Source organism: Peromyscus maniculatus, chromosome 11 (assembly GCF_049852395.1).
Source record: "Peromyscus maniculatus bairdii isolate BWxNUB_F1_BW_parent chromosome 11, HU_Pman_BW_mat_3.1, whole genome shotgun sequence".
Classification (NCBI taxonomy): Eukaryota; Metazoa; Chordata; class Mammalia; order Rodentia; family Cricetidae; genus Peromyscus; species Peromyscus maniculatus.
Window position 1 is genome coordinate 99,025,265 of NC_134862.1, and position 144,179 is coordinate 99,169,443.

At 45.6% G+C, this 144,179-nt stretch overlaps 1 protein-coding gene and 1 long non-coding RNA gene across 8 annotated transcripts; one reads left to right on the forward strand and one right to left on the reverse strand.

Moving 5' to 3' along the window:
* Window positions 1–24,177: 24,177 nt before the first annotated feature.
* Prox1 (prospero homeobox 1) lies at window positions 24,178–76,778 on the reverse strand. Of its 7 annotated transcripts, none has more exons than XM_076548199.1 (5): window positions 76,672–76,778; window positions 66,916–68,707; window positions 59,969–60,076; window positions 53,517–53,711; window positions 24,178–29,560 (listed from the first exon to the last, which is right to left on the reverse strand). In XM_076548199.1, exons 2-5 carry the CDS (start codon window positions 68,638–68,640, stop codon window positions 29,375–29,377), a joined length of 2,214 nt encoding a protein of 737 aa, XP_076404314.1. In that variant the 5' UTR covers window positions 68,641–68,707; window positions 76,672–76,778; the 3' UTR covers window positions 24,178–29,374. The 7 variants fall into 7 exon arrangements, with proteins under 7 accessions (XP_076404314.1, XP_042114764.2, XP_076404313.1 ...); XM_042258830.2 differs by having other exon boundaries at window positions 24,178–29,563; XM_076548198.1 differs by lacking the exon at window positions 76,672–76,778 and adding an exon at window positions 76,433–76,543.
* LOC107402967 (uncharacterized) lies at window positions 76,697–117,786 on the forward strand. Its single transcript, XR_006062214.2, has 3 exons — window positions 76,697–76,837; window positions 111,061–111,176; window positions 117,481–117,786. It is a non-coding gene; the product is annotated as an uncharacterized LOC107402967 (long non-coding RNA).
* The last annotated feature ends 26,393 nt before the right edge of the window (window positions 117,787–144,179 follow it).

The following is a 144,179-nucleotide window of genomic DNA, read 5'->3' on the forward strand; positions in this document are numbered from 1 at the left end:
TCTGCTTCTTTCCATCTTTCCACTCTTGTCTCCAGTGATTTTCCCTGAACCTTAGGTAGAGGGTTATGTTGCAGGTGTATCAGCTGAGATTGGACGCCACAATCACCTGTTCTCTGCATTTTAACCAGCAGTGTATCTGTCTAGCAATCTTGTTGATGGAGATATTTTGAAACCTATTTTAGCTGTAATGAGCCTGAGTATGGATTGGTGTTGGGTCGTAGGTGCCACAGTAGAGAGAGAAGCTCACTAAGATGGGAAGCCTTCATTTTCCAAAGGAGCGGAGGGGTTCTGCCTTCTTGGAAGAAACTGACACCCCACTAGCTCACTTGTGTTACTTATTCAAACACACACAAGGTTAATTGGGGCTGGGAAAGGGTCCAACTACCAAAGTCATCTTGCTCTTGCCGCCCATGAGAGCAGACAACCCACACACATCTCAGTCCCTTTTGATTATGGCTTGCCTAAGAACTCCAGGTTTGCCAGGAGTGTCTTAGGACCAAGGTCAGTGCAGCTGCAAGCTCTCACATAGTAACAAGTGCAGACTCTCCAGAGAAACAACATTTCTTCAAGGTTTAAACAGTCTCAAAACAATTTCTCAGCCTTTTCTGATTAACCCAAACATAGCAAGGGCTCTGCTGGAACATTTCTTTCAAAGCCAGACACAACGGCTTTACTTACAGAGCACTACACCTGACCTGCAGGTATCATGTTCTGGACCTCAGAGAAAGAGATGGGAGGGTGGATTTGAACCCAGACCTGGCATCTTCCAGAGTCCACAGCAGCTCCACATGAGGGCAGCCTCTCCTGCTCTGGTCCGGTGTGGCTTCCATGCAGCTCACCATGCTGCTGATGCCTCAAGAGTCTTCATTTTGAATGCTTGAATTTTCCTTTCTTCATTCCCTTTCCCCCAAAGGTTTGGGTAACTCTAGCTCAAGGCATATCCTTGGTTGCTACCGGCCTCCAGGCCATGGCCCCAGGGCTCACTAGTCTTCCCTCCAGGTGACAGAAGTCTCAAGACACTTCGAGAAGGAAAGGGTTATTTTGGTCCACAGTTTCAGACCTTTGGGCTCCAGTGTGTTTAGGCCCGTGGCAAAGCAGCAGCATTAAGGTGGAAGAGCATGGCCTAAGGAAGCTGCCCACCCAAGGCATCCAGGAAGCAGCAGGAGAGGGAGGAAAGGACAATGGTATGACCTACTTCCTCTAACCAGCTCCTACCTCCTAATAATCCATTCAGCTGTGCACTCAACAGTGGGTTGATCCATTGATAAAAACCAACTTCCTCATAGTCTGATCACCCTGCCTAATGCCACCAGCTGGGGACTACACCTTCAATCCATGAGTCTTGGGGACATTTTATATCCAGATCATAATATCTCCTCATCCTTTGGATGGAATTTTGCTCATTAGTCACTTTTCTGTCTCCTGGGATAAGGTTCTTTGTGCTGAAACCCTCTTAGCTCAGAGATTCTTTACCAGGGCAACTGCTCAGCACCCACAATGCCTCTGTGGACACCATAGCTCCTGTTACTTTTCTGTGTCTTTGTAACAAATCAGCACGGGTGTAATGGCTTCAAACAGCAGCGGAGTTCTTTCTCATGGGAGCAGGAGTCTGGGTTCCTGGGGTTTCGTGGGGATGAAGGGAAAGATGCCAGCCAGGGCTGTAGTCTCACCTAAGGCTCAGATTCTCATCCAAGTTACCCAGCTGTCTGCAGACCCCGGTTCCTCATGGCAGGACTAACATAGCTGTTTTCTGGTTGGCTGGTGACAAGAGGACCAGTTTCAGTGCTTAGAAGTTGCTTCCTGGTTGTTGCCATATCCTTACAGTTTCCAACAGTGTTGCCTTCTCAAGATCTGTTTATGCAATCAGGCAAGGGTCACTCAAGACAGTGTCTATTCGGTTAACTTATAGCGGCTTAAGGTCCTTGATTTTATGTCTGCAAATACCTTCACTTTTACTGTATAATGTGATATAGCCACAGGAGTTATCTTTAACCAAGTAGGAAAACTGTACAAAACATGTGTACCAGTAAACGGGAACACTGAACCTGCTTGAGTTCAGCTGATGGCACAGGGAGAGCTGTCTCTGCACATAGAGGTCCCCAAAATGTTAGCAGGTGCCTGGTGTTATTGTGTGTGTGTGTGTGTGTGTGTGTGTGTGTGTGTGTGTGTGTGTGTATGCCTGTGTGGTGTGTATATGCTGTGTGTATGCATGTGTGTGTGTATGTCTGTGGTGTGTGTGTTATGTGTGTATGCATGCATGGTGTGTGTGTATGTCTGTGTGGTGTGTGTTTGTATATGTGTGTGTATGATTGTGGTGTATGTGTGTGTGTATGCTGGGTAGTGTGTATATGTGGTGTGTGTATATGCATGTGTGGTATGTGTTCATGTGAGTGGGTACACATGGAGGTCAGAGGTCAACATTGGGTGTCACTCCTCAGGAGCTGTCCACCTTGTCTTTTGAGACAGTAGCTCTTACTGGGGCCAGGGGTTTGCCACATTGTAGGCGAGGCTGGCCGGCCAGTGAATCCCAGGGACCAGCCCATCTCTGCATCCCTGGTCCTGAGATTATAAAAGTGTGTGCCTCCGTGCTCAGCTTTTTCATGTTTCCAGGGATTGGCCCCAGGTCCTCAAGCTTGCATGACACTTCACCGAATGAGCCACCTTCCAGACCCTTAGTGCCGTTCTCACAAGTCCCTCACGGACTTATCATGTGGATGATGACAGCTGTGTAGAATGGTCTCCCAGGCAGAATGTATGCAAGTGCTAGGAGAACCTTCTGCCTGTGGTAACATTGTTGCCCTCCTGATGTGCCTGTTATCCACACCAGGGCATCCATTATGACTGCTTTTCTAGGACAATGGTTACTACAGGCGTTCACACTTTTCCTACTTCCCCCGGGTTCTAACACGGGGTGGTTTTTGCATCCAGATGTGATCCTTGGGCTCTCTTTGGATGTGGAAAATCTAGGCCATGGGTGCATGTTAGAGAACAGAACAGAAACCAGAGGGCTTCAGAACAGGCAGGGTAGCCCTTAGGAACATGAGTTCTGGAGGCAGCCTGAGCTGTGGCCATTCCGTCACTTGCTAAGTATGACCTCAGGCAGGTAACTCTTTCCGTTCTCGTGTCCTTGTGAATGGATCCATCAAAGCCTTCATCCTACATGTCCGTAAAGATGTAGTGGGTTGACAAGTACTGAGATGCTAGGACAGTACCTGACCTGCCTCAATTCTATGCTTTCTGTTATTGTTATTATTATTATTATTACTATTATTATTATTACCGTTCATCCTGTGAGAGGCTGGGATGCCTGTACATGTGGAGTGGGAGATGGACATTGGCTTTTTCCATCAACCATTCTCTACCGTGATTTGAGATAGGGTGTCTTGGTGAACCCAGAGCTGACCAATTTGGCTAGCCTGCTGGGCAGCGAGTACGAAGAATCCTCTTGTCTCCTCTTCCCAGCACTGGGATTGTAGGTGTAAGTTCCTGTGTCTGACTTTTATGCCAGCCAATCGTATGAGGGCATTTCCTCAACAGAAGTTTCTTCTTCCTAGATGACCCTATGAAGCAAGCGTGAACCTAATCATTTTTATCAATAAAAAGCAGAGTCAGATATTGGGGTGAAAGCTGAAAGATCAGAGAAGCAGAGCAGCAGCCAGTGGAAATTTCTTACCTCTATGAATCCTCCGACCAAAAGGGGCCAAGATTCTGTCTCCACCTGCCTTGTATTCCTGTCTCTGCCTCCCAAATGCTGGGATTAAAGGTGTGAGCCTCCCAAGTGCTGGGATTAAAGGTGCGTGCCCCCACTGCCTGACCTCTATGGTTAACTAGCAGCTAGCTCTGCCCTCTGACCTCCAGGCAAGCTTTATTTGTCAGAACACAAACAAAATATCCCATGCTTGTGGTTGCTGGGGATCTGAACACATCCCCGTGACTGTACAGCAAGTCCTTCACCCACAGTCATCTCCCCAGCCCCTTATTTTTGATAAGTTGACTGTTGTGCTTGGTATATGATTCAGAGACATTTCCTGGGCACCCTCACGAGGTGAGACGTTCTTCTGAGTTCTTGGGGATGCACCAGTAACCAAAAGGATGATGCTCCTGCTACCATGAAACTTTTATCTTCTAGAAGATGGATAACTGATGAGCAAATAGACTGATGCTCTGGCCAAGAAAGCAAACAGGGCAGTGAGATGGAGATTCAGTGGGTGAAGATGTTCGCTGCCCATCCTGGTGACAGAGCTCCATCCCAAGGGCTCCCATGGTGGAGGGAAAGAAGGGTTCCAAGCAGAGAAAACAGCATGGTTTCATGTTTCTCTAACACTGTTTATTATCTATTCCTTTATTTACTTGGGTGTGTGTGGCTTCATCATGTACCCCGGTGTTCATGTGGAAGTCAGCCGACAACTTATAGAAGTCATTTCTTCCACTGTGTGGGTCCCCGGGATTGAACTCAGGTTGTCAGGCTTGGCAGCAAGTGCCTTTACCTGCGGAGCCATCATTTTGCATTTTACATGAATCTGTGTTAGTTAACTTGCTGCTGCTATAACAAAACATTTGAGGTAAGTAATTTATCAGGAGGAAAGGTTCATTTTTACCCACAATTCAAAGGTTTTAGTCCCTGGTCACATGGGCCTGCTGCTTTGGGCCTACAGCAATGGAGAGGATCCTGGGAAGGCGAGCACAGTGGAGTGAGCTGCTCAGTTATGACAACTGGGAGGAAAAGGAGAGTCAGGAAGGGGTTGCTACACCAATATCTTGTTGAAGGGTATACCCCAATGACTGACCTCCTGACACTAGATCCCTCCTCCAAGACTCCCCTTCCCGGCACCACCATCAGCTGCAGGCCAATTCTTGAACACATGAGTTTTAGGGGACATTGCATACCCATCCATAACAGGGTCAGTCTAGCTGCTATGTTGAGCATACATGGAGGGCAAGAACAAGATGAGATGCAGGAAGCTTGGGTGGAAAAAAACATGGCTGAGGGTTTGTGGCGATGTAGAAAGTTCTGGTTTCTCAATTGTTCTTGAATGCTAGTGCATAGAAGATTAGCAAACCAGTCAGTTACTGAATGTAAGTGAAAAAGAAAACCAAAGACCTTGTTTAAAGGTTTGGGCATCGAGAGCTAAAGGCTAGAACTGAGTTTACTGAGTGAGAGAGAAGTGTTCTGCGGGCTTGGGTACAGAAAAACTGGAAGTTCAGGCTGGGGATTGTGAAAGCCGAAAAGTGTTGTCGGCGTCCACATGGAAATGTTGACTAGACAGCTGGATGGAAGAGTCTGGGGGTTCATCCAGCTGGAGCTGCGTGCTGGGGAACTGTCAGCATATAGAAAGGATTTCAAGCTGTAGTCTGGAATAAGCTCGCCAGGGGGTTGTGTGCAGGGCAGGGGATTATCTGGCAGCTCTGGGTGCCCGGACTCTTCCCACTGGTCTCCTTTGCCACTGCCGACATGGCCAGAGATCCCCATGAAATCTCCGCTTTTGTTCTGTCTCTTCCAGCCTGAGACTCGACTGCTCAGGGGAGGCCAGCAGCCATCTCCTGATGTTGGCCACCATACCTTTGCTTCATCATCGCGAATGTTGGTGATTTTCATTCTCTTCCCTGGACCCATCTTTGTGTCCTCTCGGTTAGGCCCATATGTTGATTCTCAGTGGTGAGGTAACCAGAAAGAACTTACGTTGTTATAATTCTGACTTCTGAGGGCTTCTAAGCCAGTAGGTGGGAGGTTTCTCCTCTGCTGGGTCGAAGGCATTCATTAAGTAGCAGTTGACTGCCTGTCATGCCTCAGGCGCTGTTTCCCACACAGCACCGTACAAAACAAGTTGTCTTCCCTTATCATAGGTATTTCCTTGCATGGCTCTGTCCCACTTCCAGGATAATGACTTAATGGTTAATATTGAAAGACCCTTTTTTTTTTTTTTTTTTTTTTTTGGCACAGACTCTCACTTCGTAGCCCAGGATGGCTCAGAACTCTATGTGGCTGAGTGCCCTCAAACTTACAACCTTTCTGCCTCAGCCTCCTGAGTTCTTGGATTATAAGTGCGCACTACCCTACCTGGCTAACACGATTCTTTAAACCAGTAGCTCTCAACCTCCCTAACACTGCCACTCTTTAATACAGTTCCTCATGTTGTGGAGATCCCCAACCATAAAATTATTTTTGTTGCAACTTTGTAACTGTAATTTTGCTACTGTTACGAATCATAATGTAAATCTCTGATATGCAGGATATCTGATATGTGACCCTTCTGAAAGGGTCATTCCAACCCCCAGAGGGGTCACAGGTTAAGAACCACGGCTTTAGACAATCTCATCATCAGTCTCCTTGCTAAACATGAGAATCATGACCCCAGCTTTCTTTTGGTAACGTGTTTGCATGGCAAATGTTTTTCTAAAATACACATGCGCACGCTCTCTCTTATTTTTCATCAATTCTACAAGGCCTTGTTACAGTTCAGTGCCTGTCATTTCCCTCTCAGTGTCTTGTTTGTTTGGTTTACTTTCTTATTCTCTTGGAGTTTCTATTTGATTTATTTATTTTTTTTATAATGAGGAAGATGACATCGTTGAATTACCATTTCAACAATCTCTTCCAGCTTCTTACTCACTCTGCAGAGTCCTGCATGAGTCTCTTTTGTCTTCCTTTCTGAAGATGCCTTACTGGAACCCTCAAAGTTCCTATCCTAACTTGACCCAATTCCATTCTAAGCCAGCTACACAGCTTCCGACTTACCTTCTTTACAACTTCCAGTTTCCACTTCTTTATTCCACACCTCCACTGGTTTTGGTTTTCATCTTCATTCTGTTGGATTATATCACGGCTCATTTTTTTCAGAATGAGCACAGAGAGTCTGTCACCTATTGCAGACTTTGCCCTGGGGTTGGATAGACAGGTGGGGTTGGTGAGTTCTAGGGCCTCACAGTCCACACATGCCCAGTGTTCTAAAGAGTCACCAAGAGGCATGGCAAGGAACAGGGAAAGACACCCAAGAGCAGGGGTTATGTATGCAAATGTCCCAAGGCATCAAACCACAGGACGCACTGGGAATCCCAAACAACTCAGTGCTGTATAAATACTATACCAAGGCAAGAAGAGCAGAGGGCAGAAACATGGGGACCGAGGCTGGAGGGAAAATGGGGTTCAGTCCGTTATCTGAGAGACGTAGTGGCAATACCGCAGTGACAGGAAACCTCAGAATAGCCTTAATCTGGGCAATACCATGTCCAGAGATGTGGTCCAGAAAGATCAGTCAGCACATGGAGGGTGTTTCAGAGGCCAGAAGGAACAGCCCCTAGAGCAGGAGGAGAGCAGCCAGCAACAGATCCGAGGGGCTTCTAGAACTATCCTAAAGCCTGCGGACTTCGCCCTGGAGCAATGACAAAAGACCAGGCTGTAAATAAGCAGACTGATGTTTTGTATTAATGCCTTAGAAGAACTGCCCGGCCACTGTTCAGGAGCGTGAAGCCACACTGCGTTGGGATAAGAAGATGTAGGAGAGCAGGTGCAGCGCCTTGGCCGCCACTGTAGGTGTGAGAAAAGAATGATGGTGACAGCTGATGTGGAGAACGGGGTGGGTAGGTGTGAGGAGGGAAGGTCAGTCAAAGGCCCAAGAGTGCTGATGAGTCACGGGGTCCAGAGAAGAAAGACAGAGAGCCTTGTGGGCTCTCATCTGGGGCCAGCGGGCGTATGGATGAGGACACAAGTCATTTTGGGGAAAAGATGTCGTCACCTGGGATGAAGCGCTTTGCAGATGTGGGGTTTGTAGATTTCTCTCCTTTTCTCCTTGAATGTAACTCACTTTTATCTGTCAGCTGAAACAAACAGCCTGCTGTTTTCCCCCCAATCACCCCAACCTCTCCTGGAAACCACCCCCCACCTTCGGCTCCACATCTGCAGAATTTTCCTTCAGTCCCTCAAGCCTCTGTACTTCCATCAGACCCAGGGCCATTGCACATCGGTGTAGGTCTCTTTCCCTCTTTCTGGCCACAGGACACGGATTCATTCTTCAGAACTCAGTGTTGGTCATTTTCCCAGGAATACTTTGGTCCTTCCTAATCAGGGTCTCTTGCTTCCCCCTGTTCTTTCCTTCCCAAGTCTCAGCTCCATTCCCAATGGCAGATGCTTTGGACTGTGCAGTTCATTAATTTTTATGAATAAATATTTTCCACAAGAGTTGAGCCTTCATGAGGGTAAGAAGCATGGCTATTTCCAAGGTTAGAACAAATGCTGGCTGAAGGAAGGGAAGCCAACTGCATCCTCACTGTGGCTGGGGCCACAGAGACTTCTGTGCCCTCCTTGGGCAGTCTGCAGATGCTGTTTGAGAAGTTGTGTTACTGATTCCCAGACAGAAACATATTCAGGATCCTGCTGAGGCCGCTGTACACAGTTCCTGTGAAACAGTGCCTTCTAGGCTCCTGAGATGCGCCACTTCTCATTCTGGGTGAAGAAAGTCACACTTGCCTGGTCACTCCAGGGAGCAGCCCACAGGGAGGTTGCAGTTGTGCTTGGGAGACAGATAAGCACACAGCATGGACAAAGCCCCTCGAGGAGCATTTGCACTCTTGTAAACTGTGCATGCAGACTGGGTTCAGGTCCTGATTGCTCCTGGACTCAGTTGAACACTGGACCTGAGATGAGCTAGGTACATATATGCAAAGTAAGCAAACGCGTGTATTGTGATGGTTTCACTGCTTTGCCACTAATCTACTGCCCTCTACCACCTGTCTTTCTGATCCACCCATCTCTTGTACAGATGTTCCAATACGTTCTGGTTGCTATGCAACTGGATAGGTAGTCCTTCTTATAGATGGCGACAGAAGGGACTCTCTCCTCCTCAAGACTGCTTGGGAACCCTGGGGCTTATAGGATTTAGGAGGATAGGATAAGCTTTGGGTCTCTAGTCAATTGGGTTTCTCTTCATGGTGATTCCTGTTAACGATGTGGGAGGATGCTGAAGGCAGACGGCTCTGCTGAGGCAAACCTTTCACCCCAGAGCTTGGTGCCTCAGCCCACAACACTGGGTACTGCATCACCCGAGGACCCAGATGGCAAGTTTCTTCATCTTGCCATCTCCATCCTGTCTTAGCTAGGATGTGGAGTTGATCTAAATTGCGCTGCTCATCTGTAGGCTCTTCATTCTGTTCTTCTCAGGGATTGTGCTGGTGACCGGCACGGATCTGATGGATAATCCTTGAAATGGGTGAGGGAGCCAAATCCCAGAATGGACAGACCAGGCTGCTCCTGTGAGGGAGTTCTTCTCTTTGGCCTCCACCTCCCCTTAGCCATCACCTACAGCAGTACACAAGGTCTCAGGTAAGCACCCGGTGATTTAGTCTGTCTGGCATATGAATGAATAGAATGGGGTCATAGGATGACTGTGTCTCGTCACCCGACTGCATTGACTGCAAGGCTGCCATTAGCCCCGGTTCTGCTAGGACGAAAGTCCTGCCCAGACACACGAAACACTGTTCGGGACATGAGTGTGAGAACTGTTGACGCGGGAACGAATGGATTCAGGGATCAACAGAACGTGTTGCTACATTGTTCTGCTCCCAGATAGCTTTTCCAGTGAGAAATGTGCTTTAGCTGTCTTTTTCATTGTTGTTATATGGACTTGGTTCACTGTAAATATCATCCACTGATAACCCAAACAGGGAAGTGTAGCATGAATCTTAAAAGGTCTTATTAATTAAATCAAACCTGAGGCCAGTTATTGGGGTGAACACTGGAAGATCAGAGAGACAGAACAAGCCACAGCTAACCTTACCTGGCCAACTTCTCAGCTGATCTTGTTTCCTCCGACTGGAAGCCTCTGTGTCCTCATATCCGAATGGCTCTCAGCTGAACTGTGCTGCTCAAAACCTAAAAGCTTAACCAGCCAAATGCTTAACCAGACAAATGCTGCTAGTTTCTGGTCCTCACGCCTTATATACCTTTCTGCCTTCTACCACCACTCCCTGGGATTAAAGGCGTGTGTCACCATGCCTTGCTGTTTCCAATGTGGCCTTGAAATCACAGAGATCCAGAAGGATTTCTGCCTCTGGAATGCTAGGATTAAAGGTGTGAGTGCCACCATTTTCTAGCCTTTGTATTTTGTGGCTGTTTTGTCTCTGACCCCAGATAAGTTTATTAGGATGCACAATATTTTGGGGAGCACAATACCACCACAGGGAAGTAACCTAATGTATCTGATTGTTTGTCTTATTTCTGCATTTGAAAACAATGGTTGAATGATGCTTCTTGGGTATTTGTGCATTTTCTGAATGTTTACGTGTAGCAGACACAGAATTGTAATACCATATAAAAATGTGACACTGCTGATTTGTCCCCGTTAAAAAAAAGAGAGAACTGTCTACAACCTAGCTACAGTAGCCATGGCCCCGTGCCTCAACAAATCTGGATAACACTATTTTCCACTTCTCTAATCTCATTGGCCAAAAATGACATTGTGTTGTAGTTAGGGCTTCTCTGCTTACCAGTGAAGGTAAACATGCTTTCCAGTGTGCTTCGGTCATTATTCTGTTTTCTCTGGTGCTTTGACCATTCATTCCCTTCCTCATTGAACCATCACGTGGTCCTACTTTGGTTGATTTACAGACGGCTTTGTACAAGACTACTAGTCTATATTCATGGGAAATATGCTTTCTTCCTGCGAACGCGCCCTGATTGCCCCACACTCTCATTGCTATTGTTTCTGAGATGCAGCTTTATGTAACTGCAATGGCTCATCTTCATCCTCAACTTGACTGGATGTGGAAACACCTGGGAGACACACTTTCGGGCATCTCTAGGAGGACTTTTCTGGGGAGGTTGAGCTGAGGAGGGAGGATCCACGGCTCAATCCCTCGGATGGGGTTCCTGAACTGAAGGAAAACGGGAAAGCCAGTGGTGTACTGCTATTCACCTGTCTGCTCCTGGGCTGTGGCTGCAGTGTGACCAGCTGCCTCACGCTCCTACTGTCACAGCTGGGGTCACCCTCTGGTCACCCTTCCCCATTGTGATGGGTGGAATCCTCACACCAGGAGGCAAAACAAATTCCCTCTTCCTGCAGCTGCTTTTTGCCACATCCATGAAGAAAGTAACTGAGGCAGTGACTGTCTCTGACTTTACTACTGTTTATGGCTTCTGGATCTTGCCATGTTTAGAGTGTTTTCCTGACTATACATTAAATAAGGTTTCCAGGTGCGTGCATTAAATAAGGTTTCCAGGTGCGTGCGTGCATGCGTGTGTGTATGTATGTGCGCATGTGCGTGTGCCATTTTCAACCTTCTTTTTTTTTTTTTTTTTTTTTTTTTTTTTTTGGTTTTTCGAGACAGGGTTTCTCTGTGTAGCTTTGCGCCTTTCCTGGAACTCACTTGGTAGCCCAGGCTGGCCTCGAACTCACAAAGATCCGCCTGCCTCTGCCTCCCGAGTGCTGGGATTAAAGGCGTGCGCCACCACCGCCCGGCTTTCAACCTTCTTTTAAGAACTCATTTTTCCAGATGTCATGCAGTGGGGACCTAACTTTGTGTCCTTAACTGATTTTTCTCACTGTTGTTACGTTTTTTGTCCTTTGAGGACTCCATTGTGTAGCCTGGGCTAACTACAGACTCCTTCTGTCTGAGGCTACAGAGCACTGAGAGTCCAGGCATGTGCCACTAAGCCTAGAAATCTTTATCTCATTAGCGGATTCACCTTGCGTTCCATGCTAAGTGGTCCATCTTCTTCCCCTGACCTGGAAGCAGTCTTTAGCATGGGTTAAGCTCCTGTGTCTGTCTGTGTCTTTCCTGTGTTTTCAAAACTGCTTCTAAAATATTCTTTCTCAGCCTTTATATTAGTAATGACCATAGCTTCATATTTTGTTTGTGGATCTTTAGAAGAAAAGCATAGGGAAAAGAGATCAAAATGTGCATTTATCGAATGTCCTCTGTGTCCCAGCCTCTGTCATAAGGCTTTACGCATCTGACAACTGTACTGAACTTTAATGGCAATCAATTCAATACATTGTAGTGGTTTAATTTCAATAGCTGATGCACCCCTCTGGCTTTGCTGTGGCTTTCCGTGAAGGCCTTTCTCTCTTCTTGGTAAACTTTAGAGTGGTTTGTAGAGTTCCATGAACCGTTCTATGAAATCTGATTGAGGTTGCATTAATTTATACAGCAAATTTATTGCATTAATTTTCAAGGTAATGCAATTGAATAAATTAGGGAAAATAAATATACTTATCATTTTGGGTCTTCCCATTCAAGAAGTTACCTTGCCTTGATGTGCCCTATTTTCCCTTTTTAAAAAGAAAATGAGAGCATAAATTTAACCACCTGTGACAGTTCTGAGGCAACCAAAGAAGTCGTTTCCATTAACGTCTTAGAGGACTCCTTGCTCACTGGAAGAACATAGCACACAGTGGTTACTGTTCTTGGTGATCTCCCCTCTCCTGGGAAATGCTTCCTTGTATCTTCACAGCAGGGTCTTAGGTCTTAGGTCCTAACATTTATATGTCTGGTTCTTATTTTATTTCTACTATATATTCTAGTTGTTCATTGCTAGCACATAGAAAAATATATATTAAATCTTTGAATATTTATTAAATATCTGGTAGGGTCCTTTCTCATGTCTTCCCATGTTCTCCCTCTGGTGATAGTGGAAAGAACCAAGGGTAGAGGAATGGAAGCCAGATTCAGGGTCAGGGAGCAAGTCATTTGGAGGCACCTTTGAGAGCTGAGCATGTTCAAGAAGAGGATGGAGCTTGGTGGCTTCCAGCCTGGTGGGTTCCAGCCTTGTCACGATGCTCGAGGGAGAAAATGCCTGAGATCCATCACAGTTCACCAAGAAATGTTGGGGGGGGGGGGTAGAACTCTCAGTAGACCATGTCAGTGTGGCTGTGAGTCTAAAGGAGTAATCCCTCTCCTTTGGTCAGCCTATCCAGATCTGCTGGTCTGTTGGATAACTTGGTTATAAATTTATATTCAAAAGAAGTATATGATGGTTGCTGTGATTATCAGATTTTTACAAATCCTCACCCAACAAGGTTCCTACATGGAGATTTGGCCCCTCTCTCTTATCTTCCTCCTGTTTTAGCTTCTTGTCTTCCTCTCTGGGAAGCACTACACAACCTCAAGTTGATGTGTAGATTTACAATCTTTCCAGGGAGTGTGGGGCTCACATGGCTCAGGTTCAGCACTGCTGTTCTGGGCAAACTGAGCCTCGTCTTTCCTTGATTCATTCTTATGAGGACGGCATCCCCTCCAGTGTGACTGGCTTGGTTCCACTGTGTCAAATGTATGCAGCGGGGAAAGGGGATACGCCAGCAGCTGGAGTGGCTGAGCGGAAGGAAGGAGGTTAAAAGGTATTAATCCCATTTGAAGCAGCAGGCAGTGTGCCGAATGCTTTCAGATACAATGCCATGTTTAATCCCCCTAACAGTCTTGCAAGGAGAACATTGCTATGATTATTTCCACACACAAAGATGGCAAGGCTCAGAGAGGTGGGAGTTTGATCCAGGGCTGTTTACTACAAAGTCCATGCATGGGTCAACAGTGCCACCTCATTCTTACTCCCAGTTCAAGCCATCAAGGGACCTTAGGTCTCCCAAGAATCCTTCAGATGAGAACTGTGCCACATGGAGGCCAGAAATGAGCCTCCATGAGCTGAAGGAGCCACATGGCCACGGACTTCTTCCAGGCAAAAATATTCCATCGAGACCTTACCCATGAACAAATCAAGTTGTTCCCAAGAGAAAGAGAACCTGTGGTCAACAGACAATGCTGTTGTCTTGTGCTCTTGGCCCCAAATCTACATCCTGGAACCAGGTCACCACACTTTCTGGACTTTTTCAATTTTGCTTAGTGAGTTAACATCAGATGAACAGAGCCGAGGAAGCTGTAGGCAGACAGAATTAGCAAAAATTCTTTCCCAAACAGAGTCCTCCATTCTTCTAACATACCTCAAGTGCATGCCCTCGGCCAACACAGAGCTGGTGAGAGGAAGATTAACAATGATGACAAGAATAGCCCTGACTTGATAAAGCAAATATCAACTGGTCAGGGGACAGGATCTGCCTGGAACTGACCTTGGGGTTCACTGTGTTCTTCATTAGCGGGGATTGCTCCATCTTAAGTGTTTCAGCTCACACTGACTCTGAAGTTAGACCTCAGACACTGACCTTGAACTCGGTCAATATTTGCAGAAGGTGGAGGGGGGTAGAGGCTATGGGGCCACAGAGAGGGAAGTGGAAGACACTGGGGGATAAAGTTTGGTTTTCTCTAAGCTTCTAACTGCCAAGCTGTTGACGTTTCAGAAACAGTCTTTGGACCATGTGGGACGAGGTTCTCTCTGAGACAGGGTGCATGGGGTGGGGGGGAGACGAGGGACAAGAGCGACTGGTAAATTTTCATTGACTAAAACGTGGCTTTGCCTTAGTCCAAGCTCCGCAGGCTCCCCTCAAGATAAGGATGAGCTCACTGAACGGATCCCATCTCTGGATCAGCAAACACTCCGCGTGGGTCAAATTCCAGCCCCAGACCTGGCTTCTGCTCTTTGGGGCACATTGATTTTCCTTTCCTGAAGCTCAGGGTGAGAGGTCAGGGGAGGTGGGGGCAGGGGTGATCAGATTTCCTGTCTTCCAGTCATGTTCCTTTACACACTTTCTCTGGGGCATAGAGTCTCAGATGGGGAAGATTTCGGCCTCATTAAGCTCACAGCACGTTCTACCGGCACACCGTCTTCCTCCTCATCACCCATGCTCATGTTTGGCCATCTACCCAAATGCACAGGAAAATGTGTGTGTCTCATATACATATATATGTACGTATGTGTTATAATATATAAACTATATGCATATATATTCCTGTTCTGGGGTGGAACCCAGTGTCTCGTATGTGTTAAGTGCTCAACCATGAGCTACGCCCCAGGCCCTGTGCCATCTATTTTGTTACTTTGTGTCTTTTCTGATCACTTACCCTTGAACTCTGGTCTGTTCAAAGTAAACTTCCCTCACAGAATAACACGTCTCCCTTATCTGTGCTTGAAACCCATTATTCTACAGGCCAAAACAAAAACCTAAAAGCAGCAGTGTGTGTGTGTGTGTGTGTGTGTGTGTGTGTGTGTGTGTAAGTATGTGTGTGTATGTGTGTGTATTTGAATGTATGTATGCATATATATATGCATGTCTGAGCCTATGCATGTGTATACATAAGTATATGTGTGTATGTATTCATGTGTGTACATATGTTAATATACATATGCATATTTGTGTGTAAGTGTGTGTATATGTCTGTGTGTAAGAATGTGTATGTATGTATATGTATGTGTATAGATGTGTATTAATGTGTCTGTATGTATATGAATGTATATGTCTCTGTGTATATATGGATGTGTAATACGTTTATGTATGCGTGGGTGTGTGTATGTGTGTATATATGCATGTATGTGTACATGCCTGTCCCTTCCATTTCTGACACACCTGCACACACACTGTGGGAGACAAGGTACATACTCATTCATTCTATGTCCCTGATCAGGAGCTCCACAGAGGCTCCTCTGGTCTGTTACATTGAGGGAAAAAGAAAAAAGGCACCGAGAGTGGCCCGGAGCACGTGACCGTGACACTCCTCACAGTGAGCGGTGACTCTTCCTCTCTGACTCCCTCTCCTCTCTGTTGAGCACAGACTACCCCTGGCACACCCCACCACACATTTTACTCACTCCCCAGCTCAAGGAGTACATGCCATTTATGAGGAGCAAATCCTGACTTAGAAGCCCTGCTAGGCTGCTGACGCAGGCTGAGCTTGCAGCCCACAGCACAGGACCACGAGGGCACCTCCCTCCGGGGAACGGAACTGCAGACCACTGACGTGAGCTTCTCGGGGCAGACAACACACTGCACACACGGACAGGTGGCTCCATCCCAGGGAGGAGCTCGGTTCCTCAGACAGCAAATGGCTCGTGTCCCCGTGTGTCTCTGTGATCTTACACTTTTTATACACTCTTTATACACTCCCTGTATGGAAGCGGCATGCTTGCTTGCTGGTAAAACCCTAAACATCACAGACATTATAAAGTCCCCTGATGGCTACACAAAACAAGTGGGCGCAGGGCTCTGCCACTCTGTGGCTAGAGGAAAGAGTCCTGCGTTCACATTACCAGGGAATATGACATTCTTCATCACAAGGAGAGAGCAAGGACCCAAGTAGGACACAAGAGTCTCAGGGCAGAAGCTAGGGAGAAACTTAGTTGGTAAAGAGGGCCCGAGTTTGATCCCCAGAACCCTGGTCAATATGTCAGATGCGGTGGCAGTCACTTATAATGCCATTAGGAAAGCAGAGGCAGGAGGATCCCGGTGCTCACTGGGCAGCTGTCTAAGAGCTTAACTGATGAGCTCTGGGCCAATGAGAGACGGTCCCAAAGGAAGTGGGTGGTTCCTCTGAGGGTGACATCTGTAGTTGTCCTCTAACTTCTATATGCAAGTTCATGGGCACCTCTCTCTCTCTCTCTCTCTCTCTCTCTCTCTCTCTCTCTCTCTCTCTCTCTCTCTCTCTCTCACACACACACACACACACACACACACACACAAACACACATGCTGTACGTACGTACAAATCCCAAAAGAAGCTTGAGGTAGAGACAGGCTGTCACTAGAAGTCAACATTCCGGAAAATGAAAATGTTGGTACAGAATGGGTAATGTGTCTTTAATTGATGTATTATTTATTCTGGACTTATTGTTTTGTTTGATACAGACTCCCAAATAGCCCCAGCTGACTTTGTACTCCTGGTTTGCCCACCTGCACATCCCAAGTGCTGGTGCAAATACATATGCAACACCACATCCAGTTTCATGTGGTTCTGAGCCTGGAACCCAGAGCTTTGAGCAAGCACTCTGCCAGTCCAACTGACCCCCAGCCCCAGATTGATTTATTTATGCATTTATTTACGTATTTATGTATTTATTTATCCTGCTCCTGCTCCTTCTTCCTTCCTCCTCCTCCTCCTCCTCCTCTTCTCTGTTTAATAATTGAAGGAAAGGCTGGAATTTGTTCCAGTTGAACCTGGCTTTGTCCAAAGCCTTCAAGTTCCAAGAAGACAAAAGTGAGAGCTGGCTTCGAGGTTAGGCAATGCAGCAGACTGATGTGTCAAAGGGGCAAAGTCTGCTTTGGGAGACAGAAGGGGCAGCAGGTGGCACTTGAGGAGCCTGCAGTTCCCACAAGACACACTGACCTCTACTGTCCTTTCCTCCTGGGTTCTCACCTGGGAACAAGCCCAGGCCTTCCTTGGCCTCCACTTGTCTGTAGCATGCTGTTTGTTTTGTACTTGCTGGAGTGGCTCTGCTTGCTTTCTCCATTTATGTTCATGAACATGAGCTTTATAAGAGAATTGACCATTTGTGCATGTAACACATGAACAAGATGTAATACGAATTATTTTGAATACTTGGTCACATTCAACCATATCTCTATAGAGGCCAAGTGCTTTGGGAGAACATGAGTAGGTACTGTTGTTTTTTGTTTGTTTCTTGGGTAACTTTGATCATTTCTTCTATGGCTCTTGGTTCTATTAAAGTTTCTTACTTTGTGTGTGTGTGTGTGTGTGTGTGTGTGTGTGTGTGTGTGTGTGTGTGTGTGTGTTCCCAGGGATCAAACCTGGGGCCTCTTGTATACTAGCCAAGCACTGTAACACAGAGCTAACATTTCTTACTTTTAGGTAGATTATAATTTCTCTCTCCTTTGCTTAGGAATTCGCCTACCTCACTAGGATACTTCATATATGCAGCTATGATATGTACAGTATGGATTGCTGGATACTGATTGGAGGAAAGAGAATACAAAATTGGTAGCCTGTGCATTCTTCATGGGTTTTCTGGGAAGGTTTGGACACCTCTTCTCATATACAGGACACCAGGCTTTGAGGCTTTGGTCCAATTACATGTCACTTGCTGAGTCATGGAGGGAGATGGAGGGGACATTTTCTTTTAAATGGTTACCAAAGACTTTCCAGTTGTAAATAACTGGAAATAAGAACATTGGTTTTGGGGACTAGTTTCCCAACAGGTCAAAAGTCACAACAAGGACAAGACATCTGTCCTGTCGATGCTAGGACCTCGGGCTCCTCTCATTAAGTGTTTCCAGCACCAGTAAAGCACTTGGTGTTTCCACAAACACCAGGCAAACCCAGTCTTCCTACACTCACAGGATTTATTTGCAGAGACGCAGGCATTTTTTCCAGGGTAGCTGCCAAAGGTCTCCTGAGTCCTGTCACTGCACCTGGGCAGCCCCGCAGGGGGCTTTGCAAACAGCACCTTCCCTCTGCCAGGGTAAGGCTCCCACGCATTCTGTTTCAGTGTGCAACGGTGCCTGGATCTCTCTAAGCTGTCCCACTCCAGGGCTGACCCACGCTGCGGGGGTGGCCAGGCAGCTACAGTTCTGAGCTCAGGAAGTAGCTCCAGGGGGACCAAGGCTGTGGATCCCTGGGTCCTCCGTATTCCTCAAAGTCCAAGTCTGAGTGTCCTGGAAGTTGGGGTGGGTTAGGGTGTCGTTCTTAGTCACAACTTAACATGCATTGGCAAGGTGACAAAAGCTACTGTGAGGGAAGGAGCGCTAACTGAGTGTGGTTTGCATGAGTTCTCTGCCAGGCCCGCGCTGGGTCTATGACATAATCTCTCTTTGGAAGGTTTGATGGAATCCACATGCTACTGCGTGGTTTAATTTTCACACTCATCACGACAGATCTCTCATGCGACCCAGTGAGTGCTGGACTGTCATTGCTTAGTAGACAAATCCCGCTTTGAAAGTTAGTTCCATATGACCTTCTTACTGAATTTCATGTGCATACTAAAATTGATTACATTTATTATTTATTGTGTGTGTGCTTATGTGTGCCATGATGTATATGCGCAGGTCAGTGGACTGCCTGTGTGTGTGTGTTGGGGGGGGGGTGTCTTTCCTTCTGCCGTGTGGGTTTTAGCAATAGAACTTTCTGTATTCTATAGGTCACCATGCTTGGCAGTGTGCCCCTTCCCTTCTGAGTCGTCCTGTCAGCCCTCATGTGCGCGTCCTTACACAGAGCTCTTTTGTTCTGTCCAGGAGGTCATTATTTTGAGCAGGTAAGTGCTTTACCAGAGAACTTTTTAAGTTCCTACGGCGTGATAATGAAAATGTTCCTGTTACAAAGTTTTGACCTGGGAGTCCCAGAAGCAGTACCACATTGCTCCAGAGTTCTGGAACAATCCCCCCAGACTTGGATTGTCTCTAATGCTGGGGCTGGAGAGATGGCTGGGTGAGTAAGAGTTGTCGCTGCCCAAGCGTGATGGCTTGAGTTCCCATTCCGGCAGCCTGGTGAATAGCCTGCTGTGGTGATGTACACTATGCATCTGTAAACTCAGGGCCTTGCTGGCCCCATCCTTGCTCCAGGTTCAGGGAGAGACCCTGACTCAAGGGAATAAAGGTAGAGGGTGAGCGAGGAGGACAGCTGATGTCCTTCTCCTCTGACCTCTGCACACACGTGTGAATCTAACACACACACACACACACACACACACACACACACACACACACTTCTTTGATGCTAATGGTTGTTTCTGACTGGTGGAGAAGGGGGTCTTCTCCTGAGAGGTCTTATACGTGAGTTAGGAGTCCATAACTGGAGACAGGAAATCAGTTCCCAGAGGGGTTAGGAAGGAAGCTGGAGGCCCAGGCTGGGCAAGGTGCAAGGGGCAGCCCATGGCAATACCACACAGAGACCAGGCCTTAAGTGGATGGGGAAAGCCTACCTAGTTCCTTGCCACTCAGTCAGGAGGCTTCAGACCTAACGTGGAGATAGCGAGCCTTTAGGTGCGCGCATCTCACATTACTGCAGCAGTCGACTGAGGGCCAGAGAAGCAGAGTCCTTGAAATCTTAACTCTTGCTTCCCTAAACAGCCCGTCCCTGTGGAGGGGGAGGGGCAGGAAACACTAGCCCCCCTGCTTGGCAGTGGGTCAAGGTGCTTAGTGAGGAGGAGAGGGCCACACATGAGGACAGGTCTAGTCACACACGAGGACGGGTCTACCCACACACGAGGACGGGTCTAGTCACACACGAGGACGGGTCTAGTCACACTTGGCCACCTTCAGACATTCGTTGTTGCCTTGCTTACTGGTTGACCTCAGTCTCTCATGGGAAACAAAAACATTGTAAAAGAAAACCGTTTCCGGTTTTTGTTTGTTGTTTGTTTTCTTTCTGGGCTTAGGAGTGCTGAGGACTCTAACCGCCTCTCTAGCCCTGAAGGTTCACTTAGCTCTCCTGGGACACTGGAGGGTTGGAACGGAGCGAATGTAGGCAGGACTTCCCTCACACTGAATTTTCATTTCAAAAGTAACCACTGGGTTTTCAGCCCAGGGCCCTCCTCCCTCCTGGAGATGACAGGGTGGCATTTATTTCTTTTGTATCTTTCACAATTCTCATGGTTACCAGCTTTTTTCTAAGACTATCTGCTTTTTTTCTTTTATGCATGCTTCCCTTGCAGTTTATGACTCCGAGTGTGACTGCTCACAGCACACCCGGAATCCCAGACACTGGGAAGGCTTGAGCCAGGACAGTTCAAGGACAACCCCGGGCTACTTCCCTTGGGAGACTCTTCCTCCAAGAAGCAGAATGTCTGTAGACCCTAATGCATGGCAAATATTTTCTTTGATTATCAAAGACTTCAAAGCACCTTAAAAAAAAAAACTGGTCTATATTCATCAGGCACTGTGCTGGGCGTCACGAGAAAACTTACTTCTAGGGTGAGATGGACCTTGGCTGCATCTCCTGCCTTCTTCACCCTGTGTCCCTTTGTCCCCTTGTCCCTTTGTCTTCCCCTGCTGTCATTCAAATACCTGAATGTGGTCGTATGTATCTGTGTAAAATCGGTTTCCACACATGAGCATAGACATGTGTGCTTAGAGATGTTCCTGCGACTCTGATTCAGGGTATCTGTTTCCTGCTCAGATATGTGTTGGTAAATTCTCTATAAATATATGTGGACTTTTCATTGCTAGCTTGAAGGCGTGTCCAACCTTTTGTCATCACAATGCATCATTGTCAACTGTACAGTTCACACTTGAGAACAACTTACAAAAAAATCATCAAAAAAAATCTCATAATGTTTAAGCTGAGTTTAGGGTTTGTGTTGGGCATCAGCTGTAGACATCCTTGGCCATGTGTGAGTTGGACACATTTGCATGGGAAACTTGTAAGTTGTTGAATAAAAGGTAAAATGAATAAACTGTACTTTTTACTAGCTTGTGAAGCGTGTGTTTCCAGTAGGAATCAGATATGAGTATCCCTCAAGAAACATGTGCAGTGAAGTTTGGGTCTAGAGGGTTATATCAGGATTGGGAACGGTGGTCTACTTGATTCTAGAACAATGCCAACAGATAATTTAGTCACCAAAGGGAAACTTGAAACCAGGTTTTTAGATTTATTTTTATTGTTTTTAATTATGTGTGTGTGCCTATGTGTATGTGTACCATGTACTTGCAGAACCTTCAGAAGCCAGAAGGGGGAGCATCAGATATCTTGGAGTTGGAATTACAGGAGGTTGTGCATCATCCAACATGGGTGCTTGGAACGGAACACAGGTCCTCTGTGAGAGCAGTAAGTGCTCTCAACTGCTGAACCATCTCTAGCCCCAGAAGCATTGTTTTAATTAACTGTCTTGCCAATAAACATTTCTGCCTGTTCTCATTTACTTGGGCAACTGTGGATTATCCGGATAGCTCCATGCATGGAAATGAAAGCTTGCTATATAGCTGTGAGCTTCCTCCTTTCTAAGAAGAGTGGGTGGGAAATGGGGGGTTTCTATTGGCTCTACTCTGGGAATAACTGGAATTTTGTCATAGAGAGACAAAGGCTTGCTCCTTTGTAGACTTTAGCTAGGGAAACTATAATTTAAGTTTGTGCTGTCAAGAAGGAACCCAAAGGAGAAAACCACTATCATTATCTGATAAAGTTTCAGCATCACACTGACTCGAGGCAACACTGTATAATTGCACCAATGCATGAAGCCCTCTTACTGAAGTGAAAGTAAAGGAGACCGCAGTCTGCAGTAGTGACCAGAGACACGGCAGAGCAAGTGTGAGGAGTGGAAGACACTAGTCCGCCTCAGGCTAATTCTTCCTATTCTTGATAATAAATAAAAAGTAAATAAAAGATCTGGGCCACTTTTAGTTCTTATAGCAAAATACCAGAGGCCAGACATTTTGTTAAGATAAAAACTGGTTTATTCAATTCATACTTTTGACCAAATTGGGTAGTTCCATCCACTGGTCCATCTCAGCAAAGCCTTCATTATAAATGGAGAACAGGATGGGGAGGAAGAGCACTTCCTTATAATGTAGGACGGGAAGTCAGAGTCAGCGCCCGAGCTTGCCCCTTTGAAGCTAACTTGTTCTTGGGGGGAACTTACCAGGGCCCTGAACGAGCTGCACTGAGCCCTTCCGATGACGAAGGTTCTCCACTCCAAGCCCCATGACCTGCTTGCCTTATATTATATCCCATTTACTAAAGATTAGTCTCCCTCTTCTTCCTGCCATAACTGGGGACCAGCCTTCTGGCACTTGAAACTTTGGGGAGTATCCTCAAACTGTATCCAAGCCAAACAAGTGTATAATGCTATTAAAAAAAACCAAACAAACAAAGCAAAAGAAACAAATGCTGTTTTCCAAAGCCCTACACGCAGTTGGAAACACACCGCCAATAATGTCTGAAGGAACATTTTAGAGAGATGTTGAAGTTTCTCCTACTTCTGGGTCTAACAATGGGAACCACATGAGCACATGAGCCCCATGCTTGAGTAAGTTGTTACTCTGTGAATCTGAGGACCGTCTTTCCTCTTTCTGATGGGCAGTAGTGCACGGGCTAAAATTAACTTGTAAGCCCCACTTGCTCAAGGACAGATAACTTCGTGGAATGCTGGGGGCTGTGGGTCTTGTGAGATAACAAGTCATGTGTTTTTACTTCAGTAAAAAGGTTGGTTGCCCCGATGTGCTTGATTACAGGTAGGCAGAAGATACGTAGGCAGGAAATATGTCAGGATGTATGTTTACCCTGATTGGACAAAGGCAGGAAGTACCATAGCCTTGTGGGGGTTTGCTATTGCAAGCACCCAACTGACCTAAAATTGGGGCCATTTCTCTGGGAATCCCAGGAGGTGTAGATCTGGCCAGTATTTATCTTCCTGGCTAGTACCAAATAAAGTTTGCTTTAATTAGATAATTGTGGAACTGGTCTTTGACCTGGTGATTCTCAGGTTTAACAGTAGCAATTGCCAACTTAAAGGGTTTCTATGCACTACAACTGTCAGAAATCTGTGTGTGTGTATGTGTTCATGTGTGTGTGTATGTGTTCATGTGTGTGTGTATGTGTTCATGTGTGTGTGTATGTGTTCATGTGTGTGTGTATGTGTTCATGTGTGGTGTGTGTATGTGTTCATGTGTGGTGTGTGTATGTGTTCATGTGTGTGTGTATGTGTTCATGTGTGTGAGTATGCATACACATATAGAGGTCAAAGGACAACCTTGGCTGTAGGTCCTTATTTTTCATTTTTTTGAGACTGGGTCTTGTTTGTCTCAGTGTACCCCAAGACTAGCTGGTCTATGTGTCTCAGGCTATCTGGTCTGTGTATCCCAAGACTAGATGGTCTGTGTGCCCTAGGTTATATGGTCTGTGTACCTCAAGACTAGCTGGTCTTCATCCTCAGGCTATCTGATTGGTATACCCCAAGACTAGGTGATCTTCATCCTCAGGCGAGCTGGATAACTAGTTTCCCAGGGTCTCCTGCCTTCACCCTTCCATATTTCATTCCAAGAGTGCTGTGATCACAGACTCCTGCTCCTACACGTGGCTTTAGGTGGGTTCTGGGCATCCAGGCTCAGATCCTGTCACTCATACAGCAAGCGTTTTACCCAGGACTCCTTTCCCTGGGCTGAACTACTTGTTGTCTTCCCTCAAGTTGAGGGGTACGAAAGTTAAATCTGAGCGAGAGGTTCTACAAAGAGAGCAGGCCATTACAGCAAGTCTCCTGACGTGGAAAGGAGAGCTCCAGGCCTGTTCTGGAGGCAGGGTGGGTTACATGTGTAAGAGAAGTAACGGAGGGAGAGCTACTGCCTGATGTTAGACTAGCCGGAAGCCTCACAGGTCCAAAAACAAAATGTCATGCGTTTCCAGAAAAGAAATCCAATGAGCTGAGCTTGTAATGTGTATTTTATTTTGCACAAGCTTGCATATATACTGCACATACATTCAGTTTAGGAGAGGATGGAAGGCACACAAGGCAGGCGACTACTGCACCCTTCAGTGGTACAAAGCAAACGGTCCAAGTTCGGAGAAGATAGAAAAGCTTAGAACACACAACGGAAACCCTCCCCGCCCTCCCCACGACAACATTGTCCTTTATTGTTTCCTTGTTTTAAAATTTTGTAGCTGCCAAACTCAACTGTTTTACTTTTTACTTTAAAATCAATTGTCTACGGCACCTTTTTGTTTTCTTTTGAATATGGACAGGGAGTCTCACTGTTTTTATCCTATCAATTAATATTACAGTACATCCTTGGTAATACAAAATTGTACACCTTCATCAAATAAATTAGGATAAATTAAACCAATAAATTATGCAGTCTTCAGAACAATAGACAATAACAAAATGCACAATTGAAATTGCCTCTAGCTAAAAAAAAAAATCAAAATTGACTTTATCAGTTCAGTTATTGTACTATATTCAAATCAAAGGGTCTTTATTACAAAAAAAGAGCTTCATAATGCTATTTACAACATATTGCTAAATCATATAAAGGCAGTGTTTGTCACGGTTTATACTATATACATATGAGGAATGGCTGGGACAATGTTGGGGGAAGCTGTGACCTTTGACTCTTCTAGGGAGCTGAGACCAACTCCAAATACATCATTTTTCCTAAGTCTAAATTTGAAGTGGCAATATACAACTTTAAAATGGTTTATTCCCTCATATGCAGAGGAATTGGTTATTAAAAAAATATTAGTGAATCCATTTTCACAAAGACAGAACAGCCGTGTGCCTGCCTGTTCACGTGTGTGCACCTTAGGGGGGCATCTGATTTGAGAGAGCTCAGCCGAGAAGACTCAAAGTCCACATGCTTCCACATAGTCTTAGAAGGACCATTCAAAAGGATGCAAAGATTAAACACCAGTTTGGATCCCAGCTCTGAGGATGAGCTTTGTAGTTTTCGTTTTTTAGATGGTTTAGAACCAGCGATCTACAGAGGCCAAGCTTGGCTTCCTCACGTCTAACACGGACGTGCGATGCGGTGACACACACCCACCATCACGTGTTCCCAGGGGAGCCTTTGAAAAGAGTGCTGTCATCTGCAGACACAGAGCTCACACCAGGGGGAAATGGTTGTGCTGTTCACACCAATGAATATTCTAGAATATACACAGCAAAGATTGTTCACGTCCTTACACACACTGCTGCTCTGGGGGACATCTGTAAACCACTCTTTACTTAATTTATGGTCGCTTTTGGGGAGCAGTCTATGTTTAACTCCCCCCAAAACTTTTTAACTAAGTAGTCACTACTAACCTGCATGTGTGTGGGGATGTAGGGGTTACTTACTAAATGTCTTCATGTACACAGAAAAGAAATGTCATAGATTTACAGAGACGACATTACCCTTGCCCTTGACATCTGATAGAGACGGTTATCTTTTGCAAGTAGAGAACAGGATTTTTGAGAATGCTTTCAACTGCCTGTACAGTCACTGTAGTGTCCCTAATAAATTCAACAGATGCTGTGACACTGTAGATATATTAAAATCTCATGTCTTACGTAACAACGGCCATGAGGTGAAATATTTACATTTCCTTATAAAAGTTCCCCTTTGCTTTAGTGTTTCTGTTTTGATGTTTTTAATTTTTTTAAATGATATTCACCCATATTCCTAGCACTGTAACAAGGATTCTTCAAACATAAAACACTTCAATTAAGTAATACTCGGAGGCACGAAGCAAACTTCAGGAATATGGGGTGAACATTTACTGAAATAATTACTACATCCTAACATCTTCCACATATTTTTACCATTTAATGCAAAACATCTCCATGGAACAGCCAGAGAGACAGTCAGAAGTAAATGTCAAGTTGTTGCAAATAGAACATTCTTCTCACAAAACATAACAAATGCCTAAAATAAGTTCTTAAGTCTAGATAAGAAAAGGCAAGCTTTCCACTTCACACGCATACATATGTATATTTTTACATGTGTGTGCCTGTGTGTTCACACCCACACCTCTGCACACACATTGCACATGGTATGAAATATTGCTTCTATAGTGCTTCTCATTAGGCTAAGAAAACACAAGAGTTACACCACAGTTACAAAAAAATCGGCTTCTACAAGAATCTCCAAAACTCGAATGCTGCTCAAACAATCGAGGGAAAAATAATTTGCGGTGTATCAAACTGTTCTAAAAATTTCTCTTCTTCAAAAACATTATTCTCCCGCTTTGTTTTTAAAAAGACACAAAATATGCATAGCTATCAACATTATGTCAAACAGCCAGAGAAAAAGAAAAATCTAGTGTTTATTGCAGCTGTACTCATTGGAAAGAAAGTGAAAATAGATGAAACCGAGAGCCACAGAAGGCACAAGAACAGCTGTACTTGTGGGGAGAGAAGTGGTATTTTGAAGGATTTTTAAAAACCCCCACGCTGGTGCATTTTAGATCTAGGCACAGACTATCACCTTGAGTGTACACGCAAAACTAATAGAGGGTTAGCATAAAAGAAGTGGCGATATGGCATTGCAACAGACGTTAGAGGAGCTGGTCCCCGCTCTCCCACTGGTAAAAGTTAACTTTCTCCTGTGCACAAAGCAGTTTACACTTGGTGAGAGCTGAGCCAAGATTTGAAAGGTAGTAGCTGTTTTTGTTGTTGTTGTTGTTTTATTTAAAAACTAACTGCTTGATCGGAGCATTGAGAGACAGGCTTGTGTCATTTTCCCACTGTACTGGGAGACACGTGGTCCAATGGCTGTATCCACGGGAGCAACCACCTGAATGAAAAGCCATGGAGACCTGCTTCCACCATAGAGCTGAATCCATCCTCAGGGCTGACAGTGTGAAATCATCTCCAGCCTTAGTGAACACTGAGGGGAGATTCTAGGTACATAAGGGCACTGACATGGAGTAGAAAACACACCTTTTTTTTTTTTTTCTAAATTTGTCTATTTCAATTAGAAAGGTGGAGGAAAACAGTATTTTAAAAATCCCAGTGAGTCTAGAATCAGTATTCATTTGCCTCAGGTTGTGAAGATACCTAGCAGTCTGTCTACCCAGGTGCCAACACTGCAGCTTTGCCTTTGACCTTGCCAAAGGTGACATGGTGGGGATCTGATTGGTATATGACTCAGAACAGCCAGAACCCTGTTGGACCCTTGCAGGAACCTTCCAGACAAAGCATGTCAAAGACTTCCATACTTTGTACTGGCTAGGCTCCTGATTCTGCTGTTTGATTTTTAGCATTTATTTCAGCGGTATGGTTACCTGGGCTTTTTGTTTTAGAGACACCCAGAAAGATAACGAATATACTCTAACAATTCTATATGCATGTCAGAGTGTGTGGACACTAGGAGACGCCATTGTAGTGAATGAATGGTGTTGACCATGCTTGCCCATGCTCTGTTCTCCTCACTAGGGCCTCTGGCCTCCCGGAAGATGCCGGCCTCGCAGGGCTGCACTGTGCAGCTTAAAGTCAGCAGGTTTTAAGGCTTTGTGCTGACAATAATTGTGTTCATACATTCCTGTCCATCAGCAGAATTTATAAATGATGTTGAATTACAGTGATCCAGCCAGCTAGACAGGCACAAGGGCTGACCTGCATCCTCCAAAGTCAAATGCTGATTTTTATTTTTAAAAAATTAATGAAAAAAAATGGCATTTCTGTTCCTTATGTTTTAAATACCAGATCTGTTACTGTGTTGTTTTTAGAGTGTGTTTATCAAATTATCTAAGGGGAAGAAGGGGACTGGACCACACTATTAGAGTGGACAGTGCTGTTTACTGCATCTGTACATAAAAATCCAGCCAAGAAAATAAATGTGAATGATATTCAGCATTTTAAATGCAAGCATAGGACATGGTACATCATCAAAATACAGGATGAGGGGAAGAGCCATTTGAGAATGGGTAAAATAGCAGCTAGCTTTCTCAGTCTGCTGGAGTTGTGTCTTCTTGGGTAACCCCAAGCTAACCTACTGTACTCTTCTCACACACTGGTCAATATTAGCTTCTGAAGTAGAAGAGACATCATTAGTGGCTTTAAGGTATTATACCCAAAGTGAAGAGAGAGACTGCCACCCTTGCACACCCATATGTAAATGAGCCATTTCTGGGTGGTGTCCTCACAGGACATAAAGGTCAGGTGTGCTAGCAGTTGTCAACATGCTCCAAGAGTGGGCAAGGATTTCATGGCCAGTGGGATTTCTTAATTCCTTACTGTAGAAAGGTATCCAGAAATTAGTGTTTTAGGGGAACACAGAGGGTTAAACAGCAACAGCAATGCTAAGCATGTAAAGTCGAGCAAAGGATACATTTGAAAGGTACATGCCTTTTAATATCTGAAGCAAAATAAATAGGAAATGAAGACAAAACACAGGGTTTTCCCTAAGTCGACACCTCTGAGCACACATCTCACCAAGAGTCTGTTATAAAGTTTACAGGGACAGCTGGTCAACCTGCACGGATTTCCCAGTCTCATCTTGAGAGAATTGGTTTTGTACCAAATTTAGTCTGGGGATGTATGCCTTTTCTCTTAGAAAAGGTTTGGTGATGAATGTTCTAAAAAAAAACTGTCCTTTGAGGGTACTTTTGAGATGTGAGCTACCCAGCTGCCGATGGCATTGGTTTAAACATGTAAGAAAAAGTTACTTATGGGGTTCAAATCAAACAAGGTATTCCAGTGTGTGAAGTGCTTTCCTTGGGTTCTTTCAGAACTTCTTAACCCTAGAAACAAACACAGCACGGGGTCCAGGTGTGTGCTGTGTCCCAGTCAGGGCTCACTCTGCTAGCCACCATTGACAACAGGCTTCCAGACGAGCAGAGCGTCCTTGGCTCTTGCAGACTTTACACAGGCTGACATTCCCTTTTCCTGAAAATCAACCCTACCGCAAGTCTCCAAATATTAAGGGCCTTGGGCAAAAGTAACTAAAGGCGAAGAAGGAAAATACCCATCCCCCTGTAGTGGGGAAAATAAAAAGAACCCAGAGGGGATGAGCAGAAACCACCAGCTGATATCACAACACACCCATGCCTCCCCCACACATATGTATGAAATAAAAATCTAGACACACAGAAGTTGGACATCCAAGGGGGACTTCTATTCATACATTCAAGAGTGTTGCAATCTCTACTCATGAAGGAGTTCTTGTAGGCAGTTCGGGGATTTGAAAATCTCAGGAACTTCACTATCCAGCTTGCAGATGACCTTGTAGATGGCCTTCTTCCAGGAAGGGTCAACATCTTTGCCTGCGATAATGGCATTGAAAAACTCCCGTAATGTGATCTGTGCAACTTCCAGGAATCTCTCTGGAACCTGCTGATACAAGGAGACAATGGTATTAATAAAGTTTTCAGTTTCAAGTCTGCAGTTCTTCAAAGGAAACTGAGCTAACTCCATGCTCTCAGAGGGGGGCTTTAGACGGCACCTGCATTTTCTAAAAATGGCCAGTCTCTATTCTCTTCTGTAGAGTTGTTATATATAGCAGCTTTGTGATGGACGGTGGCTGCTTCACGGATCTCAGGAGAGACTCATGGAGAGGATACACGCAGGCCGCCAGCACCAGGGTTTCACTGTGACCACCACTGTAGAGAAAGGAGACCCACATCCTCATGTGGACAAGCAGATCATTCTAGAAGAAGCTTGCCAACTCCTTTTCCAGAATTTGAACCCTCTCTTCTTTTGACTTCCATTATGAAAAAAAAAATGTGTTCTCAGAATTGAATAATAAATGCTGGGCATCTATGTAAACTAAATTCCTACCTTTGAAGAAGAAACTCTATAGTCAGTACTATAAAGGGGTAAGACCACAACACAAAGTCCTAAAATGTGGAATTTAAGCCAAACCCCAAATTACTTCATTTTTTTGGACATTAGAACTGTTCCTTAGACAGTGATTTGTGTAACTGATCACTGTTAGAAAAACAAATACTTACTGAGTGTTAACTGTGTTGAGGGCCATGTTATATTACATACTGAATGCCATTCCATTCTTCCAACCCCTGTGTAAGATGCTATCTCAATTATACAACAAGAAAACTGAGGCAAGGAGAGATCAAAAGGAGTCACTCAAGGTCATTCCAAGATTATCATTTCCCAAATAATCTTTTCTGAATTTCTATTTGTCAAGTCTTTGTTTCCATAGCAATTAATGTATGTGAGCTAGCTGGCTGTCTTCTTTTACTTGTTGATTGAATAGTCTGACCTCTTGACTGTGAAAAGAACACTTAGTATTTTTTAGAAGTAACTCACAGTAAAGCATGGCCTATCCTCGCTGGCATCAGCATGATGGATTCAGAGAACAATTACATGACGTTGTAATTTTCCCAGTACACATTAGTGAGATTTTATTTTTACATTAAGCTCAGATGTATGAGGACATAAATGCAAGGTAGTGTATGTGTAGACACAAGTGTCCTCACAGACATAAGAGGAAAAACCTTCACCACAGTTCAGAAGTGTCAGTTACTGAAACAACAGGGAGATTATTGTCCTATGAACAAGTCCAACACCTTCCTCTTTGCCTTTTCCCAACAAGCGCAATGGGCATGTACATGGATCATGTATGTATATACACATATAGATGGATGATAGATGACACAGAAAACTAGAACAATCACTGGATGTCCCTGGATCTCAAATTTCAAATTGGACAGAGTAGCTCATTGCTTCCAATAGCAAGTCAATTGTTCTTTGGGGAAATCTAGTAACTTCCCAGAAAAAAAAAATAGTTCCACCATGGAGTCTAGAGAAGAAAAGGAGCCAGCTATGGTGTCCCACATCTTTAGTCCCACCCAGTACTTGGATCTCTGTGAGTTCCAGGCTAGCCAGGCTACACTGAGACCCTGTCTCAGAAATAAAGAGGAGGGTATTGATGGATCTCTCCCAAAGGTGTTTTCTCTGGCCTGTCATGACAGAGCTCAGAGCTGACTGGAAGGACACTGCAGTGCCCCTTCTCCCTGGCTGGGCAAACAGTCTGTTAAAACCCACACAGCTTCCCATAGATTCCCACGGAAGCACCTGCAAATGCGGATTTCCTGGAGGGAGCATCGCGTTCCCACCCAATGACAAGTCACAGCCAGTGGGCCTGACTGAGAGAGGACACATGGCCGGGGCATAGGTCTGCAGCCAAATGCTACATGAACAAAGATGAGTGGTGCAAAGCAGTGTGCTCTCACTGGATGTTGGCAACAGAACCTCCGTGGAAAACTGTTTCTCAATCAACAAACCCAGAACTGCAGGAGAGAGAAGCTGAGACACACAGGTATAAGCTCTAGAAAAAGTGGGTAAGCCAGAAGTCCCACCCACTTCAAGGACCCCCACCCCCACCCCCAATGCACACACAGCCAGGGACAAGGAGAAGGGCCTTATGGAAACTGTCAGGAGCGGAACTGTCTCGATAACTCTACCATGGCACAAGCCCTGGAGGAGGAGGTGGTTTAAGGACCTCCAGAGGACACTGGGACTTCAGGGACCATGCCCGTCTGTACTCACTGTCTCAGTGGCCAGGAGACTTAGCTTAGAGCAGTGTTCTCAACCTTCCCAGTGTTGTGACCCTTCAGTACAGTTCCTCATGTTGTGGTGACCCCACCCCCAGCATAAAATTATTTCCACCGCTACTTCATAACTGTGATTTTACTACCGTTCTTAATCATAATGTAAATATCTGTCTTCTCCCATGCTCTTCTTGGGATCACGACCCATAGGTTGAGAACCGCTGGATTAGTGGGTCTTCTCCTGTTTTGAACATTAATTTCGTGAGGTCATCCTGCCAGCTGCCCTGAGACAGCTTGTGTATTCTGTCTGGTTTCTCACTTCCTTGTTCCTTGGTGTCCTCATCAGTGTCTCCAGCTGAGGAGCAGCTGAGCTGAGTGTCTTCCGGATCTCTCTTCCTACACCTACATGCTCCACGGCAGGCCTTTTATAATTATTCCACAAATACTGTTGTCATTACCAAGAAGACCTCCCCCCTCTGCTTTATCCCATAATGCTCTGTCATCTTCTGATATCCTCCATCAGCGCTTTGAGGAAAGGAAAGCCCAGGGCTGAGTACAGCTCGGTGGTAGGGTATTTGCCCGGCCTGTGAGAGGTCCTGCCCTTGATCCTCAGTACCAAAACCAAAAAGAAGTGAATTCATGAAGAAATGTAATTTTGAGCAACATGGTCTCAGAAACCATCATTTTACAGATGAAAAAAAAAAAAACAACAAAAAAACAAAAAAAACCAGGAGATTGAGATGGAATAACCATGGGATAAAGATGCTTGTGAGCATTGTGAACCAAGACATCTTTCCACTGAAATGTGTTGGATACTAAAACCTCCTCTGGATGCTTTTCTGCTATTGGTTTTTCTTTTCTTTTCTCTTCCTTCCTTATTTCCTTTCTTTCTTTTTCCTTTCTTCCTTCCTCTTTTTTTTTTTCAGGCAGGGTCTCATGTAGCTCCGGCTGGCCTTAAACTCAGCAAGTATTCCAAGAAAATGGCCTTGACTTTCTGATCCTCCTGCCTCCTCCTTCCTGGGCACTGTGATGACAAACCTGTACCCCAACCAGGCTCTACTGCTTTCATAAAGACTGGTTGACTCACATGAGGCAACAAACTCCTGACAAGCTATGTGTCTATAACTGCAGAAAAGCATCTCCAAGGACCCTGTGCCCTTAATGTAAACAGAAATGGGTTAAGAGAGTGAGTTACTGGCTGGTTATTGAGACTGGGTATCTTCTCTGTGCACAAATGAAGTAGCTTGCTAATTTATTGCCTGCTCTGGGCAGTATGCACACAGGCCTGTGCTGGGTGAAAGGCTTCTTGGAGATCTTCTGATAATGGAGCAGCTCATCTTTTGTTGGTGGCTCCAGAGGTAGTGTGGGGGGTTAACAGCTGCTATTCTGAGAGAGTGCCCAGGGATTCCACCCACAGGTAGAAACCTCACCCACGAAAACAGGGAGCCTCAGCTCTCTGACCAGAACCTTTCTTCACCTTTATTTGCTAGAACAAGGTTACATCTTCCTGATGTTTTGGGGGGGCACCAGCGTTCACGATTAGAAACACAATATTGCTCATATTTTGTGCACCTCCTCACATCTAATGGCTTTACAATCACTAATAAACATCTGCAGAAAAGTCCTTAGTGACAAGTAATCCCTTATCTAGGTTTCTTTTAATAGAACCCAACAATCTCTACAATGAACCCTCGAGTCTCTCTCTTCAGCATCAGGTGCAACAGTCAATCAAGTCACTGGAATGCAAGACAATGCAGGCTGCTGGGGGCGGGGGAGGGGAGGCCAGGCCTTTGGACATGCCACAGGGGAAAAACAAAAGGCTTCCAAAGTCTTTGGCAGAACTAGGAGGCTATTGTGGGAGCTGCTTGGCCAGGAGTTCTTCAGGAGGGGAGAGTGGAAACTTTGCTTTGATAAAAAGGCATCCTGGCCTAGGAGCCTCACCCCAAATGGTCTCGCCTTGACATTTAAAGAATACATTGGTGATGAGGTACTTGAATACACTGGTCACACCAAAGGGAGTTGGCCAATGAAGCGTCTATCAATCCCAACCCAATGATTTGCTCTTGCTTATTGATCAGTGTGAGCCTGTGGCTTGTGGACTTCGGGAGGATGGGAGGAGGAGGAGGAGGAGGAGGAGGAGGAGGAGGAGGAGGAGGAGGAGGAGGAGGAGGAGGAGTTCGAATCTGCTGGCTCCACAGCTGGGCAGCACACATGTGCAGTAGGTGGGTGGGTGGATGTTTTGCTGTTGCTGCTGTTCTCTCTCTCTCTCTCTCTCTCTCTCTCTCTCTCTCTCTCTCTCTCTCTCTCTCATCGGATTGAGTGGCAAAGACATCCCCCTCCTGTCTTCCTCCTCCTTCCCTTCCCAGTTGCTTTACCTTCAAGGATGATTTGTTTTATTAAACTGGCTGTCCCTAGTCTCTGCAGTCCATAATGAGAGCCTGACATAGCAGGCCGCCTGCCTTCTGTGTCCTGCAGACACTCATCATAAGTGTCAGGACATACCAAGGTTAGCGGTCACTGGAAGTGTGCTCGCTCGCCCAAACCTTGCCAAACGCTCTTGGCAGCTGAATGAAAGTCACAGAGAATAGAAGGGGAATGACAAAGGTTGAAAAGAAGACAGCCTCCCCTATTTTCTGGAGACAGAGAAGCTGAATTTTCACACCTCGGAAGCATCCACCAGCTCATTCATCGGCCTCTTGCAGGGGACTGTAACCCTGCCCTTTGCTCCGGTCCCCGTGGACACGTCTCCACCCTTGATCCCCTTCAAACACCGGTCCACTGGCCTCAGCTCACCAGTGGGATCCTCTTTACTGAAAGGGCGAGAAAACAAGCCAGGCAGTGCCTCTCCCACTAGCCCCTCCCGAGAACCACAGCCCAGTGGCCGATGCAGCCGTCCATAGATGCTGATCTTAGTAAGGAAGACCGTCTGAGCTATTTCTCCCGACAAACTTCAACTTAACAATGGAAGACGTGTAAGGATGGACCGGAGTGGCTGCTGCGGGGTGGAAAAGAGCGCCCTGCCGTGTGTTTTGGTGAATTAGTTTGTGTGTGGGTTTTCTTTTTTCTTCCTTCTCCACTTTTTTTTTTTTTTTTGAATACTATAAAAGGGCAATAAAACGCTGACTGCGAGAAGACTATGTCAAGGAGAAAAGGGTGCTGGCATTTTGGATACTCTTCACTGCTCGCCTTGGAGAGAGTTATTCTTGTCACAGCCCTTTTGTCTGCATCTGCTGACGGCTTGCTGTAGCCAGCAGCATACTTTAACTGTTTTGTCACCTCCTAACATCACATGCATCAGCTGTTGGGCTTTTGTTACGGGTATTGTAGAACTAATCCTCTGTGGCTGCTCCACTGTGCAGTAAATAAAACAGAAACCGGCTTCTCAGACCGCTCTGCATGAATATTTCAGACAGCTTTTTACAACTCTGGGACTCACCAAATCAAATAAATAAATAACTCCCCCACCCCCAGCATCCCCAGCCCCTCCCCATTTACTGAAACAAAACGCCTCAAACTAGCCCCAGATGCCTCCAAGTCACCCTGCATTGAAGGCAGGGGCCCAAGCCCGCAAACAATTGTATCGGTGAAGTTGAAAGAAAAGTGGTCTCCACTTCAGCACTGCTGAGTTCGGATTTACGAGGAGAGCTAAACATATCTGAGGCTCAGGCTGGCTAAGCAGCTCTGAAAATCTGCAGAGCCTCTTGGGGTTGGGGGCTTAATATATACAGGTTTCCATACATTTATTCCATATACATAGAGCCTTGTTAAACTACTTTTATTGTTTCTGTGTGCTGTTTCTTCCCTTCTACTTCTGTGAAGGGTTTAGGGCAAGATGCATGTACTCTTAATTAATCCCAGGGCCCTTTTCCAAAATGTGTAACCCCACATAGAGGTGTGGAGAGAAAACCAGAATGTTTTTCAAAACTAAATACACATCACGAACACTCCACAAGTACGAACACTGTCACCAGCATAGATGGCAGGGATTTCCCAGATGACTGCTGAATGTCTCTGGAAGAGTTCAGCAGAGAAAGGGCAGTTTATCTCCCCCACGCATGCGCATGCCTGGCACACAAAGGTCCCAGGAAAGAGACAAACACTGGAGTTCTTTCCAAGCCATTCACCCTGGTGGGCACATGATTCCTCTAAACAAACTCGCCCATCCCTGCTGTTTGTTAAGTAAATATTGATCAAGGAGAAACCTGTCTCCTGACAGCAGCGACGTGACGCAAGCCGGGGGCTTGTACTGCATAGACGGAGTGGACATAGATGGACAAACTCGGATGTTAGTGACTCTTCACAGAGACGGTCAGGTGCAGAAGCAGAACAGACACATTACCGCAGCTCCTTGCCTCTGTCTTGCTCACCCTACCTCCTGCCAGGTGCGGAAACGATAAATCACAGGACCATGAAATATGGTCACAAGATGCCAGCCATGCATACACTATATATGCCGTGTGGACAGCCCAGACACCCTGGCCTTTCAGAAGACTGGGAGGTACAGGACGCTTGCCGTGCATCCTGGGATTCTCTCCCAATAGCATCTCTGTTCAGGGAACGCATGTGTGTGGGAGGGCACAAGACAGCATGCCCAAGTAAGATGGTGGACAGACACTTTAAAACAGAGTCCTGACTCCTGTGAAGTGTCTCACTCTGGTTAAGGAACCCATGCAAAACGTGATTCTGAGGGACTTTTAGGAGGCCTGCTTGGGTGATGTTATTGGCTGGGTCAACAAAACGGAGAAAGATGCTGTGTGCTTTATTTTGCTCACTTCATAACTGGGACTCAAAGTCTCACCTTCTGTGGTGTTAGTGGCTGAATGGAAGCATGCTCTGCCCTGGGAAGGCCAGTTTAGAGTCCGAGTCTATATTAATCCTGAGCACCATGGTCTAAGAGTAAGGCACCCAGTTTAGCATTCTCACTGAAGGGCCAAATAGCATGTGAATGTGCTGAGGCTCCTCTCCCCATGAGAAGCAGGAGGGTGGCCTCCGAGTCACTGCAGACTAGAGGGAGACTGTCATAACCAGTACGAGTGGGCTGAAAACTCCTCCGGTGCTGCGGGGGCCATTCAACTTTCAGGCACCTTGTAGGATTCAATTAATTTAATTCTCATGTAACATGGGGCCCCAAGAGTGAACCCATTTCCTAACTGCACATTTAGCTACTTAAACATCTGAAGAATAAATACTCTCAGGAAGTGTTTTAAAAACACACGCAGAGAAAAACCTGTGTTTCCCTGGTTTAAGCAAGAGAACACATGATGTAAATGGTCTGTGCCTTGTCTCCCCCCCCCCTTTATTTTAAAACAAAGCTACAAAAGAACAATGTTCTGTTGAGCAAAATTCAGTAGCATTCTGTAAACATTAATTTAAGAAAATCAATAGACTCAGTGAGTTAAAGCCATATTACAAGATAAACTAGCCAGAGTGTCACTTTGTCAAATAGATTTTCCTTTTCCTCGGCTGAATAAAGACAGTTTCAAAATGGGGCAAACGTGTTGCAACCAAGGTTTGAAAAGTATGTGGCCTTCAAACAGCCCGTCTGTCCTACTACAAAGCTGGATAAATACACTTTCAAAAAGATAAGATGGATATTTGGTGTTCAAATTTTACACAGAGTCAATTTTCTCAGGTGAGGAAATGTTAAGAGAAGTGTGTGTGTGTGTGTGTGTGTGTGTGTGTGTGTGTGAGAGAGAGAGAGAGAGAGAGAGAGAGAGAGAGAGAGAGAGAGAGAGAGAGAGAGAGAGAGAGAGAGGAGGGAGGGAGGGAGGGAGGGAGGGAGGGAGGGAGGGAGGGAGAATAGGGGGGCATAGGGTGCCTTGGGAAGAGTTTCAGTTGATGTTTGACTTTTAAAAAGGAAAGGAAGAAAGAAATCTTTATTCATGCTGACCCCATGGGCAATAGGCCTTCTTGCCAAAATCCCAAAGCCAGTGTCTCCAGTGAGCTGCGGATCAGCGGGTTCAGCTGGTGGAAGCTGCTCCTAGTCTGCACTCATCAGGCAATAACACGTTAATGGGGGAGGGCTGTGGACGTTGAGGGAAGGGACCCTGGCCCCAGGAAGGAACAGGAGGGATGATTTACCCCAGAGCCTCAAGGCTTCTCTCTGCTACATGCAAAGAGTTGCAAAGGTGATTAGAAAAGCTGGCCAAAGGGAAGCGTGTCCCTTAGTGTGTTCCCACAGCAATGATCTGCCCTGGGCTTCTGGCAAGACCTGTGACCTGCTCCAACAGCACCCCGGCCTTTGTCAATGGCAAAGCCTGTAGAGTCTACCAGAGGCCACTGGGGAAAGCAGCAGTCACAGGGAGACCAAGGAGGGAGGCCAAGATCTGTGGAAAAGGACCAGAGGAACTGGACCTTGCTGTGAGGACAGGGCTGTGACTGACACACACCTCCATCTGCAAATCTCCACACAACAGCTAAGAAACACCTCGGCACTTTCTTTGTTTATCTGAAGTGTAGTTGCCTTCTAAAATTTAAATACTTAGAAAATTCAGAGCTCCAGTATAAAATTTGGACACCTTAAAGATGTTAATAACATCACAGAAACAGGAACCTGGAGGATAGCATCTTAAGAAACTGTGACTTCTGGGTAATAAAAAACACATCTTACTGTCATTTCTTCCTGTTAATAATCCATGCATACATTTTAAACTATGTACACATCCTGCTGTCAACTCTGTGGACAGATAAGAAAATAATAAATTCATCTTTTTGTACTCCTGGAAAAGTTGGTGCTAGCAGCCGGAGAGCAGGATGAAAATGTCTTTAAAGGTTTTTCCACACTGATTTTGTGGGGCTGAAATTCAGTCCTGGAATATACTAGACATAATCACTTCATTTGCTCCTGCATGGGAGTCTTGAAGTGATACAATAGGAAACCATACTTGTGATATGCTGGATGCAGGGCGGGGTGTGTGTGTAAATTTCTCTTCCTGCTCAAATTCTTCATATATCTCAAATGAGCGAGTTCGAGTTAGAACTGACGAAATAAAACAAGCTGCAAGCAAAGGCGTCTGAAACTAAAACCAGGTACCTCCATCCATCTTCCAGAGATACGGCATAGAATCTGAGATCTTAGACACCACCGGAAACACTCTGCTGAGACCGCCCACCTGTTAGGCTGTGCTGCTAAAGGCTAGACCAAGATGATTCCACCAAACCGCCATATGATTGTGTAGCTCCAGAAATGGGAGGGATCTCAGCCTACTTCATGATTTTAGTAAGGAAAGTGGCCCCCAAGAGTGGCTCTCGGATACACAAGCTTCCTTCTTATAACTGTTTGAAAATACAAAAGCCATTCTTAGCCCAGGGGCTGTCAAAAGAGACTGTCAGACCTAGCATGCGGGTCATAGTTAGACAACTCCTGTTCAAAGCCAGACTTGAGGTCTACCAGATTTCTAGATGCCAAATGTTTGTTCTTTCCTTGTGTGCTAATCCCGTGGGTGCACTGGTTGTTCTTGGGGGGTGGAGCTGGGCTTGACTTACCCGGGTTCACCCTGCAACGTCTCACCATTCCTCAGATGTAGTTAAGGCTGCCCAAGCTGATGAGAGGTAATAAGCCATACACAGAGGCTGGGGTGGATGGTAGTACACCGGCCCTGCCTGCTTTGATTAGGAAATTAAGAATTTCCTGTGAATAAGGTTTCATTGTGCTAAGCAGACCCACCTGCCTGCGTGTGTCTCGATACACCTCACCTCTTGCTTCCACATGCAGGTGGGAAATTCGGCACTGAAGCCTACGGACCAGTTGCTCTGCAGCGCTAACAAACTGCACGTCAAGGCAGCCTATGATATGTGCCCCTGGTGTCAAGACAAGCTAAGAGTTCTTGAGGTTAGCTTTCATGACAATTACCAGCTGAGGTGGGTAAATCAAACAGAGCCAAGCTGGGTGCCATTCCTGGAGAGAAGATTATCCAAAATCAACATGGCCTAAATGCTCCGATATTGTGCGAAGGGAGGCTGGGGCACAGATAATCCACAGTGCCTCCTGTTCTGCTGGACAATGCATTACGTGATTGTTTTCAGCAGCAACTTTCCCTTCATAAGTAAGCCCTGCTTAGGCCAATATTAAACCTGGTCTGCTTGCCCTGTGTTCCTGTGGCTGGAACAATATGAGCGAAGTTCCGAGGAAGGTGCTAGGATCAGAAGGGCAATGAGGACAGCCGCTTGCTCGTGGTAAATACCAAAGAAAGCACTGTCGTGGTATAAATCGGCAGAGACCGAGAGACCACCCATGGTGGGCTCTGCTGACAATGACTTAAGATACCTCAAGTCGTATTTGAGTCGTTTGTGGGGAAGGATAGGTTAGCAGCCTCCGTTCCATCACTTGATTTTGACTACAAGATCTCTGTTCCGCCAGTGTTCATGTTTTGTTTTTACATCTGGGGAATTCCATTGTTCTTTACTTCATAACTACCCTCTGCAGAACTGAAGGTGGTCTTGGGGAGTTGACCTGCCATCTCCACAGAGCTGACCAAACTCAGATCAAAGCTATCTGGAAAAACAAAATGCATCTCCCCTGAATACTGCACAGTTTTTTTTCCTTAACATTATTACTGAACAGTGCAATTTAGGAACCACTACACAGCCTTGAGATTGTAATAGGAATTCCACATCATGCAGAGATGACTTAAAGTATACAAGGAAGGTATGTACAGGTTGCACATAAATACTATGCCATTTTGTAACAGGGACCTTAAATACCTGTGGAAGAGCTGAGCTTCACAGACAACCAGCCCCAGGTAGATACAGAAGGGCCACCTGCACCTCAAAAGCCATTGTGAGATTCTGATGACTCTGAAATCTCTCAAGAAACATGGCTTGGGGAATCAGAGCAGGGTTTCTAGGATAAAACAGGGGTCATGTGGAGGCTGGGGAGACTCTTCCCAACACCTAAGAGGACTTGAGATAATGCTGGGTGCCTTGCTGCAAGGCACGTCCAGATGTCTACTCAGAGGTCATCTCATAGATGACACTGAAATGACAGATCTCTGGGCTCTGTGTTAAAGGAGATGTAGTGTCCCTAAGACCAGAGCCTTGTATCTTCCTCCACTCACTTCAGCATCTGGCCATTTCTTGGCCTTTGCCTGTTCTCAGTGAATATATCACCTTCTGCTCACAGTCACCTTCAGTAGTAGATTTGAGTTGAGAATGGTAGGGTAGTCCTAGTAAAGCAGAAGTTGGGTGTACTAACCCTGAGAAATGGGAAACACACAAATCCATGAGGATTTGTTGCCTGCCCACAACACACCCGCACATATGGAAATAATCCTACTGCTGGTCTTGATGACCAATGGTCTTTCAAGGAAAAGGTGGAGATGCTTTTAGAGAATTACCCATCATGTCTTACAGTAGAGCAGAACATCTCAATAGTGCTAAATCTTCCTTGAAGGAGGGGAGGTATAGAATCGCGGGGTCAGGGGTTGAGGTCTGCAGCCCTTCCTAGTACACACAGATCCAACCACATGGGAGAAACCCAGATGAAGCTCCCACTGCTATCTCATCGTATGGCCAGCCAGGTCAACAAAGTGAGCAGAAAGGGCGGCTGTGCCAACTCAGTTTATCAATTGCTTATCAATTTGAAAAATTAGTCTTTATCATCCCAATAAGGGAATTTCCTCATCTCCAAGGGTGCTGTTGAGATTTGGATCTGTGAAGGCAGCCTTGGGAGCAAAGGAAAATGAGCACCCTGGAGACACTCACTGAGATAATTAAGCTGGGCAGAGTCACGAGGGTAGAAGTGTCCCCACGCGGATGCCATCTGGATTCCCAGGGCCTCGGCACTCATAGCTCATGGCTCTGAAGCATGACAATGAGGGCTCCAGGGGCTTCTGTGAGAGAATGCAGGATGTCCTCTACTCCGGAGTCACGGCGATGCTTGTCAGAACAAAGCGATGTCTACTCATGTCCCTTTCCAGGTGAGCCTAGCAGAGCCCAGGGTGGGCGAGCATGGCCAGCGCCTGATCGCTCCTTCCTGCACCCCCCTGCATCGCTTTTCTGCCCTTCTCCTGGAGCAGAAGCTCTCAGAGTTCTCAGGCAGTCCCAGGGTGGCAGGCAGAACCTTCACAGTCATGACTGGGGCAAGACAGGAAGAACCACTGTGTCTTTTGAAAACTAGTTTTGCATTGATTAGTTGACTCAATTCTGATGAGAGCTGTTTGTTGGCTGTTAAGGGACAGAAGGAAGTGATGCAATAATTGGGCTATTGATGATGTAGGAATGATAAGGTTCCATGTGTCTATGTGTATCTGTGTGCAAGTGTGTGTAGAGGCCAGAGGTCAATGTTGGGTATCTTCTTTAATTGTTCTCTACCATGTCTTAGATAGGTCTGGCAGCTTCTTTCACTTACATAATGAATTTTATTCCTTCTCATCCCCTCCTTCTCCCACTGCACCCCCCACAAGACAGGATCTTTAGCTGAACCTGGAGCTCAGTTCAGCTGGACTGGAAAAGCCTCTGCCTGCTCTACCTCCCCAGTTCTAGACTACATCACTACCCTTCAGTCACTTCCCAACTGTTCACTGTCTCCACTTTTGCTTCTCCTTAGGGCCCTTGGCTTCACAAACCAGGAAATGACAGGGCTTCCACAGGGTTCACTTTGTGCTAATAATCCCACATGGGTGCACTGAATTCTCACAGCGCCGAGCACTCGCTATTGCTTCTCCACTGAGAGATGAGAAACGTGAGCACAGAGAGGACAAGACCTTTGCAGAGCTGGGAGGGAGCCCTGCCTGGACTGGTCCCAGAGTGTATGTCTTGAACTTCTTCTCTAACACTGGCCCAGCACCACTATGGAGGACTTCCTCCTGAGAGTTTTCCTAAGATTTCAAGGTGATACCTGCATATACGATGACTGCTTATGAATAAACTTGTTACAGATTACCAAATACAGAAAAGCCGGCACCTTCTCACCACCTTTGTGAGTGTTACAGACTATTTCCCACAGAGTCAAATACCACAGTTTTCATTCACAGGCACTCCGAGGACACGTGGCAGCCGGGTGGACCTGGCCACTCTTTCTACTATTGGATATGTCCTGTGCACACAACTCCATCTACCAGAACGTGCCAAGAATCTGATAATCCGTTTCTAAAGCCTAATCATACCGTCAGTGGGATCGTTTTAACCAATACACTACTGAGGGGTTAGGAATGTGGAGTGCATGCCTAACAAGTGCGAGGCCCTGGGTTTGGTACCAAACATGAGAAAATAAATAAAAAGAGATACCGAGATACATTGCTTAAGAAATCCACCTTCTGAGGATAAGCTGGCGAAGCTTTCAACAGAGTACCGTTGGGTGTGTACAAGGGACAGTCTGAACCGCAGCATGGCCACCCACACCTGGAATTCTGCCTTGTGCTTAGTCCACAAAGCCACCCCTGGGAATAACACTACCAGGCAGAAACACATTGTGCAGGGCAGCTGAAATGATTGGGGCAGCACACTGACTGTATGTGATTAGGCTTTTAAAAAGGATTATCACTCCTTAATCTGTGGAGGTAAAGACTACAAGGGAACAATGCTCACAGTCTATGGAATCAGGAAGGAAATAGAGAAAATGGCTATTACCCTGTCCACAGGTCCCCAAGATCTATCCCTCTACAGCTTCAAGGGAGTCACTTCCAGAGCCATCAAAACAGCAGACTATGTTCACAGCAGGTAATAAATTTAGAAAATTATTCTGAGAAGTGGTATAGCCTGAGAACGAGGTTAAGTTTTTAAAAGGTTTTAACAAGCCCTCGAGTGATAAAACCAAAACGATCCAATCCTGGAAGGTACATTTGAAAAGTCAATCAATGATGGGTACCAGCCCCTCCTGACGTGCTTCTGCCTAAGGCTGACATGGAGCTGGGTGGTCCAGGGATCCCTCCAACCTCCTCTCTCTTCACCTTGTCAGCCGGATTGTTCATGAATATTCGGAACAGGGCTCATGCATATTCTTGTGCCCAATTTTGGAATGTATTGGGATGTCTCAGGAAACCAGTTCATTCTTTGGAGGGAGTTCTCCTTAATCCTTACCAAAGTCTTTGTCCTAAGGGTAATAGTTTGACTGTGAGCACTGTAAAACTCTGACTCCTTTAACTATACCTTAAACTAAAACTGTATGATGCTGTGGTTCACATAGAGACATTTATAACATGCTGCTCTGTTTAGGGGCTAAAAAATGGTTAGATCTCAACGGAAAAGCCGCTTGTCACACCAGAACACAGATCAATTCATTCAAATTTAAGGGGAAATTAAACACACCAATTATACAGTCGTCATCACAGCCCAAGATATTAAGCTCTGAAATGGACTGTGGTTCATGGAGGAGGAGCCAGCACACCTTCACAGACTCAGCTCCACTAAGCACACGGGGCCTAACTTTCTAGAGGGAAGAGAGTCAGCTCCTTCCCCAAACAGCCAAGGGTTAATCACTCCAAGCATCTAATAATAGGTGCTTGTTTGGGGGTTGGGGAGCTGGTTGCAGAAGGAGGGGCAATGGATTCTGGGGGTGGGGGGCATGCAAAGAGTCTGAGTCCATTTATAGAAAGGGAACCTTTAACAATATAGCCAGCTTTCAGATAATTGGTTAATGTGGCAATAAGCAGGATGGAGAGCAGGAGACATGGAAAGGGGATGTGCGGAGGCTGAGAAGAGAAAGGCTTCCCATAACAAGAGACATCTAACAACTCATGCGAACCTGGCCTGCCGTCACAAACTAGAAGGGATCCCTTCGTATCCTTTCAAATTGCAAGTTTGGGAAAAAAAAAAAAAAACAAAAAAATAAACAAACAGAAAATGTTAGTCCTGGTGGTGGGGAGTCATTCAGAGTCACTCTTCATGGGGGGAGCAGAGATGCAGCAGAGGGGAGGGCTGGGGGTGGGCTCAGGGGTAAAAGTGTCACCTCGCTTCTCCTTGTGGACTTTGGAGTGATCTGGGCAAGAAAACCGGGCCATCTGGAGTTCAGAAGTCGAGGAAAATGGGGAAGAAGCAGGAAGATGAACACACGTTCATCAGGCACACAAAAGAACGGAGCAGAAAGAAGCCTGGATTTGGGCACTCGCGTCTGGCAAGGAGGCCGGCAGCAGGGCTAATGAAGCGTTTGCGGTGTGGGACGTGTGCCAGTTCAACAAAGATGTGCTGGGGCTCTGCAGATGTGCCAGGGCCCCCAGAGCAAAATAATGACATAATCACCATCAGTGTCACAGACCAGACTGTACACAAGGTGACAGGGGAGGGAGGCCTGGAATACACACACACACACACACAGAGGACTTTCCATGGCTGCAATGACTGTGGCCCTGAGGGCTGGGACACAGGGCTTCATGTCCCTGTCTCGAGTTCCCAGGTGGGGTGGGTGTCCATCTTTGCCTGGGTTCTCACCCAATTCCAGCTACCACTAATGAGGCAAGGGAAATCTGAATGGCTTCAGGGAGACTCGGAGTGAACGGCAGAGGCTGAATATAGACAGGCAGAGGGAGACGGAACACCAGAGAGGTGAGGGGGTGAACCTCTAATATCTGCAACTTCTGTTGGGTGTCACTCTGGTCACAACGTAAGGCACGAGGGAAAAAAAAACGTGCAAGAAATATTTGGGGAGGGGGGGAACCCGAGGGGGGCAGAACACAAATTGACCACCACAACAAAAAAGGGATACCCTGAAACTGAGGGTAAAAGCAATGGGCAAGCACGGAATGGCAGGCGAGCCGGCCCTGTTCATGTTTTAAACAAGATCTCCCAGCAGGCCCTGTCACCTGCCCCGGCGGCTCTTGCTCTCAGTAAGGTGGGTGTGTTAGTACAGCTGTCTGGCTTTTAAGTGACTTTTGTCAGTTTGAAAGTGAAAGTCTGTTTGAGAGGTTGAAAGAACAATAGCTCAGAGGCCGGAAGAAGAACTCCGAGCACAAAGGACTCCTACACCAGTGTCCCTTTTCATAGCTCCTCATGAAATATTCATAAGAGGAACTTTAATTTTTTATGACCCCTTTTTGGTTTGACTATATTACTTGTGTCAACGCCCACATTCAGGTTCTCCTTAAATACCAAAAGGTCTGCTGCGAAACTGTTCCCAAAGAGCCACAGAGACAGAGCCGACGGTGGCCATCCTGCAGGCCTGTCCATCCAAACAGAATCACTCTCGGGCACACGGATTTCTTTTCAATATGGCTCCCCTCAGCCCTGAAGCTGCCCCGCGCTCTGCAGTGTCCGTTATTTTAAACCTTACTCATTTGCTAGTTCAACTCTTCGGAAGAACGGTTATATTTGTTTTTCTTGGCTTCCCCCTAGTTAATAGAAAAAAAACAACAAACCACCAGCCTAATGATCAGCCGTGGAGTCAGTTCCCCTTTCTTCCAGCAGCGATTCCACCTTCCATCTTTACTTTGTGTTTCAGCCAAAAGTGGGAGGGGGCTGGGGAACAGATTGTATTTGTTTTATGTCATGTTACCAAACAGCCCTGGAGATTGGCTTAAGGCAATCTTGGAGGGTGAAACCGTATTTTAAAACTAGAATAATCTACTTTCAAGAGTTAAACTCCGATGCTTCACCCAAAAAGGCTGTTTGGGAAAGAGTGTTGCCAACTCCTATGGGTGGATGGAAGAGACACCAGCAGATGACGGTTAGACATTCTGCCCGGAGACTGACGAGGAAGCGAGTTGTTAAAACTAAATACTACACTGTGGGGGACAGTGAGAAAATTGGATTTTAAGTTGTCATCCAGGTGAAAGGGGAGGGCAAGTCCCAGCGAGCTCTGGGCTTGCTATGTGAGTCTGTTTAATCCAGGCCGCACACTCAGGCTGGCTTTCAATGTGGTGTTAGAACTTCTCCAGACATTCAATCCAGGATGGACGGCACACAATAGCTCCATCCCACCAAAAGCTGCAGCTACCACCAGCGGCTCTCAGAAGGGAACTTGTGCTCTCCGTCCTATTGATAACCCTTTGTGGGACGAAGAAAGAAGAGAGGCCAAGAGAACTGCACATCAGACAATAGCCACCCCTCCACACTGTCCTCAGACTCTGCGCATCGTCCAAGGACAATTAATTAGGAAGGCCTTAGGGGTAGGCCAGAGCAAGAGAAAGCCCACCACCGCCCCGGCACCCCAGCCACCACCTCTGTGCTGGCTAAATGCTTTGCCTGTTGGGGTACAGCCTCTAGGGAGCCAACAGATCATGGGGAGGGGTGAGCAGGAGAAAAGCAAAAGATTTTTTTGTGTGTGCGTCCGCCCTTGTATAATTCTATTCTCACTGTGAACTCATCCATACACAAAACACAAGGACAATTTTTTTTTTTAAGAGAGAAAGAGCCACAGGGTAGGTTACAGTCAGAAATGGGCGCTGGGTGGTGTGTTAAAAAGGATGGTCTTTTCACCAAATCATTTCACAGAGGCAAAACAGACAAACACAAAGAGTTGAGAGTTTTTCTCCTACATTAAATGGAGTAACTGATAAGGTCAGACACATGATACCTAAAGACACGGATCCACGAACTCTTGAAGTCAAAGGGCCTCTGTGCGCCGAGGCACAATCTTTCAAAGGAAACAGATCACAGAACTCCAGTGAACCCCCTTTAAACTTTATGAAGCAGGAGGGGAAAAAGCTCTAAGTAGGGAAGCTAGACAGAAGAGCCTTGAACTATTTTCTGAAGGAAAGATGAGACCCTCCCTAGGCCGCCACAAAACATCTTTTTTTTTTTTCCAAAGGCTCCTCTGAACTTTGATATGTGCCAAGACACCGCCATTGAGAGCTGTATAATTACGTGCTATAGCCACTGTAGAAAATGCTTTGTTCACCCCAACAAAGGACAATGAGCAAAGTGGAGCGACATTACGTGCTATCTTTTTCTTTAAGAATGTTGAGGAAGGTCACGGGATGCTGTCACTAATAAAGCTGTTGAGTAAGGGGTTTAAAGTCGCTCGCACTGAGCGTGAATGTAGCCCAACGACAAAGAGAGGCATGGGGAGCTAAAAAATGCAACATTGCCAAACAGACCATAAATCAATGGGCCCCTTGCTTCATTATACTGATGAACACTTTGAGTCTCAGAAACAGCAAAGGAACGGAGCCTTGTACTGGGTGAGGGTGTGCCCTTCAGCCCCACTTCCAACCTGCTGTCCACCGTCTCCTCCTCTCCTCTCCTCCTCTCTCCCCCTCTCCCATTTCAAGTGATCATTCCGTGGGACCACCTTCCCAGTCAGCCATGTGTGTACGTGTATTTAGGGATCATTTATTCAGTCTCTTAAAAGATCCATTTGGCTTGTCACCAGTGAGACTGGCACAGGAAGGAATGGAAAGTGTCTCTCCTCCTCCTTGCCACCCACTAAGAGTGCCTTGTGTAGAGCTTGTTTAAATGGCTTGGTGGCTTTGAGGCCAAAAGACAGCAATCGCGGCAAAGGGTTTTCAGTCATGCGCCAGCTAGCCAAGCCATCGCTCATCTTTAAGTGTCTATTTGGAGCAGAGGGAAGTGCTTCCGAACTCCACCTGTCTTCCTGCTCCTCTACAGAAAGGCTTCCAAACTTACTCACTCTGCAGGGTCTGGCTGGAAGCAGGAACAAGCTGGGTAAGGACAACTGCAGTATGTGCCCGGGGGTATGGTGGTTGTAGGGTCTCTGGGGGAAGGCACGCTTTCATTCTCAGTGTCCGAGAAGAAAGTGAGAAATTACATAAAGAATTCCATAGAAGTACCCTCTTGCCTGCCACGTGTCGTTAGAGAAATGTCAAGCCCACAGGCTCTGTGATGGATATACCCAGTGACATGCTGTGCCTGTTCCTACCGTAGGAAGTGGCATTTACCAGCCCACTAGTGAATGAATCAAGTTCCTGGTCCTATTTATTTCTAAGTCTTCCAGCCCCCAACCTGAGCCCTTAGCAAGGGGCAAGAGAGATTAGTCAGTCTTATTGGGAACTTGGACTCTGCCTGCAGGTTGACTAGCCACTGAGGGGCCTGTGAGGGGGCCCTGCTTTCCACAATGGAATTACTTCATGGTACCCACTGAGAAAGTGGTCCCCATGTGTTGGTACCAGTTACCACATTTTCTTCTCAATTTATACCCATGTCACCCCACGTCCCCAGCCTCTGCCTCATCCTGTCCTCAGAGTTACACTCAAGAGGTGGCTGACCAAGGCAACACAGCCACACCTTGACTCTCTGGGCTCTAGAAATAGTGAGATTAACCTCTGAGTTATATGGGTTAGGCACCAAGCTTGAATTCTTCACAGACTGGTAAAGTAGCTTTGGAAACTGACAGAGATCATTACCTTCTTTCCCCCACAGTTGAGGGGGAAACAGAAAAGCAATAAGATCTGACTTCATTGGTCCCGAAAGTCAGAAGATGGGTATGATTTAAAAACTGGAAAGCAATGCCAAGCCTCCTTTCCCTGCCCATAAAAAAATTTCTTTTGGAAGCCCTTCAAAGTGAAGGGAGAACAAAGCGTAGAGATATACACCATCACACCTGGAAAGATGGATTTCTTGTTGCCAATCTCATTAAACGAGAGACGCGGGAGTGAAAGATGCTGCCGAAATTGCACACCTTCTTCCCCACACCTTTATAAACTCACGTCTAGAAATGACACACGCTGGGCCGTGGAGCTGACTCCCCTCCCGTTAGTACAAACCCAAAGTGGCGTGGTTTCTTCCCCCCTTCCGAGTCTTCTTCCACATTCCCCTGGGTCATCTCAAACTCTCAACACCCCGAGTTTGGATGCTGTGCCAAGAGTCCTGGCTAGTGTGAAAGCTGATACAAAAGGCAGAGTAAGCTCTCCTGTCACTTAGAAGGCCCTGATTCTGAAGGCCAGGAAGGGCAGATCCCAGCACGCCACTCCCTCCTGCCCCGTGACAGACCCTCCTCATCTGCCTTACTTCCCAGGGGGCCAGGAATGGGCAACCTCTCTGACCTGCAGAGCCAGAGCCAGGGGCTGAAGGAGGTTGGTGCTAAGCAATGACAGAGTACCGTAACCGTGGGACACAGGCTGGAGGGGGCCACTAAGAGCCTCCCAAAAACCAGCAGCAGGAGAGAGAAAAGAAGGGAGAAAATGTCCTAGTACCGAAGGGGAAAGTCAGGGAGAATCCCCGCTCCCTGCTCACTGTCCACTGTATGGGCTCCACCCACTTGGAATAATCTAGAAAACATTCAAGCCTTGATCTCATTGTTCTGTTTGTAACTTGTCACTGCTAGTGCCCCCAGTAGGAAGTTAAGGCCATGAATCCCCGCAAAGGAACATCAGTAAACAGCCAACAGGTGCTAGCTATTTTACTATCGCTATATCCAACTGGTAAGAAAGGTGTGTGTGTGTGTGTGTGTGTGTGTGTGTGTGTGTGTGTGTGTGCATGTTTATGCCTGTGTTTGTGTGGGGACATGTGCATTTGTGCATGTGGCAGATGTGGCAGTCAGAGGTTGGCATTTGATGCCTTGTTCTATCAGTCTCCATCTTATTTTTAAGACAAGGTCTCTCACTGCCCCTGGAGCTCATGGCCACTAAGCTCCAGAGAGCTGTCTGTCTCCTACTCCCCCTTCCCCCCGCCCCAGCTTTGACATGGGAGCTGGGGATTAGAACTCGGGTCCTTGTGCTTGTCTGGCAAACATTTTAACAACTGAGCCATCTTCCCATGCTTAGGAGAAATTTCCAAATGTAACCCATAAGACATTGTTTTGAGCAACTAATAGAGGGGTGGCCTACTCCTTCGTTCTGACTGGATCTCTCAGCATCACAGTCAGAACACCCCTCTCTCTACTGTGCTGCATCTCTGTTTAAAATTCTGGAAAGAGACCAAGGGTCTGGGTTTCCATCCTCCCCTCTAGCTTATACTGAAGCCACTGGGTTATTTTAGTTGATGTTAAGAAGAGAAGCTTCAATGTAAGAGTGAAGCTGTGCACACTATCATCCCAGGCATTCGGCAAGAGGTGCCGGGGCTACTTTTGGCTTGCAGCCATAGCCCACATTGGCAAAGCGACAGAGATAAGAACAGTGGCTTTTTAAGCATCTCACTTAAGCAGTGACCTCCATGCTCAAAGGTACAGAAAAGGAGGGACCCCTTATCTGAAGCGTTGTAAGTCAGTGTGCCAGACGTAGAGGCTGTGTGAAAACTATGTGGTGTGTGTGTGTGTGTGTGTGTGTGTGTGTGTGTGTGTGTACATGAGTTTGTGGATAGAGTGGACAGGGCAGAGTCCATGTTGCCGAGTCTTGCTTCTCCACATTTCTGGAAGGAACCCATGTTTTGTTTCTTGTTTTTTTGGTTTTGTTTATAAGTGAAGGAGGAACCAGTGTCAGAAGAGTCCAATAACTTGCCCCAAGTCACATGAGACGTGACAGGAGTCCTGCCTAGGCCCCATTCTCCTTGCAGTGAAGCATTCTTAAAATAGACTGTGCAGATAACGGCGAGGTGGCCTGGCTGGAGGTGGATATGATTCACAGAGAAAGAGCTATCAGATGGTAATCATAGGAAGGAGGCTTTGGGTGATGCTAAATGGAGCAGCTTGCTGGGTACCTCTTGATGTCAGTGTCCCCGGCTTGTGTCACTCTGCTTCTTGTGCTGGGAATGGGGGGCTGCATTTCAGCAGGTAGGTTTAAGTGCCCTGAAGATCCCAGTGTGCATTTGAAGGACCTGTCTCCTCTGGCACAAGTTCAGAAATTGTCTCATGAACACTGGGTAGTCTTTTTATGAAGACTGAGGCACCTGTCCAATGAGTATTTGTTATAATAGAATGCGATTAATCACTAGTGCACAGCAGTAGCTCCTGGTGCGGTCTTGGAAGAGAAGGAACAAGAAGCTAAGTTCTTACACAAGATTTCTTCAAATATCTAGCCACTGTCATGACTCCACCTTTGGAAGACAACTTTTTTATTTTATTTTTTCAAGACAGGGTTTCTCTGTGTAACAGCCCTGACTGTCCTGGCACTTGCTTTAGGCCAGGCAGGCCTCGAACTCACAGAGATTCACCTGTCTCTGCCTCCCGAGTGCTGGGATTACAGGCATGATCCACCACCGCCCAGCCTGGAAGGCAACATTTGCTTGTATTCTGTCCACACAATCAACCAGTGCAATGACAACCGAGAGTTTGAAAACATAGGTTTTAAGATTGGGGGGGGGGGGGGGCAGATGGCTCAGTGGATAAGGTCACTTGCTGCCCAGCTGGATGACCTGAGTTCTGTCTCTGGGATTCACATGCTGAAAAGAGAAGACAAGACTCCCACGAGTTACCCTCTCACCTCTCCATATTCTCCACATCTCTCTCACACAATAAATAAGCAAATAAAAAGATAGTGAATCTGAATCCCAAGAATCCCTATTTTAATGTATTCAGCAGAAGAAAAGCTTCATTTACAACATGTGCGGCAAGCAACGTACTGGTCTGGAACAACAGAGATGCAGTTGGCAGCTTGCAAGATAACCATTCAAACTTTCAAGGAAAAACTCGGACTTCTCCTTTGTGAAGCTCGCATGCTCTGTTCTTTACAAGCCCATAACTGATCTGCATTGCCCAAAACAACGGGGAGCAGATCTGGGAAGGAATGAACAAGCAGTGAGGAGACTATGAGGGGCTCAGGTCTCCTCACAGACAAAGCCAGGCCATAGGAGTTCCTCTTTCCCTTGACATAAAGATGTTTCTGGGCATCCCTGGGTACTTATCTATAGGAAGAAAACAAGAATACTAGCATAAGGTCCCTAAATTCCCACCCTCACAGTGGCACAGCATCTAGCCAAGAAGATGTAAGGAATGACCAACTTTGTCAAGTCACAGCTGGTCTGGTCTACCCTCTTCCAAAGGTTGTCTACAGAAGTCTCACCACACCCCCACCTCCAGCTATTGTTGCCCAGGCCAGCAGGCCTCAGCAAATGCCTTTGTGAGCATTGGGAACTTGCTCTTGTGGACTCATGCAGTCATCCTGTCAATGAAAACTGTTTGCCGAGGCTCCACATCAGCTTATAAAGAAACACCTGACTCACAGAGACACATCTTTCATTGTTGCATGGATATAGTTTCCTGGGAATTGTCTGTATCACTTTGCACACGGCTAGAATGTACTCATATGGAAGAGTAACACACAAGCTACTCATCCCTTCCAAAAGCAAACACAAATAAACACCACAGCAGGGCTGGTGAGATAGCTCATTGGGTCAGTACTCTTGCTACAATGCCTGAAGACTCCAGTTCGATTCCCGGGATCCACATGGTAGAGAGAGAAAGCCAACTCCCACAAGATGTCCTCTGAACTTGATGTCCACTCTACAGCTCAAGAATACCACCCCCACCCCCACACACATACACACATCCAAGGCTGCATATTTGTGTGCACATACTAAACAAATACATAAAAATGCAACTAAAAATTTTTAAGCAAAAAAGACACGAATGGATCTCTTTTGAAATATACTTAGTAAATTCCCATGCAACTTCTTCCCCTAAAGGAAATAGGTAAGGTGGGAATCAGAGTCACTCACCCACCATTTCTAGACTTCTTAAGTAGCAACTTTTGCAGTTACCATTGCACACAGTATGTACACTTCAGCTCAAATGGTACCCCAGAACATAAATGAAACCATCCTATATTTGCCCTTTACTTTAGGCTTTTTAGTTCCCTTTCCCGTGGCCAACTGGGTCTTCCTTGTAAGCTGAGATGGGGGATGGGAATAGAATGGCTGTGGATGAGCCATGTGATCCTCCCGATTGATTGGCACACTACTGTGTACAAATTAAGTAAGATACCATCGCAAAAGCAGATTTAGAATCTGTCCCAAAGAGCACAAAAATGAATAATGAAAAAGGAGATGACCAAAGCCTGAAGACTGGCTCCTACCTCAAAATCATTTGCTTTGTTGTAGTGCATGTTGAGGGCTCGGTACAGCTCACAGTCTCTGGTGATGGACAGCTCTTCTGTGCTGGCGACCCCATCATTGATGGCTTGACGCGCATACTTCTCCATCTGAATATAGTAAAACTCACGGAAATTGCTGAACCACTTGATGAGCTGGGAGGTAATGCATCTGTTGAACTGTTAAATTCAAATGTTGAAAAAGGTGAGCATGCTGCTGCTCTTTTGTTAGTTGAGTTTGCTTAAATATCAGAAGCATTTTTAAAGTTTCACTGTCCGATTTACCTGGAAAGGTAGGTGTTAAGTTCCAGCAAAATGGCGGCAAGAGGAATGAACATTCATTCTCACAGAGTATCAGGAAGCGTACCAATGACAGAAACCACACCACTGCCCTCGACACTTAAAGTGGAGAACCCATATTCTAGTCAGATTTTCCTGAGAGGGATTGTCTTTTATTTAAAGAAAACCCCACTGTTCTACCTTCAGTAGAGCGCATGCGTCTGTCTACTGCATGGAAACACACTGGAGCCAGAGTCCTAGGCAGAGTTGTTACTTCCAGGCTCCAGTGGTGATCAGCACCAAGACCATGCCTTCATCATTGGCAGGACATTGTGTGTGCATGTGTGTGCGTGTGCGTGTGCGTGTGTGTGTGTGTGTGTGTGTGTGTGTGTGTGAGAGAGAGAGAGAGAGAGAGAGAGAGAGAGAGAGAGAGAGAGAGAGAGAGGAAGGGAAGGAGGGAGGGAGGTAGAGAGGGAGGAAGGGAGGGAGGGAGGGAGGGAGGGAGGGAAAGTATGGATGTGTGTATGAGTGTATGTGAATGTATGTGAGTATGTGCGTGAGAGTGAGAGTGTATTTGTGTGTAGGAAATGTATGTGTGTATAGACTGAACACAGGGCCCCATACATGCTAGGCAAATGCTCTAAATCCCCATGCCTGAGTATATATTTTAAATAAGAATTTCTATCACTTAGTCTTATTCAATGAGGGAAGCCTGCTTTTCTGTAAAACGGCAAGACTGGGTTTTGCATAGGTTTTGGTGCTATGTGACCCCGTGGCCACCTTTCTGTAATCCATGCATTTTAGAGTTTGCCTACAGTATTTACTTCCAGTGTGGTCTGGGGAGACCCCGGTACCTGTTCCATGCTCTCTGCAACCAGCACTGGAAGGCCAGTGGCCCCTTCCCTGGATGGCCGTGCTGTCTGGGAGGCGTGGCTAAGATACAGTTCACAGATGGCAGAGACAGGACCTTTATTACTTTTTTTTTTTTTAATGCCACGTTACTATAGCATGATTGGGCTTTAAAAGTCTGTTTACCCAGGTTTCCCAACAACCTTTGAAATGAAGATGTCTTCCTGGATGGGCAAATGGTCCCATCCTTATTGACTGCTTTCCTTACGAAAAGGACAGGTGTGTCCTAACTTGCCAAGTCAAAACCAATAAATCCATCGCTTTCTGTCGGGCAGCCTGACAGACACCCCTGCCTTTTGTCATCAGGGCCATTCCCTTCCCTGGGCCCCCAGAAAAGGGTATACATCCATCAAAAATCAACAAGGAACACTTATCAAATCCTGGCCCTGAGAATATCCAGGCTGCAACAGGATGACAGCTAAAGTGTGTATGGGCTGTAATTACTACAGAAAGTTGTTTCTCTACCAGCAAAGATAATAAGTGAATGAAAATTTATGATAGAGAATGGAAGTCACAAGGAAACAGAAGCGGGGGGCTGGTGTTCCTCCCAAAAGGCCATCTTGCATCCTAATTGCTGTGGAGTTGCAAGGGCCCTTACAGATAATTGACCAGAAAATGATTAAGTCATCAGCAAACCGCTTCTGCTTGCAAGAGTTCAAACATGTACTTAACCTGTCCAAGAATTATATTTTCACTCTGTGCGTCTGCTCTGTCTCCATTCAGCCTCGCGGGGAACCCGATTAGAAAGACAACTGAAGGACCCCCGTTATCTGATCTTCTGGTGGCCGATTTCAATAGAACTTAAACCCATTACGATTTGCTGAACTTGGACTTCTTTCCTTTTTATCTGAGCAGTAAAACACACTGTCCAAATTTCCAGACACTGAGATAAGGCCTACAGGCCCCCGTGACGGCTAACTGTTCCTTTTTAATTCTTTTAGAACAAGAAACAAAACATTACAAAATGATAGCAGGCTGTGCAGTGGGGATGAAAATTGCTTTGACATGGAGATTAGGCCTCTGCATTGTTACAAGACATTGTCTCATATGGACAAGAGTACTGCAGGGGGAAAAATAGAGGGGCATTTTTTTTTTTTCTAGAATGGTCATGAATGACCTAATGGAGGTGGACAAAAAAGTAAGTGCGCTTGCCATTATGTGCGAATGGGACAGAAAGGGAGATTTAAAGCATATTGTTGGAGGCTGGAAATACCAGAGAGAGAGAATGGGCAGAAACAACAGACTCCAAACACGAGACAGGCAAAATGAGCAGTTGCCCAAAGCCCCAAGAGCCAGGCTTTCCCCTCCACCAGAGGGAAATGAAATGTGCTCTGTTTTTCGTTCCGGGCTAAGAGCAAAATGCAAGCGGCCCGATCTCCAGATCTTCACGCGGAAGGAGGAAAAGTATTCAACTTTAAAAGAGTTAATTCCGCGCGCTCCGCGTAGCGCTTTACGAGCAAAGGATCAATTGTTCTATGAAGGCAAGCTCTGTAGTGTGCTAATGTGTTACTGCAAAAACTAATCGCTTCAATAAAGAGGCTGTGTTTCCAGAGTGTGCGAGTCCCTGTGACTTTGATTAATACTTCCCACGGGACATCTCAGCCTCAATATGGGCTGGAGAAACTTCCTAAATATTCAATGAGCATGGTCAAAAGATGTATAAAACAAATCAACCTGACACCTTAATCCGGCTAGGCAGCAGTTGACTCAAGGGGTGGAGGGAACGAGATACATCATTTAACACTGCAGGCTTGAAAGGCTGTGAATGTCTGCTCCTCAAAGCCGAGATGACACCGAATCTGCTGTATTTAGTGGTCTAGGAGTTATTGGTGTGTACGTTAAAATCACCCAGTAGTGAACAGGAAGCCAGGGAGGCCCTTCCATCCTGGCATCTCTTGCACATTCATGAACCTGTTCTCAATGGGCCTGAAAACAGGATGAGCAGAAGCCCTTGCCTAAGTGTCCTTGGGAGGGTGGAGCTGGATTCTCTGAGGGAACACAGAACTTCAGATTCTCACTGGAGCAGGTAAACCAAGGCATCCCGGGATTTGCCTCTTGTTTCCACCGTTCCTACACATCATTGAGTGCCTGCGATTCCCTTCTAATTCTCCTTCTCCGGGGTGACAGAGCCTATCTCTCGCCTTCCACAGTGGAAGCCATGTGGGGCTGGTCCGCCGTGCTCCAGGCCTGGAGGGTGGGGCTGGTCAACAGTGCTCCAGGCCTGGAGGGGGACGTGAAGTCATGTGCCTCACTCAGTCAGCTCACCTTCAGGAGCTCCAGGAAGGATGGACTCCATCCAACACCTGGCCTCCAGCTATGTCTATGACAGACATCTAGGTAACACCTACCTCGAGAAATTAAATAGTTTCTGCATTAACTGTTTCTCCTGGTTGTTTTTCATTGCAGAAATAATGCATAGTAACTATTTGAAGTGGAAATGACTCAACAATTTGAAAAAGTATATTTTATTAGGGTTGGGACTTTTTTTTGTTTTAATGAATGTGCCAAGCCAAGTGTTGCCTGTCTTTTTCAAGATAGTGGCATTTCTAATGAAATTCTAGGGTCCCTTCCCCAATTTCTAGCGACCTCTCAATTCTGAAGTGGTTTCTTGAATCTTAACTGCAATAAAAATTTGCACTATGTATCCACACATAGCACAGTATCTAGTTCTTTTAGCCTTAAAAAGAAACAGATATGACTGTAAGTAGATGTGATACAGCATAATGAGCCTATGTTTGCACATAGCAGAGAATCAACAGACTTGGGGTCACCCTAACTTTAGGGAAGTCTCAGGCTACTCGTCGCTGTCCTCTGAAAGTTCTGAAGTACCTCATTTAAATTGCCTCCTGTGCACATCATCCAAGCATCACTTTCATAAGCTCAAGGAATACAAATTCATTTATTACTAGCCAAATTGAAAGATGTAATTAGGAAAGTTAAAAATGTATAATTCATTCCAAAAAATGAATGAGAAACGACCTTCTGTGGCTTTCTGCTGTGGATCACACATGCTACTGTTCCCTTTCATTACAGAGGACAATTATTATTCAACTAAACTCGCACATACCTTAGCCGCCATCTCTCCTAGTGTGACTAAAGATGGGCAGATCTATAACTGAATATTAGTGCTTTTAAAAGTCAAACATTTACCTAGGTATTTTATTGTGGCTTGGACAAGGTAAGTAGTTACCTGTGCAGCTGGTTTACTAGGTGAGTCCTGCAGGGATGAGACATTTCTTTTTTTCAGATCTTAGTCCCTCAGCATTCATGCAAATAAACAGAACCTGGAACATTTTTAATGTCTGTATCTACTCTTGAGGAGTGCTGTTCGGCTCAAAATAGCCTGGGTTCTTCCACCAGCCTATCCCACCCCCTCCTCCACCCCCTGCAGGAGGCTCATTTCGCTGCTGAGTGACCCTGTGTTCAAAAAGTTCTTCAGTCTACCTCTGGATGGAAGGTGCTATATAAAAATATATGAGGCAATGTCATAATGTTATAAAAATGCAACAGATCGTTTCAGTAAGAGAGGTGAATTGGGAGGTAACAAGACTCATACACGTGTGCACACGGTGCACACAATTATCTTGTCTCCTTCTTAGAACCAAAGAGAGGTTGGCCAAGTCCTAGAAGGCTTTCAGGCATATCCAACTGACAATCAAGGATATCTATGGATGTGCCCTAATTTAATTTAAAACATTATGAAAATTATTTTTGTGATGTGTGTGTGTGCATGTGTGTGTGTGTGTGTTTATCACTACTGCTAAACTAAAACTCAGTTCCTGAGTATGATGAACTTTGAGAATGGCAATGTCCTGCTCCAATGTCTAAAGGTTGGGCAGGCCTGTGAGTGAGACTAAAACTGGCTAGTCCTCAACCACTTGCTCTAACCAATAAATCTATTGTAGAGTGACATCCAGCAAATTCAAGTCCTTTTCCTGACCCCCTGTGGCACCAGCTTTTTGTGTGCCTATGGTTCCTTCTTCAGCCTCGGGCTACCAGCCCCACCCTGTCCAGTTGGTTGGTGCTGGGTGAGGGAAAGAACACACCTCCCACGTAAGCAACACAGCAAGAGAGAAAACACTGAAGTCAATGCACAGTTCAGAAGCAAACAGGAAGGAAAACAAAATGTCTCCCAGAAGGCCAAATGAAGCATTAGTGGCAGAAACTAACCAACTGGCCTGCAAAACACAGCCGTCGGCTGGACCTGGGCATGAGATGCAGACAAGCTGTGAGTGAGGGAGAGGGAGAAGAACAGGCACATTGGTGGCTTGTGAGAGCTTGGTTGAAGAAATCAGAACTTGTATACACTGAGGTAGGCAGGGGAAGGGCTTGAGGAGGGGGGAACCTCCTAACCCCCCAAACTAATCTCAGCTAATGTAATGTTTATCAAATTCCTTGGATAATGATACTGTGTCATTATAATCACCAAAACCCAGTCTATGTTTTTAAAAAAGTTACAGATGATTAACACAACTTCAAGTTGATGCAAATAACTACTTCAAACCCACATACAACACCCATGCACGCATGCATGTACACACACACACACACACACACACACACACACATGCATGCACGCGCGCACAGAGAGAACCAGGAGGTCCCAGTATTCTGTAGAACGAGGGGGGCTGCAGCTGTAGGCCGACAGCTTTCATATCCTCATTTGAATAATGTGTCCTGAATCTGTCACTTTATTCATCCCCCTTATGCTCAGTGTACTCTACATCAACAACAAATTAAGTTGTAAGTAAGAGACAATCATCACTTTTGTTTTTAAGCAGCTACTGCATAGAGAATTTCAGTGTTCACTCCTTTCAACAGGGGCAGAGGAGGTGCTAAGAGTTAGCTTTCAGAGGCACAAATCGGAGAAACCAACGAGAACAGAAACAGTTTACTGTTGCAGAGGGGGCTGATTTTTTGTTTGTTTGTTTGTTTGTTTGTTTGTTTGTTTTTCCCCTTGGAACATCCAGGCATTACCAGTGGAGATTTCATCCAGAAAGCTACTAAAACATGCAAAGTCTCCTGGACTACACTGGTAACACATGTGACTTGGGAAACACCCTTAGGTCTTAAGAGACAAGTGGTATCTTTGCTTTGCACCTTTAGAAGACAGGACAAGTACGGCCAATCATTCACATCACAGGTGTAGCCACAAGTTGACCCCACACGCATCTCCATGAACTCCTGAGAGTTCAGATCACTGCTGCACCCACAGACAATGAAAGATGGGCAATAAAAGCAGTCCCTACCTTTACATCAGAGAAGTAGGTCTTCAGCATGTTGGAACTGGGGTAACGGGTGTAAAAGAACATGAGCTTTGCCTTTTTCAAGTGATTGGGCGACAACCCTTCCTGCATGTAGGATGCAACCAGTTAAGGCACAAACAAGGTTAAATGAAAGGGGCTATCCTTCCTGTCCCCATCCCCACACACACTCAGAGGTCTAGAGTCCCACAAGCAGCCCTGGGAAAGCTGGGTGGTCATCCGTAGAGGCTGTGGAGTCCATCACTAACTGGCCACCTTGGGCTTAGAATGCTCACCACCTGTCTTGGATTGCCAAAGGGAATGGTTAGGATGCACAATTCAGTTGCAGATTCTTGGCTACTTCCTGATGAGGATGGCCAAGCCCTCCTCCCCCATTTGAAGTCCAGTATGGTATCCATACTGTTCACTTGTTGCTAAGGAGACAGACCAGCCTAACACCACGGCAGGAGTCTTACCTAGGAGCTGTGTTCTTTCTCTGCAGCTACCATTCTGTTTGCTCTTTTCTATACACGCTGCAGTTTACTGCAGATCACCACACTGACCTAGGTAAAGCTACACGGCTCGTTATTTTGAACATGGTTATGCAAGCTCCATGTTCTCACTTGCAGCGCTATCACAGCGAGGCTTCAGGACTCAGTTTCATTCTATCTTATTTCGATTGTCTTTGAACTGTTTCTTTTAAAATAACAATTCACACTTGGGAGGGGTAGTCCGGCACGAGAGAACAAGAAGCGGGTGGTGCCTTTGTTAAGGCGACGGCTCACCACTAAATACAATTTGCCCGTCCTGGATTTATAGTTAACTCCTTTGAGAATGGCCCAGTAGTTGGGGGCTAACAAATCAATACATGTGGGTTAGCAGATCAATAAGTAGCCACTTACCCCAAATAAGAAGGCCTATTTATCTGGAAACATCATCACCTTTTAGATCTGTAAACAGTGGCAACGAAAACAGTTCCCAGGAGAATGGGAGGCTAACCATAACAATCCAGGCTGCCTGATTCTCTCTCAGATTCTTGGCACTCCTCAGCAGGCTCCGAGCTGGGATGGCTCTGGTCACATCTGTGCCGCAGCCTGGCCCTGCCATTTCCTCAGCAAATTAATGGCTTTATAATTTATCAGAGATGAAGATGCACGTGGAGAAAATCAATGTGGTCCCCCACAAGGTCAATTAAGGGTCCTTCCTAGAGGCTCCTCTGAGGACTCTCTCTTAAAGGAGAGTGGGAAAAAATAAAGGTAGAAAACAGAAAAGAAAGTGGTGTGTGTGTGTGTGTGTGTGTGTGTGTGTGTGTGTGTGTGTGTCCCACACAGAGTTAGCTACCTGGGAAAATTTCACACCTTAGGAAGAAAGGTCAGATAAACATAGACATTCGGGAAAGAGAACAGGTTCCCAGTGACCTCCATTAGGAACGGCACTGTGAACTGGAAGAATAGTGGGGAACCAGGAAGGATCTGAAGATTCATAATCAAATTAATATCGATAAGCTCTTGACTACTCCTGACCAAACCCTCTGCCGTGAATGTGTTCTGAGGACATCCTCCCGTACAGCCTATGCTGTTAAAGGAAAAAAAGAAGATCGCCGTTGTTTTTAAATAGAAAAGTTAACTGTTGTGGCTGTGTGTGTGTGTGTGTGTGTGTGTGTGTGTGTGTGTGTGTGTGTTTAACTGAGACTAAACACTGAAGAAAGAAATTTTGATTTTTCAATGTGCAAGCCAAAGCAGCTTAACTGGACTTGTGTTTTTGTTTAAGGTCCTTAATGATTACAAAGACGATAATTTATGACTGACATACTTGTTGTGCCAAGGAAAAGCTGAAAGGCCCTCCAGTAACCTCCATTAGACTGACGGAGACGACGAAAGGAGCCGGGCACTTCAGGACCATCTGCCCAAATGGATAAGTGAAATCATAGTTGCAAGCTGTCTCCCGGCCTCATGACAAGAGTTTTAAGCGAGCCCAAACTTGGATGAATATCTTCGATCTGGGTTCTAATCTTTTCTTTCAGAGGGCCCTGCCTGTGATTCTAAGTCCCGAATCTTGTAGATTTGGTGTCGTACAAAAGACAATCTGTTGGGTTGTGTGTGTGAGAGGCACAAAGATGCCCCAATACCCTGGGGCTTTCCATGCGTCTAAATTTTGTTAAGATATTTTAGCTTTTTGTATTTAAAAAAAAGTCCATTCTTTTTTTTTTTAAATCAGAATTTAGAAGCTTTTTATTTAATGAAAAAAAATCATTATTCTGATTTGGATTGCTCAAGTTTTTGCTTAAAGATGTTTCTGGTTGGTAATACCTGGCACCATCTGCCCAAAGAGGACACAGAACCTGTCTCTGTCCCTCTGAATCCTTGTGTAATTAAGATAAAAATCTCATAAAATATATGTTTCTAATAAACTATTAAAAATAGCTAATGAAACATTTAAAAGCCAGCAGTTAGATAATCCTTTTTTTTTCCCCTCCTCAAAATCAATCTGAACTGACCAATTGGTTAATTTCCCTTTTAAGTGCTTGTGCTGAAAGCGACTGCTCTTCCAAGAAAGCACTAGCTGTTTCCTGGATACTTACACACGCACAATGACTCACGATGGAATAGATTCAGTAAACATACAGCTGTACTGAACACGAGCTAAGCTCCATTCAAGGCCAGGGAAGAAAATGAGCACAAATAAATATTAAGGAGGTGAAGGGCTGGGGGAGGGGAGGGGGTGCAAACAAGCGCTGTCCCGGCAGCTCGCACAGCTCGCCTCAGTTCTCTGAGCCCCAGCTTTGTGAAGACAGATGACATTCAATTCTATGTGTAATGCAAAATAGACAATAACTGGAGAAACCTGAGACGGCTGCCAGGTGTGAAAAAAAAGAAAAGAAAGAAAAGGAAAAAAGAAAAGATGATAAATCCATAAATTAATGAAAGACATCTGCTTGGCATATAAAGGATCAGGAGAGGAGAGGGGTACAGCTGGACCTGAGAGCCCAAACAACCTGAGAGTCTCAATGTGGTTTGTTTACCAAGCACAATATAACCTTACCTCAACAGCAGCCGCAGCAGGAACAGCTCAGGCAGCAGAAAGGCAAATGCAGGAAGAATAGGCCCTGAAGGCTACAGGAAGGAAAAAAGAATTCCCCTAGTTGAACTCTGAGTTTCGAGCAACATTTCCACACGGGGAAGAGGGTTATCCCATGTTCTAAACACTTGGAAACGGAAAGAATTTTCCTTCTCTGATTTGCTCTGAGGCTTTCCTAAGGAAATTCAAAGGATGGAAGGAAAAGAGCTAAACTCTCATTTAGTGACAGCAGTGGAGCAGGCTGTCGCTCTACCAGGAGTCTGACACCAGCAGAGAGCTGTGGAGGCTTTTTGTTTGTTTGTTTATCTGTTTTAATGACTGCCCCCCCCCCAGATGGTTAGGTGCCTATAACTATTCAAGATTTCATCTATGTGTTAAATTCCAAGGCCCTCCAAGGCATCTAAAAATGTCAAAGATCACACTTCACACCTATATTCCCAGCATGAGGGATGCTGAGGCAGTAGGATTGTTGTGACCTCAAGGCCAGACTAGACTACATAGTGAGACTTTCTCTCAACAAACCAAAAAGAACAACGACAAAAACAATCATTTTAAACCGGTGTTTCGTGGCTGGACTTCAATCCGTGCCCCGAAACAGTCTTCCCTTCTCAACCCTGAATATTCGTGAGCCATCCTTCGCAAATGTCAATCCCAGAGAAGAGGCTGAGGACCTCCAGCTGCCCATCTCTTAATGGTTCATCTGACAACCTTGGGCTTGAGCTGGGTGGATGCAAATGTGAAAGGCGCACACAAGGCTATTTTTCTTGAGATGCAAAGAAGATGTGAGACAAGGAACATCACAAAGAAAGACAATTGGCTAGTGATTCTTTGGGAATTTGAATAAAACTTAGTATTTGATTAAACGAATTCATTTGCAAAGATATTGAACACACTGTTTTATGCCCAAGACACAAGCTTTTTGACCAGGTGCACTGAGGTTCCATTTAGCACAAACACGACCCTCACTTCCTTCCTTCTGGAGGGACTACAAGGCATATATGACAAATATGTTCACCAGAGACTGGAGCCACTTGAGAAGCCGGCATTCACTACTGTTCTTTATCATGGCTACTTCACTGAGAAACAGGAATGCCCTTTGGAGTAAGAAAGAAGTGTTCTTGAAGGGAGAGATTATGCAGCCCTGGAGTGATTGTTCAGTGGGCAGGCTGTTCACCTAACATGTACAAGATCCTGGGCTCAATCCCTAGCATGCTGAGGGTCTGAAAACAGAAGTTATTCATGGCAATTTAAAGAACTTTAAAAGCACAGTAATGGTTTGGTGGTCCTCATGTACCATCCCAGTACATTTCTACTCACTCCATCAATATTTATTTCCCCCCTAAGGCCTTGTAGTCTAAAAACTGAAGTATAACATTACTTGCTGCAATTCCTCAAGATTTTATCAATCAAAGCTTGAGCTTTATTTGTTTGTTTGTTTGTTTGTTTGTTTGTTTTGTCTAAAACAGAACAGAACGGTTCTGTAGAGCAGTAGGAGTGTGTGTCAGGCGAGCCACACCCATGGGATCAAGTGCTGAGTGGTTTGCCTGTCCTTTTCCTAAGACCTGAGCTAGTAACAAGCTGGCCAGTCACAGGGACATGGAGTAGAGGAGAGCAGAAATCCAGAGGTTAGGAGGCCAAAATGTAAGAAACAAAATGGCTAATTACAAGAGGCCCAAGGCCATGGAGCCTGAAGGAAGGAAGCAACCCCAGACATAAAACCCTGTACTTCAGGCCCACATGGGTGTCTCCTGCCATCACTGTTCAGAAAAGGCTGTATATAGCAGGACACAGGGAAAGTCACCCTGGAGAAGGGACTCTTCCCCTTCAAATCCTCAAAATTCCTCAGGGGATTTAGAGAGGACAGCACAGTGAGCTTAGCAAATACTTAAAGCAAACCAAAGACTTTTCTCTCCCTAGAAGACCAAGCGAAAGAAAAAGGGGCATGATTACAATTGTCTGATCAGGATACCAAGTCCAAACTTAGAAAGCTGGTGTTATCAGCGAGACGTTTCTGTGTACTTTCAGGATTCTGAAACTTAGCTTAACTGGTCACTAAGAGGAGCACGTTACTGTGTGTGTGTGTGTGTGGGGGGCAACAACCACTGCTACTTTCCTATTTGTTTTAAATTGTAGTTCTCTGAGGTGCAAGGAGTCTAGCCTTAGACATAAATCAGCCTAGCGTGATGGTGTTCTTGGCTAGGTTGACGACTGCTCAAGCCATCCTACCTCCTTCCTTTCCCTTCCTGCTGCCCAGCAGCTCTGAGTGGCTTTGAGCAAGATGCCTTGCCAGCTGGTGATATAGAAGCCAACCGACAGGCTTAACTTTCGGTGCACTGAATTTTAGGTTTTGAAAAATGGAGGTTGAACCAGCAAACAAGCTCAGACTCAGATCTAAGACCTCAGTGTCTTTCTTTGCCTGAGATGTTCTTGTCTTTATAGGGCTGGGAAGTGATTCTGGGCTTAGTGGCCCAAGAGGTCTCATACTTGTGGCTTTAGCTCACTTTACCAATCCACCCTGGCTGCCCTGGAGGAATGGGAGCATATTTCTGTCATCCTGGGGACTTGATCTCTGTGCGGCCTATGGAGTGGGCTCTGCTACCAAAATGTCAATCTCTGTCAGCAAGACTATTGCTCAAAATCCTCAGTTTAGTAACAGCCAACTTAACTGCTAAATTTTATATCCATCTGGTAATTTATTATACAAGAGGCATGTCTCCACCTGCCCCCAAATGCTACTATTCCCTCTACACACAAAAGACAAACAACCACTATATATATATTTCAATATATATATACATTGAAAGGACTGACTTGTAGAAGGAAAAAAAGTTATGAAATAAAAATCACTGGAGTACAGGACAGATCTGCTAAAAATATAATTGACATCTCTACCTAAGAATCAGGTTCAGGATGGAAAAGAGTCATTAAAGAGGCCATTTTTATACAGCTGAGTTTTGGATTTAACTGTGTTCTCTCGTTTTCCAAAATAATTTGCTTTGTGTATGTTAGGACAAAAGATTTCTGTGTTTGGCTGAGCAGAGGTCACTCATGCGTACAGGCAGCTGCCCCAGACCCACAAAACAGACCTTGGTGATACAGAGAGGCTGACGCCGTCTGAATAAATCAGTACCTGCCCATTTCCTTTTTAAAAAAAAAAAAAGTCTCACTTAAGATTAAAGACAGAATGCAAACCCTCCCTACACCCAGGGTTAGCCCACAGCCTCCTTGTCTTCGTGAGATCTAGTCAGACCTCTGAAGCCACAGTGGCCTCAAAGGCAGTTGGCAGTGAGAATTCTTGGTGGAATCACAGGTCTGAAAACTGGCTTTTCTCCTTATTTCTGTCCTAAAACTTACCATCATTATAAAATTCAGTATTTACAGGGTATCGTTTCCCCCCACTCCATCTGCTCTCAAGAAAGGAGACGAGAAAGTCACATAGGAAGAGAGGCAGGAAAAAGTGCTGTTGGGAAATTGTCTTACAGAAGTTCCCAGAGGCAGTTACGTACTTGTCCAAGTTGCAGAGATGCTGGAGTTAGTTTTTAAGTTTCTCTGCAATCAGAAACACCCAGTGCAGGGCTCCTACAGGACTAATACATTAAGTAATAGGAAAGACTACATTCTTAAGAAGGTACTGGCTGTGCACTGTGGTGCATGCCTGTCCTCTGAGGACCTCAGGGGAGCCAGGCCAGTCTGGGCTACAGAGTGAAACCGTCTCAAAGTCCCCAGGCCCAAACAAAACTAAACCCCACAGAACACGCCAAAAACCATATTGACATAGGTCATCCTATATAGATAGTGTGAGCGTCTAAGCTTTGTGGGCTGGGAAGGGGGGGCTTTGTTTATGTTTGTTCTTGAGGGGAAAGATAAAAGGATATTGCGCTTCCCGAGTAAGGTGAGATGTCGGACATATCTTGAAGATCTCCACACTCAGACTTTATGAGTGACAAAGAGAGTCCTTCTGCGGTGCTGGGTGGGTGTGCTGGTGAACAGGGGTGGTGGCTCAGATGATGGGATGACATCTTGGTCCTCAGACTCGTTGTGTCCCTCGTCAAGTCTAAGGACTCAGGAGAGGCTCTGTCTTTTCCCGAGAAGGAGCCGGAGGGAGCACCTAGTGGACTCTGAAATGGGTAGGCCATCAAGGGCAGGGGGAAGGGATGGCGGAAGCTCGGGGTGGTGAAGCCAGCGGTGGCGGAAAGAGGCGACTGGTGGAGGGTCTGGTGGTGGCCACCAGCGGCCGGGCCAGAGGCAGATTGCTCGGATGAGTTTTTGCGGACCACCAGGGGAAGGGCTTCCGTCTGGTCTGTGGAACTGGGCATCTGCACATTGCCAAAGGTGTCCAGGGGGTTCGGAATGATGACGTCACCAAAGCATTGCAGGCGCTGGTTGGCCGTATGAAAATTGTGGTTTTCCCCATTGACTGCGAATCTGGCCTGGGGGATCTGGAGAGGTGGGAAGACCTGAGGAACCTGGCGAGAGGGTTTGGCTGAGAAGACTTTGACCACCGTGTCCACGACCTGTGACATGGCCGTGTTCAGCTCCTGTTTTAAGGTCTCTGCCAGATGCTTGCCTTCTGGCTGCAAGGAGTTTGGCCCGTGGTCTCTCTCTTTGTTGCTGCCTTCTCGCTTCGGCTTGTTCTCGGCCATCTCCTGCTCCCTGATCAGGGCTCGAGCCCTGTCGATGAACTGCCCCGGGTCCAGCTCACACATCTCACTATCGGAGCGCCCCACCGAGTCCTGGGCCCGTGCATCCAGGATCTCCGATCGCATGCTGTCTTCAGACAGGTCGCCATCTTCATCATTTTCAGAGTCCGTGCTGTCATAGACCTGGTAGAACTTCTCCTGCAGCTGGCGCAGCTGCTTCTGCATGTCTTCCAGCTGCTGTTTCAGCTGTCGGCGCTCCTCTCGCTTCTGTTCTTTTCGGGCTGAAACCAGCTGCTGGAAACTCTGTTGCTGCTGCTGGGGCAGCTTCTGCTTGCGTTTGTTTTCTCTGTAACTTTCTCGGGGACTAACAGACTGCGGGGCCATCTCTCTTTCATTCTCATTGCCCCTTAATGCCACGCTGGGGGAATGGCTCATACCCCGGATGATATTCTCAACCCGGGCGCGCTTTGCTCTCAGGTGCTCATCGCATAAGCGATCCACATCAAACTGGCTCATAGTAGGCCTGCCAAAGGGGGAAAGACACTCTGGGGGGCTGTCTCTTGAAGAGTTGCTGCATATATCCTCCTGATGTACTTCCGAGCCTGTGCTGGAGAGGCCGCTGGCTTGGAAACTGGGCTCGGTGCCACCGTTTTTGTTCATGTTATTTTTCAACAGCTGGGAAATTATAGTTGCTCCTGGAAAAGGCATCATGGCATCTTCATACGAGTTCGCCCTCTTCAGCAGCTTGCGGAGTACGTTCGACTTTTCCCCATCTGCGTGTTGCACCACAGAATATTCAACATCCTGCTCTGAGCCTTGGGGATTCATGGCACTGAAAAATGTTGCCCTTGCCTTAGCAAAAAATGCAGATGCTGTCCCTACTGTCCTTTTCACTCCAATGTCAACCCTTCTCCTCTTGGTTTGCCGGCTTAAGAGGGCTGTGCTGTCATGGTCAGGCATCACTGGACAGTTATTGTGCCATCTTCAAAAGCTCGTCAGCTGGGCACAGCTCAAGAATCCCGGGACCCTGGCCAACAGAACAAAAGGACTGATGAATCATTTTCTTTAAATTTCTCCAAATTTCCTGACCTCAATCCTGAATCAAATGCAAAATGCATAGGCTCTGGGATTTATGGCACATCACAATTATTGCAATTTATCATGAACTCCGCTTGAAATGAAACATTTTTAAATATTTCTGCTCCACTGGTTTAAGATGGATTAAGATTAAAAAAAAAAAAAAGCAAAAACTGCTTAAGCACCAGTAATATGATTCTCTTTCACAAATGCCTAAAATGATACTGTTTATCTTCGGAAGAAATGGCAGATTAGAAGAACACAGCCTCTGACGAGCAATTGATTAAATCTGGGGGCATTGAGATTCTTATTATAAAGGAAGAGGGGAGTGGGTTACACTTAAGAAACAGGGTTAAATTTTGAGGCCGCATGAAATTTGGATGAAGATCTGATCTGGAAAGCACTGGGGCATTCATGTTACTGAAGAAAGGGAAGGCTCAACTAGATGCAGATATTTAGCACACACTTACTACTGAATTTAAAAATCAATCCTGTCATATGTGAAATGGAAAGAATATTACTGGTCTGTTAAGCACCGAGATAAAGACAGATACTCATTGTTCAGTATTGCTTATTTAGCACAGTTATGGGTTTTGATCAGTGAGTTCACAGGTATGGTATCTGTTGCTGTGTCCACATATAACAAGGACATGTTTAGAAATGGTCACAGTATTTTGGTGTGGCTTTTGGTGGCTCCAATTGTTAGAAAGTTAGACTGGCTGTTGCTACATATTGGGAGCCCGTATGTGTAACAGTGCATTACGGGGCCAGGCAAGAATACACACATCTTTAGTACCAGTTTTGTTCTGGTGAAATCTGCCAAAACAGTACTTCAAACAGCTAAGAAACTCTTACATATATACCATTTGTAGATATTGTTGCCTATGCCAAGGAAAGCGGAGGAAGTGGGTAGGGAAGCTAAACAGAAGAAGCAACTGGAGAAAGATATAAAAAATAAAATATCAATCAAATATATGAGAAAGGGAGATGGCTTCTTTGTACGTGAACTAGCATTGTTTCAGGGGGCAAGATATAAAAAGGAAACATCCTTGCCTACATTTTATCAAAGGCCCTTGATACATTGTGTCACTTAGTAACTAGCTCCAGATTTTATATGTATGCAAAAAAAAAAAAAAAAAACCACACACACACACACACACACACCAAAAAAACACCAGCACATCTTTTTGTTTACAATTAACGTTTTATGAAGAAAATGAAAATACTGCCTTCATGCCGGGTTTATCTGATATTGAACTTCGAATTTGCTTAACAGACCACATCTTCACAATAACAGGGTCCATTGCCAAAGGCAGCGTGTGGAGTGCTTGGAATCTCTCCCATCTCTTTCGGTTCACCTGTAAAAACATCTACGTGCTCCCTAGGAGTACATCTGTGGCTAGTTTTAAAGAATGACTACCCATGCAAATAGGCATAATTTCAGCATGAAATAATCTGTAAAAATCAAGAAAATGCTCCATGCTTACATGGCAACAATATGTTGGCTTTTTTTTTTTTCATGACAACTATTTCACCATGCTGTTTGCTCTTCGTGTTTTTCTCTGAAGACAAAATATTTTTAGAAGAGCCTGCTTCAGGGTGTCCTGAGGCAAGGTGGTGGTTCTTTCTAGAGATCTCTGTGTGTCTGAGTGAAACACTTCAAGGCAAAATTTCCTGAATTTGAGTTGGAGTTTGGGATCTCAATGACTTTAATACTGGGTTCAAAATTAAGTTCAGAGCAACTGAGACTCCTCATTCACTAATAATACAATTGGTTTGGGGATGACAAAACCCAGCCACACGTATTTTGCTGACAGCACATTGAGCCTGCCAGGTAAAGCAGGTGCTGCTGTCAGGAGAGAGCAAGAACAGGAAACGGGTGATTTCTGAGTCACAGAAATACTTGGATATGGGTGGTATTGAGGAAGATTCTTTTGTGCATGTATTAGCTCTCCAAAACCAGGGCTCCTTGCCATCATTTTAAGTTTTCTACATTATTTGTATGTGTGTGCAAATCTTTTTTCTCTCTTCAATACCTGCACAGCACAGAGACCTCCAATGAAGACTGAAGCTCTTGGCTGTGCGGGGGGCCCCCCCCCAGACACACACACACACACACACACACACACACACACACACACACACACACACACGCCATGCTACCCAGACTGGCCTTTCCTCCTGGCCATCTTGGACTCTGCAGAGCACCTCTGGAGCAGAGGCTCCCAGAGGACATGCCAGTGTGTGGATGAGCACAAGGTCATCCCAGGCATCCTTCCTCCCACAGCTGCCATTCACCTCTGCGTCAACTGCGCTTCCTCTCATGTAGCCTAGGTATCAACAGCTGCATCCCTGCCTCAAGCCAGAGCCAAGAGGAGGCTGGGCTCTTCTAAGGTAGGACAACACCACTCTTTTATCTTCAGTGGAGAGTAAATATTAATTAAACATACACACTAGGCCCACTGAGACCCAATATCCTATAACTCCCTCCAAATTCACCAAGCTGAATTGAATTTTTAAAAAATCTGAATCAGGTATCATTTTAAAATTAAATAATGATTTATTTCTATTTTTGGCAAGGAGAATACAAATACTTTAGGTCTCCCTGTAAAATGTCCAGCTGAGATGTAAACAACAGGTCAAAATAAGTGGGGGAAAATCATTTTATCCAGCAAGACAGGGCATTATGTTAACAGCTACACATTATTTTATTTCTCCATACAGCTTAATATTTAAAAAGAAATAAAAGGAGAGTGACCATACACATCAGGGCCATAATCCAGGGACATTATAGGCAAGATTAAAAAATAATAGGTGGCTGACCTAGTACATGTCTAGCATCATATTTCATTAACCGGATGTACAAAAATATATTTCCACATCAAAACACACTATCAAGAGACCGTGGTAAAATTAAAACAGCTAAGAACATTTTCCAAGGGTTTCCATTAATCCGTCGTTTCTAGGATGATACATCAGGACTTAGTCACCCACAGTGCCAACCTGATGCTCCATAAGGACTCAGTCATCCACAGTGTCAACCCACGGAGGTATCCACCAATTTCACATCTCTTAGCATGTGAACTAAGCTGTGGGTTTTCAACTCCAATTACTATGGATTCTTATAATGTTTTCACTTGAACATTGATTTGGGGCTTAAGTAGGCAATATAAAGCCTCTGGGCCAGTCCTGCTGAGAAATGGTATAAAGAAGATGGAAAAGTAGTGATAATAGAATCTGGACCAAATGATTACTTCCCAAATACACGTTATATAAATCTCTCTTGAATTCATGTGGAAACCTATGTCAAAGTGTTAAATTATTAAACACGTGTTGCGTTGGTTGGTACGCAGCCTAACCTCATGCTCTAACACCTGTACAAGAGACAGCACCACACAGCAGATGCCTCCTTAAAAAAAAAAAAAAAATGGTGGGAAAACAACTTCAAGACATGATCAATCAGATCAAACTGCTCCTAAAGGTGCCTCCTGGAAACCCAGTGTCTGCCTTCTGTTCCACAAGGAGGACCGAGCCAGAGCACATTGCTGACTTCATGTTGTAAAGAATAATTTTCAGTACAGAATTCCAAAGGAACACAGCAATATGAAGAGAAGAGGCTCAGGGCTCAACTTTAATAAAGAAGTTATTTTGGGGAGGGGGTGTGCAACTTTTACTACATCTATCTGGAGCCCAGATTCTAGACAAAGAAGTGTTTCATTATGGTAATTATCCAGATAGTTCAGACAGATCTTTTATGAGGCATGGGAAGTGTAAGGCTGGCATGGCTTCCTGCCTCAGTTAATCAGATATCTGTCCAGGTTGATAAAATTATTTAAAGAAATGGCTTGGATTTCATTGTTTTTACAAAGTCATCTTTAAGGGGCCTCTAATGAGTTAAGCTGGTCATATGGTTTCAAGAGGAATATCGTCATCAATATTTTAAGTCATTCTGAAAATCAGCCTGAATTCAACAGGGGAAAATCAGGCACTTTTATTTACACACACACACTAATCACTCGCTGTCCCCTCCTGCATTTCTGCTAATTAACAACTTTTAATTTAGAGATATTTCTACATGCTATAAGGCTAAGAAAACCTACTGGGCATAAGTTGATACTTTAAAGATTGAGATCTTATTGATACAACTTTTAAATTTCCTTTTACAATAAAAGGTTTCAAATTGTAACCATTTCATTTGCTATTTCTCCGTCCTATCTAAAATTCCATTCATTTTTCACTTGAAAAATGAACACAGAACATTTTCTGAGACCTGCCCAAGATATTGATTTCCACTTATTTAGAAGTTGTAATTCATCAAATTGGGCAAATACAAGAGTGTGAGAAATAATCTTAAAAAATGCACTCACACTTTTTTCTTTTTGCAGAAAACCCAAAATACTCAAAATATCAAATTGGGCAAATACAAGAATGTGAGAAATAATCTTAAAAAAATGCACTTACACTTTTTTTTTCTTTTTGCAGAAAAAACAAAATACTCAAAATATCCTTCGAAGCTTTGGAATGCACTAGGCAATGAGATTGGAGAAATTTCTTCTATGTTACCTTCCACTTTATATGAATACTACATTTGAAACCTATAACAACAATCATGAATAATCTGTTTTCACACTATAACATCACTAACATGTTATAATTTCTTTAAGAATACTAAATAGTACAAATTTCAATATTGATAGTATATAGTTGAGACCATGCTTAAAATAGTAGAGGAGATTTGTAAGAAGGGACTTGATGAGTTTTGAACACATGAGAAGGAGCCTAGCAACTTACAGAGTGAGTTAGCGGAGGTTTGAAGGTTGCACAGCGTGCCTGCAGAGGAGCCGAGCTAGCAAATGAACACACGGAGAACAAAGATGCATGTTGTGTATGCATGACTTTTCCCCCACAAGGTGGTGATTAAACTAAATAGAATTCTGCATAACAGGCACATAAAATATCAATAAGCGCCAAGCATGACTAACGCCTATTAAAAATAAGGTATATGAACATAGCTATGGATGACATTTTAATTATCAAAAATCTTCAAAAGCATACAAAGAAAGTGCTAGGAAGCGGAGAGGGGGCAGGAGGCGACTAATGCTTAAGTTAAAAGACTAAGTGGCACATACCTGTCATTTTCATGGAAACAGAGATAACCTCCAAACAACAAAACTAACCAACAAAAACTGTCCGCCATCTGACCTATCCCCACACAGCTCAACTTAAGGAAGTCAACTGTTTAAGCAACAGCCTAGAAGGTCAAGTTTTAAGAACCCAGACACCCAGATATAGCACTTACACAGAACTCCCAACATCTTCCCTGGCACACACGCAGGCTTTCTTCCTTCTCACTGCACACAGCCTGTTTCATTCTGAAAACACTCAGAAGTTCTTGCAAAAAACTCTTCATAGAACTGGCTGCCCGGGTCTTCCATCACATCGCCAGAGCCCAGCTCCTTAGCACAGACTCAGATTCTCCCTCTCCATCAAAGTCCTTTCTAGGACACCTGGCACATGTCTGATACAGTGACAGGCACAGTTCACTTTATGAGAGTGTTTAACACAGGGCTTGAAAGAGTTTAGGCACAACCCTATTCTTTCTGGGCAGACAGGGAAAGAACTACAAACACAAGCTTTAACAGCAAGTCACACTTGTGAACTGACTTTGGTATTTGGGGCAGTTACAAGCTACCCATTGCTGTCCAAAACACACACACACACACACACACACACACACACACACACACACACACACTCACACAAAGGATCTCCCTGCCCCCCTCTCTGCTAAGCACTGACCTGCCAGACAAGCATGAACTGGAGGGAGGCAAAGAGAAAGTCAACTCCCTCCACCTGCTACCCTGAAGTGGGGTGTGCTTTTGGCAGACAGAAGCCTGAGACAGGGCCTTAGCAGTCACCTGCCAACATCCTTAAGACAAATAAACAAATACATACAACCCCCACCTCCATTAAAAAAAAAATTCATGGCAAGGGCTGAGAACACAACAGCCCGATTCCCATTAGCCTGGCAATCCCATTACCCAGAACCACCATAAATTCATGAACCTCTTCAGCCCTGAAGCCTTGTGGTCTGGAGCGGTACAGAAACACAGACACCCAGGAAACTTGCACCTGTCTTTCTTGACACAACACACCTGTCCAGCCCTGCCCATGCGCATTCTGCTAACAGACTTTTGTCTGCCTGGTTTAGGAGAGGAAATGATTTTTTTTTTTTTTTTTTAACAGAGGGGTACGAGCGGGGTGGTAAAAGGAGGGAGGGCTAGGGAGGAGAGAGAACAAGACGTGGAGACTCTTCTAGCCTTGACTTTGAGAGGAGGCCACCCTGGGCCTGCTCTATTTTCATAAGCTTAAGGAGACAACACAGATGTTCTCGGAAAAATGTAAGTAAGCAGGTGAGTTTCCAGCCTTCCCCGAGGCGAAGGGCTCTGGGCTGCCAAGAACAGCAGTTTCACACTTAACCGGCGGCCTCCTTGGGCAGCTCAAGACTGTCCTCCAGCCCCTCCTTCTGCTTCTGCCTGAGTCGGGCCCGGAGGACTCAACTTCCCAAGAAGCTGGCCAGGGGCGGGAGAGTCTGAGGGCGGCTCGATGCTCTCTCTCCAGGCCCCCTTCGCTCTCGGCACAGGCGCTCAGTTTTAGCAGGACTAACTGGCAGGCACTGTGGAAGCGACGACAACTTGCTCAGCTGGACTTTGGGTGATGTCTACCGCCCCCCTCCCCCGTCCCTTCTCCTTGTCTGTTCAGGCAAGATAGCAGCTCTCCCCCTTCCTCCCGCCCTCCACGCCGTTCTTCTCAGCAACAATCACTCTCACCTCTCCACTCCGCTGGGCTCCTCTCCTCCCTCCCCAGTCCTAGGAACTGGGGCAACACAGTCGCACTACCCAGCCGAGGCCGGAGCGCAGCTGCCCACCACCCGGGCGTGCTGGTAATGGCTGGGGGCTTCTTCTCGCCTATGGGCGGCCCAAGCACACCCCGACCCGGGGCCGGCCCTCGGCAGCGCCGCGTCCCGATGGCCCTACGGGCGACTCCTGAGGCTCCTGGGCCAACTCGCCCTACTCGGTGCTTGCCAGCGAGGCGCGCAGACTGGGTGGAGGGGCACGGCGGCGCTCGCTCCTCGGGACGGTCCCTCCACTCGTCCCTCCCCGGCTGAAGAGCCGGGTGCAAGCTCCCAGCTCTGAACGCGCAGGGAGAGGAAAGTCACCGGGCGCACCCCCCCTCCCCTCCTCCCCACGGCCGGCCCTCGGCCCGGGGTTAAAAAGGAGAAGTGAAAGGTATGCAAACACCAGGCAAATAGGAAAAGCCGGGAAGAAAGGCAGCTAGAATAAACAAGACAAAGGGAAGGGACCGGGGACAGGCCCTGGAGTTTCAACCCCGGGAGAAGGGAAGGAAGAGGCTGGGGAGACCGCAAGAAATCTAGAAGAACAACAACAAAAAAAGGACTCGGTCCCCCTCGCGGCCCCCTCTCCTGAGAAGAGTGAAAGGAAAATATAAAAAATAAAATAAAAGGAAGCCAGAGCCTCAGCGCACCCCAGGCACAGTACACAAAAGGTGACAAGATCAGCGACAAGTCCGGCAACGCCAGTCTCCCCCCATCGCCACCGCCACCCCAGCCACCAGCCAGCACGAGAAAGAAATAAAAGCCAAGCGGATCACTTACTCTTCGTAACTGGGAGGAGCGGAGCGCGGAGTTCCACTGAGGCTCCTGCTTAGAAAACTGTTTTTAGAGGCTATTTGATTACGATTCATGTAAATAACACCATTTTTCCCCCTGGAAAAAGAATGTTTACACGGGTGTGAGTAACGGGAGGCTCTTCTCTCTCCTTCCCATTCAAGAACAAGCCAGTGCAAGCGGTTCTGGAAAAGGGGAGGGGACAGCGACCGGGTGAAGATACTTACGCGGTGCGGGCAGCAGCAGGGCGCAGCCACACACACACTCTCTCTCTCCCTCTCTCTCCCTCTCTCTCTCTCTCCCTCTCTCTCTCTCTCTCTCTTTCGGGCAGAGAGAAGAAACCCACGCGCGCACGCGGTGATGTCTTACGGGTGATAATTGGCCCAGGGGTCGGTGAGTCTGTGCGAGAGCGAGTGAGCCGGGCGAGTGGTGAGAGGAGAGGGGAGAAAGGAGGAGGGGAGGGGAGAGGCGCGCAGGGCAGAGCCCGGAGCCGGGGAAAGAAGAGAGAAAGCCGAGGAGCGGAGGAGGAGGCGAGGGCTGGAGCGCGGCGCGCCGCGCGGTGGCCCGAGGCGCAGCGGGCGCGGCGGTGAGGCTCGTGTGCGCCGCGCGGCTTCCCAGGCTGCAGTGGCGGACGCTTTCCCAGCGCTCTCTCAGCTGAGGGCTCCGCTCCACAACAAGATTTACTTTAAGACACAGCTGAAGGAAACAGGAAGACTGCACGTCACAGTCCCACTGACGTACCCGGCCCCAGCACCCAATCGCGAGGCGCCTTCGGATTCAAGGGGGGATAGCGAGGCAAGAGAACTTGGGAGGAAAAAAAAATACATATATATATAAAAGGGGTGGGGGTGAGGGGCTGGGGAGAGAGGAGGGGAGAGGGGCCCCGCGCTCCCCCGCCCCGGCCTCCAGCCCCGGCCCCCACCCCGCCCTGCCACTGCTTGGGGCTCCTGGATCGCCGCGCTCCGGCCGCCGCGAGCCATCTGCGGGCGTTGAGCACCGCGGCGCCGGGCTCACACTGGCTCTTCCAGGACCAAGGTGGTGTTTTTTTTTTTTTTTTTTTTTTTCCATTTCACTGATACGGATGATGGAGTTCTCCCAGCGGCGGAGTTAAGGGAGCGCGCTCCCCAGACTGGAGTGAAGGAAGGCACGGGAAACTATAGCAAAGAAAAAGTGGAGGTTTTAAGGGGGGGGTGGCATAAAGGAGGGAGTTGTTTGGGGGGGTGCAAATTGTTCCGCTTTGGAACCGATCATAGATAGTATCAGTAAGACCTGTCAGTCTGGCTTCCTTTTAAAGAGGATGGGCAAACACAGGTTTAGGGTTTAAAAAGTAGGTGTCAGAGATTCCACACTGGGGCCGCTAAATCTGATGTTAAAGGCTCTCTCTACCTATGATTGACTGAGTCCCAGTCAATCAGACCCCAAAATGTATAGGAAGACTAATTCATCCTTGGTTACCTTTAAAAATGTCACTTGAATTGTAGGCAAAGTTGCCACATACGCTACAAACATCATTTCCCAGTCACCCTTCTTCGGTTCACGCACCCCAGGGTGGTTAAAAAAAATTAGTCCAATATAGAATTTACACAATTTCGAAGTCTGAGTGACAATTTGAAGTTTATTAGGCGAGACATTTCAAACGCCAACATCTCGGATTCTAATGCTTAAAGCCATATAAAAGGCACACTGGTTTGACATCTTGCTTGAAAAATAGCAGCGAGATTTCTTCAGATAACATGGCTCTTGAAGAGGGCCTTGGCTTTCAGTGACACATGCTGAGAAAGCCGCCCGCTGCAGCTTGAAGCCTTCCCTGGGCACAGTTAACAGCAGTGCCCGCTAAAGCGGCTCCGTGAGTGGAGACACCTTAGAAAACCCGAGCCTCGCCAGCGCTGTAGAGCACTTGAAGCGTTCATACCTAGGAGATTGGACACTTTTTAGAAAAGGTGGTGTGGGGATAAGTATGTTTCCGAGTCCCTCCAATTCAATCAGATCAAAGGTTGAAACGTGTTGTGGCAGAGTATTTACGGAGATGTGAGTACACTGGCAGACCCGCCACCATCGTCTGCCACGCACACACTCGTCTCTAGGACGGTCACAATTTCAGCCTCCGATTCATCAGAATGGGAGCGTGTATTAATCCCCCGTGAGTCGGGCAGCAGTGTCTGTGTGTGTGTTTCTGAAGTCTGTGCCCCGTGGGAAACTTTTGGCAGGCACGGAATTCAAACATTGAAAAGAAGGAGAGGGGGGGCGGGAATCAGGTCAGCCAGGTTGGTGTTCAGGAAAAGAAGAGATTCACCTAAGCACCCCCCGCCCCCCGCGCGCGCCTTCTTTCCCCCTCTCAGCATGGGAAACGGCATTGCCCAGCGCTCAGGACACTATTCACACCTCCAATGATGGGCTCTTGTCGCAAGAGTTCTAATCGGGGCTGGGGACTGAAATGATCTACCCGCGTGCCCGTTAGACGGGGTGGAATATTGATTGGGCACCTTTGGGGCAAACGGATGTACTGAGGAGGGTGGAATTTGGGGTTCGGAGAACAGTCCAAAGCCACTTTCTTTCTCATTTTTCGTCCCTTTATTTTCTCTTAAGAATCTGTTTGCCCTTGTTAAGTTAGCGTCAGCTTGACGTTTAGAAGGGAGGGGTCGGGGAAGGAACTAGGTTGATGGTTGAGGGGGAGGCAAGGGTAGAGGGAGAGAGGCCATTCTGGAGTCCTCTGTGTCGGTCGTGCCTGGCGTTCGGGTGCGTGTTTTGCACACACCACGCCTGGGTTCTGGCGGCGGGAAAAGTTTCCTGAGCACTCTCAAATATAAGTCCTCTGTCTATCTCGCAGAGCGACAAAGTAGGCCTGAGTCAAAGCTGGGGTAACCTCCGGACAGACCAGCAAGCTCCGCACCCGCAGCCCACGCCGCTAAGGCTCAGCCGCAGCAGTTGGCAGCCCGCACTAGGGCGCAGGAGCTGCGCGTGGAACGCGGATCGCTGGCCACGCTGGGCGTGTGAGCTAGGGTGGTGACCCCGAGCTCTGAAAGCTGCGGATGAGCCCTGTCTTGTCCCCTAACTGTCCCGGCCACGCATGAGCCAGACTCCCGGCGTGCTGTCAGGCTTGAGTGGTGGCGCTCCCCCCGGGTTCCGACCAGCTCTGGAGCAAGGCTTGAGGCCCAAGGCCCCTCTCTCGGCGACTCCCAGTTTGTTTTCTGATAGCGAAGAAGGGATCAGTCAGCCCCGGGAGACCAGACGTCCTCTAGGCACAGCTTCATCTGCGAAGCCAGGGGCCAAGCTTAGGTTCCTTACAACCCTTTCTTTGGCCCACCCTGGCCAGCACCGTCTAGTGATTTCAAGTGAGCTCAAGTTCTGGTCCGTGTGGGGACAAATCGTCCCCACGCAGGTTGCATTAGCTGGTTTCTCTGGACAATGATTTGTGTGTTATTGGAGAAAGGCGGTCGTGCATCCGGCTCTAGGCTAAACCCACTTCGCCTTGACCTTCCCTCTGGGTATTTCTCCCCTCCTGTTCTTTCTTAAAACCCTTAGGTGGGGGTAAGGGGTGGGGGAAGGCAGTGCCTGCAGGTCATTGGAAACCTTACAAACAGCAGGCGTCAGCGCCTAAGAGCCGTTTTGGGGTTTTCAAGCTGATCCAGTGAAGAGGCAAACGTGGGAGTGGATTTTGTAAAAGGATGCTGGAGGGCCTCGGTGGCCTCCCACCAGCCCTCCCACTCACCACCACCACCACCACCACCCACCTGAGGAGGGGAACAGGGAAGAGGCGGCGGCGGCAGACCTGCCAGCTGCAGGTTGCCTAGAGGCGGGTGGACAGCCGTCCTCTCATGCTCTCCTCCCCTGTGCCCAGCGTGACGCCGAACCCAACCTGGGTTTGTTCTGAATGGTGGGGGAGAAAGTGAAATGCCACCAGATCAGTAGCAAGTAGCAGCTGCGGCGCTTCTCTCTTGGGAACCCCGCTGCTCAGAAGCCTCCGAGTGATGTTTGTTTAACCAACAGCTTTCAAAGTAAACATCAACGAGTCACTCCAAAGAAGTTGGGAGCCAGGAGGACGGGCAGAAAAAGTAATTAAAATAATAATAATAATAATAATAATAATAATAATAATACCTCCCTACCAGAACAAAAAGAGCCCCCCCCCATCCACTTTACCATAAAAGGGCACAGGATCGCCACAAACATAAACATACATAGTAAGGACTGATTAGCAACAAGGTGATCTCAAAGAAAACCACAACCCCACGGGGCTGAGGGGGCTGTTGGTGACGGGAGTGGGGTCTCCACACGACAGCTTGATGTGGAGAAGTGGACAGAAACGAACAAAGGGCGAGGGGCGGGCATTCCCTGCCCTGGAGGAATAAGGAGTAGGCTGGGAGCTGTTCGCCGCCAGCCCTGGCTTTGCCGCAGGCACCGAACTTTCCAATATCAAGATATTAACAGATGGCGCGGAGCGCAGGGAGGGCTCTTACTTACATAACCCAGCCACTGCGCCCGCCCGGCCGCCAGCCCGCCCGGCCGCGCCGCGACGCGAGGGGCGCCCGCCAGGCCCCGCGCTCGCCTTCCGTGGGGCTGCTCTTGCTCCCCGAGATCGCTTGCTCGTGCACAACCCCACCCACCCAGGCTTTGAGGGCGAGGGTTCGGAGAGGCTGTGATTTCGGTTTTTTTTTTCTTTCTACTTTTTAAATACACACTGGTTGTCTTATCTTCTTCAGTCCACAACAGGGAAGCGGGAAGAGATAAGCTGAGGGACGCCTGCGGGGACAAACGGGGTGCTCTCCCTCGTACTTGGGGGTGTCACAGAGTAGAACGCACACACACACACACACACACACACACACACACACACACACACACACACACGAACACACGCGTCACCACCACCACCACCACCACCACCACTGGGTGTGATAGCCAGTCTTGCTGTCAGCGAAATACAAAGGCCGTGGCGCGGGAGTGGGGTGGAGTAAGGGTGCGAGTGTGAGCGGACACCTTGCACGCGGGGCGCAGTGGCAAACATCACGCCAAGCCTCTGGACACCGCCACCCTTTCCAGCCCGGGCAGGGTGGTAAGCACTCCGTGAGAGTGGCCGTGTGGCTTCCCGTTGTCTTCACTCCCAAGGCCACCTCCCGGGAGGTCCGGTCCCTCCGCCTACTGTCCCAGGTCCTGTGTGCCAGCGTACATGCGTGCGTGCATTTGCGGAGCCCTTTCGGCGCTGGCTTTCCAAAACCTGCGAGGAACACTCCCGCGAGTGCTGGGAAACCTGCGGGCAGGGCCGGAAGGCTGGGAGTGTGCCCGGCAGGCATTGGGCGCGACCAGGGCTCCCTCGCGGTGTCCTGTCCTCACTGCTGGCCTGGCCTTCTCCATCGATCGATCGGCCCCATGCTAGGCGTCACGGCCTCCGGGCCGGGAAGACGCTGACCTCGAGAGACTGGCCCCACGTTCGCCACAGAGCGTCCGGGGGGTCCCGGCCACCTGCCTGCCGCCTGGCCTGGCCCCACCCGGGTCCTGCGGCCCTGTCTCCTTCCTTGGCCGCTGTAGGAGCGGCCGCTGGGCTCTGCTTGCCCCAGCTCATGCACACCGGGCCGTACAGGGCAGCCACCTGCTCCGGGGCGAGTGCGTCCCACTAGGCCAGCAGACGTGGGCCATCGCCAGGCCCGCGCTGCCCCCGCCACGTCCCCTCCCCCGCCGCCCGCCTGTTGCTGTGGTGGCGGTGCGCCACAGCCGGTACACACACTGGTGCCCAGACAGGGGACCCTCTGCAGGGACAGTGAGATGGGCGGGACGGACCAAGGGATGGTGGTCTCCCGCTTGGCCTAGCCCAGCTCTGGCCACAGGTCTGGAACTGGTTTACTGTCTCTTTTCCTACGGTGTTGGCGAATTCAGAGGCGGTTCTGCATTTTCCGGTTTGGTGACAGGACTTAAGTTGTAAATAGATACTCTCGGTCTCAGGGCTTTGACTGAGGACCAGCGCTGGAGACAAACAGGCCAAGGCCAGAACACCCCAGAAGGGAGCCTGCGGTTGTGAATTTATTCCCAGAGAAGGGAACCCACCGAAGTTGCATTTTGTTTAAATTAGAGCACGACCAAGCTGAAAGCCAGATTTTTATATTTTTTTCTGGTAATATTTCTTTTATGAAGTATCTAAGTATCTGTTTGTCATCATTTTGAGATCAAAAGGCAAGCCCATATGCTACATAGTTCCCCAAAATTGCCGTTTAAATATGTTTTAAATGTTTTATCCAACGTGGAGGAGGAGACTGCTAGGAAGCTTGCATGGTGACAGGGCTTGGGAAATGGTTTGATATGGGGCAGGGGGATCTAAGGACCTGCCAATCATTAGAATTACCCAAGATGCTTTTAAAAACAAATTCTGATCCCATCCCAGGCAAAGAGATCCATGGGAGGTCCCAGGAACCTGGGGGTCACAGCAGGTCATGGGTCAAGAGTTGCCTACTCTCTGTGACCTTGCCTGGGCCTCAGTTCTCTTTATCTGTACAATGGGAATAATACCGTAAATCAAAGAGTTCACGGAAAAGCTTTGACGGAAGCAAAATTGTTCAAGATGTGATTGGTACTTGGCCATTTTAGAACAAGAGAGCAAGCTGGACACCTGGATTGTTTACAAAAGCACTCACGTAGGGGTCTCCCTCCTATTTTCACTCTTTGGGGGAAGCTAATGCACTGTGATACTAGCTCGTCTATGGTTATATGCCTCACCCACCACCTCATTTAAGCATACAAAATAAATTCAGATCCATGCTTGTCTGCAGACTTGGCTGTGTGCTCCCAGGCACACAAAACTGTTTTATCAAGTCCACAGGAAAGCAGGGGCCATTTACCATCTTGGCATTTGCTTTTTGACCCCTTACACACTCTCTCCTTCATAGGTAACAAACCTTTTCTATAGAAGCCATAGGTCAAGCCTACAAAAACAGGACAAAAAAATTCTACTAGAGAGGGAACTGCAAGCCGGAAAAATAAGGTCAACATATCTGGGTAAAACAAAAACAAATGTATGTCACATGCCATATGTTTTGATAGGTTTGAATACATAGCTCTCCTGAGTGCCTATAAAGTTAAAAAAAAAAATCCTTCATAAAATTTCACTCAAACCATTGACTCCAAGCCACTGCAAGGCAATACGGTGAGCGCCCAGCCAAAGGCAGCTGTGAGCAGGAAAGGGAGGCAGGCAGGGAGGTGCCTTGCCTGGCTGCCATGGTGTGGCAGGGCTAGGGAAGAGAGCCCAGGAAATGGACCCACTGATTCAGCAGACAGCGGATCAAGGTGCTGGCCAGCTCAGAGCAGGGCGTTAGTAGTGACTAAACAGTCCCAGGGGCCATCGGGACTCTCAGAGCTTGGGCCAGGAGTCCTAGATTACAGGGGCCCAGGAAAGAAACACTAGCTTGGCGCAGCCCAGGTCTGGGTGGGTGGACCTCAGAGTACGTGGTGGGGGGCACTTCCTGCATGAGAGGAATGGGGGACACCTCCTTTCCATACCTGCCCTTGGATACTGATGTGTGTCTTTGGGGAGTGTGGGAAGTCTTGTGCTCTTTAGCTAGTCTGTGCTCAGATGGGAAAAGCCTGGGAACCCTACAGGACAAAGGACAATGACAGACAACTAGAGAGGGACATAGTTCTGGGGCCAAGCTGTTGGGAAGGACAGGGCGACTTGTGGCTTCTGTTCACAAGCCCCTGCCTCGTGGAAGGGACACATTTTTTTCTACATTACTTGTGGGTGGGAGCTCAGTGGGAGTCTGTGGGAGACTTCTGGGGAGAGAAAGGGAGAGAAAGCATGCTGTGGGTGACAGAAAGAAGGGACAATTTGAGGTGTGACCTGGGAGAGTACAGGGCTGGGGGCTGGGGGTGCCCGTGGAGTGTGAGTGGGCCAGATGGCTTGCATAGAGTTGGAGAGAGAACGAGAAAAAGAGGTGAGAGGGGAGTGTGGAAGGAGTGAGGGACGCAGAAAACCTTGGTGGGTGTGTAACTCAGCACCAGTCCCGACTCTTCAGGAGTGAGCAGGGTTGAAGTGGAGGTGAAGAGCCAAGCAAGAGTGAAGGTGAGCTGGGAGGCTAAATCTGGCCTTGCTTCCAGTCTGGTGAAGGCCAATGTTTCTTGGCTTCCTCTAGGCCAGCCTTTTGAAGCAGCTCACTTGATAATCCCAGGCTGGCTGTGAAGGGACTTGGACCAACACCTTGTAGCCATCACCCATAGAGGACAGATATCTTGGATTCTCTCTCTCTCTCCTCGTGTGTGTGTGTGTGTGTGTGTGTGTGTGTGTGTGTGTGTGTGTGTGTGCGTAAGGAGGGATGGTGTGACCCCTTAGGTACCTTGTGTGAGCTTCTGTTGTTGTACCTGAATATCAGCTTCCCCACGTGCTCCTCAATCAGTCTCTTTCTGCCCCACCCAACGCCCAGGCTTGGCTCCCTCACTTCTCAGACTCAGCACACCCTGTCCTTTTCTTTCTCCAACACTGGACAGCTCCCTGTGTCTCTTTTCAGGGATTATGTCTGGTTGTGACTCTAGAACCATCCAATAGGAGTGAAACTCCAAGTGGACTCAAAAAAGGGACCATTTTCTTGATTCCAGGGCATCACTGCTGCGAAGCCCTGCACAGCCTGGCATGTGGCAGCCCTGTTGAGTGCAGCCCATGGACAATTCTGATGCTGATCCAGCCTAAGCAGTGATTAGTTGTGTTCGATTTGGTCAACTTTCTGAAGCCTCAGTTAGGAGTTCTGTTCTAGAAAATCTGGATGAGAAGCAAAAGCACGGAGATGTCACTCTCTCATGTTCTAGTGTGACCTTTCCATGAAGACAGTGAAGATTCAATAGACAGTATGACACTGAGCCCTAGGAGCCACCTGCCACAGTGACAGAGTGCTCTCTCTGGGCCACTGGCTTTGTGCCCTACACTGAAAATATTGTGGGTGGTCTGGAGAGGTGGCTCAGTGGTTAAGAACACTTGCTGCTCTTCCAAAAATCTAGGGTTTGTTTCCCAGAACCCATCTTGGATAATTTACAACTCTTTGTAACTCCAGATCCAGGGAATCTGACACCCTCTTTTGTCCTCTGCTGGCAATTGCACTCATATGCACATACCTTACACACACACACACACACACACACACACACACACACACTTAAAAATAAAATTTAAAAAGAAAAGAAAAGGTCATGGAGGATGAGAAAAGACTGTCATTTAAATATGGATGGCCTTTGGGGCAAGAGGAAAATGTAGTGACCTAAAATGCACAATGGAGTTGAGTGTCCTGATTGCAGGATCATAATAAAGTATAGGAATCTTAGTGAAGACATCAAGTGTGTTGCATATAATTCTCCCAACAGCCAGGGCTATCTATCCACATAGCTTGGATGAGTCAGCTGAGACGAGAAGAGGTCTCACAACCTGGTCAAGCCCAAAAGACAGTAAATGGCAGAGCCTGGATTGAAACCTACACAACACACAACACATCACACAACAGTGTGATGAAACTTTTCCTGGGGAGATAAAACACACGTCTACTCACCCCAGTTAGGGGTCCCATGACAGTCCAAAGCATAAACCACTGGAGTCCATCTTGGTGAACCAATGAGTTTTATTGAGGGGTTGCTTACAGGAGCAGAAATGACTCAGTCACCAAGGTCCACCCCAGCACCGGCGACCGCTCACAAAAGCTGGGAGACCTGGAGCTCACTGAACAACCTGTGGGCCACTCCATAGGTTGGAGTGTCATTGCCTTGCAGCTTGGCTTCACTCCTCCTGAGGGAGACTCTCAGTGTGTATTGTTTACTCTGGCAGGGAGGGGCCTAGTGAGTCCATTCAGTTTCATGGACTTCCTGAAGCTATTTTTAGTTGTTTACCTTCTTATTTAAGGAGTGTTTGTGAGATTGAATGTTTCAGTCCTGGAGGAAATTGTTACACAACTCACAGGTCATCCTGCAGTCACAGCTGAGACAGTTTCTCTTTTAGGCCCTAGATACCTCTGCAGGAACAGTTTGTCTGTTTGTTTGCGTGTATAAGTGTTTTTCTTGCATGTATGTATATGTACCATGTGTGTCTGTAGTGCCTGTAAAGGTCGGAAGAAGGCATTGGCTCTCCTGGACCTGGGGTTACAGGTGGTTGTGAACCACCACGCAGGTGCTGAGAGTAGAACCCAGAGCAGGTCCTCTGTAAGAGCGTCCCGGGCGCTTAACCTCTGGGCCACCTCCCCAGCCCCTGTTTAGTTTCAATAAGCCCAATTTTTATGGCTCCAGCTTTTCTTTGATTATCCTACCATACATGTTCTCACCCCCACCCCCACTGCGGACATTCCCACGGCAAACTCACTGAATGGAGAAAAAGTACCAAGTTGTCTGCCGATGTTTTCCCTCCAGATGTAAGTCAAGCCTGTGAAGGGTCAGGCTGTGTGTGCCGGGCTTCACCGTGCACCACGGAAAGCTGGTGGATCCGAGGATGCCCATTTTGTTGAAATAGAATTGTAAAAACTGAAAAGGGGGGCAGGCTAATCCTATTAAACGTGGTGTGTGTTTCTGCAGTGTGCAGGGAGAGATTAGAGCAGGAAGGAGACCAAGTGCCGCGTCAGTCTCGCTAAACTAACGTGACAACTTGTCTTTGGCGATCTTTACAGCGTGTTAGGCGACGGTGGCTGGCTCCGAAGTGTTTTCCAGCATCCCCTTTGTGTCTCCTACGGGGTTCTTTCACTTCTTAAATTCTCTCTCTTTTCTTGTCCCTTTCTTCCCCACACTGCTCTATTTTGCTTTTTAATCCGAGGTGTCTCCCTCAAGTCAAAACATTTAGCTGGCTCTGATCAAGATTTGGTTTTGAAGATGCCCTTTGACCTTGGACTGTGCAGAGCAGCTCCTGAGAAGTCTGCAGTCCACCCTCAACCCTGTGCCCTCTCCTGGGGCTCCAGAAACAGCTTCTGGGGAACACAGCTCATTCTGAATGGCTATAAAAGCTGACCTCCCTCCCTTTTTATTCCATGCCTTCCTTCTCTCCTTCTCACCCTGATTTCTTTTCTCTTTTTTCCTCTTTCCACCTTCTTTGTTTACCCCATCTCTGTGGCTTTCATCTTTTCTAGAATGTTCGTCTCACAATTCCGTCTCTTCTTCCCTGTCTTCCTTTTTACTGTCCTCTTTCTAGTTCTCCCACATCCCAGTGGTTTCCTTTCATCTTTTCTTCCCTAGAATTATCTTCTCCGGAGGGGGGTGCTCGGCTCTGAATCTAGGGCTCTGCCTACTCTAAGCACACATTCGGACGCGGAGCCCTGTTCTCAGCCTGGCTCTCCTCCATGTTCTTTGCCTTCTTCAACGTTACTTAATCACCTTTCTTTTCCTTTCCTTTAAACAACACAGTGACACTTCTAACAAAAGGTTATGCACCCTTCAAGGTTTCCAGCTGAAGTGAGGTCAGGTGAGGTGTGCAGGGGTAGAGGCCCCCCTGCTGACATAAGGGAGTGGAGGAAAGGTTGATGGAGAGGAAGCATGGCTTTGAGACTCCGTCACTGTCTTTCCGAAGCAGGTGTCCAGCCTGTTTGGCAATGTGGCTGACTGTCCATCTTTCTGTGGCTTAGGCACCCTCTGGCCCCTGGTCCCCTCCCCCGCTCCAGCTTTCCCTACTGGCTTACCACCAGAGGCTAGATGTTGAGTCAATGGAAAAACAACACTGGCCAACATTAAAGGGAGACTGTTTGGAAAAGGAAGGCCCTGCTGAGGCGCAGAGGAAGCCTGCGCGTTAACACGGGCCACCTCTTATCTGGGGCAGCTGGGCCTGAGCTGCATGTGCTCACTCCATCCTTTGGCAAGAGGTCTTCTGCAGTCAGGCAGCCTTGGGACTGAGGAGCCATTCTCAGTCAGAGTGTCCCCAGAACTACAGAGAGAAAGGCCATTGCTCCCCCTAGAGACTGAGAAAAGGACTGAGAAGCTAAGTTTTGAAGGGAGCATGCTCCCTAAAGCCCACGTCTCTGGATACTATGGGCCCAGGAATTAATTACCACGCCCTGTGAGCACAACCATTCTGACCCGAATACTGGGAATGGACCAGAGAAAGTAACCTGAAGGGAAAGGAGGAAAGGGTATGTGGTAGACCCGCTCTGAGCTGCCTGCCGTTGAATCTTGAGCATGCTAATGATAGAAACACAAGGCAGATGGCCATTCTGCCTCAGATTCACTGCCTATCCGTCTGTGGTCCGGTCAGTTTCATTATGCTGACATCTTCAGACCTTGCTCTGGGGAAACAGTTCACAGAACCTTTCATGAGGAGGCCTGTCTACCTCAGCCAGCCATAGATGCACCTGTGGGTGGATAAGATCATGCCTGTGGTCACCAGTGAAGTCTACCCTTGGGGTGAAGTCTACCCTTTGATAACTTCTGTACATTTCACTTTTGGAAACGTTGGCTACATGTAGGAATACAGAGCAGCTTGGAGTCCCCTTCTACTTCTGGGTCACTTTGAATCATATGCCAGATGTGGTCTAGTCATTGCTGCCTTTTCCTTCTCTGTCTGTCTGTCTGTCTGTCTGTCTCTGTCTGTCTCTGTCTGTCTCTGTCTCTCTGTCTCTCTCTGTCTCTCTCTGTCTCTCTCTGTCTCTCTCTCTCTCTCTCTCTCTCTCTCTCTGTGTGTGTGTGTGTGTATGTGTGTGTGCTTGTGTGTAGCTCAGAGGACAACTTGTGGGAATCAGTTTAGATCTCTTCTTCCATTATATAAGTCCTGGAAATGGAATACAGGTTGTCATGCCTTCATGGCAGCATGCCCTTTACCTATGAGATGATCCAAATGTTAAGTTTGTTTTAATTTACATTTTAAGTTTTTGTTTTGTTCCCCACGGTTTTTCTGTAGATGTGTAATGTGACCCCAGGCATGTAGTTTATATGTGCCATTAGATGAATAAAACCAATTTGCTTTGATGCTTCCTGAGGCCAACCTGTGGGTCACGACTGTATGTAACACATTGGTGAACTTTACTCCCAAGTTTGCCTGTTCAAACTACCTGGAAAGAATATTCCTTCAGATGGGAGAGGGATGACTGCACGAACGTGATTGGTGAGCTTCCATCCCCATCAAAGGGTCAAAGCACAAGACACATGAGAGGTGCTGGCTTCCAGTTCCTTCTGTTGGGTCTCAACCTCGAATCACCAACTGGGCTCTCTCCTCAGAGAACCCAGTCATCTGGGTGCTGGATTCATCCATCGTTGCTCAGGGGAGCTGTCAATCAGTGGAAATTCTGCCAGTGATCTGTGGCACCCATTTCAACAAACATGAATTGAATAACATCTCTTCCCATACCCCCAGTCATCCATCTGTCCTTTCTCATCCAAGGTTTGAGTTTCAAATAGGGTAGGAAACAAGCTTTTGTTCAGTCTCATATTTGGCCTAGGAAGACAATTTGTGGCACAGATAACTTGTAACTTACTGTAGCCTCACCAATAAATAAATATCACTGGTTTGAACCAACAAACAGAATGTAAAATATATTAAATTCAGTCTTACTGTCCATTTCTTCATGAAAGTTTCCTGCATGTGTGAAGTTCACGAGTGTTTAGTTTTGAGGTTGCTGTGGACTTTTGAACGGTTTAGGCATACAAGTAGGAGTAGAAGGGTAGGTAAGGGAGAAAAAATGAAAAATGTAAAGAGAAATAGTCGTTAATAAATGTATTAGTTAAAAACCCTAAGATCTTCAAAGCACCATAAGTGTTTTGCTCATACTAGCCCTGTCAAGTAAAGCTGGGAGCACAGCTTTGTCTTATCTTGGAGGTTCCATAGCCTGGATATTAAAGTGAAGTTGAAACAAATAGAATTAGAGTCCGCTTTCCCACAGGTCAGAAGGCATCCACAGTTACACTAATCATTTTGAGTTTCGTGCTCATGACAGGAGGCTGGGGGGCGTAGGCCTTCACATCACCTTATTTAGTTGTATTTGCTATGAAGAAAAATCGTTGTTTACCCCTCGGGAATTTCTGAAGGAAAAGAAAAATCAATTTCTATCAATGAGTTATATTTTTCTCCCCAAGGGGTATTGACTTCACAATGGTGTGTTATTTTCCTCAGACCCTGGGAATTGTTAGTAGACATGTCTTTTATGATCTAATAATCACGTCCTTTTTAGCAGAGCCATCCTGTCTGGGACATCCCAACTTCTAAATTGCCACTGGTTTGAGAATTTTACAGTCTTGATCTATCTGTATGAAATGCTCCTACAGACTGTATTCCAAGTTAACACACATGGTCTCCCCATTCTGCCTCTTTAATGGCATACAGCCTTTGTGGTGGAGCAGCAAGTGGCAGAGAGTCTCAGCTTTTTCTCTGGATCTTCATAGTGTGTCCTCTTGGCTCTGGCATAGGCCTATGACTCACACGCAGTCACATCTACCTCAATGTCTCCATGACTCCTTTTCCTCTTTTTATAGAATATCACAATACTGGTATTTTTAATTTTGATAATGAACCAAAAACATTTTTTTTTAGAAAAGTTATTGCTGGGAAACCAAGGCTTCCTCAAGCTTACCATGTAGCCTAGGTTAGTCCCAAACTCATCCCATCATCCTAAGTATTGGAATTATACACTACTACCATATACTGCTGGAACTAAATTATACTTTGTCAGAGAACCCATTATGTAAATGAACCTTGTAAAAGGTGGAGATTAAGGGAAAGATGGAATGTAGAAGCCTTGTGAGCTGGTTGGCTTGAACTGTCAATTTGACACAGCCTAGAGTCTTCTGAGAAGAAAGTCTCAACTGAGGAATGGCCTAGGTCAGATCATCTTGTGGGTTCATCTATGGAGGATTGTCCTGATTGCTAATTGATGCCTGGGGGCCAGACTGGGGGTAGCACTATCTTTGTGTAGGCAAACCTGGACTATATAAGAAAGCCAGAGAAGGATAAGTCTGAACAAGCAAGCAAGCTGTGTTCCTTCATGGTTTCTAGTTCAAGTTCCTGTTTGAGTCTGTGGCCTGACTTCTTAGTGATGGTCTGTGACCTGGAAGTGTAGCCAGACAAACCCTTTCCTCCTCTAAGTTGCTTTGGTCATGGTGTTTGTCATAGCAACAGAAAGAAACTAGGATATTTTGTCACTCACTGTGAACAATCATTCTCTCTGTTAGATTGTTGTCTTGAATTTTGTGTTTTCTTAATATATTTTCCTTGAGGGTGTGTGATGGGGGCAGAGGTCAGCCTCCAGTGTCATTCTCTAGGAGCCTTCTACCTTATTTTTGAAACTGGAGCTCTGTTACTGACCTGGAGCATGGCTATTGGAATAGGCAGGTTGACCAGTAAGCCCTGGGGATCCACCTATATACCTTCCCAGTGCTGGTGTTTCAAGTACATGTTTTTGTTGTTGTTGTTGTTGTTGTTGGTTGTTTGGTTTTTTGTTTTGTTTTTATGTGGGTGATGGAGGTTAAAGAAAGACCTCATGCTTATGAAGCAAGCACTTTCTATCTGAGCCACGCCCCCAGCCCAGGGATGGCATTCAAGAGGAAAGAGACAGTGAGACAAATTCTGCCGTGGCTTCTCTCTTAATTCTAACATCTCCATGAGTACACTTGAATCTCTCTAGCTGGCAAAGGCCAATCTTTGCTTTGTTGTCATTTTCTCCATTTGGCCCATTACTGTTGGGGTGCTTCTGGCAGATGTCTGATAAATCTAAGATTTTTTCCTTCTTCCTTCTTGTCTCACTAAATGACTACAGCCATTTTATACCCAATGGCATGCTCATTTTGACATTCTTGCCTTTAATGTTTGTCTGAGAACCATAGATTTGGAGGTTTAGTTGTGTTCTTGCTTAATACTCATGTCAGGGCTCTTAGAAGGAAGTCTAAAAGCCCCAATGTCCTAAGCTTTCAGCTTTCATGTAATCTCTTTTCTGTTCTGGGTTTCTGATATCTTGCTCGTTTCTCCTAGGATATCCATGTCTCCCCCCCCCCCCCCGGACCCTTTATTCTAACACCTGGAATGTATCTATGTGTATGGCCTCTCTTGAAAATCATCATGTTATGGTTGAAATATGTCCCCTACTCCTAAGATCACCCAAGAGTTTTAAGCTCTGAATTCAGATCTCAGCAGTGTTAGAAGAGTAGAACTCAACCCTGTTCTGGTGATTAGATGTCTGTGGAGGAGGTAGCTTAGAGTGGAGTTCCCATGAATGGGGCACGACAGTCTTATGAGGAGAGGGAGAAGTCTTATAGAAGCCCCTCACCAGGGTCCAGGCCCTGGAACTTGCTTGCATGTGCTACCTTCAAGATCCTGAGCTAAATGAACCTTTCTTTATAGAGTGCCCTACCTCAGGCATTTTATTACAGTTACAAAGATGCTGGCTGGCCAATAAACCCCTGATCCCTTCTCTACATAAATTCTTAATTTTTTTAAGGTCCAATTTAAAATTCATTTGCGTGAGAAAGGTTGTCTTCTGGTCAGTTTCTGTCAAGTTAATGCAATCCAGAGCCATTTGGAAAGAGAGAGCCTCAGTTGAGGAATTGCCTCCATCAGAATGACCCATAGGCAAGTGTGTGGGGACATTCTCTTGATGGATGGTTGATGTGGACGGGTCCAGCCCATTGTGGGCAGTGCCACCCTGAGCAGATGGTTCTTAGATGTATGAGAAAGCAAACTGTGTGAGCCATGGAGAGCAGTCCAGGAAACAGTGCTCCTCCTGGCCTCTGCTTCAGTTGCTGCCTTAAATTCTCACCTTGCCTTCCCTTCACAGTGGATTGTAACCTGTAAGATGAAGGAAACCCCTTCCTCCCCAGGCTGCTGCTCAAGGCATTAATCACAGCAACAGAAAGCAGGCTAGGGCCACTGCCTCATCTAGAAACCCTGGTCTCACATGCTGATTGCTTATCAAAACCAAAGTAAGTTGTTTGTTCATCCAGCCATGTTCTCTGAGTGCTTCCTGCGGGTTAGCTGTTGGGAGGTCATGCAATAAGACATCAAAGTCCTTGCCTCATGGAACGTATATTTCAGTCCATGAGCAGGAAATGACCATGGCCCTCTTATAACACCAGGTAGTGCACATGCTATGGACACAAGTGAAGCCAGGGCAGGGCAAACAGAACTGAAGCTGGCCGGAGGGTGCCAAGAGGAGGGCTGCTCAGTACCGAGCTCTCAGTACCTACCACAGAGCCCGGTGCCAAGAGGAGGGCTGCTCAGTACCGAGCTCTCAGTACCTACCACAGAGCCCAGTGCCAAGAGGAGGGCTGCTCAGTACCGAGCTCTCAGTACCTACCACAGAGCCCGGTACCTGAGAAAATGCCCCACAAGCATTTGCTAGATGGGAATCCTGCCAGCTCAAGTAGACCTGAAGGATAAAAAGACTGCAATTAGGGATCAGCTGAATGTACAATTCCATATTTTTGGAACCTGTTTCTCTGACTGTATCCAGGGCCATGTAGGCCATGTGTTAACCATGTTTGCAGGATGAGCTGTGGTCAACCCTGACCTCCGTTTAGAGTTAGTCACATCCATACCTGTCTAGTGAAGGAATCATATGCTTTCTTCTTAACCAAATTGAGACTGGCTGTGAATGAAATGTTCATGCCTGAAAGAATCCCTGTTCTCCTTCTATTTATAGTGATGATCAACTATTTTGCAATGAGGAGGAGGACTTTTCCCCCCTGTGATCAACATACGTGTTTTTAAATGACTAACAAAGCCAGTCTGGACCTGGCAGATTCTGCCTCTACTTGTGAAGATGTGGTACCCACCCGTGGAAGTTGTGTGACTTCTCAGCTAGCTGGCTTCCTGCTCTGGTTACAATGACCTCATTATTGGCATTCTGTGTTTAAAGCCTTTTCCATGTTGTATCTTGTCACTGTGTCTGGTTCTTAACGTCTTCCCATCCCTTCTTCTTTTTAAGCCAACGTTATCTTCTTAAGGATGTTCTGAAGACTGGGGGCTAAAAGCCCGGCAGGTAAAGTGCTTGCAGTGTGAACATGAGGACTGGGATTTGGGTCCCCACGTCCCATGAAACCCGGGTGTGACTGTACACACACCTTCAGTCTCTGAGCTGGAGACGTGAAGACAGGCAGGGCCTCGGGGCTTGCTGGCCAGTCAGTCTAGCCAATCCATAAGCTCTCGGCTCAGTGAGAGACAGGTTTAAAAAAGAGAGCTTTTGAGGAAGACACAGTGTGAACTTCTGGCCTCTGTATGCACATACATACACCCATGCACATGAACATGTACAAGCATATGTACTCCCCTCCCACACACACACAAAGAACATCCCGAAGATTAGATATCCTTGATTAGCAAAATATTTTGGGGGTGCAAAGTTGAGAAGAAGAGGATTGAGCCGAACCGGGTCCCTTCTCTATTCCTGGCAACAATAACTAAACACAGAGACCAGGGACAGGAATGGAGGGCCCTTCCCACCTCTGCTGTGTTGTTCCTTCCTGGTGAGAGCATGGCCTTTTCCTCTGCCTGAGGACCTCTCCTGGTCCTCTACCTTAGCTGTCAGTCTGTCCCTCAGATCACACAAGAAATGCTGGGGAAGTTCCACTCTTAGCCACACTATTTTTGTTGGCCAACATCTCTGTGTGTGACTCTTTGCTAATCTCTGTGACTGGGTTCAAGTTGCCCAACAGAATATCACAAGTACTCAGCTTCCTCTGCCCTGCAGGCACTTGTGATGGACTCTTTGCATTGCTGCTGATGGAGTTAGCTAAGAAAACATTGGCATGGTTTGTAATCTCTCTCTTCTTCAGATTATTAATGTTATCAATGCCTATTTGTACGTGTGTGTGTGTGTGTGTGTGTGTGTGTGTGTGTGTGTGTGTGTACAAGCATGTTTCAGAGTCCAAAGGTTAGCCTTGCATGTCCTCCCTCAGGTGCTGCCCTCCTTGGTTGTGAGACAGGATACCCTACTGTCCTAGAACTCACTGAGTAGGTGGGATGGCTGTCCAGTGAGCCCAAGGACCCTTGTGTCCCTGCCTCTCCAGTGCTGGGGTTGTAAGCACACCTGACTTCTTACATGGGTTCTGGGAATCAAATGTTGGTCCTCATGTTGGCGTTGCAGCCGCTCTGTGGACTGAGAGATCTCTCCAGCCCCAGCTCTGTAGTTTTAAAACTTACAATGCCTCCCGTCCTTTAAGCTACAAGCTGCATCAAAGTAGGGAAACATGGAAGCTTTGTGACCAGAATGCCCGCTTCTGGCCAGTGTAAACATGCCTCGAGATTGTTGTGAGATGTGGGGTGCATACTGAGGGAAGGAAGGCTTGGGGGTGGGGATTGCACCGACCTCCTGGGCTTTTTTTTTTTTTGTCTGTGTGCAAATTGATATAGGCTGAGAAATTCAACCAACTTTGTCTCTGGGTAGGGACATGAGACTGAGACCCAGAATTATTGGCCCCACCCCTTTTGTGGCATTAAAAAAAAAGAGAAAAACTTGGCATATTACATCAACCAGATTTTTCCCCCTTTGTCTCAAAGAAGGCTCAGCTGAACAGTAGCCTCCTCACCCAGTACAACAATCAAAAACTCACAGGACCTCAGCTGCCTCAGATGATGTCACAGAACCCTTAAGAACGCTTGCTGCTGAGCTGGGCTCCGGTCCAGCTCACACAATTCTTCCTGCCACTATTTCAGAGCCTGTGACAGATTAGGTGGTCTCTCTTTCTCTCTCTCTTTCTCTCTCTTTCATTCTTCTTTTTCTTTCTCTCTCTCTTTTTTCCTTTCTTTTTCATCTTCTCAAAAGGCACTTCAGTTTACCTCTAAGCACGACATTAGCTCCGGCTGCCCCAAATAACATTTTAATTGAAGTCTCAGTCCAAACAAATGCCCGGCCTCTTTATTAACCCCAACAGGGTCATTTTTCACCCAAAGCCCGATTCAGGGGGGACTGTCTCACTTAAACTGCCATGGGACGGAACATGGCAGCTTTCCTCTGTCGTCTCTCCCCTGACCTTAATTTGAACCTTAATCTCTTTTAGCCATGTTCTCACTATTAGCTGCCCATCGTGTGTCCAGTGCTAGTTCTCATGTTAGATTCCCCATCCACATGTGTGGGTTCACTCCACCTCAGCTCCCCAGTGGGGCCATCAAAGTTTCTTGACCTTTTGTTTTTTTTTTTTTTTTTAGGGAAAGGGAAGGAATCTTTCGCTGGTTTTTGTTCAGTAATTTCGATAGCTGCTTTGCAAAATGCTCTGTAGAATTTTAGCTATTTCTATTGCATAAAAATAACATACCCTTTAATTGTCAGGAAAATTGGAAAAAAACTCTTGAAAGTGAGTACAAAGGATTCTTCACCTATAGATAGTCCCACACTTAGAAAATAAAGCAGAAAACCAAGATTATTACCTTACTAATTCAGGTAAAGACAATATTTTTTTATCAGAGACCTCTGACCTGGGGGTGCACCTGAATTATTCAGATAATTGCTTTAATTTCTTCACTCATTTTTAATGCTTAGACATGACCAATGACTAACAACAGAGAACGTAATTTCTTTTTCCTAATTATACCTTCCCGTTTTTTGACATTGGTAAAATGATCCAAATTAGAATGCAGTGAAAAAAAGCATACTTTTCAATCACAATGATAAAAATGTGTTTCTCTATTTGGAGTCTAGCTTAATATAGCAGAAGTTTGTAGGTAGAAAACAGTGCTTATGATCGTGTGCCCAATTACATTTATTATAGGTTTTCGTACTTTTTGGCATCGCCATGAAAGCATATTAGTTATTATTCTTTATAACCTAATTGGCGGCTTTGTGTCTGGTTGCCCCTCTGTTCTCTGCAGAATACAATAGTTTGTTGATTGCAAAAAAAATTACATTTCTGTGACTTTAAAGTCTTAGAACTGGGGTTGCCATTGAAAGTTGGAGGCACAGTTGGGTTTTGGAGGGCAAGGACCGAGTACCCTCTGGGAGGGAGGAGGGAGGCAGCTGGGCACAATTGTCTGTTCCCTGCAGTGCTCCATGGTCTTAACAGCATGTTGTCGTGATAAACTTTGCCTTCATTTCACCGGCTAGAACAATTAGTGGGAATGAATCAGAGTTCTCTCGGATCACAGTTTATTACATGCTATTAAATTCCATTATTCAAGAAGTTGCTACTATGATGATAAAACTTCTCCCCCAGCCCTCCATGTATTTTCCGTTGTACGCTGGCTGCTTCCTTCTCTGATGGGCAAGGTTTCTTTCTCTTCCCCGTTAGCACTTATACAGAGCGCTTGAAGCACTTTGAAAATACATCTTTGAAAAGACGACAAAAATGAGATGTGAAAACGCACACACACACACCAACGGATGAAGGTTCTTAATTAGTCCGTTATTTGACACGCACGATTTAACATGGTGTGCTTAAGCGCTCCACATTCCCCAAAAGAAAAAGGCTCTTTTTTCCCCCCCATCCCAAACCTTCCCCCTCTTATTCACTCTATCCCCCTTGTCACTTTCCATTAACCAATCATGACATCCTCTGCTGGAAGGGTGAGCAAGTAGATTATTTCCAAACTGGTGTAAGTGACACTCAAAGGTCTGGCCGAAGGGGGCTTTGTGATAGCAACAAGCTCCTCAGCCCCTGGAGTTAGAGAATGTCACTTCAATAACATGCCAGCGTCCATTGTCACAGCATGTCTGCAGCAAGTTACCAAATGTCCAGGAGTGGTGGGACAAGGGCTTGGATAGGAACATAACGGGTGGTGGTACCATCTGAAGCCAGTCTTGTTGCTAAGAGCGACAAGGAAGATGCTCGGACTGCACAGCCCTCCTGCCCCGTCCGTTCTGCAGGTGAGGAAACTCCGGACCGCAGACTTGTCTCTGTTCCCACTGTAAGTGACGAAGCTGAAGTTTTAGTTTGATGGGCTCCAACCTCATGTCTGTCTCTGGAAGGGCCATGAACCAGCTTTCTGGTGGGTGGGTGTGGTGGGGGTGTCAGCATTTCTTCTGAAATCTGAAGGTTAAATGTACCTGAAAATGGTTCTGTCTTGAGGAGCAGCAGATAAAGCGAATAAGCTGGGATTGAAAGAAGTGCTAAGAAAAGAAGGGGTGGTTTGCTCCCGTCAGATCAGCCTGGTGGTGGGACCAGCTGCTCTGCCTGCTCCCCACACCCCTCCCCTGCTTCTGCTGCTCTGCCAGCTCCCCACACCCCTCCCCTGTCTCCGTTGCTCTGCCTGCTCCCCACTCCCCTCCCACTTCTCTGCCCGCTCTCCACACCCCTCCCCTGCTTCTGTTTCTCTACCCATTCCCCACACCCCTCCCCTGCTTCTGCTGCTCTGCCTGCTCCCCACTCCCCTCCCACTTCTCTACCCACTCCCCACACCCCTCCCCTGCTTCTGCTGCTCTGCTCGCTCCCCACACCCCTCCCCTGCTTCTGTTTCTCTGCTTGCTCCCCACACCCCTCCCCTGCTTCTGACAAGCAGAACTTGGGAAGAGGCAGCAGAAATGGACTTGAAACACTAGGAGCCAACACGAGCTGCCGCCCAGACCCTCAGGCTGCCTTCTGGACTCATAGGGCTTTCTGCTCGCAGGACAAACAAATGTCACTCATTTGACCAACTTTTAGCTTTTGGTCTTCCTTGAGCAAATTTTAGCTTCTTTTCCCCAGGAACCTCGAAATTATGCTTGTTATAAAATGAGACTCTGGACATACATCGAAAGAAATCAAAACAAATCACTTAATTGTTTATAACCAGACATGCTATCTTTAGTTGACAAAATACCTGAGAAAAATCAATTTATAAAGAAACATTTATTTCGACTCACACACAGTTTCTGTAGGTTCTACCATGTGGACATTTAGCTTCATCGCTGTGGACATGTGGTGAAGGGAAGCACCGTGACTAAAGAGCAAAGCTGCTCATGTGCTGGCGGGGTGTCCAGGAAAGCCAAACAGTTAGTAAGAAGAAAGGCCCGTGAGCCCAGCGCATTCTTGAAGGCCCTGCCCCTACTGATTCACTTATTCCCTTCAGGTTCCACCCAACAGCTGGAGGCTGAAGACTCAACAAACCAGCTATCGGGGACATTTAGGATCGAAATCATAATACCAGTAGTTGATCAGTAATGCTGAGGAGGGCAGCTCTCTGGCCGAGGCTCAGCACACGTCCGCAGCCAGGAGGACATGGGGGTCACAGGGCAGGATGGATGGTGCTACCTGCACCGGAGCTGATATCAGCACACAGTGCTGCCTAACCATCTGCACCCGGTCTCCACGGTCCGCTGCCTTTCTCCCTTGGCTGTGGTGACAGGGACCTGAGGAGAGGAGAGGGGACGGATGAGCACAGGGGACGGATGAGCACAGGGGACGGATGAGCACAGGGGACGGATGAGCACATTTCACCCATGTGCCCCGTCTGCTCTTCTTCCTTCGCTGTTCCTGTGCTCCAGATAACTTGATTACAGGCTTTTGGATGACTTCATTCTAGATAGGTTTTCTGTCCCTTCTCAGCCCAGGTAGTTGGACACCTTCCCTTAGAAGTCACCATAGCGGCTTTTCTGAGCTCCATTTTGTCTATTTGCCCACAATTCTTCAGTTAACATGGTCAGCATCTTGCCTGTTTTCATTCCTGTCACCCCTGCGTGTGTCTCTATCTCCACTTCCCGAGTCTGGTACCAGGACAAGAAACTCCAAGTTGTCCTTTGTGTGCCTGTCTGCCCAGAATCCTTGAAGTTAGGAATGGAAGAAAGACTAAGAGTTGATGATCAAAGAGACAGCAGCAGCCACAGATGTGGCCCTCTGGAATGACAGAGGAAAAGTCCCAATGGGATTTGGGCCACATAAGGGTAGGTTTATTTGACCTTAAACAAAGGAAGGTCATGGGCTGGCAAGATGACACTCTGGGTAAAGTGGTTACTACTCAAATCTGGAAACCCAGGGCGGTAACCCTAGCAGCCACCTAAAGGCTGGGGACACAGTAGCACAAGTGTCTGTAAGAGTCACACATCTATGGGAAATGGGAGGTGGAGACAGGAGTCTCCAGAAACACTTGAGCCAGCTAAGATAACCTGGGGTACATGGTGTAGAAGAGACCCTGTCTCAAACAAGGTGGACATGTGAGAACCACCACCCAAAGATTGTCCTCTGATATCCACATATGTGCCATGGCATGGACAGACCATTATTCCATTATTTATATGCATGTGTGTGCCTGTGTGTGTGTGTGTGTGTGCTCTAATAGAAAGGTCATTATAAAGGAGTCTCTCTCTCTCTCTCTCTCTCTCTCTCTCTCTCTCTCTCTCTCTCTCTCTCTCTCCCTCCCTGTGTGTGTGTGTGTGTGTGTGTGTGTGTGTTTCCATGTAATGGAGTTGACCAGGAACTTGTTATTCAGATCAGAGTGGCCTTGAACTCAGAATCCTCCTGAAGGGGTCCTGAATGTTGAGATTTGTAGGCATGTGTTGACATTTCTCACTGAAGAATTTATTTTTCTTATTGTCTTTCAAAGAAACTTTTAATATTCAGGTCATCTCTCAGAAATCTTTATATTACTGAGAAGATGTAAAATTTGTCTATTGCCTATGTATCTATCATCGATCTATTGACTGATGGGTTTATCTGTCATCTATCCATCAACCCATAACCTACCCATCCATCATCCACCTATTTTTTAAAGCTGGAGGAAATATCTGACAGGAGAGTGGATGGCCAGCAACAGAAGGGAGGGTGGGGAATCATACGCAATGAATCTGGGAGTCATGTGGACCCTCCAGACCTTAAAAAATGTTGATTTTAGATGCCAAAGTCTTGAAAGGGGCCTGATGGCTCATGGCGTTGGTGTGTTCCTCCAGATGGCAGTTCCTGCTCTGTGTTTTGCATAAACTAGTTAAATGTGCTAGCTCTTTGTACTTATTTCAGAAGGGAGCATCCTCCACTTTCAACAGAACAGAAGAGCTCTTGGCACCAGACGCCCCTGGCCTGGGGATGGCGGAGGGACCAACCTAAGGGTGTGCAGGGTGTCATCCAAAGCACTGACATTTTGACTGAGAAAGGAGGCCAGGGCTTCCGGAGTCTTCTTGCCTTTCATTGTGCAGGTGAATCTCAGGCTGTGAGCTTGGGAGCTGCCTCTCCAATTCTGATTCCTGTGGATGACAAATGGGTCTATAATGTTCTTATTTTCAATAATTTATTATCCCACCAGTTGCTAGTTTCATGTTACTGCAACTCAAGTCCTTATATTCATCATCTGCAAAAATAAATAACCTAAATAAGTAAGGGTGCTGATAAGATAGCTCCGAGGGTGGCTAAGTAGACACACATGAAAATCTTAGAACAGATCCTGCCATATAATGAGTGCTCAAGGAATGTTAGCAATTGTTATTGTTCCTATTAAAACTGTGAGGATTCATAATTTTTTCATTTTCTACACTAAACTCCCCGCACATCATTATTATGCTAATTCCATGCAACTTTTATAGAAATAGTGTGGTACCAATCAAACTATACACATGTATGGTGTGACACATGCGGCATGATTATTAAAAAAGACGTATTTTTCATTGTTTGTGTATCGGTGTCTTGCCTGTGTTATGTGAGTGTGTGCAGTGCCCCTGGAAGCCAGAAAGGGGCATTAGATCCCCTAGAACTGGGTTATAGCAGTTGTGAGCTTCCATGCGGGTGTTAGGTTCTCTGGAGGAACAGCCAGTGCCTTTAACCATTGAGCTACCTCTCTAGCCATTAGTTCTTCATCCCTTTAGCTACTGATGAACAACTAAGATGCTCATGTCCTGGCTACTGTCAGTCACTCTGCAGTGAACCTGGGAGCCCAGGCATCTCACCGAAACTCTGCTTTACCTGGATGCCTGTCTGCAGTGAACCTGGGAGCCCAGGCATCTCACCGAAACTCTGGTTTACCTGGATGCCGATCCACAGAGGAGGGATTGTGGGGCTGTGTGGCAGACGGATGTGAAACCCATCTCCGGAAAGGATGGGGACCATTGGGACTGGACTTGAGCCCATTTCCTTCTGTCCTTATCCCAAGCTATAAGCAGAGAATGAGGCAGGTTATGGGGAAGAGGTGGTCACTTATGTTGGTGACCTTTTATAGAAGAATGTGGCATTGGCATGCTAGAAAACAAAGTTGACACTTTCAGAAATGAATTTTTAGGGACCGGAGTGATGACTCAATGGTTAAGAGAATATGATGCTCTTGCAGAGGACCTGGGTTTGGAACTCAGCACTCACAGGGCAACTCACAACCACTATAACTCCAAGTCCAGGGGATCTGACTCACTTTTCTAACTGCTGTGGACACCAGGCACACATGTGGTGTTCAGACATACATGCAGGCAAAACACTCACACATAAAAAATAAATTTTTAAAAAGAATTTTTAATTTTTCCCCATACCAGAAAGGGATAGGCGTTCTATTAATGAGTAAAACAGGGCTCTAAACAGTACGACTGTGTTAATGAACCCTAAGAAATGGTCTTAACCATTTCACTGTTCTCATCCAGCAAACACTGCCCAGTGAAGAATCAGATATAGAAGAAACAACTCCACTCTTGAAACACTCAGCATCCAAAATGAATTCAAAGAAATCGGAGAATAAAACATTCAGAAGTATAAAGTACAACTACAGCCTTCCAAGAAATTTATTTGCTGTATCTCATGTGGTTTGCCCTTCTGCTGTCCATCACGACAGTGAGAATAAGATGGTATTTGAGTTGAGAGCAAAGTGGCTACAATGGCCCCCTCTCTGGCTCTGGACAAAGTGACAACCCCATCTTCTTATCTTGACCTCAGGCTAGAAATTGCCAAGAGAAGAGAGTGGAATGCTGTGATTAATTATTGTGAAGAGCAAAACTGAGTGTCTTATTTACTTGCTTATTGCAGTGACAAACCGCCATGGCCTAGGCAACTAATAGAAGAAAGCATTTAATGTGAGGCTTGTAGTTCTAGAGGGTGAGTCTACGGCCATCACAGTGGAGAGCATGGAAGCAGACAGGCAGACAGGCATAGCTCTGGAGCAGTAGCTCACAGCTTACATCTGACCTATGTGTGTGAAGCAGAGAGAGAGAACATTAACCTCAAAGCCGGCCTCCAGTGTCACACCTCCTTCAACAAGGCCACGCCTTCTAATCCTTCCCACGCAGTTCCACCAACTGTAGCCCAAGCATTCAAATGTGTGAGCCTATGAGAGCCATTCTCACTCAAGCACCACAGTGAGATCTAGTAGGAGACAAAACACGTAGGAAAGATGAGGAGAGGTGCTGAGAGCAGAAGGAAGCTGTGCTGTGATGGGAAAAGAAATGTCATAGCAAGAACACAGGAAATAAAGAACCCAAGTAGCATAGGGAAGATGGCTAGCTGATCAGTGAGGACTGATCCTTCCTTTCCACATGTTGGCTTGCTTCTGGGGATTAATTACTCAGCCAGGAACTGTCAATTTCCCAACTTCTTTGTCTTCTGGGTAGATAATGCCAGGATAACCTAGGTGTCCCCCAAATGACACAGAGCTATGTGTGGAAGAAACAGGCATCCCCCAATCTCTGCTCAGAGGAAGAGCTCCATTAGATGTTTTCTGAGATCTTGGGGATTGCTTGTTACAGCAGCAAGTATGACATGCATTGACTAATGCAGACATTGGTATCAGGAGGGAGATCTAGAAGCAGCTATTTTCTTTTGCTTTCTTCTTTTAAATTTTTTCTTAGAAACTAATTAGTTTCTAGGATTCTCTTGTTCTTCTTTTGCATTGCTCAGACATGGCATGCACAGGGTTTTTTTTCCTTACAAGTTCATAGCACATGACCAGATTTTCAAGGTGATAAAATGAAGTTTTGTTGGGTACTTTTCTACTGCCTGATAATAGGTCTCCAGCAGTCTGAGCTAATAGGTCTTCTTCCAACAGCTCATGTCTTGAATACAAGGCCAACACCACATAGTTTAGAGTTTTGTCACAGGACACAGCATTGAGCACTAAAGACAGTGGTCACAGTCAGAAGATAAAAGTCTGACACAACATGATGGCCACCATACCATCTCTGCTCTCTACACACAGACAGAGGAAGACCATGGTCCCGTGAGACCAATCCTTTGTCATAGGATTTGAAATAGGAGTACCATGCTAGGGAGTTAGGAGCATGTGGGCATGTGAGTGCCTTTCTTATACTCCCCCTGCCTCTTCCATGAGGACCTTGAAGGAACGAGGATACAACAGAACTAGATGGTCTAACTTTAAGACAGAAGCCGCTCAGCCTGCATCCTGGACAGGGAACTTCGTTTTGTTATACTATGTGGAGTTTAGGAGTTGTCCTGGTTTCATCTCTGTGACTGTGATAAAATATTCTGACAAGCGACTTAAGGGAGAAAGGGGTATATTTCACTTGCTATTTCAGGTTACAGTCCATCACTGAGAAGCCAAGATGAGAACATGGCTTCACATTGTATCCAAAGGTAACAGCAGAGAGAGAATCAAATGTATGCATCCTTGCTCTCAGCTAGCTATCTTCCCTCCATACTGCTTATGACCCCTGCCTAGGGAATGGTGCTGCTCACAAGGGCTTGGGTCTTCCTACATCAATGAACAAGACAATACTCTCATAGCTGTACCCACAGGCCAATCTGATCTAGGTATTTTCTCCTTAAGACCCTCTTTCCCAGAGTTTGGAGAGCTAGCTTTGCAGTTAAAAGCACTTGCTGCTCTTGCAGAGGATCTCAGTTCAGTTTGCTTCCCAGCACACACATGTGGTGACTCACACCGTAACTCCAGTTCCTGGGGAGCTGACACTGTTTTCTGACCTCTGAAGGCAGGCACATATATGATACACATACACATGTACTGGCAAACCACTTAAATAAATCAAAAATTAAAAAAAAAAATCCATGAAGGTTTTTCAGGTAATTCTAGGCTGTACCAAATTGCCAGTTAAGACTAGACATCACAGGAGTTATTTGTTATTGAAACCATACCTACCCAGTTCTGTTCTGACTTACCTACTGGGAATATTCTCCTGAGGAAAGGCTACCATATGCAGAATTAGAAGGTGAACAGGACTATTGGGAAGGTTGGGAGGAAGAGATCAAGGAAGCTACACACGTGGACACTGATGATCTCAACTGTCTGCATATAAGTGACATACAACCCGCCATCTGTCCTCTGACTATGCACATGAACCTGTGGCTACTAACTGAGAAAAAATGTCTCTTTTTCCTGTCTTTTCACCTTCCTATGATTTCAGTGGCAAATCACTCCAAGAACCTTACTGGCAAGGGAATCTGGGAAATGTAGTTCCTAGAGTCTCAGGCCTTGAAGCATGGGAGGATTTTATTTTATTTTTTAAAAAATTTTTAATCAAAATATTTGAGATTTTGTTTGTTCCCATTTTATGTGTAAGAATGTATGTCCATGTACCATGGTCATGCAGTGCCCAAAGAGGCCTGAAGAGGGTGTTAGATCTCCTGGGATTGGAATTATGTGTGCTTGTGGGCTGCCTTGTGGATGTGGGAATCAAACTCCAGTCCTCTGGATTATCAACAGTGCTCTAAACCTCTGAAACAATCTTCCAGCCCAGGAGGATTTGAGAAGAGTGCTGAAGATACTTATTGTCTCTCAACAAAGAGGGTCCAACACCATTGCTCTTGGTCCTTCTGGTGAGATCTCCAACTGGTTAGCCACCCCCCCCCCATAACTCACATTTTCTTGAAAACTTTTCAAGAACAAACTTAATGAACCTGTTTTCCCCATGTCACCCAATACATTGTTCTGAAATTGGTTTCATTAACATAGCAGAATCAAAAGAAGCCAAGAAAGTGGTCCCTGGGTGTGTATGTCAGATCCCAGCAAAAGACACTTTCCTCCTTACCCTGCTCATAGTGAGGATGACCCTGAGTCCTGGGTTCTGTCTGCACACACAGACAAAGGATAAAGGGTTTGTAGACACTGCCTTACCAGATCCATAGAAACTGTCAACCATATTTTTTGTTTGTTTTAAACTCTGTTATTAAGCTGTGTATGAAGTTGGTCAAAATGGGTCAATATTTTGTTCAGCTAATTCTGAACACCATCGTGTGTACTCTAGGAAGAGATAGAATTCCTCTTTGGGCATCATGGCTTTGTGGGGTTAGATTAGGACATAGTGGAGAGTATTCTGTAAGTGAGGGGTGTGATATCTGAGTACCAAGGAGACCAAACAGTCATAAAAAAGCTGATAGTCAGGAAAGGGGGGCAGGCTCTGGTTTTGTTTCACTTCCCAAGGCACAAGGATTCAATCCATCCTCTCAGCATCTATTCACTTGGCTACCCCCAAAGGCTAAAACTATTGTGTCTCTGGTAAGAGTGATGGTGGAATTACTCAGACTTATTTACAACCATCAAAGACACGATAGATATGGATCATGTCATAATTAAGCTTGTCATAATAAAGGGGTGGCCATATCAGCGCAATCATGGGGGCTGTTATGATGTCACAGCTGCCTTTGCACGGCATTTAGCCTCTATTTTCCACCCCGCCCACGCTTATCTCTGGCTATATTTGGTTGTTTTACAGTGCTACCTGGACCACAGTCTGTTTTACAAAATAAACGAGCAGGTTGAGCTCCACGGAACCTATTTCCTTTGCTTATTGATGCTTTTCCTTGGTGTGATCTGTTTTGTCTACTTTGTACCTAGAATCATGGCTGAAACAGTCATGAGTTTGCTTTGTGTAAAGGAGAGCAGAGCATTGAGCAATCAGCTAATAACCCTGTTGAGATGGTTGGTGAGTTTGGAAAATTCCACTCTCCAAAAAAAAAGTTACTTTCTCCATAGCAGATTTCCTCTTGGCCACAATTATCCACAAAGCTGTCCAATTTCCAAATGGTCTTTACCACTGTTGACGTCCCCTAAATAATGTATTTGATGGATTTCATTAGATATGCTCAGTAATCCTTTTTTCTAAGTGGCCTGTTTTTTTTACCAGCCTGTGTACTTATTTAATAAATATAGAAATCACTTTCAGCTACCCAGCATTGCTGTTGATAAAGTATTCTAAGTGTAGCAACAGTAAGATAGTGTGTTGCCTTACTCAGTGTTCAGTTGGGCAACTTTTGCTTGGAGTCTCAAGTGTTCATAGTTAGATGGTGGCTGAGGCTAGATGAGCAACCTGAGTATTTCTTCATCTGTATTTTTGTCCTTGGGCTAATCAGGACTCTGTCCACATGGTTAGCTTAAGTTTCCTTGTAATTTGGTGGTCTTTGGGTCATCAGATTTCTTACATTGTGACCGGCTTCCTCTAGAGCCAATGTCCTAAGACATTTGAGTGGATGCTGCAAAGATTCAAAGTATCTCCTTGAAAGCCATGCAATCATTTCTTCCATCTTCCATGTGTGAAGGATTACACTGGTGAACCCATATTCAAAGGCTTAGAGAAATAGATTCTACCTAAGCACAGAGGAATGGTTTGTGCGTTGAAAGAAAGAAATACTTGACACGATCATCTTAATGAGACGCAACCACAGGTGTCCCTCGTGTGGCAGGTGCCATGTTCAGAACTGAAGTGCTTTACCCACAAAATAGGCACTCATGAAGATGAAAACAGCTTGAGTTTGACCAGACAGTCTTCATAACTGCTGAGCAGTAACTATCAACACTAAGTCTTTTTGCTCATAAAACTGGCAAAACAACTCGTCTGATCATTTCTTTCTCAATAACAAGTAGGAGACATGTGAATGTATCTGACCCATCACCCCATGATCACCTTGCTGCGCTGATTCATTCACAAGCCATAACAAAGCCTTTAAGTTTGGACAACACTGGGGTATTCACTGTGGCTTGACAGACTGTGAAATCTCTGCTACACATGGGAGTTCAAACAAGTTTCTTTGGCTCATGATAGGGAATACTGAAGAAGCTGAAAAGTCAGAGCTTGCCCCCACTGAGTTTCTAATCTCCCTAGCACCTCTGTCCTTGTGCTGTTTGAAACAACTTGGTACAATCATGGACCAAGATGTTGACTTCAGACAGTCAAGAGAAGTAGAATCAGCATCTATTTCTACCTGAGAATCCTGCTTGGGAGAGCAGCTGACGAACAGTTTGTCTCAGCGTGCTTCTCCTCTGCACCATTAAAGGAAGGTGATCAAGGTCTTTCATGTCAAAGGAGATTTTAGGTCAGCTGTGTTGACAGAAGGATTGGTGGCACTCAGCAATTCCCAGGTCTTATCACTCTTGGCACTGTTCATGTCCATTCGATGGTGGCACTCTGAGGGGCTGGGAGAACAGACTCGTGATGACATAAGAGATGCCTTGACATTTCAGAAACAAAGGTCAGTGCCTGAAAAGGTGCAGGAGAGGGGAATTCCTGGGACCCATGTCAATCCTGTGCCTTCTCACATGTTGTCTCCTGTAGCATGAAAGCATAACATGGGGTGTTCTAAGTGGACAACAACGACATAATTTGCCTTGTTTGCCAGGGTGTTTCAAGCAAGACTGAATTCTGATCCATCGCATCAATTGTCTTCCGTGAATCCACTAACTTTAACTTTATGGCTGGTGCTTTAGGACCAGTTCCTTCTGTATATCCGTGAATGCTGTATACCTGGATATGGTTTGCCAATGGGAAGTCCTTCCATTTTGAATATAACTTAGTTTATCTGAAAAATTGTTTTTCTTACTGGAAATTTGCAATAATCTGACTTTTATTATATACAATTCTTCACTCTGCTAGCACACACTCATTTGCTGTTTAAAAATATTTAATTTTTTAAAAACATTATTGATTTTATTTCATGTGTATGAGTATTTTGTAAGCAAGAATGTATGTATGTGTACCACATGCATAGCTAAAACTTGAAGAGACCAGAAGAGGGCATCAGGCCCCTTGGAACTGGAGTTACAGAGGGTTGTGAGCTACCATGTGGGTGCTAGAAATCAAACCTGGGTCCTCTGAAAGAAAAATAAATTCTCTTAACCACTGAGCTGTCTCTTCAGTCCCTATTTATTTTTATTTCAATTATGGACATGTATGTATCTGTGTATGGGTATGTGCACATGAATGAAGGGATCCCCCTGGAGCTGGAGTTCAAGGCAGTTGTGATCCCCCTTTAGTGAGCTCTGGGACCTGATCCTCTGTAAGAGCAGTACATGCTCGGAACTGCTGGGCTATCTCTCCATTTCTTATGTGTGTCCTGTTGTATCATTCAGTGCCTGTGGCACATCACTTCATAGTGTTTCAAAGTTAAATGGTTTGCCCAGATGAATGGCAGCAGCAGGGACTTCTTTTCACATGCAAATGTATATATAAGTACATGTATGTGATTGATGTGTATACATACAGAACTGTGCATACATATTTCTGAAGAAGCCTCTCAATTCCTGATCCATTCTTTCTACTTCCCTTTGTTTTACGGGTCAACGTCAAGTAGATGGTTTTCAAATGATTTGGTGAATTGAATTTACATGTATGCCTAAGAAACAGTATTGTTATAAAAGATCTCCAACTAGTGTCACAAAGATGAAAATCAGATAATTGCTCATCTTATGCTCTGGGTAAGTTTTTGCCTATATTCATGACAGACATAAATTACTGAGTATACAGGCACTTGTTATTATTTGAGAAAAAATAAATAAAAAGATCCTTTTTTCCTTTTGTACTGTGGAGTCTTTATTTAATCCCTCAATGTAGAGCTGCCGAATCCTGGAAGCGCCGTGCAGACCTGGGAAAGTTCATCTAGGCCTTTATTTGTCATGGAGGGGCCATGAAGACTTCTGCTTCTGGCTCTGCAGTGTCTGTCAGTGCCTTGTCTCCCTTCTGATTTCTTAAAGCAACGTGAACTTTGAGTAGAAATCTGATATTAACCTCATAGAAGCTGCTTAGCTCATAAGTCACCCTCCCTTTTCTCTTCCAGTCATTGGGTGGTCCCTAAAATGTTTCTATTTGCAGAGTGTGGGGCTGCCATGCCACATCTGGTGAGGAGGCCTGAGATCAGGGACAGCAGGCAACCCATTGTTGGTCCAATACCCTGAAATTTTTGGCACTTCTCATGTTAACATAAAGTAAAGCTTTCTTCTCATAATTATACTTGCACTTAAAATATGAATGTTACAATAAGTTCTTGTTCACAGACACCCATAATGACAGGTTTTCCAGGGGACAAAGTAGTGATTGACAGGAGAGAGTGATAGATATCCATATTTTAAAAGTGATCGATCCAGACATAAGGTCTCTACCTCATGGAAAGTCCAAAGTGATTTATTGGTGTGAGAAAGATGACATTAAGCCCATTTGTGTTCATTTTAATTTCACCTTAAATTTTGGTATCCATGTTCTTTTTAATTGGCATGCAATAATGCTCCATATTTATGCTTTCCATGTGATATTGAACACCTGGACACAGGTGTAACATTCAAATGAGGGTAATCCCTATGTTCTCTGTGTTCAGAATAAGTTAATAAATATGTAATATGTAAATTAAAATACATTTAACATGTTGTTGTTGGTAGAAGTGTACAGTTTAAATGTCTAGAGATTCCTACTTTCAAAAGGAAACTGTGGATGAGGCCCTGGTGATGCGGAGGGCAGGGGTGGAAAGCGACCTGGATCAAGGCTCTGCAAGCTCAACTTTCTTTCTCTGGTTGTTCCTGGCCCCAGCCATGGGATCAATAAAGAGTTCACTCTCAGTCAGACTCCAGGACAGTCCCTTTTAGATGTCAAGAAATTGCTCAATGCTAGGATGTTGACCAAAGAAAGTAGATGTTAATCGTGCTTTTATTTTTTTCGTTTTGTTTTCTCAAGGGTCTGACGGGAACAGAAAGTTTTGAGGGAGTTTACTGCTGATGCAAGGTGACTGGTTGGATAAAGAAGTCCAAAGTTATTTTTTTATCTGTAGAACAAATAAAGCCTGGCCAAAGGTGAGTGAAAACCGATGCCTCCCACCTTGTCCCTCTCTCCATGCCTAAGAGATGTTTGTGTCCATGGTTGCACAAGGAGAGCCCGCTCCGTGCTGGGTAGAGAGAAGTGCATCGGAGAGTGACTGATAAAAATAGTCTCTGACCTTTAGTCTTAGTTTGACAGGCAATTGATGATGCCAACTATACAGAAATCAGTTAAAAAATGAGAAATCTGCTTGTTGATCTCTTCTAAATATCTGGGAATTTGTCAGTCAGTACTTGAGTGTCTGAGTTAGGATATTTTTAAAAAATTCTTTCTCCAAGAATAGACACGACATAGCTTTATAAAATGGTAAAGTACGTGTATTAATTTGTGCATGCTTGGCTGTTAGTCTGGGTTAGTGAGAGGACACACGGCAGAATGATCCTCGTGATTTCTCTGTGATACTTACTTCCAAATACTACAAATAAGCACTCTGAAAACGTTGATCATCCTAGGGAGCCCAAGCAGACTTTCCTTTTTCTATTTTTAATTTTATTTCACTTGAGACAGTCTTCCTCTAGCCCAGGCTGGTCTTGAACTCACAGCAAAGCTTCTTTTCCAGTGCCCCTTTCTGAGGAGACTACAGGCAGGAGCCAGCATTCATTGTCCTAGTTGGTACTTAGGAAGATGGCAGTAATGCTGACGGTGGGGCTGGGGGATGACTGAATGATTGTTTAAATGCCTACTATGGGGAGGAAATTTAAACTGCTTTGGGTCCCAGACACCCCTATTATCCAGCTGTGGATATGACTTTCTCCTTGGCTGTTACTTCTGTAGAACAGGGCAAGGGGCCAAGCAGCAAGTAGAATAACACAGCTGCCGAGAGCCAGCTGTGGAAGGAATGAATTAACTTGAAGAAATGAACTCTGATTTGAAACTTAGGTTCTGGAGAGTTTTCTAAACCCTCCCAAGAATATGTCCTTCAGCATGTTTCCCACAAAGGGAACATAACAAATAAATATTGGGATATTTAAAGCAAGCATAAATTTTGGAATTATAGAAACAAATTATGATGGGAGTGAAAATTTGAGATGGGAAATCCATGGAGCATTTGCGTCCAGAAGAGTATTTGTGGATGTACCCATGGCAAAAGTAATGGGTTAATATCCGGGTTTTCTGAACAGCCACAACATCTTTTGGTGCTTATTTAACATTAAAAGAAAATCCCAAATTTTCCAGTACGGAAAGGACAAATTCCGGTCTTTAAGCCTAAGCCCTGCTGTGACCTGGGGCTTGGAATTTTGCTCCTGAGCAGCTTATCAATGGAAAAACTGATTATAAAAGGTTTAGGTTAGTTACATTTGAGTAATTCTACAATAGATTGCAAGACGTTGAACCATTTCAAGGGACAGAGGAGACATTTATCTTTCTGAGTGTGTGGATTTGTAGATTTTGTTGTTTGTTTGTGTCTGAAAATGAATTCTTTGGAATCCTGTGAAGCTTAGGATTCTATCAATGACCTTCCCAGGGCTGGCATACTGTGTGTTATGAGCCACCTATAAAACCTGCTTAGTTTTAAGAGTCTGCCTATATAGTCAAGCTGGCTTAGAAGTCACTAAGTAGCATAGGATGGCTTTGACCTCTTGGTGATCCTTCTGCTTCAGTGTCCTTAGAACATGAATCTTGGGTGTACATCACCGTACCAGGCTATTCTCCCTTTACAATCATGGGAGAAGATTGAAATATTGTGTGCTGTGGTAGACATTGCAAGACATTGTGATCTGCATCAGGTGACATCATGGGCTTTGAGATGTGCAGAACCTGTTATTTCAGGTTAGCATATGAATAGTGAAAAATCAATAATTCCACACTCAGCTATGTTAAGGCATTTGGTGAGGAAGACCATAGAGAGGGAGAGGAGAGAGGAAGAGGAGAGAGGGAGAGAGAGAGAGAGAGAGAGAGAGAGAGAGAGAGAGAGAGAGAGAGAGAGAGAGAGAGAGGAGGACATTACAGAGAGAGCTGAAGCAATGTGCGGTGCAGGGCTGGCCGACTGAGAACTCAGGGGGCCTGGCTTTCCAAATTGGCTCTGAGCTTGATGAGTCTGTTTATTCAGCCACGATATCAGACATTCCCTCTTCCTGCCCGAAGAAGTCCCTTTGAAGATCGGCTCTGCTGGGGAGCAGTTTCCCCTCGGACCAGCTCCTCCCGTGGCAGGACTAAAGGGAAAGACCTGGAAACGCCGCAAGAATGTTCTTTAAAGCGATATCCCAGCACCACGTGAGGGGAGGATGAAATAGCTGCATGAGGTACATTTCCTGGTTGAGGTATTTTTTTCCCCTCACAAGTGAATTTAGCAGCGAACAAAGATGTCACATGAATGGGGTTGGGGTCAGATGACTTGGGTACCTCCAGATCTGTGCGAGCAGGCTGAGGCTTGGGGGGCAAGAGATCGCTGGGCAAAGCACCAGCATTTTTAGCTTCTGTAGGCCTGGAGAGAGAGAGTTCACACCTGCCAAAGCCAGAGGGGATGCAGCAGGCAGAGCAACCTCCTCTACAAGTCTTTATCTGCAAAGGACACAGTGGTGGTAACTTATCAGGAGACCGGCCCACGTTTTCAAAGCAAAGCAGCAGATAGAATGAACGTTCTCTGGTGAACTGGGGGACAAGGCTCATGATCAGATCGCATCATCTGGAGGTCAACATTTTACTCAGAGGTGCCACATTCATTTCTTGATTTCAGAGATACTTTTCTACCTTTTCAAAGGTTTTTCTGTAGCCCTCATGTCAACCCTGTGAAGTAGCTAGGTAGGATGACAGTCTCCTGAGTGTTCCTCTTTGGAAACGGATGTGACACAGAAAGAGACATGGTTTTGTAGCTCATTACTGGCAGGGGCAGAATGACAAGCCAGGCCTCCTGACTCTTGGACCAGGCCTCTTTGGTCGGTGTTCTTGGGACCCGTACAAAGGGACAGTGGACTTTCAGAAAAAAAAAAAGGGAAGTGGCATTCTCCATCTGCTCCCAGACACTACTGTGACTCCAGATGGGCTCTCGGGGAGGAGACTCAAAGTGAAACCTTCAGAGGCTAAGTCTCCTGTTCTTCTCACACAGCTGCCCACATCTGGACTTGTCTCCTTCATGCTTCATGGGTGCCGCACAAACCAGATGCTCTCCGGAATGGAAAGGGGTCTTCGTTACTTCCATATCTGAGCTAAACTCTCTAAGATGCTTGTTTTTCTCAGATGGGAACAGAGTCTACCCTCTCTCCCGATGCCTGACCCAGACTCTGATGACCCACATTGGTCCTCAGGGCCCAGGCATGAGGCTCACCCTTTGGGAACAGAGACACTCACGCAGGCAATTTAATTCAAAGTAATAGGAACCAGAGTTTCTCTCTGTGGAGAGTGAAGTCTTGTCTGGCTTCTAGCTCCAAAGGGACACCAGAAAGATTGTGACTGTGGGCTGTGGGTCCTACTTCAGCACACAGCTTTCATTTTATCTTCCCTCTACACGTAGCACGCAAGTTGCTCAACGTCTGAGCCATATCTTATAATTGTTTCTATCCTCTGAGGCTTCTGAGTGTTTCAAATATCTGATGAATGGATGGGAATCTGTTTCCAGGCAAACCCTTATCCAAGTGTCTCCCAGCCTGGAGTTCCAATCAGAGTCATCCGAGAAATGGATAGGGTAGTTTGAAATAACTCCCCAGATGGCTCCACGCACAGCAAGGTTTGAGGAACTGTGTTTTATCCCTTTTTCCTGACTTTGAAAACTTTGTAACTTTGGTCAGTCCTACACATGCAAACAAACTCTTGGCTCTGTGAAGGGTTTTGTCCTTTACAAAGCTTATTCCACATCTCTCTTTGATTTAATTCTAAGTGAATGCATTTCACTGAAGGCAGGGCTCTGATTCGGGGTCTTTCCACATCCAGCTTACAAAGGTCCTTGGCTCCTCTACTGCATCCCCCACCACGCTCCTGTCCAGGTGCAGTATCCTCTCTACCATATGCCCCTTGGCTCTGCATCTTTGCCAGGCACAACTGCCCTTTGTGACGCCTACACAAAGCTAGCTGAAGCCATAGCAATCTGTGTTCCTAGGAAAGTTGATGGTCGGTAACGTGGCTGAGATCACAAACAACTTGTTCTTTCATGCTGATATAGGAAATTTAGAACAACGTTTTTGTTCATTTTTAAGCTGAAAAAGTCCCTGTGGGAAATGGCTGATGGTAAGAATCCATTCAGAGGAGGACAGTCTGCTTGTCGGCCTGTAATTAATTAATAAGTTAATTGTTTTTGAGGTCCTGGGGATTGAACCTAAGGTCTCACACTTGTTAGGCAGTTGTTCTAGCAATTAGCTATATCTTAAGCTCCATATTTTATCTTTTTAAATTTTGAGATAGGATCTTGCTAAGTTACAAACCCAAGCTGGCCTTAGAATTGTTCTGTATCATGGAAGAACTGGCTACCCTCCTGCCTCAGCCTCCTGAGTTTCTGAGATTGCTACACCGCCAGGCTCAGCTGTGACCTATATTTTAAAAGCCTGAACTCCTGACTTCTTTCCATCAAGTTTTACCAGGAATAATGGGAACTGGAGGGACTCATGCTGTGGCCTTAAAACACACCCTGTGCTCTGGAGACCCGGTGATGCCAAGATCTGCTGAGGTTGGCTGTTTGTGGTGAATGTCTGGTTTATAGCTAGAACAAAATGAACCCCTTGATCTGGGAGGGTGCAAGAGTTGGAGGCTCCGGGAATGGGTCGTGGGGACTTGCTTGGGCTGCACAGCTGGCTCGGGGTTCGAGAGGACGCTCGGCCTCGCCTTCCCAGCAAGTTAGTGCTCATAAGTGTAAGCGGGGCTTTCTCTTTTTTCAAACTTACTCTTTGATTGCTTGCTAAATGCAGACAGGCATCAGAAACAGAAAGTTGTCAATTCAAAGGGAAGGTGAGCCTGACATTTCTGCTGGGCCACACTTCTCTTCCACTTAGCTGAGCAGGGGCCCCATCGTTCATCGTGCAGTAATAGATGATTGATACGACTGCACCCTGATTAGGAAGGGCTTCATTTTACTTGTGCATGGTGCATGGAATTAGTTAAGGGTTGCATAGGAAAAGAAATGATGGACTATTGTTCATACCAAATTATAATGACAGCCTTCCTAACACTGTGTATTTATTATGTAAGAAAAGAAAATGTCTGGTAAAATTCTGTATAGGTTAATAACACCTTCATAATCCACTCCTTCTTTTCTGTTGACTTGAATAGCCCTCCTACCGACTTTTAATGGATTATTAGAGTTAATTACATCAATTGCAATATAATTGATTCTTAAATACTATGTAGAAACCTCATACAATTATGGAAAAACAAAAGTTATCTAGACATCTCAAATCAAAAAAGATTTGGAATTCCTGCACATTTAATCCCTGATAATCACCAGTCAGTTTGGACATTAAGATTGTATGGTGTCTTGTTCTCTCTTTGCCAGGTTTTGACAGAGTTGATAGTTTTACAACATTTAACTCAATACGAATGGAAATATAAGATTAAAGCTTTGAGAGCTATTTTTTTTTTTCTAAAAAAGAAAGATCACTTCATGGCTTAAAAGCTGAAATGTGTTACCTGCTCCACAGTGACAGAAATAAACTCAAGGGAAAAATCAAAGGCGATTTGATGCTGGGCCTCAGAAATCTCTTCTCCACAGGGGTGTAGGCTCCTGGGGGTGGTCTTAGGGTGTTTTATTTTAACTTGGGGGCTCAAAAATATGACAAGGGAATGAATCACCTGAAGGAACAAAAAGGTCTCTTCCGTGTGACCGCCGAGTCAGGCACAATGTGTTTTCCTGTCAAAACCATTGACTGAAGAGTGTTGCGTCTTTAGCACCTGGCATTTGATGTCACGGAGATCAAAACAGATGTATGTAGTGGAGTCATTCGATTGTGGCTTTTTCAGTTTTAACTGATTTGGGGGACACATTAATGAGTACTGAAAATTATCAATGTGAGTCCTCTAAAGGCCTCTTGCTGCACAGATTAATTAAGACTTTTAGATCACTGTAAAATGGTTGACAAGTGGATTGTGTGAAGGAGAAGCAGCTGGGTGCTGTAAACAGAATGTTCACCCATGCCTTCTGTGACTGCTCAGTCCCAGACTTAGCCTTTCTGGGCCTCTGTGTCCTTTCTGTAAAGTGAGAAAGAATGCCTGTGGCTCTCCCTTGAATCTCCTGACCTTGAATGCTTAGGGCTTTTGTTGCAACTCATTTGACTCTTAATATTAGCTACATGATCCCAACACTTGTCTATCAATGTGCTTTGTTTGCTTACATGTGTGCTTTATATTCTTCACTAGGTTTGAAGCCTCTGAGAGCCAGGCCCAGGCTGTGTCCATCCATAACCCTGCGACATGCACGCCACAGAATAGGCTGTTTGGCTGAGTGAGGAGCGCATCAAAGGGAACACTTTCCATTTGCTCCCTAAGAGACACTACATGATATACCAAGAGTAATGGCGGGATACTCTGTGATTATCATTACTTTTAAAATATTTATTTATTTTTGAGGGAGGGTCTTACTATGTAGACCTGGCTAGCCTTAAACTCAGAGAGAGCTGCCTGCCTCTGCCTCTTGAGTTCTGAGATTAAAGGCATGAACTATCATGCCTGGTTCAATTATTATTATTTATTATTTTTTTTGAGATTTTATATGTGAGTGTACTGTGTTCGCATCATCTCTATACCTCCTGCTCCACACTCCAACTCTTCCAATGTCCCTTCTTCTCCATATCCCCCTTTAAACTCATGTCATCACCTTCTATGATCACACACACACACACACAGAGAGAGAGAGAGAGAGAGAGAGAGAGAGAGAGAGAGAGAGAGAGAGAGAGAGAGAGAGCCTATTGAGTCCAATTAATATTGCCAATATATAATTAGTCTTGGGTGACCTAGCAGGGGCTTTGTCCCTGAAGAAAACCAACTCTCTCTCTCAGTAGCTCTTCAACTAAGGGTGGAACTAAGAATTTTATATCGTTCTAAAATGGTTGCCTTATCCATGTTGGTCTGTGTACTAGTGTGGTCTTACATTAGCAGTCATATTGTTAGGAGCTCCTAGGTGCAGTATCTTGGTCATGCTCAGGAGACCAATTTTGAGAAGTTCTTTTAGTCTCTGGTTGCTACAGTCTTTCTCCCTCTCTTCTGCGATGTTTCCTGAGCCCTGTGTGTAGGAGTTCTGCTAGAGATTCCCATTTGGTGATAAGAACTCCATGGTCACTCAAGTGAATTAATAAAGCATAACTATAACTATAACTGTATTTATATATGCTACTTTATTTTATGAATATATGTGAATTGTGCTTTAATCAGATGCCTATAAGATATAAAAATCTCATTTGGCTTTCCCATAAACTGAAATGCCATCCCATTTCCAACAAGACATTTGGTGAACTGGATCAGCCCATTATAAAGTTCATATGAAAGAGAGACCCATGAAAGAGCAATAAAAACTGGTTTCTTTTGAACAAGCCCAGACACATCCTAATCACTGTCAAAGCAGACTGCACATTTTAAACAATACAATGCCTACAGCAAATGGTGGAGAAATCAGTTAACCAAGATTAGAGTCCAGAAGCAGACCCAGGACTGCAGAAGAATGTCATGGTAAGTGTGGAGGCATTTCTGATCGGAAGCTCCATAGTAGACTGTTCTGCGCGTGGTGCCGGGACAACTGTTTCTCCATCTGGACTCAAACTATACACAGAAGTAAATTCCAGATGGAACAAAACTCTAAACATAAAACTCAGATCTATGTAAGTACAATAAGAAACTGCATAAACCTCTAAAAATGTAATCTTGAGTTAGAAGTTCTTTGTAAGCAACATGGCCAAGCCAGAGGTCAACAAGGACAGACATGATGTCATAGACATAGAAATGATCAACACAAAATTAAAAGAATTGACAAGTTGGGAAAAAAGGTTTGAATTATACACTTCAGAAAAGGGTTCAGAACTGTTATTGAAAGAGTGCATACAAAGTATGTAGGCAAATGAGCACAACATATAAAATGAGCAATTCTCAGAAGAAATGTATGTGACTAGGGGACATCTGAATTGTTGGTTTAACCATGTTAATGGTAAAGGAAAGGGCTGCCATTTCTACCTCCAGGAGTTGGTTGGATATATCAGTTAATGAAGATACTGTATCTAGACTACCAAGGACAGACATCAGTTGTGTTGCTAGAAAAAAAGGAAAGTTCTAGAACATTCCACATTATATAATTTTCATAATAGTTTAAATTTTAAAAAAATTACAGTATTTTAAACAATTATCTGAGAATTCCATACGTGCATACAATGCATTTTGACCATATCCACCTCCTCTTCCTCCTCAACTCCTCCTGGGTTCACCCTCCCACCTCCTGGATCCACCCTCCCACCTCAACCCACCTCCTTCCAACTTCATATCCTCTTTGGGGTAATAGTTTTTGAAGGGTATGTGCCTATAAAATGAATTTTAATAATTTATGTATGTTGCAGATGTATGGCACAGCAGCTATCTCTTGAGGTAGCATTGAGACAGGAGTAATACATATCCTTTTCTGCTGGAAAATCTTCCCTTTATTATGCTCAATTAAACCCTAATCAAGCCAAGTGACTTCTTTAGGAGGTATTTTAGGGCATTTAGCTGCAGCAAGCCCTTGTGGATGTGGTCTGGTTGCTTGTTTGTTTTAGAATCTCAGTTAATTCTGATGAGATTCTCTCAGTCAGTAGGTTCTGCTCTGACACTGGTTCCAGCCTTGCTTGTCAGGGCCTTTCAAACTTCAGATTCTCTCTATTTGTACAAGAGCTACAACAGATAAGCTTCCCTCATCGACTGTCCTGAGGCATCCAAGGTACCCCATCTGCCCCACCCCCACCCCTGAACTCTGGGTGCTAAATTAATCGCAGCATCCTTGAAGCCAGGAGTCAGCTGGACAAGACCAGTGGCTGCAAACCAAGCTTTGGCTTCCTCTGAAGCCACCTCCTGGCTGTTTGGTAGCAAGGAGTTAACTAGTTCATATCTTTGGTCATCTGGGTCTTTAAGGAAAGCTCTTCCCCCCATTCCAACAACGACTTCCTGTTCGTGGGAAAACGAGAGGAAATGGAGCCGTGGCTGGAGGATGGGCCCACCCTTTTCCAGTCGTGTGGCTCATTTGTCAGGTGTCACATTGGCACCTGGTGGCTTGTGTTGGCCCTCTGCCCACTCTTGCTGGGGAGTATCCAAACACTTGTAATAGGCAGTAGGAGACTTCAAAGGCATTTGTAAGAGAAAAGGATATTGTCATTAAGGAACTTGATGGAGAGCACTCCCAATCATTTAGTGATGTCAAGATGAAAGGAAAATTTTAAAAACACATTATCCAGAGTTTTCTCTTAGGTATACTCTGACCTGTTAAAACAAAGCCATGGAGTGTAGTTGGTTTAGCGAGAACATATCCTTAAGGATATGTGTGTACTGATTGCCATGTTTGGGTGAGACTAGCAGAGGTACCAGTCTTCATATGGGGACAATAGATGAGTTCTCTGTGGGTATAATTCCTGCTCTAACTCATCTTTAAGTAGGGACTCTGTTTGCATCGACTAATGGAACTGTATCCTTTGACTCAAAGCGGGCAGCTCCAGCAGTGCTGAGTGGGTGTGACAAATGGAAGGGACAATAGGAGTTTTCAGAATTCATTAGGAATTCTGGATGGGCACAGCTGGGTCCATCCTCTACATTTCTATTTTCAACAAGATCTGATAGCTGTGGTTGGAGAGAGGGTTCGGAGCTTAAGAACACTGGTTGTTCTTCCAGAAGACCAGGGTTCGATTCCCAGCACCCATGTGTCAGCTCACAACCATCTGTAATCTTAGTTCTAGGAAAACCAATGCTCTCTGTGGTCTGCATGGCACTTCACAAACATGTTGCACAGACATGCATGCAGGCAAAGCACCCATACACATAAAATAATAAAATAAAAAAAAAAGAAATACTTGATGACTTCTGAGCAATGATACAGGTAAATGTCTGGCAATCGAAGGTAAATTTATCTATGTGTGTGATTTAACTGAACTACACTCAGTGCTCATTAAACTATAATAAGTCTACACAACAATAAAATTTCCTTAGTTTCTGTGATCCATAGAAACTGTCTTGGCTTAGTGCCTCTAAAACCCTCATAGCGTGATCAGTATTATGGACATAGAAGATGGGTGATCACTCTCCCTGAGGTAAGTGTTTAAGGACTCATTACCTGTAACCTCAGTCAGCCTTTTAACCAAACGATCAGTAAGTATTTGTTGACATTTTGATGACCCAACCCACAGCATCAGATAAATTTAATGCAGTTTTAATTGAAAAGATATTTGTTGAATATGTGTTATATCGAATATGATTGGATTTGCTCTATTAGAGACTAGACAACATCTGACTGGACATGCCGCACAGAGGCCCCTCACCTCATAGCTGCAAAGAGGCAGCGGGAAACGTCTGTCCTTACGGGCTCTCTCTCCCCTCTTTTCTTCCTACTGTGGTCCTCAGTGTATGGGATGGTGCTTTTCAAACTCAGGGCAGGACCTTCCCACTCAATGAGCCACAGACATACCCTGAAGTATGCTTTGCTAATCTCCATCTTCTTCCAGATAGGCGCTTCTTCATCCAACCAGTTGGCGGTCACAATCAACCACCACAATCTGAGATTGGCTGTGCTGTCTAATGGTTAAAGCTAATTGGAAACATGAAACTATGGAGTAGCAGCCAAGGAGCAGAGAGAAGATCTGAGTAACTGATGATGGACAGGGCCTGACCTGCAGATCCAAAGCCCGACTCTCACCTAGTCTCTGTTTATCCTAGCCCCCCTTCCTCCTCGCTATGGTTTGTGCCCCTCTTCCTGGCTCAGCCAGTTAGTGCACAAACGGTCTGATTTTGTGCCTGAATTCTTGCTGTTCGTCCTTTTTCAAACCTGCTTCGTTGATTTCTAGTTAGGAACACCTCTCTGCTTTAGGACCAGATCAGTTCCTCATGCCCTGGAAATGTTTTGCAAAGACTCTCATCACACACCCATCTCTCTCAAGCTCTCCAGCACTGCAGATCGATCATGTGTATAAGCAAATCATACACAAGTCCATGCTGTTTAACCAGGTCAAGCGCCTTCCTTGTCTGTCAGTGGAGACACACGCCTGGAGGGTAAGGATCAATGTTCCTCTTGCACCAATTAAGACCAACATTTGATGGCTCAAAACAAAGGTCCCTAAACAGTGGACTTCAAAAGAGGGGTTTTATTTTTCTCATGTTATGAGAAGCATGGAGTGAGGTATCCAGAGCTCAGCGGCGTATTTCCATAAGACGAGAGAACGGACCTCTCTTCACACTTTTGCTTAGCTTTAGCACAGATTTGTCCTGTGAGTGTCACAGCCTGACTGATCCTCTTCAGATACAGCGTCTGTGCTCCAGACAGGAGGAGCATTAAGACAAGCAGCAGAAGGCTCAGGCTTGAGGTGACATGCCTCCCTGGGTGCCCCACCCCATCACTTCTGCGTACCCCGTGTGTCAGCCATGCTGTGGATGGCCCCTCCTATTTGTAAGTGATGCTGACAATATTGGTTTGGTCCAAAGTATAGATATCCCCAACAAAATATGCGCCGTTTTAGCAAAGAGCTATTGGCAACTAGTTTTCTTCCTGCTCACTTATTTGTCTCATTGATATGATATATATTTATAATGCATGCCTCTATATTCAGATACATATGTAAATACACATATATGTGTACATATGCTTCTATGTGTATGTATATACAACTTCGGAGGGAATTGGTTCTAGAACCCCACACGATGCCAAACTCTGAGTATGAGTCCCATTAATAAAATAATGTATTTAATTCATTTCACTACACATACCCCACTACACAATTTCAATCAGAAAACTGCCTGCACACAGCTTTTTTTCCTGTGATAATCTCAATTCATATTCGGCTAAATTCATGGATCTACGGTTGGTGGGTGCGGAAAGCTGACTCTACATTTAAATTTCTGCTCATATTTTGACACAGATATCACATATATATTATGCCGTATATGCAGAGACAGAGAGGTGGAACCAGAAAGACAGATTCAACTGTATCTGTGTCCCTATCTGTTGTTAGCTACAGAGAAACCCTGTGTCTCTGTACTTGAATAAAGGTATGGACATGTGGATACTCACACTAGCACATTGTTACGACTCATCCAAGTCAACAATTGAAGAACTAACCTAATATATCAGCCATTATATTAATTACTGTGACAATTATGGTTAAATGCAAGTGGAGATTCTTTTCCATAAGTGCCTATTGCTACTATTTGCATGTAATTGAGACAGGCCTTTTCTACTGTTATGGCCAGTTACTTGTAATTGTTTAACACTTATTTATTGTGTTTGTGTGCATGTGTGTAGGCACACAGTAGTGATCAGTTGCCAATAGCTACTCAGGCAGGGTGAGAATTCAGACTTCTTCCTCTGTCCATGCTGGGATGTTGTCTGCCTTGATCTTGCTTAAATCTCATGCATTCAGTCACAGCCACTGTTGGTTCCTGGGTGCAACGGACCCCAGACAGCTCAGCTTCACTGTAGCCACCCACCTCCTGTTCCTGCCTGATGCTGAGGCATGGCAAGCATTTTGACACCGAGGCTTCATGGAATGCTTGCCTGAGCATCCTTGGGGGGTGGGTGGTATATCTACTAAGGGGCTGACAGTGCGGAGGACAGGAGGAACCATGGCATAGGACAAGGGGGAAACAGTTAAAGGCAAACAGCATCATCGGAGCTTCCTTGTTTGTTTTCTTTTGAAACCTTAAAGTTATCCAAATGGAGTGTTAATTTAAAAAAAAAAAAAAAGAACTGTTTTCTTGGGAGAAGACAATATTTTGAAATGTTTTAATTTATGAGAGCCTGTCTTCTTCGGTTTCCCATTGCTGCATGAGGTTGAACAAATGTTCACTACAGCTAATTAATTAAGTTTGCAGAAAGGACCAGCAGGGGACTGGAAACTTGAAGTAGAAGTGAGCATTTGACTATAAACATGCTGCCTGCCTGAGAGACTTTATCTGGATCGAGCAGTTGCCGAGTTATCCAAAGACACGATGTATCTCTGGGAAAATCAGGCTTGGCAGGGGGAAAAAAACAACAATTCTTGCTGGCAGCTCCAGCCATTTATTTCCTGGGTTTTGCCTAGTTCCATCCATACACTATTATTCTAATGTGTTCTCTGTGGGTGAAGGTGATTCCATAGCCTTGTCCCAGAGAAAAGGGACCTCCTAGGGGAGGAGTATTTTTTTTTTAAGCTAGACTCTTTCTAACTCCTTTATTCCCTGCAAGGAGTCTTGTTTTACAGATGAGGAAACCCAAACTCAGAGGATTTAGCGTTCACACAGGATCCATTTATAGGCCACAGAGCGGGGATGCAAGCCCATTCTTTTCTGATAATTCAGCCTATCAGTGGCACCCATGATGTAGGGTGGGGAAAAGCCACAGGGCATCCTGGTAGCCTCTTGCATGGTTTTGTGGACAGGTAAGGACAATCTGGAGAAATATCCAGAGCCACAGAATTTGGAAAACGATCCTCATATAGGATTTGTAGACCAAACATCGAGCAATTCCAGGTCAGATAGATTCCTGTAAAAGACTTCCTCAACTAGGACTCTTTGGGCTTCTGATTACAGTGGACTGGCCGTACTTCCCTCAGAAATTTGAATTCAGACCTAATATTGAAAAGAAGGTGAGGGTATTAATGGCAGAAATGGAGACTGAAAGATGACAGTGCAGAGAGAATCCAGGACAGCCTTGGGGTTCGGGGAACGTTGGGGCTATACGAAGAAGAGCTGTGACCAGCAAGAGGAGGCTTTTTCTAACAGGAGAGGTAATATGGAGGCATACAGAGCCACGAATTGGAGAAACCACCAACTTCCAGTTCCTACAGTCACTCGGCCTCTCAAGACCTTTGCATTCTGGTCCTGATGGTGTATGTGTTAACCTTGCCCAAAGCTACCTCTTGGGTCTCATCACTTTGCACTTTACACTCAGCATCATCACCACACAGTCCGAGCCTTGTGGGGAAGTTTTTTAGAGATGCTCCAGGATGATTCTCAGTGGTGTTAGTTTGCTTTCTGTTGCTGTGATAAACACCATGACCAACTCAGGGAAGAAAGGGTTTATTGACTTACAGTCTATGGTCAATCATCAAGGGAAGCCAAGGAGGGAACCTGGAGGAAGGAAGTGAAGCAGAGGCCATAGAAGAATTCTGCTGCCTGGCTTGCTTCCAGGTCCACATCTAACTACCTCTCTAAATCAGCCCAGGCCCACCCTACCAGGAATGGCTCCGCCCACAGTAGGCTGGACCCTCCCACATCAACTAGCCATCACAGACATCCCCACAGGGCAATCTGATGGAGGCAGTTCCTTAATAGAGATTCCAAATTCCTGGGTCTATCAAGCTGACAACCAAGTTTAGCCATCACAGGCCAGTTCCTTATTCTTACTGAATAGGTCAATAGACATAAAAAAAAAATCCTGGAATATCTGGGGACAGTGGTATATGATTTTCTTGGAGATTAAACACGACAAACATTCCATGAGTCTTTCATTGGGCTTAGAATGACTATTATTGCTAAAAATGTATGAAGGCAAAACCAAAATTACAGTGTCTAAAATTGTACTTAGTGAAATAAAATACCATTAAAACTTGACTGCAAAATATAATTTTGATAAGGTTAGATATACAAAATTTTGATAGATAAAATGAAATTTGCTCATAACTAAAAACTCCTGTTGTCACAGATGACAGCTCACGGTGGTAGATGCTATGAAAGATGAACTTCCTGTGGTCAAACTGTGGGCCAAAAAATAACATCTCTCTGAAAATTCCTATGAAAAAAGTCAATTACATGAAAATGGGGCCAGTGAATTCAGATGGAAGAAACTGGGAAAGCCTTGACTTACTCCACACAGAAAGCACTTTTGGAATTAGTTTGAGTCAAGTCTCATTTCTGAGTAGTAGGTTGTAGCAAGCTTTTTGTTTCTGCTTGGGTAACTACAAAATTAAATGGATAAAGCAGAAACGTTTTCATTTAAAGTTTTTAACTTGTACAGTCATTGTTATTAATTTTTTGAGAATTTCATGTGTGCATACAATGATCCTATTCACACCCACTTCTTCCCCTGACTCTTCCTGGATCAATTCCTTGTGCCTCTAGCCCCTCCCCATTTCATTTCCTTCTTTCTTTTTAACAGGTTACTGAATGCAGTTTGTGCTTCCTATATATTCACGAGCATGTGACCATCCACTGTTGTTTGTTTGTTTGTCTTTGGGGCCCACTACCTAGCTCCCAAATAAATCACACACAGAGGCTTATTCTTACTGATAAATTTCTAGCCTTAGCTTCGCTGGTTTCTTGCCAGCTTTTCTTAACTTTAAATTATCCCATCTACTTTCTGCCTCTGGGCTTTTCCCGTTCTCTTGCTTCTGTAAATCTTACTTTTACTCTGTGGCTTGCTATGTAGCTGGGTGGCTGGACTCTGGAGTCCTCCTTCTCTGGCTACTTCTTCTTTTTCCTCCCAGATTTCCCTTTCTCTTTATCCTCTCTGCCTGCCTGCCTTGCCTGTTTCTCTCTCCTGCCTCACTATTGGCTGTTCAGCTCTTTATTAGACCATCAGGTGTTTTACACAGGCACGGTAACACAGCTTCATAGACTTAAACAAATGCAACATAAACAAAAGCAGCACACCTTAAAATAATATTCTACAACCATCCCCTGGCATGGCCAGCCTACCATGGCAGCATCTTTAAAGAAAATGGACTTTCCCCCCACTGGCAGCCATCCATGATCAAAGGCTCCTAAGCTATGGGGGGGCAGCTCATGAGCCCCTCCCCACTCTAGGCTGCATTGTTGACTGGGTTGGCCCAGTGCAGGCAACCACAGCTACTCTGAGCTCATGAGTGCAGTGGTCCTGGCCTGCCCAGAAGACACTGCTTCAAGCTTGCTCCACCCTTCCCCAGTCTCTGGCTCTTACAGTCTTTCCATCCCCATCTTTCTTGATGGTCCTTGAGCCTTATTGAGGGGGTGTGATTGAGATGCCAGTGTCATGCTTGTGGCTGAGCATGCCACAGACTTTTATTCTCTGTGCTTTGACCAGTTGTGAGTTTCAGCATTAACTGCTGTGCACAAAGAAACTTTCCCAATGAGGACTGAGAGTTGTACTAATTTATGAGTATGGAGATAAAAAATTAAGAGAACAGTCTGACTCTATGTCTCTTTAGCAAAAATTATAGTAGTCAATTCACTCCTGAGGCCTATGAACTCCCAAGTCATGGGCTCTTGGCCAGATTTAAGAGACTAGGTTTTGTGAAGTGGGCCCTAACTCCAAGCAGAGAGTGGTTGGTTACCCCCATAACATTCGAGCCACTGTTACACCACAGACATACTTTGCTACACTGGTCAAACATTTTATTTCTCCTTTAAAAGAAAATTGTTAGATAAATTAAAATTCCAGAGGGAAACCTTTTCATGCATAAGCCTAGACCACTTGTCATTATCTTTCCTGGATACAATTGTAAACATGGATCAGTCAGACTTGGCTTGGTCTGCGGGACTTCACTGGGGAAAGACAATCTTGCAGAAGAAGCTGGCCAGATGTGTCCTAGAAGCCTTTGCCAATTACCTCAAAGGACTTTTGCAGAGGAATGAGGTGTGATAGAGGCTGAGACTGAGAAGGCAGGCTGGGAAAAAAAATGGATCAAAATATCTCACTGCCTCAAAGTGCCTGAGAAATCTTCTAGATTGAAATTACCACAACAAACATGTAACTATCATCCAGAATTCAAAAGGGAGATAAGTGGAATCTAACCAAAATGCACTTTGTTAGTGTCAACAAGTTTGCTTGATTTTGGACTAGGTTGAGATGATCAATAATCACTCTTTCTACTTAATGTGAAGTGGAAAGACAGTGTGAATATACTCAAAGATTGCCTCAAAGAAAATTGCCCAACTGAGTCTCAGAAAGAAACTTAAGGACTAGTAAAATAGCACAGTGGACGAAGATGCCTACCATCAAGGCTGATGGCCTGTGTTTGATACCTGGGACCCATGTGGTAGAAAGAGAGCTGATTCTCACAGGTTGTCTTCAGATCTCTACATATACCATATCATCACTCCTCCACACACATAATGAATAAATAAATAAGTAAATATTTTAAAGAGGGGCTGGAGGATGGCTTGGCAAGTAAGAGCACTTGCTATTACTGCAGAGGACCTGAGTTCAGTTCCAGCACCCACATAAAGGGCTCACAACTACATGTTAACTCCGGTTCCAGAGAATCTGACTCTGTCTTCTGCCCTTACAGGTATTGCATGCTTGTAGTATACATACAGACAAACAGACATCCACATAAGTAAAAATAAACTTAAGGAAAGGAAAATCGAATGAATTGAATGGAGAAAAAGGACCATATGGTACATAAGTCAATATATGTATGGGTAGTTCAGAGGATAGGGGAGTCCTTAGTGTTCTATTGCTGTGAAGAGACACCATGACCACAGCAACTTTTATAAAGGAAAGCATTTAATTGGGGCTGGCTTACAGTTTCAGAGGTTTAGTTCATTATGGTGGAAAGCACGGTTGAACCCAGGCAGACATGGTTCTGGAGAGGTAGCTAAGAGTTCTACATCTGGACCAACACACAGCAGGAAGAGAAAGACATTGGGCCTGGTTTGAGCATCTGAGACCACAGAGTCCACCCCCTTAGTGATATACTTCCTCCAACAAAGCCATACCTCCTAATAGTCTCCCTCCCTATGGGCCTATAGGGGGCATTTTTATTCAAGCCACCACAGGGAGAGACAGCAAAAGTGAAATATTTGAAAAGATGATTGTTGAATACTTTCTAAAAACTGATAAAAGAGGTCAAGTTACAGATTGAAAAAATTCAGCAAACTCAAAGGCTAAGTAGTAAGAAAATCTGTACATGAATTTCTAAACAGTCTTACTAAATAAGAAACACAGAGCCAAATACAGGGGTAATAGCTGAGGAGATCAGAGAATTAGCGAATAGCCATGACTAGCCTCAGCTTACCACCTCGCCGTTGCTTCCCCAGAGAGAGCTTCTTCCTGTCTACACTGTGCTTTTATTGCCTTCCTGTTCTGCCTTCTCATTGGCTTTAAGCCCAGCCACATCACTTCCTCGTCACTGCCTGTCTTTATAGACCTCCAGTTCTCTATGGTTGGTACTGGGATTAAAGGTGCATGTCACCACATTTGGCTGTGTCCTTGACCAACAGAGACTCTGCCTACCATGTGATCAGATTAAGAACATGTGCTACCACTGCCTGACTTCTGTCTATGGCTCGCCATGTGACCTCTGATCTCCAGGCAAACTTTATTTATTAACATACAAATAAAATCACAGTTCAGCACAAATAAAATATTATCACAAAAATCACACTCAGGCTTGTCACAGTAAAACTGCTGCACATGTACCCTGGAAAATCACCTCAGAAAAATGTCACTGACTGAAATGTGTACTTTACAAAGTACAAGGTCAATTTGGAGGCATAAAACTAACCAGGCAGGAGGTGTGGCCGAAGCCCCATCCTTTTCTTGGCAAAGGTGTCTGACTTTGTTCCATGCAACCAAGGAACGTGATTGAAATCCCCAGCACAGGAATCCCTGCCTTAGAACCATGACCGCTCCTCATGGTCCAGCTTTTGACTGAAGGTCAGGGTCTCTGGTTCACTCTTTTTAAGTGTTATCTAGGATCTTGGAATCTGTAAATTTGCAAAGCTGCCTTTCATTGACCATTACTTTTCATGGCGAGAGAATGTATAGCTGTGAGGCTGTGATGAGATAATCAGCTTGTTTCCTGGCCCCTAACACCATTTAGCACCAGTAATTTTCGTCATTAGGGTCTGCTATCAAAACAGATGCAGGCAGATCAGAGGAAGCAGTGCAAAGCAAATACTTGCTTTTGTTTATTTTTTTATTTGTGTGTGTGTGTGTGTGTGTGTGTGTGTGTGTGAGAGAGAGAGAGAGAGAGAGAGAGAGAGAGAGAGAGAGAGAGAGAGAGAGAGAGAGAGAGATGCCTACCAAGGCCAGACAAGAGCATCAGATCCCCCTGTAGTTCCAGGTGGTTTTGAGTTGCCCCTCTCGGGTGCTGAGAACCAAAGTCAGGTCCACTGTAGGAGCAGCAGGCATCTTTAACTCCTGAGCCATCTCTTGACTTCCTATGCTTTCTTTTCTAGATTTACTCAAATGATATAGAAAATAAATGCAGATGTGAATATTACACAAGAGGCTGTCCCCAGTGTAGAGACAAGTGGGTAGTGGGGCATGCTAGAACACCTGGGGTGTCTTTGGATTTCAAATGCGGTCTTCTTTTTCTTGCTGAAGATACCTTTCTTTTTCTTCACATATTGGTCAGTACCTATCTGTGCTGTGCTGTGGCTCCTGAGGCTGTTTGCCTTCTTTCTGTTTTCTGTCCAGCTCCCCAGTCAGTACTAGTCAATCCTGGTACTGTGTCGGGACTTCTATGACCTCTCAAATCTATGGGTCTGAGATTGGCTACTGAAACCTGGAACCAAATGTGCATCTACAAACTCCTTTAGCATGGCCTCCTTCATTAGTTCTATTCTCCCACAGGGGCTGGAGATATCTGAACTGTGGCCTTTCCATTCAGGGCTCCAAAGTTCCTTGCTGGCCTTGGTCATTTCCTCTGCTAGAGATAGATCCTGGTCTGGTATCTCTGACTATTTTCTGGACTTTTACTTATGTACATTAAAATTCACTCATTTATTCATTCATTCATGACTTTCCTTAATGATTATTTTAATCTTCAAAACATTTTTATTTATTAATTTAGGACTTGCTTATTTGTGTGTGCATGTGGAGTTCAGAGGACCATTCACAGGCATTACAGTTCTTTCCTTCACTATGGGGGTCCTGGTGATGGGACTCAACTGGTCATGCCTGGCAGCAGGTGCTGTTACTTACTGAGTCATTCCCTAGTCCCTTCATGTATATTTAACAGTTGTTAACTATATATCTGGCACCATTTGCATGCTGAAAAGAGAGTATTGAACAAAATGGTGAGACCCTGTTCTCAGAGAGTTTGTGCTCTAGTCAGGAGGGAAGAATCAATTAATCAGATAAATACATAAGCAATTCCAAACTGTGGTAATATCTCTGAAAGATGAAAAGAAAATTATAAGAAGATGTAGCAAGCAGAATCTGATTCAGGTTAGCCTAATAGGCCAGGGGATGCCTTCTGGAGCTCTGCAAGAAACCATGAAGATTGGGGTTATCTCCAAGGGGAGGAAAAGCATGGAGACATATCTTCACACACCAGCTTACCCACTTCATATCATTTTCCCCACTGTACACCTTCCGGTTTAGTTGAGGTTTCTATTACTGTGATAGAACACTAGGACCAAAAGCAGTTTGGAGAGTTTATTTCAGCTTATGACTTGTAGGTTGTACTCCATGACTGAGAGAATTCAGAGCAGGAACTCAAGGCACGAGCTGATGCAGAAGTCATGGTGGGTTGCTGCTTACTGGCTTGCTCATCTTGACTTGCTCAGCCTGCTTTCATATAGCACCCAGGACCACCAATCCAGTCTCCGGGGAGATGAAGACACAGTTATCTCGGTTTGTAGACTGCAGACTCTTCATGGCCAGGCTTGGTAATGGATTGGACACAAGGGGAAAAGAGAAATATCAGGAAAGAATTGAGTGGGAGAGATTAACTGGAAACTTTTTGTAGACAGACCCCAAGGCTGTGTCATAGCATCTTTCTCACTTTGGTGTCATCCCTGCCCAAATCACATTGTTTTGGGGAGCCCACCAGAGATGGTCAAACAGACACAGTCTATAGCCAATTGAAAGTCTTTATTCCAGCTAGCTGGAACTATACTCAGGTTTTGGGATCCAAGTGCAGCCTCAAGTGTTTAAGGTAAGAGTTTTGTTCTTGTTTCTTTCTTTCTTTCTTTCTTTTTTTTTTTTTTTTAAAGGTGAAAATCACATCCTGGTATCTCACTCAGCAGCTTCAGAGAGAAGTTTTGTGCAAGCAAGCAGTTTAACAAAAGCTAAAATAAGCAGTTAGATGGAGAGGGAGGTTTGCATAAGCAGGTAGTTTAACAGAAGCTAAGATAAGTTAGCTGGGACAGCTTGACCTCAGGTCCCTAGAATAGAGTTAGATAATTTTCCATGGGATTCTCCATCAAGGAAATAAAATTCTAGTTAAACCTGAAATGCCCTCAGCAAGAATACAAGATGGAGGAACCTCTGCACTGTCATGCCCTACCACATTTTTCTCAGTTCTATGGGAATGAGTCAAATCATTGATTTGCTTATTTTCTTGTTTAAGGGAGTACATAGTTGGTCCTAAGGACCAGTAGCTTAACTGAGTTTATTCTGTTTGATGTAGTTGGCCATGCAGTTGAGGATGCAGGGTCCTATCATTAACCTGATCATAATAAGAATTAATGGCAGGCTCATGATGATAGTAAGGTGGTCAGCCATGGGGACCAGGTAAACAGAGACTGATACCAATTATCTGATCTATGTCTCTTTTTCTCCCTTTCTTAGAGGTTTTCTCTGACCATGGCAAGATTTCCTCTAATTACCCTGATTGGATGGAATAGAAACAGAAAGTTTATCCTAAGGGCATGCAAAGTCCTTCCTGTTTCAAGAAACAGAGGTTTGGTCTCCTTTGTAGACGTCAACTCTCTCTTCAAGGAAGTCAACATGGCTCTCCAGCCTAGAAAGAGAATTCTCCAAATGGCCTATGTCTAAGCTTTTTAAAGTTTTAGTCCCCAACAATCTAGGCTGAGGTGTCTATGGCTATTCCTGTCCAAACCAGGATTGGAACCAGAATTGGGGCCCATTTGACTTTGTTAATATTGAATCAAGGTCAGTATGAGCTCTCCCCTTTTCTCCATTATAGGCATATCCCTGGAGGATAACATAGACCAGTGTATATAGAGTGGAGTTGTGACTTTCCAGTGAGTCAGAGAAGGCACATTTAGTCAAACCATTAGTACAAGCAGACCAGGTCATTTGAGGGCCGGTAGAGCTTGTATAAAATTGTAATTCCTAAGGGTCTTTTTCTAACCAGTCTCCTCCATGACCCGATTTACTGACCCCTGTCCCTTCCCTACATCCATATTGTTCCACCTCTGAAAGGGACATAAGAGAGCAGAAGTCCACCTGATAGACAGAGTTTCCCTTCTCCAGTTTTCCTGAATTCCTGTGTCCAGGTCTGGGCCTGATGGAGACTGTGTATCCTATGTTAGTAAGCTCTAAACTCTGGTCATTCTTGCCTTTAAAGGGTTCAAGGTTCACGTGACAACAGTTAATCTATCATCATCTTAAGTGGCATGTTTTATTTTTATTTTTTCCAAGGGAAAAAACACCAGCTAGTTTGACAACAATTGGGGTGGTAAGGATCACTGGGTAGGGTCCCTTTCAGATAGCTTCCAGGATCCAGGCAGGGATCCTCTTTATCCAAATTAAGTCTGTTGGCTGGAACTCATGGGTAGGTTCAGAGGTGGGAGATGGTCAGTGATCTGGTGAACTTCCTACAAAGTCTACAAGGACTAGAGAAGGGGGTGATTAGACATTTCTGCCTGGGGAATCTCTCAGAGGTGGTCTCCAAATACAATTTCAAAGGGAGTGAGCCTCTTCTGGTAAGGAATACATCAGGCTCTGGGAAGGGCAAAGGGGAGAAGTTTGGCCCAGTTTTTTTTTAACCAGTTTCCAGGACTAATTTGGTCAGAGTCTCCTTAAGAATCTTATTCATTCTTTCTACCTGATCTGAGTTCTATGGCTATACACATAATGTAATTTCTAACTAATATTTAATACCTTTGTCAGAGTTTGAGACACCTTGTCTGTGAAGGACAGTCTATTGTCTGACTCCAAAGCTAGGGGCAATCCAAACCGAAGAATTATTTCCTGAAGAAGTTTCTTAGTAACTATTAGAGCAGTCTCTGTTGGGGTGGGGTAGGCCTCTACCTACCCTGAGAAGGTGTCTTCAAACACCAACAAATGTTTATAGAAAAGAGCAGGTCTGATTTCAGTAAAGCCCATTCCCAATGTTCCCCAAACCTATTTCCTTGAGCCTCGATCCCTTGTGGGATCTTTCTCCCCTCTTTGGGGTTTACCTAAGCACACGTGGTACATCTAAAAGTGGTGTCTTTAATCAGGCTTTCCAAATTTCAAACATAATACCTGGGTCTGAGGAGTTCAGCAGTTTTTGTGGCCCCTATTGGTAGAGATCAGTAACCAGCTGCCTTCCCAGACCTGTGGGAAGGAAAGATCTGCCACCGGCAGCATTCACCATCCTTGTCTATCCTGTGTGGCTAGTTTTTGTCTTGCCCAGTCAGTTTCACTATGGTATATATTCTGGGTGGCCTGGTAAGTGGGCTCCAATACGACCGTCAAGACTTGAGGAAGCCTCACTGGTTTGAGAACCACTTCCATGGTGGCCAAGTCAGCCACTCTGTTACCTCTGCTCTCTGGGGATCCCCTTTTTGGTGTCCTTTGCAATGGACCATGGCTACATTCTTGGGTAACCAGATAGCTTCCATTAGGGTTAAGATTTCTTCTTTCTCTGTGGCTCCTCTTCCTGGTGAGGTTAGCAATCCTCTTTCCCTGTAGAAAGTCCCACAGACATGGCCTGTGGCAAGAGCATATGGGCTATCAATATATATGGTGGTAGTCTTGTCTTTTCCTAAGTGATGTGCTTGGCTGAAAGCTAAATGCTCAGCTGGTTGAGCTGAGGTTACCCTGCTCAAAGATTGAGACTCCTTATTGCTAATATCAGGAAAGGTGTGACGAAATAGGATGTGTTTTCTGTAGAGATCTACCACTGTCTTCTTCTCCTACCCTCATAGGTTCTGCTTTTTTGTTTTCAAAATTATTTACACCAGGTCATTTGACATCTCTTGACAAAAAATATGAAAGCACATTTATGAACCCCTTTGGGATGTACTTTTGTAATAGTCTTATCTTAGGTCACCACTGCTGCCCCTGCATACCTGATCCCATCTTGGACAAAACTGCTCCCATCTGTGAACAATACTTTGTCTGGTGTCACCATTGGGACATCAGTCAGATAAGGCATGATAGACTGGATGAGGTCAGTCATCTGTAGGGGACAGGCAGGGTTGAGGGCTGATGGCTGTGGTGCCAAATGCAGGGTTGATCCAGAAGCAAAGGTTGATATTGGGTCACCTGGGTGTCACATCTATATCTGGGGTGAGGGCCTCCACAGAGTGTGGGGCTGTCAGGAACCACTAGTGCTCTAAGGCTAATTTTTCAGCCTCTTTAACCAGCACATCTATGGCAGCTGTGGCCCTTATACATGCCAGTCATTTGGTTAAACCTCAAGTGGCCTCAGCAAGAATACAAGATGAGGGAACCTCCGCACTGTCTTGCCTTGCCACAACAGTATTTGAGACTCTTTATTGCTAACATCAGGAAAGGTGTGATGGAAGAGGGTGACTTTTCTGTAGAGATCGACCACTGTCTTCTCCTACCTCCATAGGTTCTGGTTTTTGTTTGTTTGTTTTCAGAATTACTTATACCTGGTCATTTGATATCTCTTGATAAAAAACATGAAAACACATTTATGGATCCCTTTGGGGTGTACTTTTATAATTAAGGAGTTGAACAGTTTTATTCTTTTCTTGGGTCCTTAATATTCAAATGATCACAAAGGTTTGAGCGAGTGTTAGCCTTTCTTTCCATAGCTCCCTTTGAAGTGTTCTGTTGACCAGTCTCTTCCTTTCCCAAATGGCAGTTGCCTATCTTGCAATTATCTTGGCTCTCTTCTTCCATCTGAATGCAAACTCAAGTTACACACTAATCACATTTAAAAAAATCTGCTAAGACAGTGGCTGTTTCCAGTAACTCCTTTCTTATCTAGGAAGTGACTCAATTATGTTTGCCTCTGAGAAGATGATGGACTTTAGTTGACTTACTAAGAGGACATCCTCACTCTACCACCACAGTGTGGCTGAGAAGTCCGGAACATCTCCCTCTCAAGCACAAATTCTTCTCTCTCTCTAAAAAGCACAAAGGCCGGGGGCTTTAGCATGCAAATACTTGCAAAGTGGAAAAGGATACACTTCCCCAGCTCCTCACCCTGGGTGGGGGGCAGAGTGGGTGGGGAATCAGGACAGGGGACAGGATGACACAGTCGGTTCATGGTGCAGTCACGTTGGCTTGACTGGAGCTGCATGATCCTTGGAGCTAAAACCGCTAAACTAGTATCATGTGGAATACCAGCCAAATCCTGACCATGCCCCCTGTAGGTGAGGGGCTGTGGTATTCACCTGCGGTGATGTCAGGCTGTGATGGTGGCCTGGATACCTGCATTTGTTACTATGTTTTTAATGCCTCATTTGGACATTGTTACACTCCTGCTCCATTGGTCTCTACAGCCACAGAATCACTGTCCTGGTCTGGACTTAGGAGCAGTGAGCAGCCACTTGATTCCAAGAAATGAGCAACCCATGCAATTCCTTTTTCCCCTGAATTCTGCCACCCACTGAGAGCAGAGGGAAAGCTGAAGTGATACTCAGATGTGGAGGTCAGCGCCCGGCCCTGTGTGCATTTGGAATGTGTATCTCCTTTTATATCTTTTTTTTTTACATTCTTCCTAGGGCTCCACCTTTTCTCACTTTCTTCTTGTCTCCCAACTTCTTTACACAAAGCGTTCAGTTAGAGTTAGTTGTCCCAGTCTTTCCATGAATCCAGGCTTCTAATTTTGGGTGTGGGTACTGGCTCTTCCGGGGACCTGCCTTGGTCACCATTTACCACTTGATGGGTCAGGAGATAGCATGTGCGATGGAAAAAGTCAGGGTTATACCAAGAGACTGCAGGGGTTCTTCCCAGCTCTGTTCCAACTACTGATGGCATGCTACCGGGGACAAGCCCTTAGTTAGGGCCTCAGTGTCCTCACCAGTGGGGTAAAGATTGCACAGGATTCCCATTTCCATCCCATCTCACCTCCGTGGAATTCACTGGTTCTCTGTGGGTTTGTCATGTTGGGAAGCACCAGCCTTGCTTCTCTGTTTCTTTTGAGAAACTCTATTGTTTAACAAATGAGGAAGGAGATGTGAGGAAAAATCCCTGAGGCTTATGTTATGGGACTTTTCTTGGGGAGATATGCACAAGTATCTATTCACCCCAGATAGGGAATCTAGGAGAGTTCAAAGAAACAACTGGACCAAATCTAGCTCAGCAAAACAGTGCGATGATTGAGGTGATTTACAGGATCATAGGAGACTCAAAGGCAGTGGCCATTCGAGATAACTCACAAAAGCTGAATCACTGGAGCTCCCTGCCTTAAGTTAGGCAGCTCATCAGAAGAGCCTCGACCCACCAGCAGTGACTACTGTTGTTATAACCTTTGGTGGTGGGGGGGCATGGTGGTGACAGGGCTTGTGAATTGTGTAAGTTTTAGGAACTTCCTGACACTTGTGGATTAATTCCTAAATCTTATAATTTCTGTTTACTTCCTGAATCTTAATGAGCCTTCTTCTAGTAGGGACTGTTTGAATTCTGAAGAAATTGCAACACTTGATTTTTCAAATGCAATATAATGAGGGCAAATCTATTTTATTAAGCTTCAGTTTTTAGAGGCTTTAGGCTACAAATAAGATTTTACCTCCTGCTTTGAATGGAAAGCAGTATTTTCTACCAGCTAAGAGAGTGATTCAAGTGGAGTTCACTGTTGATTTTAAGGATTGTATTTTAATGTAGCACATAAAATTATTCAAGTAAAATTGTACTTTTGGAAGGAAAAGGTTAAAGTTGGCTACTGATATTCATCAGGAGATGGATATTTAATCTTTAATCTCTCGTCCGAGGCCTTCACTTTGGATCAACTCATTATCCCGAATAAATGATGTGTCATTCCCATTATTTATGTTTCACTGCAGCCAAAGTATCTGGACCTGGTTTTAGTGGGGCCATTCATTTCAGCCCATTCAGTATTAATCTCTCCACTAACATCTTTCCTGTCCTGTGTGCTGTTCCTTGTTTGCTTTTATGTTTTCTGCAGAATGTTTATAAAAGGATAATCTTTTACAAAGCAGACAGAATTTTTGTGTATGAGCTGCTCTGTTTAAATGCCTCATTGATATATCATCTGAAAACTCGAGGAGTCAGCAAGCCCTGAGCTGTTGAGTGGAATGAAAATGTGAGAACTGCTCTCTCCGTGCAGGAGCAAAGGTGACGGAAGATGCCTTGGTTTTGTGGTTATAGGGCACACAGCATCTTCATAGCCCCAACAGATCTGCGTGCCTGGGACTTAAAGGGGGCATAAGACAAGCCGTGTCAAGCTCACCGGGTCAGGGGTGAAGAATGTGATGGTGGCTCTATGACATCGTCTTTGTGGGAATTTTCTCAGAACGTGTTGTGGTTATGCAAACACTGGTTCACATGTTCCCCTGCCCCAGCTTTGGCTAAACCCATTTCAATGTCCAGAAAGTGACCATGCGATGTTGCTTAGTGGCTCCTTTGTGTATTACCCTGTAGAGAAAGTAGTAGGAACCAAGAAGGAAGCTAAATGGGAGTACAGCCTCTTCCTGTTCTCTCCTCCATCTTCTCTCCCCTGGGCCTGGAACCACATCCAGACAGCTCTCTTGCATGGAAGAGACAGACACCATTGCATTCTATAGTAGACAAAGAAGGCTTATTGTGGAAATTTGCATGGGGTCACAAATATGCCACCGATGAAAAGATTTAACAGATGGACTCTGAGAATAGGAATATGTTAAAGGAAAAAAATAATTTCAGTGGAACAGGGCTGCAAGTCTGGCCACTGTGGGAGCTGAGCTCAGGAAGCCACACTAAGCAAACACTCTGTACCTTAGACAGCATGCATTCAGCTGGTAGAGAGGGACGCATGCCCGTATCTGAGACACAGGCTGTACTTGGGCTTCTGGTTGGCAGGGCTGTTGGAGGAAAAAAATAAAACCTCCCAATTTGCACAGTGCCAGAATGATATGTGCCTTCAAAGAGGGTTTTCTCCAACAAATTGTTCATTTTGATACCTCAATAAGAAGGCTTACTGTTTTCCAAGGCATGTCTTTTGCATCCGCGAGAATTTTTGCTAACACTTTTACATTTCTTAGGGAAAAATTAAAAACAGACATGTGGTTGTGTCATTCCAACAGCACAGACCCTGAGATACTAAGGGCCTGCCAAAATCTCTTCCGAGATCTAAGCTATAAAAACACTCAGAATTTATCTTTCAAGACTCTATCAACAGGGGGCATTATTTGCGATTTTGCTTTAACTAAATGCCCCATTGCTGGCCATTTGTTGCAGTGCTGGCTAGCATCAATGCTTGTCTGAGTCTGCAGTCCCCATCAAGATGAGGCCAGCAAACTACAGGGAAGGAACTCCCTAAGGTGTTCTGTGTGGCCTTTGAGAAAGACGGCAATGAAGGATAGCTCTTCCTTTCCATTGGCAGGAAGCTCTGTATTTAGACTGGGCAGCAACTGGGAGAAACTGGGGAATTCTCACAGCGAGGCTGGGTCAACTGCAATGTTCGCAGACAAAATGACTAGGCATCATGGCAAAGAGTCCACTTCTGACTTCAGGGGACCTGAGGGTGGTTTCCTCGACTTTGAAGAGCTCCTTCAGAGCACACAAGATAGCTTGGGAGGGGTGGCTCTGCTTACTCTGTGGGAGTCAATTTTAATGGTGCATTTATAATCTGGGGGGGGGGTTTGTGTGAGCATGTGAGTGTGCATGTACAAGTGAGGTCATGAGTCAACACCGAATGTCTTCTTTAACCACTATTTTATTTTTTGAGACAAGATCTCTCTCTGAGCCTGGAGCTCACCGATTCACCTAGACTAACTGGCCAGTTAGCTTGAGGGATACGCCTCTCTCTGTAATCCGGGCTGGGATTACAGGTAGTGCACTTTTGTGCCTGAGTTTTTAAAAACTTGTGTATTGGGAATGGATATGCCTGCTTGCATGGATATATCTGCTTTATTGACTGAGCCGTCTCCCCAGCCGGTGGTACCTTACTTTGAACTTTATTTTTCTAGTTCCTGTTCTTCTTTTCCTTCTACAAATACTTGGCCCCACCTGTCCTCCTCTAGTTCATTTGCTTCCCTTCTTCATCTCAGAGCGACTGGAGATCATATTGTATACAGGTGATTCAATCTCTTCTTCTGAACATCTGCAGTATTCTACAGGTAAACACAACCTACACCCAAATCATCTAGTGTAAGGACAGCCAGTCAAGTTCATCTTGCATATCAGCATCTGCCACTCAGAAGAGGCTGCCGGAAGCCCTGTGCAGAGAGGGCTCTGGGTTCAGAACAGCGCTTTGAGGGGACAAATGTCCTGGTCAACTAGATGTGACAGCAGAGGACACAGGGAGAGTGGCAGAAATGAGCTCATCCTGGTCTGTACTGGGGCTTCTTGACTGTGGCCCGATGGACATTGCAGCTGCCTAAGTCTTTGCTGCAGGGTTTGTGTGACGGACATACAGCCAGACCCTGACCGCTCCCCAGCACATGCCAGGAGCACCCCTGCCCTGGTGACAAACCAAACTGCTTCTAGACACTCCAACTGTCTCCTAGGGGGGGAATAGTTCCTGCTTTAAAACCAATGTTTTAAATAACTCCCATAGAACTAAATATAGGGCAGTAAATGAGAAGGACACAGGGCTTTGCGGATGGGGATGCCGTGTGAGGAGGAGCCTTGGCTTTGTCACTGCTGTAGCCCGCCAGACTACATTTCCATGCTCCTAAGTTCACATCTGTCATCAGATGAAGATCCTGGGGAGCAGAGCCGTAGGTCATGTAAGAGGCACTAAAGTGACATTAGAGAGCTTTAACTGTAAGGTGGAACTCTGGGTAACACCATCAGTGCAGGAGATCGCAACAAACAGGGTAAGGATGCTGCTTAAGGCAGCTCAGGGGTGGAGCAGGTGGAGTAGCCCAGAGACAGAGGCAGGAGGAAAGTTCCCTTTGTGGCTCTTGAAATCCTGTGTGTGTGTGTGTGTGTGTGTGTGTGTGTGTGTATGCATATATGCGTACATGCTCCTATGTGTGTGTGTGTGTGTGTGTGTGTGTGTGTGTGTGTGTGTGTACGCACATGTGTGAGGTTATACATGACTACGGAGGCCCAAAGTTGACATTGTGTGTTCCTCAGTTACTTGCCACTTTACGCATCGAGGGAGGGTTTCTTGCTGAAATCAGAGCTCACAGATCCCAGCTGGTCTATCCAGCTAGCTTGCCTTGGGGATCACTTGTCTGTGACTTCTGAGTGTGTGGATTGCAGGTGGTCATCACATCTGCCTGTTTTTTTTTTTGGTGGGCTTGGGGGATGCAAACTCTGGCCCCCAGGCATGCATGGCAAGAATTTTATCCACTGGAAACATCTCCTTAGTCTTTTATGGTATGAGATCCTGGGATTCTAGGAGATGATCCGGGATATTCATTATAAACTGTCAGGACAGTGGAGGGTATAATGCAGTCAACATCTTTTTTGATCCAGTCGGAATTTGATAAGCAGCAAGCAGCTACCAGCCTATTTGATGAAACAAACCAGTGGCTTCAGGACACATTCACAGTGTGCCAATCAATCGCAGGCCCCGGTTCCATACATGGGCGCTGACCTTGTAGCACAGGTCATTCCAGGAGAAAGTGAAGCACTCTGTTTATTCTGAGCTCTGCTTCTAGCCCAGAGACTGAGAGACAATGAACACATCCAGCCATACCTCTGAAATATCTGAAATATGTGCGAGCATGTCAGGAGGGCAGTGTCCCACCTCAGAGTGAGGGTCAGGAGAAACGATGAAACAAGTCAGGGACTTCAGTGGTATCATTTCTTCCCCCTGGTGTCTTCCCCTGAATCCTGCTGTCATTTCCCCTCCTCCACTCAATTTAGGAAGTAGGAATAGAGAGAGCCTTTGGTTTCTTTCAAAAAAAATTATGTGCATGTGTATGTTTTCCTGGTGTGTGTGGGTATACTTATGCGTGCATGGTGTGTGTGTGTGTGTGTGTGTGTGTGTGCAAGTGTGTATGTGTGTTTGAATGTGCATGAGGAGGTCAGAGGTCCATCTTGAGTATCATTCTTTGGGTGCGATTCACTTTTTTAAAAATAATAAATTGTATTTACTTAGAAGCATTCAGAATGTCAACAAGACAGCTGCAATTATTATCATTATTATTATTATCAACTGCAATTACAGAGGGGTATTCAGTTAACAGAACAACAATTATCTTTGTATACGCTGCATCAGAGACAACTGAAGATGAATAAACAAAAACAAAAACAAGAAACTACCGTCCCCATATGTAACTAGTTTGTGCTGTGCACCAGGAGGAACCTGCTTTAAATTTCCTTGCCAATTTCCATGCCAGTTTACAAGCCCCAGACCATACCAGGCAAGGTTAGTAGTTACTGAAAATGCCACCAGGACAGGGCAGTCTAAAGACACATTTGGTATTGTGTTAACTATACAAAAAGAGACACTGTACTGTTTAAAAACAAATCTTACACTTCAATTATTTTCTTTAAAAAGAGCTGTGTTTAGGGAGGTTAAATGCTTTATAGACAAGAAAAAAACTGCACTAGAAACAACTTATTCATCATCATCATCATCTTCTTCTTCTTCCTCTTCCTCCTTTTCCTCATCCCTCTTCTGCGGCATCGGGTTCTCCTTTAGTCCCCTGGGCAATGGTATGCTTTTCATATTTTTTCCTTCAGCTTGGCAGCCATCTTTTCCCGGGGCCGCCAGTCATCTGCAGCAGCGTTGGTCCACATGGCTTCCAGTTTCTTGACAACATCACTGGTCGATAAGCCCAGATAGCCTCCTTTGATTTGCAGGCGATGCTCCGCACAGAACAAGAAGGCCGAAGGAGGCCTCTTGAGTGCACTGGGTCCTTGAACTTCTCTTCAGTCTCCCCTTTGGGGATGTTGATTTTAATTTCCCTCTCAGAAGAGCCTTGCCAGCCTTTGCCATGTCTTCACATTTCTCCTTTTCTTTTGCAGACATAGGCCCTGCCTCTCCAAGACTTGTTAGAGAATCCCGGGAAGTTGACAGAAGCATCTTAACTTCCTCTTGAGTTCCTACCGGCAAGCTCGCACTGACGTTCTGCCTCTCAGCTTCATAGCTCTCCTTTGCCCGTCTTTAGGTAGTTTTCCTCTGTGAGGCACAAAGCCGCCCAGTGCCTGTCCGGCTCTCGCTTGCCCCAGCACTGTTTCTGTGAAACTCCATGTCCCACAATGGCTGACCACTTTATTTATTTGTTTATTTATTTACTTAAAGGAAGGCTTTACATTGGCTTGGAACTTATCAAGTAGGCTAGGCTAGCCAGGTTCTAGAGGTTGCTTCCTCCCCCCACCACTAACTCCTGTCACTTTTGCCTCCACCCTAAGATTATAAACCTGTACTAACACATGGGGCTGAGGTCTGTAGTAAGTCTTTCCTTTGGGCCATGAGCTCACACACACAAAATGGCACATAGACTTATTATTAATTATGAATGCTTGGCCTTTAGCTTAGGCTTGTTCCTAACTCGCTCTTACAACATAAATTACCTTGTTTCTATTAATCTATGTTCTGCCACGTAGCTATTTACCTCTCTTCCATTCTGTACGTCTGACTTGATTTGTGTCTCTCTGGCATCTCTCCACCTCTCTTCTTCCCTGAGTCCTCTCTTTCTCCAGAAGTCACACCTGTTCTCTCTTGCCTTTCTGCTCTTTATTAAGCCAATTAGAAGATACCTTAGGCAGAGATACATCTTTATAGTTTACAAAAGGATTATCCCACCACAGGGATCAAATTTGGGTCCTCACAAGGCCAGGACTTTACCAGTCCATCTATCTCCCTAGGCGTTGAGGTTGGAGACAGAGTCTCTTCTGTCTGTTTTTGTTGTTTGAGTAGGCATCTGGTGTATACAGGATCCCATCTTTCTTATATATAGCTTCCAAGTGCTTGTCTGCCTTGAATACAGAAAGGTTGTTCCTGGGC

Excerpts from the sequence above, each read along its gene's own strand:
- Prox1 (XM_042258830.2), bottom strand. The coding sequence starts at position 68,640 with ATGCCTGACCATGACAGCACAGCCCTCTTAAGCCGGCAAACCAAGAGG. Across the intron at positions 60,077-66,915 it reads CACCTTACTCGGGAAGCGCA|ATGCAGGAAGGGTTGTCGCC; the intron begins ATATCCTTTTAT and ends GTTGCATCCTAC. Across the intron at positions 29,564-53,516 it reads ACAAAGCAAATGATTTTGAG|CAGGTTCCAGAGAGATTCCT; the intron begins GTAGGAGCCAGT and ends TCCTTGTATCAG.